This window comes from Prionailurus viverrinus, chromosome B4, assembly GCF_022837055.1.
Source record: "Prionailurus viverrinus isolate Anna chromosome B4, UM_Priviv_1.0, whole genome shotgun sequence".
Classification (NCBI taxonomy): Eukaryota; Metazoa; Chordata; class Mammalia; order Carnivora; family Felidae; genus Prionailurus; species Prionailurus viverrinus.
The window spans coordinates 35,278,487-35,422,220 of NC_062567.1; the positions used below are offsets into that span (position 1 = coordinate 35,278,487).

The 143,734-nt window shown below is 47.9% G+C and overlaps 1 protein-coding gene across 2 annotated transcripts; it reads right to left on the reverse strand.

The window, feature by feature from the left end:
* Positions 1 to 1,293: 1,293 nt before the first annotated feature.
* Positions 1,294 to 74,032, reverse strand: TSPAN11 (tetraspanin 11). 2 transcript variants are annotated; one of them, XM_047868324.1, is made up of 8 exons: positions 73,870 to 74,032; positions 46,194 to 46,288; positions 32,936 to 33,127; positions 17,208 to 17,282; positions 16,211 to 16,315; positions 13,221 to 13,379; positions 12,778 to 12,911; positions 1,294 to 6,105 (listed from the first exon to the last, which is right to left on the reverse strand). In XM_047868324.1, the coding sequence occupies exons 2-8, from the start codon at positions 46,275 to 46,277 to the stop codon at positions 5,733 to 5,735; spliced, it is 1,122 nt and encodes a 373-aa protein (XP_047724280.1). In that variant the 5' UTR covers positions 46,278 to 46,288; positions 73,870 to 74,032; the 3' UTR covers positions 1,294 to 5,732. The 2 variants fall into 2 exon arrangements, with proteins under 2 accessions (XP_047724280.1, XP_047724281.1); XM_047868325.1 differs by having other exon boundaries at positions 5,908 to 6,105; positions 12,778 to 12,864.
* Between the last annotated feature and the right edge of the window lie 69,702 nt (positions 74,033 to 143,734).

Sequence of the window (143,734 nt, forward strand, 5' to 3'; positions counted from 1 at the left end):
TTGTTTATTCATTGTGGGAGAGCAAGCGAGCAGGGGAGGGGCAGAGAGAGAGAGAGGGAAAGAGAGAGAATCCCAAGGAGGATCCATGCTGTCAATGTAGAGCCTGATGAAGGGCTTGACCCACCAACCATGAGATCGTGACCTGAGCCGAAACCCAGAGTTGGACGTTTGAGCCACCCAGGCGCTCCTACAGCCATTTCAGACAGCAGTTACACTCACCCATGGCGCTCCTGTGTGCAGCAGGGAGGGGCGCAGAGGGGCGCCCGTCTGTCCCAGGCACATTTGTGTGCTTCTGTACATGTGTACACACATTCATACTCATAGTGATGGTGGAGGTGAGATGTCTGGGTCCAACAAGATAGGAGACCTTGGATAGGCCCAAATGGTGCATTTCTCAACATCCAGGCCATCAGAGGGCTGCTGCTGTGATTGGTGAATGCTCTCGACGAAAGGGGAGGGAGAGACACACGGGAGCTGGCCTGGGCTGCAGACTCCAACTGCTTAGATAGCAAGTGACAGGCCCCTTCCAGGTTCTCCCCAGACGAGAGGCTCACTTCTAGTCTGCCTCCCCACCGCACCCCACTCCTGCCATCTTGGGGTCCTCAGCGTCTGGCTTTCCCAGGTACTGTTCAGGCTTACTCACTGACCTGCCTCAAGTTCTCTAGACAGAATAGTGAATGAAATCAAGTCAATGCATCAAAGCATTTACTTCCTTTTAGCTCCACACTGGGCAACCTGATGCCCTCAGCTCCTCTGACTTGTTAAGATTGAAGTCTTTCCGCATTTGGATGAAAAAGCATCCCACTATGGACTTGGAGATGGACAAATTAGTGAGATGGTCTAGGGGCCCAGGTAGCAGTAGGCATGCATGTCTTAGCTTCCAACACTCAGCTGGGGCCCAAGGGCCAGCCAGAGAGGGCCCCTTGCCCCTGACTTTTCACCATACCCGGCATCTGCTGCAGCCAGCACGGGGCGATACCGCAGGAGGATGTGCAGGCCGGAGGCTCACTGACAGAGGCTGCCGTCCATCATGGTGAGTGGTGCGGGGATGCCGGCTGACCAAAGGCGGACAGCTTTAAGAGGAACGCGATTCAAGCTCGCTCATTTGAGCTTGGCTCTTGCCAAGGAGCCAGTGGAGCCAGGAGCCAATGGCACACACATGCAAGTGAGGTCAGTTCAAACAGAGGAAAGGTGGGAGCTGATAAAAGAAGGGTAAGCGGGACCCCAATCACTGGGTTTCCTAATAGGGCTCCTCCTTCCTCCCCTTCTCCCCATGACTGTCTGCTTCCGCTTGTACGGTAGATTGAAACACATCTGATGAGCTACCTGGGATTTCCCTGCAGAGGAGGAAAAAAGCAACAGAAGGTAGTCCTAGATACAATTCCTTTATTATGCCACCCAGCATGTGAGGCCAGGCTGACGCTGAGGCCGGCTAAGGAGAGGGCATATTTACAATAAGGGCAACTTCTCTATAGGCGGGAGGTTAAGGCAACTTCTCTGTTTCTAGAATACTGTGATGATCCCATATCCATGGGCCAGCTGGTTCCAGAAGCCCATTTGGCCTAATCCTGGGCTGCCTGGAATTCCTAGGGGCACTTGCACAGGGTGACTCGGGGGCATAAGCAGGAGAGGAAGGGGGTGCATGTGCTAAACTAGAAAGTGGGGGTGCTGAGAATGGAGCCAGACTCTCCCAAGGCACACAGAAGGCGGTGGGAAAAGGGGGCTGGGAACCTGATCTGTTTCCTTCTGGGAAGAGGACCCAGGCACCTGGTCTCCCGGCCGAGATAACAGACCCACCCAGAGGGCACTGCTGGAGAGGCACGTTTCTGGCCAGCTGGACAGCCTGAGGGGCTTCGGAACTCTGGGGGGTTGTGGCACACACAGGAAGGTGGCAGAGTGTCCTTTGTGGCGTGGTCTAAAGCAGTGGTTCTCAAAGGGTGGTTCCAGGGCCGGCAGCACCAACAGCACCTGGGAACTCATTAGATGGCAAGTCCTTGGCCTCACCCCTGCAGATGTGGAGCTCAGGGGTGAAACTTGGCAGTCTGTTGGAAAGCCCTCCAGGTGGCTGGATGCTTCCTCAAGTTTGAGAACTGCTGGTTCAGACACATCACCGGCATCCTCGGGGATATGAGCACCACACAGCAGTGACATGGAAGATGGGTTCTGTCCTTTGCTAATCAACTGCCTTCCCCTCCCCCTCCCCTTCTCTCCCCAGGCCCGAAGTGGCCAGAAAGTAGCAAACATTTTCAAGGCAGAAAGTGGGATGGGTGGTGATGAAAGTGTTTCAATTCACTTTCCCCACCTCCAACCCCAGGCATGGACCAGAGTGACAGATCCTAAGACTGAAACTGGCTGCAGAGCTCAAGAGTCCCAGGGGGCTCACTACCCTCACCCCCCCTCAGTGCTGTATTGGCCCCTCCAGGTCTAAGCACACAGGGTGAGCAGCCTGGTGAGATTTCAGGCCACCCCCTCCCTACGACAGCGACCACACTGTGCCAGCCCAGAGTCCCGCATCGACAACACAGGGGAGGCAAAAGTAGCACAAGGTGGTTAACATCACCACCCGGGGTGCCTCCCCCCTGCCCAGGGCGGCTCTGATGCATGAAACCTGAGGTTTCTCCCCTGGCCCCCAGTACGGAGCAGGGAGAGGGGTGTACCATGCCCTCATCAGCCCTCCACGGCCCCACATGTGATCTCTGCATGGGCACCAGATTCCACACCCTGTTTGCGGTTTCTGATTGCTCAGGTCTGGTCTGCCCTCACTTGGTGTCAGCGTTGGCACCCGAGGTGATAGGCTGGCTGTTCCCCTGAGTGACGGTTCCCCAGGGCCGCCTGCTGCCTGAGCCACTCCACCCGGAGGGCCTGGCTGTCAGTCTGAAGGGAACCACACTGCTCTGCTGATTGCAAATGTCCAGGGTGTGCTGGGCCGGGGCCGGATGGATGGTTTCATCCAGTCTGGGAGGGGGTTCCAGGCTGCGGCTGTTAGTGCCCCTGAGGGACGCACTGTTCCTGCACGGCAGCCTGACAGCTTACTGCAGAGATGGGGAGCTGCAGGATGCTGAGGAGACGGGGCTGTCAGCCTGGCTCCCCTTGCTTCTACCCGGCTGGGGGTGGCATGTCGACAACCACTGCTACTGACTGGCCAACCTCTTAATTTCTCCGAGCCTTAATTTCATCATCTGCAGAGTGGGGGGAATAGTACCTTCCCATTGTGATCACCGGGAGAGAAAGCACTTACACGACTAACATACTCTAAGCACACAGTAGGCCTTCAGTAACCACAAGGCCCTGGACGCTCCCCCATGGCGAGGCCGGAGGGGCCCCTGGGGTTGGGGCAAGGCTGGCGGGAGAGGTAGGGAGAAGAAAAAAGGGTGGTCACAAACATTTTAAACAAGACTTCATCTCCTCACCAAACACTGAGTTTCATTCTTGCCTCCCCCAACACAGGTCATCTGGAGAGTGGGGGACATGCCGTGCCCTGGGGTTGTCCACCCCTGCGCGCTGCGGGAGGGAAGGCCGAGGTTGTGGGGACTCAGGTTGTGTGCATCCCAGCATCCGCCATGTTCTGACCTTTACAAAATGCTGGCTTCTTTTCTGGGTCCCAGTGTGTAGGGGCCTTTTGCTCACACAGGACTGAGGACAGCTTTCAACAGTCATGGCTCACTCTCTCTCTCTCTCTCTCTGTCTCCAAGCAGGGACCTAGGGGCAGTCATCCTGGGTGGCGCAGATCTGCGTCCTCTCAGGTGGGGTGGGCACACCTCACTGGGGACGGCATTCTTGGCTCCAGACCCCAGCCCTTTGTATGCCCTGAGCGGGGAGCCTGTCACGTCCTGGGCCTCAGTTCCCTCTAACCCTCACCCCTCCCAAGCTGTGAGCATGAGCTAGCTGGTCACCATTCCCAAAAGCTCTGGGTCATTCTCTCTCTGTAGCTTGGTCCATCCATCCTCCAGCTGCCCTCTGGGTGGGCAGGTGCCCAGGGTGGAATCACCTGCCCTTAGCCTAGGACAGCCTAACCCACCTCGGTGGGGGGGGGGGGGGGGCAGGGACAGACAACAAGGTGTGCAAGCGATCCCGCCCATCCCCCTGTCCCCGTCTCCACAAGCCCAGCTGACCTCAGTAAAGAGTTCAGGGACTCCGCCAGGGGCTGACATGTCCCACAGGACACAGCGCCTCCCCAGGCATCGCTGCCTGCCCAGGAGGAACTCTCTCTCTCAGCCCTCACTTGGTAACACCTGGCAGCCTGCGCCCAGCTGCACACAGCTTGGGAGTCAGTCATTTCTCAACTGTCCGCACAAGTCCCAGGAAGCTGGAGGGCAGCAAAGCTAGTCACAGCGCAATTTCTTCCAGCCTTGGTGCAGTCTGGGATTGCTGGAAAGTTGGTATCCTGTTAATGAACTTGTATCAGCAGCCCCAGGGCCGTGAGGGTGGAGGAGAGAAGCCGCAAGAAGATTCCCCAGGATAGGGGAGGCCATCTGCCCCCGGAACCTGGTCTTCCCTCTGTGCATGTGGGGAATCCCTGTTCTGAGCAAGTACGGTTTCTGTGCAGTTGAGGGCTGTGTTTAGGGACAGCAGTGAGCTGTGTATGGGAGGGAGAACACCCTTCACCCAGGACTCCCCAGGTCACCAAGAACTGAGCTCATCAGACTGGGGCCTAGAATGAGTTAGGAGGTAAGGTGTGACCTTTCTTGCCCTTGATCTTGGCAACAAGGGGCCACTCTCTCATGGTGGGATGTAAGAGGGTCCCCAGCACGGGAAGCACGGCACCTGGAAGGTGGGAAGCCAGGTGTGGGGTTCTCTCGCTACAAGTTACCCACTTGTAATAGGTATTTGGAGGGGGAGGGTCTCGTCTCCATGACTGTCTTACAAGTTGACACCTGTTCTTTGGAAAACTGCCAGCATCTATATTCTGCATTTTCTAGGATTTTCTTTCTGTTCTGTTCTCCCTTAGTATTTGAGAAAATTCTTCCTGAAAATTCCCTGCCTGATTCAGAGACGCAAGAGAGAACCAAAAGAAGCCACTATATTCACTCTGGGAAGCAGAGCGAGGGCTCCTGGAGGCAGAATGGTGGTGGCCATATGTGGTTGGGGATTGTGGGCCCAGGAAAAATGGGGTTCCAGGCACAGCACCCTTCTACTCAGAGCTGTACCTTCTCAGTGGCTCCAACTTTGCAGGGTCTGTGATTTGGCCTAATCAGGAAGGATTTTTACTCCCACCGACACGAAGGGCTGGAGATCATTTAAAACACCTGGCATTCCAGAGAATCAGGCCCTAGAGGGGAGACCCCTGGGGGTCATTTACTGTAGACTGGAGCTCAAGGCCATGGTCTTCTGCGGTACCTCTCCCAGGGAAGGTTTCTAGGCTGGATGCAAGGTCTTGGTGCAGCATGTGCTAGTGTGGCCACTTTACCTGCCTTCCTCCCTGCCCTGGTGGCCCCACCAGCCTGCTGCTGCCCAACCCCAGTTCCGGGGCCTCACCTCAGGCCTCTCTGCTGCCAGACCCTGCGGGAAGGAACCAGACCCCAGACCGCCGGGGTACTCCCAGGTGAGGAGGTGTGGGGGCGGGCAGATCAAAGGGCTGGATCTTCTGGGGCAGAGCCAACCCTGCTTCCATCACCCCGCCGGTAAGCACTTCCCCGTGGGTAGAGAAAAACACACCAAGCAGAGACAAGAAGAGGGGTGCTCAGCACCAGTGGGGAGATCATGTGCCCCATGCAGGCATCCCAGGGGGGCTTTCAGACCTTCATTCTAGGTTCTGGAGCTGGGAGGGAGTGGAGGGTCTGATTATCACCCTCCTGTCGTCCACAGGATCCCCAGGCCTGGTAAGGGGTGCTGGTTGTTGTTTCCACACAGGATGGGTCCCCCCTGCCTGGGTGGGAATCACAGGAGCCATAGTCTTGGGCACTTGGTGGATCCAAAGGGGCTGGGAAGAGTAGGGGGAGTTTCTGGGAGTTCCTAGGTGAGCTGATGCTGACTCTGCAGGCCTGGAAGATGGGATTTGGGCACCTGTCCTTGTGAGGGGCAGTCAGAGGGGAACGCGGTCGGCCGTTAGTAAAAATGCAGCTGGAGCCTCCGGTGTAAGCAACAGGTGAGAACCATCCCGCAGATCTGCCAGGTGGAGAGAGCAGAGGAGCAAAGAGAAATCAGAACCCCATGAAGCTGCTCTCCCGCAGTGCCCTGCAGCAGGCTTCTCCCTCTTGGGCACACACATGGGGACCTGGATAAAGGGCAGATTCCAACTCAGGAGGTCTGGGGTGGGGCCCGAGATTCTGCTTTCTAACAAGCAGTGCACTGCTGGTCTGTGGTCCTCGATCTCCAGAGATGGCCCGATTTCATCAGATCCTGAGCCGCAGTAGTTCCACTCCCTTGTTGCTGTCTGTGTCTCGCTGCTCTCAGACTCCAGAGTAAAACCAAGGTTCATAGTTGATTCACAGAAGCCACTGGGGAAATTGAGGCTCTGAAAGGAGCACCTGGAGCTGTCCCCAACTTGTCCTGTAAGTTAGCTGGGAATGAGGCACCAGACCCAGGCCCTAGGAGCCTGCCTAATAGCCTCTCTGTCACACCCACTAGCTGAACGAGAAGAGCATCCTGCCCATAGCAGGGCAGTACTGGGCAATCGCTGTCCCCCTGGGGGGCCTCACTTTTCCAATCTCTAAAATGCAGGACAAGATGTGGATGTGTCAGACCCCGGAGACCCATGCCTGTGATCTTTCCATGGTAATGATGCCGTTGGATCCAGACTCCCCACCCACAGGAAAGAGGGCGCTGCTAGGGCAGCCCCATGAATGTCCTGTGGCACATGGGCAAAGATGGATCTCCCCGAAGATAGGGAACAATGCCCCATCATTGCCAAATTTCTCCAATAGCTGCTGCTGGCCTGATCTTGCTAGAGCCCCTCTGGATGCACCCGGAGCTCTGACCAGTGGGAGGAGGGCAGGCTGATGAAGACGCTCATGGGCTAGTAGGCATTTGGTTTCTCTTTGCAAGGCTAGCTTGCCTGAGGTGGCAGAGGATGAGCCCTTCTTCTTCCCCCCTCCTCTCTCCTCTCCACCCCTACATGGGAGGAGGGCAGAACCCCGTGAGTGCAGCTTTCAGACTTGGTACCGAGAGCAGTGCCGATCTCCTTCCCGACTCAGTGCCACAAACTGAAGGCAGCTTGAGAGGTTATCTTGTCTCCCACTGGCTTTAAGCAGGTGCCATCGCAGCCTTTCCATCAGGTGTCGTGCAGCACCCTCTCTTCCCCATCCCCATGTCGTGGTTTGATGGCTAACGTGTGGGGTCATCTGGATCTTTCTGATTCTTTCTGCGGGGGCGGGGGGGGGGGGAGGCCAGATGGGAAGAGCTGGGCCAGCATGGACTTGAGGCCACATCTACAGTGGACAGTTTGTGCTGGGGGACCGGGAGGGCGGAGCTTGCCCATAACTGCTACTTCTGTAGAAGATGTGTGTTCCCACCAGGGAGCCTCCCAGGGAAGGCAGGGTGCATGTCCGCACACACGCCCCCACCTTGACACATGCAGAGGGGCTAAGGATGCACTCACAACATGTCTACACAGGTCTGCACACACGTGCACGTACACGTGCACACACACAAGCACCTTGATTCATGCAGAGGAGCAGTGGAAGCTATCGGATCCCTGGTACCGCCGTCTCCTTCCTGATGGAGGACGTGGACGAATCAGCACCCACAGCTTTGCGTGGCCAGCACGGGGTGAGCAGAGGAAACACGTGGTAATGAGTGCAGGAGCAGGAATGGAGGAGGATGCGTGGAGATGGTTGCGGGGGCGCCCAGCTTGCGCGGGGGGGGGGGGGGGGGGGGGGCCTGGCAGTGTGGTGCATGGCGCCCTCTTCTGGCAGCCTGCCTAGGTACAGCATTTGCCACATGGGGCTGTTTACAACAGGGAGGTGGCACGGTTTCAGCTGCTTTTGAGGTTTTTGGGCCAGGACTTGATTGTCACCAAGAGAACCAAGGAAGGGCCAGGGAGGCCCCAGGAAGCCAATCCAATGTCATCTTTCAGTTTCCCTTTTACTGACCTGCAGATCCCAATCTCTGCTGTCGTGTGAGTTTTCTGGGTTCTGCAACATGTTTCCATCTACAGGACGGGAATGTTGGGATAGAAGTAGGAATGGGGTAGTTTCTGTTTAGGGCTGTGTGATCCTGGGCACAGATATAACCCTCTCTGAGTCTCAAATCTCAATAGGGAAACGTCTAATCTGTTCACTGCTTGGTAGCCTTCCCTGGAAAGAGTCTTTAAAAACCAGGACGACAGGACCAACATCAGGGTTCCCAGCCCCTCCTGCATCCTGAGGCTTTGACAGGCCAGGTCGTAGCTCCCCAGAGCCCTCAGGATAAAGCCCTCCCTCCACTGCAGCAGGCCAGGGCTCTGCCAATTCAATTCTCTCGCCCTGTCACTCTTTCCCCTCTTGCTTTTTCCCATCAAACTCCTTCAAGATTTAATTATATATCACTTCCTCCAGGAAGCCTTCTGTGACTGCCCTGACAGGTTAGGGCCTCTTACATGCTCCCCCAAGCCCCAAGTCTCACACTTGCACAGTGCCTCTGATGGCATGTGACAACCCATGTTCTACGTGCCTCCTGCCTCAAGTGAAAGCTTCCTGGGAGAAGGGACCACATCCTGCCCACTGGTGTGGCCCCAGCACTGGCCATGGCACCTGGCACCTAGAGGTTCTCATTACAAAACTAACAACGAATGCTCACTCTGCATAGCTTCTGGGTGGGAGACTCCCAGAGTCTGTGTGTGAGCAGGGCAGTAGGAAAAGGGGGCGGAGCCACTATGTCCTTCCTGGGTAGAAGTTTCTCTGCCAGAGTTACCCCAAGGTGGAGTGCCTCCAGAGTCCACCCAAAAGGGAAGCTGGTATACAACAGAGAGACCTGGAGTTGGGGTCCTGGCTGGCTCTGCCACGGTGGCCATGTGACTGTTAGCAAGTGACCATGTCGCTGGGCTTGGTGTCTTCAGGTATATGTGAAAGGGGTGGGCCCAGTGTTCTCTATCCTAGGTGCACATATGAATCACCTGGGGAGCTTGAAAAAACACCCAGGCACAGGACTCGTCCCATCTATCTGAGCCTGAATCCTTGGCATGGGGCCCGAGCAAGGGTACTTTTCAAATCTGATTGTCATGTGCAGCCGGGGCTGATGGCACTGGCCTAGATAACCGGTAAGGTCCTTCCAGAAAGAAGAGTCTGATTTGGAGGTAACTCCAGACCCCAATTATTCCTGTCAGGTCTGAAAACCAGAGCAGTGATGGCCACATGCCCATGTGGACAGAGGGGCCCTACAGGGTCTTGCTGAAAGGAACAGGTGCACGCAGCAGCGGGGCAGGGACCTGTAGCCCATCACATGCGGGTCTCCCCACTTCAGGGTCCCTGCCAGCCCCCAACTTCTGCCGCGACCTGCAGCCACAGACAGCTTCGTGCTTCACAGGGACCACTGCTGGAAGATTCCAATTGTTAGCAAGTTCTCCAGCCTGTCTCCTTGTAAATTCTACCTGTTATTCCTGTCTGTCCTCTGGTACCTCCCAGGAATGTGCCCTCCCCCACCTGCCTGCCTTTGGGTGGTTAAGGACTGTGATGGTGCCATCTTCTCCCTGGCCCTTGACCTCTCCCACATCTGACTTCCAGGTGCCCTATGGCTCTTGTCGTTCATGTGGGCCAGTGTTCTCAGCCAGGCTGCACACTGGACCCACCAGAGAGCTTCACAAGTATGCTGGTGCCTGGGTGCCAACCCCAGACAAAGTGATTTAATTGTGCTGGGTGCAGCCGGGGCCTTGGGCAGTTTTAAAACTCCCCAGGTGGTTCCCATGTGCAGCCCAGGTTGAGGCCTGTGGCCGTGGAGGCTCTGTGGAGATCCTGTCTCCCCCCAGCCTGCTACGATCTAAGCATGTCAGCCCTGGTCCACACATCCACAGGGCAACAAGTGACAGGTTGCCAAATGGCTGGAATCGGGGTTTGTTACGTTTGTCACATCCTCTGCTTGGTGTTCACAGTATGCACAAGACATGCCTCAACATTCTAGAATATGGTGGCACAGGAGTCACACTGAGGCAGGGTTCTTACCAAAATTCATGGAATCTTACAGCCCCAACTCCTGCTTCAACCGCAGCAGCACCACCTCATGCTTGTTTAATACTGTGGGCTCCTACGTGAGATTCCCACGGGTTATAGAATTCTGCCACTTAAAGGAAGGCTCAACAATGTCCATCTCCTCCGTTCTATAGGGAAGGAAGCCAAGGCTCAGGGAGGGAACATGACTTCCTCAGGATCACATAAGAAGAGGAGAGGTCCTCTGACTTCATAGCAAGGTCTCCTCTAGTCCTGGGGACTAGGGAAACATGAGCCACCACCTTGGCCGTTTATCTCCTGAGCCTTGGGAGTCTCTGAAGTGCCAGGCTGGGCGTGTGTGGGGATACCTATACTGGTGGAGGGTGACTGTGAGCTTAGGGACACGACTGGTGTGAGCCCTTCAAGGCTGGTGGCCAACCAGGACTTGGGCAGCTTAGTTCCAGCATTGGCCAGCAGAGGGGGCTGTAACCGAGGCTTGGCTGCTGCAGGACAGGCTTCAGCCAGAGTCGGTGGAGAATCTGGGCTATGGATGGGGGTCCACAGTGGTGGCTGGGTGAAGCTCTCTCTGAGGGACACTTGGCGCCATTCCACAGAGAGCCCTGGAGGACTGAGACTTCACGGTCGGGGATGTTTACAAGGAGGAAGCCCCTCTGCAGCGGGCAGGCACCCTCCTGACAACATGGCCTCCCAGCAGTACTTTCACAGGGTACTTGTTTCACCTTGACCTTGGGCTTGGGGCATTGGCAGACCCACTCCCTGCTCTAGGCCTCACTGCCCCTGTCTTCAGCTTCTCTGGGCTCCCACAACCAGAGAGACCAGGAGGAAATGGATGGGGAGTGTGGTCCTGGCCTGGTCAGTGTCCATGCACAGCAGGCCCCCTCAGCACCTGAAGGAGACAGCAGGTTTCTGGAAACTTCAGTTGGCGCTGGAGCACAGAGCAGCCCCTTCCTCAGCTCCCACTGGGGTATGTGGGACAGAAGGCCTGCCTTAGGGTCCTGCAAAAGAGGGGCTCTGCTTAATGCCCCCTGGGGCTCCCGGCCTGCATGCTAACTATGGAGATGAAGGGGGAGCTGCTCTGGCCAGGAAACAATGAGGGCTTTTTTGAGAGACAATGTGCCCAGGTGGAGATGATAAAAATAATGATGGTACCATTTATTGAACACCTGCTATCTGCTCGTCAGTGACAAGTGATTTACATATATATTGCTAATCCTCTCACCAAACTAGATATAATTAGCCCCATTTTACAAACAAGGAACTGAGGCTCAGAGATGAAATAGCCAGCCTGAGGTTGCCTGGTCCCCCCCCTCCTCCAGAGTGTCGAGCCCAGTGGAGGAGGCGGCAGCTAGGTCCTCTGAACGCACAGACTGATGTGGGCAGGGAGAGTGGTGATCTGGAAGGAACCCCACACTGGCAGCCTCCCTGAGCCAGCTGCTGATACCAGCCCCTGCTTTGCTTTCCAAAGAAATCTGTGTTGGCGGTTGGGGAGGTGCGGGGTGGGGGGAGGGGGCTGGCAAAAGCAAATGACCAAGAGCCAGGAGACCTGGGTGCCACTTCAGTATGTGACACCCTGGGTAAGTCTTTTCTCTGGGTCTCAACTTTCTGATCTGTAAAATGGGAGCACACTTACTACCTCGCCTGGCCCAGGTCTCAGGTCGTGGTGGGGATCTAATGATAGAAAGCACCTGAAACCACTCTGAAGTCTACAGATGGCTGGATAACAACCACTTCCACTGACTGGAGGCCTTCACCTGTGCCCGGCACAGTGAGTGTGTCACACTCATCACCTCGCTCTTCTCTAGACCTTATGTGGTTCGGGAAATGAGCCACATTTTGTGGTCGGAGAAGCTGCGGGCAGGGCTGTAACTGCTCTAAGTCATACAGGAGCCGAGGAAGGGTTCGATCCAGGTTCTCTGAGGTCCCAGCCTCTCACCCCTTTCCTCATCAGTGCAGGTGGTCCCGGGGGTGGGAAGGGTGGGGCAGTGCTGAGCTCCCTCTAGAACCTGCTGGGCCGAAGCAGAGTGCCAGGCAAAGTGGGTGTGCAGGGCCATTGCCCCTGTATCTGCCCCAGCCTGAGGGTGCCCTCCTGACTCCTCTGTATGGACCTTTGACTAAAGCAGATCTGAGAGTGACACTGACTTCCTGGGTGGCAGCAGAGGGAGGGGTGGAACAGTGAAACTGAGCAAAAGACATCGCTCAAAGAGCTGGGAGTACACGGGGAGTGCACATCCACGGGCATGTGTGTGCGCGCGCACACACACACACACAGGAATTGGTACTTGTACATGCACACACATATACACACATGCACAAGCACACCTAAACGCATGTACATGCATACAACCCCATGTACACATAGATGCATGCGGGTAATCCATGTGCACACACACACACCCACGTGCACACACAGAGGGTGCATGCACATACCTGAGCCCACACTCACACTCCTCCCAGGTCTCTTACAAGTTCAAGTTGTCCCCCAGGCCCCCAGGCATTTTCCTTCATCTTTTCTGGGGAAGAGAGTGACCATGTGATTCATTCCTGTCTGCCAAGGGCAAGTGGCGAGAAGAGGAGGGGAGGAGAGGGCAGGACAGGGCATGGGTGTGCAGAGGGTCAGTGATTTGTGATCTCTGCCGATGGGAGAGGGGTTCAGAACTCTTCCAAACAACCCCCTCTCCTAATCCGCGCTCCAACTCACCTGCAGACAGGCCACCCCGATGCCCACTGCCCCCATGAGCAGCAGGTGGTCAGCCAGGAACTGCTCCAGCTTGCTGACGCAGCCTCCCTGTAAGGTAACGGTAGGTCACGCACGCCGGCGTGAAGTAGGCGAGGCTGCGGAGGGAAGGGCTGGCTGGTGCTGCATCCACCCCGCTGAGGGCAGGCCAGAGGTTTAATGGGCCTGCTCCAGCCTTTCAACTGCCCACCGGCTTCTCGGGTGATTCAGGGGCATGCCATGATGTCTCAGAACCTCCCTGCTTGTCCCCAAGCTGCTTCGTGGAGACCAGTGACAGCCCTGTGTGGTCTCACGGCCAATGAGAAAGCGTGTTCTGCTTCTCCCCGCCCCTCTGCCCGAGCCCCCCATTTGGGGTGGGGTGGGGTGGGGTGTGCTCTGCATGCCTCAGCTGGAGCTTGGGCGCTCACCTCCACCTTGTAGATGTTGGAGGGATGGGCCCGCTGCCCACAGCGGGCCACCACCGTCTTGCAGCAGCTGTCCGGCACCCGGCGGCCCTCAGCCTCCTGAGACAGGATGTATGCGCTGTGCTGCCAGTCGGCGGAGCTGTTACTTCCACAGCACTTGAACTAGAGAGACAGAAGGAGGCTGGAGGTGAAGACCTGGCAGGAGGCTCCTCTGGTCCCTCCGTGTCAGGGCTGCAGGACTCGTTATTCAAATACTAACTCAAGCACAAATAGGGATTTGTTCTCCCTTCGAATTTTCCCCTTTGCCTGTTTTGAGCAGGGAGCTGGGCTTTTGGGGGCCCTTCTCTCCAGGAAGGTGCAGAAGCTGGCTGCAAGACACCTTATGGCTACCTTCTATCCATGTAAGTCCTTTAAGGAGATTACGCTGGGCATCCTGACAGCAGGGAGAGTCTCTGAGAAGATGGGTGGGGAGATAGATGGAGGTGGGTCCCCGAGAGAGTGGGGCTGTATACCCCAGGAGAGCTCACACCACACGGGGGTGTTTTCCTGGTCACCCAGAGAGGCAGGACCTCAGGAACAGGGACCTAGCCTTGCCAGAGGTTCCTGGACCCTCATTCAGACCCTGAAGCCTGGAGTCCACAGACCTGTAGGGAGGGACACAGAGAGTGTCCCAGAGCCACAGTGTGGGCAGATCAGTGTTGACCAGGGGGTGGAGTTGGCGCTGGGTAAGACCTGGGTCATCTGTGCCACTCCAGAGCAGGAAAGCACCAACCCAGGTCTCCAGTGATGCAGACACAACAGGACACTGGTTCTCTCTTACCCTTGAGTTGAGGGACTGAGAATCCAAGTCCCCGTGTGAGCCACACAGGCAGCTGTTTTGAGACTGTCTCTGGTGTGTGGAGGTGCAGGCCGGGTGGGAGGTACGTTCAGTACAGTTAACAGGTGTTTGATAGGCACCTACTATGTGCCAGGAGTGAAGCTAGCACTGGGCTCACACATGAGTAATATGGTTCCTGGTTTTCTGAAGCTTCTCAGTGACTACAGCTTAGGGGAGACATCGGGAGCTGTGGAGGAAGGGGCTAGTGGAAAGGTCCCACAAGGAAGAGGAGGAGGCAGGAGGCAGGCAGAACAGAACAGCACATGGAGCCAGGAACAGCACAGTGTGTGCTAGGTGTCATGTGGGATTATACTGCGGTGTGTCCCCGGGCAGGTTACCTAGCCTCTCTGGGCTTCAGTTTCATCACGTGTAAATGGGGCTCAGGAAGCCCCTCCACACCGCTCTGTGTGAAGACGGCAAGAGGCAATTCTGTGAAGCCCTGAGAAGCGAGCCCTGCAGGGGGGAGCAGTTAGTGACACCCTCTATGCTAAGATCGTTTTGTGAATGCAGGCATGTGGGTGTCATTTACATACTGGGGTGCAGCCCGCAGTCCAGATGCTGGCCTTGGCCTGAAGCCACTGCCTTCTCAGGGCTGCTTCCTCACGCCTAGGATGCGGGCCTGGGCCCAGGCTCCCTCGTGGCCCTCTGGTTCTAACTGTTGCTGGCATGTGTGAGGTCGTGCCCACATGCTCAGGTGCCCATGGAGGAGGCCTGGGGCAGTGACAGATAGTGGCTCCCAGCTGTGCCCTTTCTCATGCTGTTCCCTACTCTCTGACTGCCCCCCCCCCATCCTTTCTAACTAGGCAAACCCAGGCCCTCCTTCCTGCTTCCCCCCTTGGCCTTCCCAGCTCTGTTCTCCACTCAGAGGGTCCTCCCAGCCTAGCACTGACTGCATGTGTTGGGCTCCCCAACTAAGGCCCCGAGGGCAGGGATTCAGGCTCAGTGCTTCATGTGGGAGGCCCTAAAAATGCAGACTGAGCTTTGGGCTGACCAGCAGGGTATGTGTGGGCTAAGTGTGTGGGTGTGGATGTGTGTACCTATGTGTACATGAGTGCCCTCAGCCACTATCGCAGAGCACAAGAGACCCCTCTGCACAGAGCCTACTGGGATCCAAGCCAGTCTTGGGGAGACGGAGAAGGTGCCTCCCCAGCTGAGCTAAGATGCTAACCTCTACTCCACTCACTGGCCTGGTATTCCTGGCAGAAAGACCAAGGCCTCAGGCCGAGGGTGGGGTCTGTAGATACAGGATAGAGCAGAGACCGCAGGCTAAGGTGGCAGGGAGAAGGGGGACCAGAGTGGGCCGGTAGAGTTTCCTCAAATTTTCAGACGTGAAACCATCAGGATCCTGGAGTCACACTGTTCGACAGAACTTTCTGCAATGATGGAAATGCTTTATATCTGTCCTGTGCAATTCGGTGGCATCTATGGCTATTGGGCACTGGAATGTGGCTAGTGACTGAGGAACTGAATTTTGTAATGTAAATTTAACTAGCTGCACATGGCTAGTGGCTACCATACTGCACAAGGCAGGTCTGGGGGCCATTTGTCCCTTCCCTACTTCTGGCAGGACCACGGGCCTCACTGAAGGGGTCTGCTGAGCCTCTTCTTGGAGGGACCACCTTTCTGTCCCCCAGCGTTCCGCCCCACGGCTCACAACTGGGAAGTTCTTGCAGCAGTCTGGCTGAAATAGCTCTGCCTGTTACAGTTCACTCATACGGGACCTCAGCTGTCAGCCCCCAGAGGAGGAAGAAGACAGCCCTGCTGATGGAAGGAGCCCAGATCCCGGCCAGGAGAGAAGTTCTTCTGAGGCAGCCAGCTTCCTGCCCGCAAGGGCCCTAGGGGTGGGACCTGGAGGAGGCAGTCAAGGGGGCCGTGGTGGGGGCAGGGCACAGGAGGAAGAAGGAAAGGGCCAGGATTCAACTTGCCCTTTTCATGGTGGTGGGGACTTCCGCATACGCAATGGTACTGAATGATCAACACGCGCAGTGAGGCTTCGTTTTGGAGGCAAATGAAGCTCAGAGAAGGTAAGTAACCTGTCCTGGGTTACACAGACAGGAAGGGACAGAGTCGGAATTTGAATCTGCTTGGCCTTCAAGCCCAGGGGGCGGGTGCTTACATCCTGCTGGAGACGGTCTACTGAGGTTGTGATGTCCGCGGCTCCCGGCTGCCTGTAGTTCTCAGCCAGCGTCCGGGTCAAGTGCTGTTTCAGTTCATCACTGAGCTGGAGAGAGTGGAGAGGGAAGGTGGCATCAGCAGAACCACTCACCCTGGCCTCGTACTCCAGGCCCGCTCCAAAGCCAGGCCAGCTAGCCTCGAGCACCATGGACTTGGAATGGTGTGAGGGCAGAGGTTCCCCAGCGTAATGGGAGCGTCGTAGGAGACTGCTCAGAACACAGAGTTTGTGGAGAGGTGTTGTAAAAGCTGGGGCCAGGCAGGTGATGGACAGAACTGAGAGGCAGGCCGGGGAGGGGATGGCTCAAAGCTGGTGGGAGGGCAATGAGGCTGGGCACAGGGGGTGCTTTTAAATAAATATCTTTTTCTCATTTTGATTATGAGGTGACATTCACAATATTTACAGTTGTTATCCTATGGGCACCCATCAGTTGTACGGTGCTGCCTTAAAACAACCAGTGCAGGCATCTGTCTCACCCTGGTCATGACCTCAAACCCCTGGTTCACAGCAGCCAGTGGGAGGAGACCCTACCGGCTACTTCATCCTTGTCTGCTGCAGGCAGGCAAGGCCCTGTGCTGTCTTCATAGTCTGGCAGGTAGCCCCGGCCCCAGCCTTTCTCCTTGGATGCCCACCTGCTAGGTTCATCCTCTATCTCTGCTTAGGAGGGGAGAGAGACCACCCCACCTCCCACGGGGCATTCCCACTCCCCAGCCCCCATGCCAAATAAGTTAGCATCAACAGATAGGGCAGAGAATTGCTGGAAGCCAGACAAGAAGTAGGACCCAGGTATACTGAGGATTGTTGGGGCCAGGGACATGAGACCACCCTCTATGTCACTGCCGAGCTTTAGCTCCCCCATGCCTCTGCACCCCGCCCCACACTGTTGCCTCCAGGGCAACAGGGGGCACCGATGGGGAACGCAGGAAGAGGGTCTACTCACCCTCTGGTAGTACATGTGGGCCAGGACCCCTGCCACCAGCTCCACGAGGAAGATCACCAGCAACAGGCAGAAGTACTAGGAGCAAGGAGGAAGGTGGTCACCAGGGGATCAGGCCTGGGTAGGCACACAGTGCTCCGGGACAAGTCTTCCCAAAGCAGTAGGGGAGGCAGGGCGACCTGCCAGGACCCCATCACCCACCCATACCATCTTCCCCCTCTTCCCGGCAGCTCTGGGCATGCTCACCTCTCCCAGCTGCTGGCACGGAGTTCCCCACTCACCCCCTCACCCATTGGGCTTCTGTCAGTCCGATACTTATTAAATACCTGCTACATGCCAGGTATCGTAAGTCAGACGGTTACCGCCCTCAGAGTTATTGGTGGTGGGGGGATAGGTAAGTGATTACAATGCTGTGTTACAAATGTTACTATGGGGCAAGACCTAGGTGGGGGGGAGGGCAGTCAGAGAAGGCTTCCTGGAGGAGGGGACACCTGAGTCTTTGAAGGATGAGCTACCAGGTGGAGAAGGCAGGAAGCATGTGCCAGGCAGAGGGGAGAGCCCAGTGTGAAGCCTGGAGAGTGCAGAGGGCGTGGGGTGTCCGAGTTCTGGGAGTGGAGAGAGCTGAAGAGCCTGGGAGTGTAGGGGTGGCTGGGCAGTGACCAAGGCTCAGGAAATAGCAAAGGCAGTGCCCTGTGAAAGGCATCGGTGTGTTTTCCAGGCCTTCACGGCCCTGCAGGGGTTTCTAAATTCCTGACACAACTACGGCCTGGCCTCCTCCAGACTTGGGGCCGCTCTGCACGCTTCACAGCCTGCCGGCTGCGTTCCTGGCTGTGCTCTCTCTGCCGTGACCTCCCTCCTAGTTTTAGTCAGGAGGCTCCAGGACACTGCTCCATCCTGGTGTGTTCTTGTGGGGGCCCACAGGTCAAAAATGCATGTCAGACCCACGTGGCTAGGAGGGGATGGCAGGGGTGGGGGTGGTGGTGGAGAGGAAGCAGGCTCTAGGCAGGGAAGAGGGAAGGAGGGAGTGGGGAGAGGAGGCAAAGCAGTGGGGTGCTGCTGCCTGAAATTAGCCCCCTCTGGAGAAGCCTAGCCCCCCTCCCCATGAGCAGTGGTTGGTGTTGTCTCCCCCCTCCCCCCCCCCCCCAGGTACCGCCCATCTGCCTGGCTATAGTCATTCAAATCACTGGATTCCAGGGAATATTCAGCCTGTGCCTGAGTTCTGAAATTCCAGGGCTCTTCAGCAGGGGTAGGGATGCAGCTGGAGGGCATGGGAATGGGAAAAAGGCGCAGGGCAGGGGCCATAGGGCCAGTTCAGAGGCGACGTGAGTCCCTGAGGCCTTGCCTGACTACCTCCCAGAGCCCAGCATGGGGCCTGGCATGGGCAGGACTTAAACACAGGGGGAGGAGAAGGTATTCCTTTTCATGAAGATCATGAAGAACATTCCATCCGGGGACAGGGCTTCCTTTTGAGTTACATGAACTGTGCACCTACCCCACGGCCATCTTATTGAGCCCACGGTCTGCCAGGCTCAGAGCTGCCCACCATCAGGAATGAGGGAAGCTTTCCTGTCTCTGAATCATGGTGGCTGCCCTTATCATCTGTGGGGCCCAAGGCAAGAGTACAAATGGAGGTTCCTGGTTTGCCCTTCCCCACGTACCCCGGGCTCAATGCCATACAAGGAAAGGCCTCTGGCCTGCATGTCCAAGCTCAGTCCATGCACGGCCAGGATCAGGCATCCCCTGGCCATCCCTGGATGAGGATGCACAGAAGGCTGGGTGTGGTGGCGTGTGGGGGACACAGTAGCCTCGTCACCCTGCGCAGGCTCTGAATGGAGACTCAGGCTGTCTGTGAGCTCCTGGGCACCCAGATCAGGTCTAGAAGTGGGGAAGGGAGTTCCAGATCCCACGATGGCACACTCCCTGGGCCTCACTGACTTTTTATGCCACGGGGAGGGGTCTGGAGTGTTCCGTGTGCCTGGGACTAGGGAGGGTGTGGGATGGTATCCAGGTGAGGCAGGAGGCTGGCAAGGGGTCTGTGGATGGGCCCTCTGCTTGCTGAGCCTCTGAGATATAGGGCCTGGAAACCTGAAGAACGGTGGCGGAAGTCAGCTGACTCAGGTTTGGGTTGGGCTCTGCCACTTCCAGGCTCTGGATGGGTAGCCTGGTGTGAGTTACAAAAATGTGCTCCCATGAGAACATGTGGCTGAATTCTGACCTTCCTCAGGCCCCATACAGGATGCAGCATCCGGGGCCATATGCAGTGGCTGTGCCTGTGGGACTGAGCCTATGGATGGGCCTAATGGCATCACAGCAGTCCTGCCTATCCCGAGGGGCTGAAAGGACCCAAAGGGAGGGGATTCCACTTCACGGTCGTCTGAGCTGCTTCCTGCTCCCGGAGCCGGTGTGTGACAGCATGAGGTGAGCCAGGCTTGTCAGCCAGCTGCAGGCGCAGTGGCCTGGGCCAGTCCCTCTGACAGCCCCCAGCAGCTTTGCGGATATCCTGACTCGGCCGCCCACCCTGCTCGCCTCAAACTGCCCTCTGCTCCCCCTGACCCTGGTACCCTGAGGCCGACTCTCCTCCTGCCACACAGGACCCTGCATGCAGTGACTGCCGGCTGGATGCTCCCAGGCTCCCTAGGTGCGCCCCATGTGCCTTCTGTGGTGTGGCCGGAAGACGTGAGGGAGCCCGTGACTGAACGGGAGGATGCGGGCCCCTGGCGGCTAGGAGGGCAGCATCTCGGTGTCTTGGCACCTTCCCTCTGGGGGGGCGGGAGAGGCTCTTCTCCCGATTGCTGATCACCCATCACCGATCACCAGGGGCTGTCAGCCGAGAGTCACGCGGGCTGCTAGTCATGAAGACTTGGCAGTGTCATGCTGCTCCCCCGGGACGTCACTGCCGCCGTTGCTATTGACACTGGGCTGGGAGGAGGGTTGATGGGAAGGGAGAGAAACTGAACCACATCCCTGATGTAATGGCAGCCTAAATTAGTACATGCCAGCCCCTCAAAACGGTTTGGAGGCATCAGACAGGCTCCCCAACCTGATGGAGTTGTCAGGAGCGGGGAGAGTGCTGCCTCCAGCTGTTCAGAGGCCCTTGGGAGGGAAGTGAGGGCCAGGCAGGGGTTTTGGGGGACCGACGTGGAGTGCCAGGGAGTGGACCGGCTGGGTGCTCAGTGGGCATGGGTGCAGCTTCGGTGGCAGGAGGGCTGTAGGTATGTGACTCACCTGGGCGGGGGTGGCCCTGAATCACAGCTCCAGTGCGACATTCCCCGGGGAAGCAGGCAAAAGGTTGTGCTCGCTGGGATCCCCCTGCACCAAGGGGCCTGGCAGCCCTGCCTCTGGGCAGTGGGGCCAGGCTGGTGGGGGGCTGCCACGTGACACAAGTGCCTTGCCTCTGCTGCTCCACCTTTTTCTTTACCAAGCCTTCCTGATGTCCAGCCAAATCATCCCAGTACTCCTACGGCACAGGCTAGCTGGCCGCCAATCTGCAAAGCATCCTTCTGTTCCTGCACACGGTTCCCTAAACACCGCCCAAGCCTTCCAGCCTCCATGTATCTGCCCTCAGTGTTCCCCTGCCTGTCCCTCTATCACCGGGCTCGGTCATGGCCTCCACGAAACCCTCCCCGGGTCCGCAGTGGGTGCCAAGCGCCCCCGTCCACGTGCCTACAGTGCTGCACCTGCCTCCACCTTCTGACACAACTTTCAGCGCAGCTCCTTCTCCTCGACTAGACTCAGAGCTGCCCCTGTGCCCTCCCCTCTGTCTGCCACACTCTTCCTCACGGGCTGGCTGAGTGACGTATCCGTACCTACTGCTCTGTAGAGGTTATCATTGCCTCAGATGTTGTGACCCCGTCTCCCCAGAATGTGAGTTTCTGAGGAACAGGGACCACATCTCAGGTTCTTCTGGCCTCAGTGCCTGGTACGGTGTTGGGTCTAGAGGCATGCTCAGTAAACATCCCAGATGAAGACCTGTGAGTGCACATCTTAATACGCATGCCGTGAGTTGAAGGGAACTGGCTGAAGCTGGCAGCCCCAGGCTTGGGGGCAGGAGTTTAATCTTGTTCTGATGTGTGGGTGGTATGGAATTATTACTGTGGTTTAATTTATACCACTGGTTCCCAATCTAGCATGGTTTTTCCCCCAGGGGACATTTGGCAGTGTCTGGAGACTGTTTTTTATTGTCACCACTGGGGTAAGAATGCTACTGGCAGCTAGTGGGTAGAGGCCAAAGATGCTGCTTAACGTCCTACAGTGCCCAAGTCAGGCCACCTGGCAAAGGATGATCCGGGCTAAAATGTCACTAGTGCCAAGGTTGAGGAACTGATTTGCACATTTAACTTCAGATTCTGAGGCCGCTGCTGGGACTTGACTTGCATAGGATTTCCCCTATTCACTATGGGAGATGTGAAAAAGAAGATCTGAGGAAGGTGGTCTAGTTCCTGAGAAGCCTGAAATTGAACCCAGACAGAAACATGTGAGGCGGTTACTGTGTACCTGCCTCTGAGGGCACTTTGTGGCAGGAAGCTGCTCACCCCGACTCTAGGGAGGATCAGTGAAGCCAATAGTGCTTGGGACCAGCAGCTATTACAGGGATGTGATGGGCCCAGGTGCACCCTGGGGTAGTCAGTGAATTTCTTGGTTCTTGATAGCACTGTTTCCTGAAGCTGCTAGGTACCTACTGGCTTGCCCAGGCTCCCCTGGGCTAAGGAGGGATGTGTTGCCCTTGCCTGTAGGAAACATGAAAACTGTCCTATTTGAATGAAAGCCAAGATTTCCTGGGCCCTGTGCTGTGTAGGGCCCATTCTCTACCAACAGAGCCCACTACTCTCATGAATGGGCTGCCAGAATTCCTGGACTACAGCTGAAGAGGTATGCCTAGCTTGCTTCTCAACAGCGGTAAAAATGTAGTTTTCCTATAGTGAGAATAGTGGTAAAATAGCCCTTCCACAAAAAAGGGGGTGGGGGGGAGAAATTAACCCCTCCTTGGCAGAATCAGTGCCTCACTCACAGCCCACAGTGCAAACAGTGGGCGCTCCATGACAGTAATGGCCAAGGTTTGCCAGCTCTCCCCAGGTGCCGGCCCCTCTGGTGAGCACGTCTCATGACAGCTCCCAACCACCCTCGGAGATGAGCATAGCATTACTCATCATGTTGCCGTGTGAGCACCGACGTTAGCCTCGTCGTAACCATGAGGCACATGCATGGAGAGGTGAAGCCGTTTGCGGTCACATGGCAAGAGCATGGCTGAGTCCAGCTGAGTCCAGAAACCAAACTCAGGGATTCCAGCGGCATAACTTTGTGCACTTACTTGCTGGGTGCTGTCGTGCCCACTACAGAGCAGATGGCTGGGTGGGTGGGCTCCCTGAGAGCACTTGGGGTGGCTGTGGTTAGGGGGATCCTAGCCTCATCAGATCCTAGAGTCTGCACAGCTGTGCAGCACTCCCCGTGTGTGTGTGTGTGTGTGTGTGTGTGTGTGTGTGTGCAGGGCCCTACACACAAGCGAAGCCTCAAGCCTCCCCACCTTTGCCCTCTGTGCCCCTGCCTGGGACTCGCTGTCCGGACTGTGTCTGTGTTGCACAGCTGTTAGCCATCAAATCGCAGCTTAGGGGAGGTCTCCCCAAAGCCCTCTGTGTGCCAGAAGTTCCTGACCATGACCTCATTGCCAACATCCTTCTTTCTGAACCTCTGTCAGACTCCAGGGTCACATGATCGTCCTGCTCCCCAGGACTGTGTGTCCTTTGATCCTTGTTAGCCCTCCTGCTCTGACCTGTATCTTGTTCTGTCTTCACAGTCCCTGGGAACCTTGGTGTGAATTGGACCCACCCTGCCCTAACTCCTCCCTGACCTCCAGCCCCACTTTGGTTTTTGTGACTGGCTGGCCCCTGTACTCAGGGCTGCCCCCAGTCCTTCCAGAAGCAACTACTTAGTCTTGGTCTGATAGAAACCAGGAATGAGACTTCTAAAAAAAAGTTCTTATAGCCTCTATCCCCAGAGCTCCCCAGAAGAACTATGCCACTTTGAAATATGCCAAAGTGAACCCTAAATGTACAAGAAACCAGTTTGGTAACAAAGAACGGGACCCAAACATTCATCTTCCCTCTGTACCATCTACCAAAGTTTTTTTTTTCTTTAATTCTTTAATGGTACAGTTTGAACTAGAACTGAAGTTGGACATTTTCTAGAACTATAGATCCAAAGCAAAGCTGGAACAGCACAGTACTCTCTGAACCAAACCAATACTTTCTTTAATGAGAGGTTCTGCAGGAGCTTTGCGGAAATATATCTCATTGTGACATGAAGGGGATTAATTAGAAATTGCATCTTCAGATGGGCTAATACTGCATGGGGGCAAGCTGAGCTCCAAATAAAGTTTCTGAGGCAGATTCACTGGTACATGATGAGCCCAGGTAACTCAGCTCCGGCTGGTGCCTTCCTTGCAGTACGTTTTAAGAACTTTCTATGATTGGACTTCCGGAATTCCTCACTGGGCTGATTCTGCCACAAAGGAGGGAACCTCGCTGAAGCTCTCCTCCACTACCCCCTCTGCTATTCTGCATAATCAGAGATGGAGACTAAGCCAGAGATGGAAAACTGAGAAGGCTTGGTGCCTAGGAAGGTGAGAATGGGCTGGGGTGAGGGGTGGGAGTCGAGGCACCAGCCCCTTCTCAGAGCAGTGTGGCAGAAGAGGAGAGGAGACTCAAGATGCTACCAACATTAAGTTGCAGGGAGAGGAGCACCTGGGTGGCTCAGTCGCTTGAGTGTCTGAGCTTGATTTCAGCTCGGGTCATGATCCCAGGGTCATGGGAGTGAGCCGTGTTGGGCTCTGTGCTGAGTGTGGAGCCTGCTTGGGATTCTCTCTCTCCCTAAAACTAAAAAAAAAAAAAAAATTGCAGGGAGAAGAGTGCAGCCTGAGGTCCTAGCTTGGCCGTGTATGAGAGGGTTACAGCAGCATGCTGTGGGAGGGTCAGGGAGCTGCCAACAGCTGAGGCTGTTTAAGCGGCAATGACCTCAGGGTGCATTATTTTCTGGCAATTAACCAGTGGCTGGAGGCGGTCAGGACTCAGAGGTGCAGCTGCCGGACTGTTATTGCAGAGAAGAGAGGATGTGGGCTTGAGAGCCTCAAGTTATTCCTGTAACAAGATGTCACTGTTGGAAGGATGAAGGTGACCTCTACCCCGGGGAGCCCCAGCCCAGGCCTCACAGCCCCGGCCAGCTGGCACTCTGCCTAGGCGTGCTCTACAGGCCATGCAGAGGATGCTAGTATGTGTTCTGACTGAAGTCGGAAGTTAATGTTCAGTTCTGGCCCAGGGGACTGGGAGCGGAGGAGTGGACCAGGGCTGGGGTAGTGAAAGCTGGTCGAATCAGTGATGGGAGAGTTGAGGACAGTGGGGCCTGGGGAGGCAGGAGGCATTCAAGGGACACATCAAGAGAATGCAGCTGAGGCTGTCCAAAGTCCAAGCCAAAGTGCTGGGGTCCAAAGATCACATTGTGGGTGGGGGTGGGGTCAGGAGGGGAATAGAACCGATAGCTATGAGCCAAAGACAGGAGTCCACTGGATTTCAAGCTAGGGCTGCTAGGAATTCAGGCCGATGGGCTAAGACAGCAGGATCCAGAGGGGCAGGGGCCTGGCCTGCTGGCTGCCAGAAGGAGGGCCAGACTCCTCTCAGGGGCCACAGCCTAGGGATGCCTGAGGGATTTGGGCATGGGGGAAATGGCCGACTGCTGCTGTCCCTCGGAAGGACCTAGATATCCCTGTTGGTGTCTTCTCCCAGGCTGTGGGAGAAATGTGGTGCAGCCCGCAGGCAAATAAGATAGTGCATGGGGCCAGGGTAGAACCAAGGAGGCAACTGGGGACGGGGTTCCCAGCGGTGGTAATTCGAGGACAGGGCTGGCAATGGGGAAGAAGGGAAGGCTGAGCAGGAGAAATCCCTACCAAGCCTGGATGTTAGGAAAAGTCCTGGGGCTCAGAGAGGTCAGAGGCTCTGACCAGATGGAAACAGGAATTGAAACCACCCACAGGGTTCTCGGTCTTTTGATACAGGTGTCTTGTGTTCCTCACTAGACTCCAAGCCAAGGACTGGGCTGCAGGCCCAATCATGTCTTCCCTTCTTATGCTGCCTTGTGCCCAGCAAAAATTCTGGGAATGTGCTAGAAATGCTTGTTGAGGTTGATGGCAGCCCCATCGATGGCACATGGAGAATGAGTTGCAGGAAACTGCAGGGAGGAGGTGGAGGGAATTAAGTGGCTGTAAAACCTGTTCCATCTAGAAAGTTGCTGCTACAGGTAGGCGGTGATCATTTAAATCCACTGCAGCCTGAGAAAGGTGCATCTTGAGCCCAGAATGGTGCTGGTCAGAGAAAAGGGGTGTTACACAAGGTGCCCTGGCCTGGGAGTCTGGGTCCAGTGTGCCTCTGTGACAAGATGCTGTGTAACCCTGGGCGAATCACTCACCCTTTCTGGTCCTTCTGCATAAAGTGTAGGGCTTGGATGGGAAAAATGTCTTGGTGCCCAGTTTCATCAGTCTGTGCAGTGTTGGGACCTTGCCTCCTCTGTCCTGGCCTCCTGCTTCCTTGCAGGGACAGCTAGAGGGACACCCTGGCTCCTCTCCTTACTCACTGCCTGTCCTATCTGCTGAGGGGGCCTTCCTCCTTCACCTCGGGGCCAGCCTGTCCTCAGGATGCCACATTCTCTGCTCTCCACCATGCGGCAAGTACAGTGAGGCAGTTCTTAGAAAGGCGTGTACCCCTCTCAACCACAGCTAAAGGGCTGCTACGGCTTCCAGCTGCAGCTATAAAGCCACATGCTCCAATCACCTTCGTTAGCCGTGGAGAGGACCTTTCACTGCCATCTCTCTGCCTCCTGGGCCTTATTTTTCAATGGATTGTAAACTCCCCCAAAACCTCAGTGTGATGTGTGGGGAGATGGAAAAGGGCACTGACTGTCACCGTGGAGGGGGGGACTTCCCAGGAGGAGCATGTCCAGGCAGCCATCCAGCCACCACTCCCGTCCCCATCCCAGGGACACAGGTGGCTGTGACTCCGAGGCATGCCACTACTCCAAGATGGGAACGGGGTGTGGCTCAGAAAGCTCACCTCATCGGTGGGAAGCGGGTGGCTCCTGGCGGGGGGGGGGTTGGGGAACGAACCTCATCAGAACAGGACAGTACCGACGGCCCACAACAGCCTCAGCAGCTCCCTGGGTGGGGCCTCGGGAGGAGGAGACCATCCACTTGGGATCAGTTTTCCTCAGCTGCCAGCCCACTTCTAGGCCCCTTACTGGGTGTGTGCTTGTGGAATAAGATTCAATTTAACACCAGTGGGAGGGAAAGGTCACTGGGAAGGTAGAAACAGCTGCATGGAGGCACAGCCTTCCAAATAAGTTGGGAAGGGCTATCTGGGGTTCAGATCACCCGTGCCCACAGTCATCAGGGCACACACGGACCATGCCTCCTTAGGTGAGAGGGACTATCTAGCATGTCTCCTTCTGTTATGTGGCTAAACTCAGAATCTGCTAAGGAAAGGAAGCAGGAACCGAATGACAAAGAGGCAGTGATCCTGAGCTAAGCTCTTGGATTTGGGATGCAAACAGATGCTGTTTAGCAACCATCTCCTGTCCTCCTGCAACAGAAACACACAGACATGTAAGCATGCACGCACACGTGCACGGTATACACACTCTCTCTCTCTGAGCTCTGAGCCTTGCTCGGGCCACAGCTGGGGGTGGGGACACAGAGAGCCCCCACTACGGGGTGACAATCTACCCGCACATAACTGAGTTGAACTTTCTCCAAATAGGCCAAAAAATTTTCTTTCGTGCACTAACAGAGCTGCTTTCTACCATACTGCCTGCACCTTGAAGCTTGACCTTCACTTCTGAGTGGATCAAGTGACAGCAGCCGGGTAACTGACCCCAGATCTCAAAATGCTTCCCTTTTCACCTGGAATGCAAACCATAGGTCCTGGAGCACAAGAAAGGCAAGTGCCCATTTCCTGTGTTGGAAGCATCCAAAAGGGGGGGGGTGCTGTGCAAGGCTGGCCTGGGACAGTAAACAGGGCCCTGGATCAAGACTTGGGTGTTGACTGGGCTTTGCCAGTTCCTGGCTACGTGACCTTAGGCAAGTCTATCTCTCTCTTTGGCTAAGGAGATGGGTGGAGGGTTCATGTCTAAGGCACCTGGCAGTCCCTCCTGCATAGCCCCTGAACTAAGTAAGGCCATTGAGAAGGAAGCTGATGGGAAAGACTTGCTGAGGTCTTGAGGGGAAGAGGGGCCACGCTCCACCAGGCAGCTGTGGCTGTCCAGCATACAACAGGCCTTTCCCGAATGAACCCAGCAGGACCCAGCTGGGAGAGGCAGGGTCCAGGCTGACTGTATGGGTCTCCTGAGCAGCCCTCTTGCCTCAAAGCAGACTCCTGACTTCCTGAAGAGCCTTGGCAAGAGTCCTCTTGTCCATTTCCTGCCTCCACTGCACCAGACCATACAGGACCAGGAAAGGCTCTCTTGTTCTGATCGAGAGGAGCTGGGGTTCTCAAAGCCCTGGCTGCAAGATCCATTCTTTTGAAGCATTTGGGCAGCTGACCCAAAGGTCAAAGTGTTACCAAACGGATGAGGCTATGACCATTCTGGCTGGGCGGCTGATGAACACGAAGGTAATGGGAGGCTGAGAAATGGGCAATGGGAACACACAGTCAACATCCCAACCCCCACCCGGGCTCTGCCCACCACCCCCGCCAGGGAACTGGGGTCCTTCCTCCATTCCCAGCTTCTATCGAGGAAGAAGTTGTAGGGACCCTGGGAGTCATGGCCCTAAGAATAACTCCATTTATTTAGATTCCTTCTCAAAGGAGCTTGGTCATGGTGATGGTGATGTAAACGATAATTATAGCCACATTTTATGATCTTTACATAATGTGGTGACTTATTTCCTAAGCCTCAGAATGCTCTCTCATTCTCTACATACCTTACCCCCAGATAAAGACAGGGATAGGAGTGGCCAGGGGTGGCCGAGTGACTTCCCCGAGTCCCAAAGTAAGTTGGGCAGGCAGCGCTACAACTTGCTTTTGAACCAGTCCTTAATTCTAGACCTTACTGCCCTGGACAACCAGCTCCAAACTGCAATCTGGGGTCTCCTCGTTTTCAAGAATTGGTTCTAGCACTTCTTACTCTTTAATCCATCCCCTAAATGTAAAAGAGCCCCTCACAAAGACCCGTTTAGCCTGAGCTAAATCATAATCTTCATGTGGCTTAAGACACAAAAGTTTTCAGAGCCCATATTCAAAACTCTAAAAATACCCCTTTCTTTTGATCAAGGTAGCATCTGTCCCGGCCATCGGCCTTCAGCTGAGCTGGCCTGAATTATCTGGCTCCCTCATGCAGCCTTCACTGAAACAGAAGATCTGGTGTGAATAATTTAAACCTCATTCTCTTTCCCCTCTACCGATTTCCCACACCACGCCGGTCGGCATTTCAGCGCCCGCAAAGATGTGCTATTCCTGTCCCTGATAAGTGCTGCCTTCTTGGGAAAGTGACTTTGGGGGCTGTAGAGGTGCCAGGAGGAAGGGCCTGGACCAGGAAGGACGTGGCACTGTGTGAGCTGGACCACCCACCCCGCAAAGTTCTCAGGGAGCGTTTGATGTCTGGCCTCGCCCTCCTCCTGGTCCAGGCTGGACGCACATCATTCGGATGCCTGGTCTTTCGTCTTTCCCTTTTCTCTTTGGGGACCACTTTGTGTAGAGCTAGGCTTGCTGCATTTCTCCTTTGGAGTCTCCTTCAGCCATTAGCTGATGAAAGATTTCAAAAGGAAGTTAGATAAGGAAACGAAAAAATGAAATGAGAGCAGCAAGGAGCCTCCGGGAACCACATAACACTTTGAAACTGCCTTAACCACGTCGCTTGCCTCCAAAGGGGGGCCTGGGTTGAGAAATTCCTGCATGTCTCAGCCACCTTCTTGGTTAAACAGTCAGGTGCTCAATAACTCCGGGGCTGACAGGCCAGAATGTGGGTTACTCAGAAGCACTGCTTCACCTGTGTTCTGTCCTTGGGATGGTTCCGTCTTTGGTTCTTTCAGTGGGGGTGGGGGATCAGGGAAAAGCAAAGAGAGAAGACTCCAGGCTTCGAGGTTTGCTGTTTGCTACAGTGCTGTGCTCACACCCCTAGACTTCTGGGCTGGTGATGTGTCCAGTTAGGATGGTGGACCACAGAGGTCAGATGTGTTGTGTCAGTTCTGTTGGGATGAAAGTGAGAGCAGGCAAGGGGTGGGGGGTGGGGCGGAAGGTGGGGCTGAGAAGAAGGAGGGCATCTAGCACCAGCCGGTCCAGCAGTCCCTGTGTTCCCAGCCCTGCCTTGAGGCCCAGGGGGATGAGAAAACCTCTAACTTGTTGACCCTGTGGAGCTCAGAAGGGCAAGCCAAGAGGTAGATGTGCACCGTCCTACAGGCAAGCCTGGCCTTCCAGAAGTCCCCACGTCTTCCCCGCCCAGCCCTGGCTGTGGAGCTTGGTCCTCTCCAGGCGGGCTGTGACTGGAGGCTAGAAGACATCAATTTTCTTAAGGGCTCAGCCTGGAGGGTGGGACAGGCCTGGCTAATGGATGGTATTAAGACAGGAGTGAAGAAGAGGGGCCTGTGGTGTGTGGCTCACAGATCAGAATGCTGTCAGTTACTGACCCTTAGGCTTTCCTTTTGGTCTTTGAGAATGCCAAAAGCTCTTATGATTGGGCCGCTCTCCAGAGAAGTCAATACAGCTGAGTATCCCCCATCAATGCCCATACTCCCCAGTCTAGTGTCTTTAGACCAGAACCTCTGGAAGGGACCCGATGTCCCTCAAGTTCCCTTCCACATGAGGCATCCTCTGACACACACTATTTCCATACTATAATGAGAGCAGGGGCCACTCCTGCCGCCCCCTGGTCTCTTGCCCTAGTATTCTGTCTGGGCCCCACGGGGTGCTCCCTCCTGTGCCCACTCAGATCTCTGAGCTCACAGGACAGATGCTCTGTGCTGACGTCCATGGGTAGGGAGAATGGCGTGTCCCTCTGCCCACATTGCTTCCCGTGCCTCTGCCTCCCACCCTGCTTGGCCTCCCTGTGATGGGGATTCTTGGCAGCAATTCTAACAGACTGGCCTTCCCAGTTCAGCTCCAGCCCTTACTCATTCCACATCTCCAGGGCCAGCTTGCTCATCTGCATGGTGGGGTGAACAATGCCTTCTGAATGGGAGCACTGGCCCGGGAGCCAGACCTAGCTTCTCACTAACACGATGGTCTCCAGCAAATTGTTTAACCCCTCTGTGGCCCAGCTTCCTCACCTGTAAAATGCACACCATAAGAGTAAACACCTCATAGGGCTGCGTGAGGATTAAGCAAGCTAAATTCAGCAGTGTTTAGAACAGCACTCGGTGCACAGAAAGTTCATGAGCATTTTGACTTTGCAGGGCGGCTGTTGTAAGGACAGAGGGAGGTGGCTCTCAAAGAGCCATGCCCATCTGTGTTATAACTGCATGCTGGGGTGGAATGCAGGGGGCTGTCTCCCTGGGCTGTCGGGGACCACTGGTCTTAGGAGCTCCTATGGTACCAAGACAGATGGCTGCAACTGAGAAGGAAGGTTCCCAAGTGAGGGCTTCTGCCTTCCTTCCTGGGCTGGAGAGGTGAGTCCTGTTTCTTCCACAAGATTAGCTGGTGTTAGGAAGGGGCAGCTGGTGATGACCCAGCTCAGCAGCCTGCCTCTGCGGGCCAGAGGGCCCAGCCTGAAGCCCGGGGCTCAGCTGAAGGCCCCACTTCCTAAAGGGCTGAGCAGAGCAAAGGTGGACTCCCTGAGAATGGAGGGATCAGGATTCCTCTGGGCCCAGCTGCACTGGTCCCCATAAGGGCTGGCACCTCCTCCCGGGCCGCATCACATGCCCAGTCACTCGGTCATGTCCCGTGTCTTCATTCGGCTAAAGCTGATCAGATCAGGGATGTCCAGCAGGCTTATGAGGACTCATGCGAGGCCACGTGAGGGATGGCTGGCAGGTGTGGGGCTGGCTCATGGAGCACCTGTCCCACTGCTGGAAGGACGGCTCACGTCACAGCCCACGCTCTGGTGGCTGGTCCCCTGTGGGACTTCACCCCACTGGTGTGCCACCATCCATGTGACCTGCACCTTGGCTCCAGGCTGTCCCTCAGAGCAGAGTTAAAGACTTTTTCTAGGCAGGGGAGAGCCATCCTGTGAAGCCTGTGCACAGGCGCTTTTGTATCCAAAGCTGAAAAAGTAGGTCACCGCTGGTGAGAGTGACTTCAGGGGACGGCCCCTCCACTGCCTCCTGCTCCCTTGGTTGGATGCACAAGGGTATGGGGAAGCAGGGTGGGGAGAGCACAGCCCTTCGAGGCTTCGTCCTGCGACCTGATTCCATTCAGGCTCAACCTGATTTCTCACTAAGCCTCAGATTGGTTCTGGCTCTGGCCCTTTCCTGCTAAGTCCACGTGTTCTGTAGCCTCCCCTGCTCCCACTGAGCTTGGTCCTCAGGAGATTAAAAGTGGGGAGATGTCACCCAGGTGCCAGGGAGCCTACCCTGGCAAACTGTCCTTGGGAGCAAGGGGGTGGGTCTGGCTTCTGCCCCTGCCAGTCCTGCCTGGTTTTTTTTCCTGACACGATGAACCGGCTATGGATGGACAGTCTTCCCGGCTTCAAGGAGCTTGTGCTGCCCACAACACCACCCATGAAATCCTCTTGCCCAAACAATCAAACCTACATCTGATCATGCTTCTAGATTCAACTGCCCGGAGGACACGTCACAAGGATATCATCAGAAATTCCAGACTGGGAGAAAGCATAGGAAAGATGATCTTGTTCCTTCAACAAATAATTTCTAAGCAAAGACAGAAAGAGAGAGAGAGAAAGAGAGAGAGAGGTAGGTGGTATTGCTGAGAGACTGAAAGAGACCCAAGAGACAAACTGCCCGACCTTAATTTTTTAAAAAATTGTTTTGTGAGAGAGAAAGTGTGAGCAGAGCAGGGGCAGAGAAAGAGGGGGACACAGGATCCGAAGCAGGCTCTGTGCTGACAACAGAGAGCCTGACGAGGGGCTCAAACCTGAGAATCGTGAGATCATGATCTGAGCCGAAGTCAGGTGCTTAACCGATGGAGCCAATCAGGAGCCCCAGCCCAATCTTAATCTTAATACATGGACCTAATTTAGGTTTTCGTTCAAACAAACTGAAAAAACAAAAACAGTTTCTGAGTCAACTGGGGAAATTTGAAACTGTCTGGTTATTTCATGATATTAAGGAATGACTAATAATTGTTTTTAGGTGTGAAAAAGGTATTGTCATGTTTTCTGAAGAAGGATCCTTCAGTTCTAGGGGGATGCAGTGAAATATTACAGATGACACGGTGTCTGGGTGCCGAGGGGGGTGGGGAGGCAGGAAGTAGGGAGGAAACCAATGAAAGAGGAGAACGTAGTTGTGGAGTCTGGGTGATGGGACAGGGGCTGCCCTATCACACCCTTTTCATTTCTGTGTATCTTTGAGAAGCACCCTATGATGAACTCTGGAAGGAGGAGGAGGAGGGAGGAAAGGCAGGGAGGGGAGAAGCAGCAGCAGCAGCCACCGAGACTGGCGTAGGTGCTAAGAGCCTGGAGACTTCGGCCAACACCAGACCCGAGGGCAGCCGTCTTTCTCTGATTCCAGGGACCTCTACCGCGTGGGCAGGGGGTTCTCAGCACAGGAGCCTGATGGGGGGACGGGGTGGGGGCTGGGCACTCACTGCGGAGAGGCAGCTCCTGTCTTCCCGGACGATGGCGCAGAAGCCCAGGAAGCCCGTCACCATGACAAGGGCCCCTGCGAAGATGAGGATGTAGGCGGAAGCAGCGAAGGTGCTGGATGCCAGGACGCTGAGATAGCCACTCTTCTCCACCAGGGTCCAGACGCCCACGGCCATGACGGCGGCCCCACCCACCTGCAGGAAAGCCCAGGTCAGGGCAGGCGGCCCCCGAGAGCTCCACAGCTGCCATCGATAGAGAGCCTACCACGTTTGAGGTGCTTTTTAGTCACCATCTCATTGAGTCCTTCGAAGAGCCTGAGACAATAGTTTGGTTACCCATTTCACAGATGAGGAAATTGTGGCACGGAGAGGTTCAGAGACTTGTCCATGGTCACACATCTAAGGCAGGTGCAGGAACAGATTTTGAATCTGAGTCTGACTCCCAATTTTGTACTTCTTACCACATTGTGGTCAGAGGTCCCAGGGGCCCTGCCCCCACCAACACCCCAATACCGCCCCGTCCGGCACCCTGGGGACACACATGCACACACAAGCTTCTGCTGAGCATACAGATCACAGAAAGGGTTGTTCAGCCTCTGTGCAGAAAGAACCCAGTGGGAGAGCCACCTCAGTTGTATTTCCCAGGTACCCTTCCTAGGCCCTTCCTAGGGCCTATTGTGTCCCCAGTGAATGTGGGGGAGATGGCTGCAATTATGGGACAAGCAATGTATCTGGGTCCCTTCACTTCCCTGATTCCCAGCTGCCCTGTGTCCTTTCTCCCCCAGTGCTCCTTGGGTTGGTGCACATTTCCCAGGGGGGCACTTTCCTATGTGCCCCATTTCAGGCTTACACGTGCCCATGGGGGGAGCACTCTGGGACTTCTCATCTCATTTCTTCTCATCTACAGGTGACAAAACTGGGGCCCACAGAGGAAAGGTCAATTGCCGGAGGCTCTGCCGCTGGTTAGGGGCAGTTAGGGGCAGGGCCAGGACGAGAGCTCAGAGCCTTGGACTGGAGGCTGAGCATGGTGTCTCCACCACTGAATGGATGCATTCTCCACAAATGGGGTTGGTCTGGACCAGCAGGAGGACTGGGAGACATTTCTTCTTTGCTAACTGTCCCATTCCCTTCTGGCCCGGAGAAGGGTACAGGGACAGGACACTGTTGACTGGCAGGTCAGGCAGATGTCTCCCTAGGAAGGGGTACCTGGGAAACTGAGGTGGCTCTCCCACTGGGTTCTTTCTGCACAGAGGCTGAACAACCCTTTCTGTGACCTGTATGCTCAGCGGAAGCCTGTGTGTGCATGTGTGTCCCCAGGGTGCCAGATGGGGCGGTATTAGGGTGTTGGTGGGGGGCAGGGCCCCTGGGACCTCTGACCATCTCTGCTTTCTGTTCCTGGGAAGGTGGACTTCTGTCTGGCCCTCAGTCTCCCTTCCTCATTTAACAATGCATTCTCTTCCTCAGATGGGTGGGGTGTCAAAAGCTAGACAAGGCCCACTGGCTCGGTCCATGGAAGCTCGTGCTTAAGGTGCTGGCATCTGCCCCAGAGCGACTCTGCAGGACCCACCCTGACACTTCACAGTGTCCATTCTCGGGAGCCACAGACATCAGCGGGGCAAACAAAAGGTGGTTCTCGGCAATCACCATGCTGGAGGCAGGTACACCATTCAGCTGACCATCTTCCCCTCTAAGTTTTGCAATAGTTTGGTGAGGATAGGGTGGGGGTGGGGCACATATGATCTCTGTTTTGCAGATGAAGAAATTGAGGAGAGAATAAAAATGTACTCAAGATAACACCACTGGAAGGTTTCAGAACTGAGATTCAAACCCAGGTTTTCTGAAGGTTAGTCTGGGATTCTGTCCTCAGATTCCACAGACTGGGCCGGGCCCTGCTGTATTACTCACTTCGCTTTTAAAATATATCTGTTTCCTTCCAAGTGCCATTTTCTCCTCCTTGGCACCTCCAGGAGGTAAGAGAAACAGGTAGAAGAACATTACACAGCGGGGCCACTCCGAAAGGCATGGGAGAGGCTAACGTGCCCCATTTCTTCAATTCCACAATGCACAGTCCTACCCGCCCCCATTTTAACAACCCGACAATTGAGATGCATCTTATGATTAATGGCGTCTTATGATTATACTTGGCAGCACTTTGTCTTACTGGTACAGAAAACAATGGTGTACCTCACAATTGATGGTATCTTAGATTCAATGAAATCCTGGACTACAATAGGTTTTTAAATTCCCTGTGCATGTAGGCTATCTTTGGCCCATACAACATCCATGACCAATGAGGAATTTCCTGAGTCTGGGTCAATGGAGTTGTGTCAAGTGAGGGTTTCCAGCGAAATATCCTGCACATATTCTTTCTGCCCCCTACAGCATGACTGAAAGGCTTGGGTGAGGGTCCCAGCTTTGCATAACTAGCTGTGTGACCTAAAGATAGTCCCTTAACCTCTCTGAGCCTGAGTTTCTTCATATCTCAAATAAGGGGGTTATAAAAGACTAGTGGTTCCCAGTCTATAATCATCAAAGACTCCTTTGATTACTTTTTCCTGTGGATCTCACATTTTGAAGGCTTTTGCCCACCATATACAGTGCATTAATTAAGTAATAATTCATTTCTTATTTTTTATTAATCAAAGGCACATGACAGTGCCAGGAAGAGATTCTGAACAGCCTGAGATAGTCAATGTGACCACTTTGCATTGATCTTTTAATGGGTGTAGTCTCTTTATAGAAAAATACACACTATCCATTATCCATTAGGTTTGTCAACCCCACAGGCTGAGAATCAGACTTAGGACCACACATCTGGGCACATTTGGGCTTGACTAGGGACACTTTATCTGTTGGGGGACACGGAACCCACTGAAAATCTGATAAAAAGCTTTGGACACTTTGGCCAGAGAAATGGTAATCCATGTAAAATAATGTAGTCAGGTTTGGGGGCTGATGTCTAATCCTGTAGCAGGCAATGAGACCCAGTGAGAACGGTCTCTGAGGCCTCCTCCACCTCCACACCCAGATAAGGTGGCATTTCTCAGCCTGGCTGCACAATCACCTGGGAGTTCCACAAAACCCAAGTCACACCCCAGGCCAAATGGAATCTCTGGGAGTGGGATCTAGGCATGAATATTTAATTAAGTTCCCAGGTGGGTGGGAGAAAAAACCACCTTGTAGGTTTCCTATTTAATGGAGGGTCAGAGTGTCCTGTCCCTCTCCTCCAGTAGGTGGCGCTGTGCTGAATCCCACTGAATATGCTACTTCCTGGAAGCTTTGGGCCCCACCCCTGGGCGTAGCTGCCTGGAGAGCTCTTGACATTTGTTCCCGACTTGAACCCTATCCTCTCCCCTGTCTATGTGAGGGTGTTTGCTTCCGTAGAAGCTTTGAGGTTGAAGGTGGGGTGGTGAGGAGCAGTTTTCAATCCGAAGGGATTTAAAGTCCTATTATGAAAAAACGAAACGAAACGAAACAAAAAACCATGGGGCTGCCAGGAGAAGGAGTGGGGGGCTCTAAGAAATGCAGCCATGGGAGACAAGCAGTATTGATCCCACTAATGGAGGGTTGCTCTCTACTAGAGCTCTTCTTGCCAGTCACAGAAAGGGCTGGAATCTTGCAAAGCAGGGAGAGCCCACAAGTGAGCCAGGGTGGCAGCAGGGTCTCCAGCCACAAGGGAGGGCCTGGAAGCCATCTGAAGGGACCCACTGCCCCTGATTAAGGTCTGGAAAACAAATTCATACTCGTTCTGACGTCCAGAAGAAATAAGAATGTGATTCTGAGTCAATGGGGACACTAACCCCCGTCCCACACCCTGGGGTGTCACATCTGGTAGAGCAGTTAGTGTCTGCAAGGGACACGGAGAGGGATTTGCCATCAGGAACAAGAGGGTTTCAAGTCCTCCAGGGCGTCTCCTGCATGGGGCTTGGTCAGCTCTTGAGAAAACAATCTTGCATCTGGACAGAAGAGTAAAAGCTGCTAAATGTTGGAGGAGGTCACCGGAGGGGTATTGGGAGGTCAGCAGACCGAGGTTCCAGCCCTGGCTTTGCCCCTGACTAACCATGTGACTGTGTACCAGACACTTCACTTGGCTAAGCCTCAGTTTCTTCATCTGTAAAATGGCACTGCTGGATGAGAATATCTCTGAGGTCTCTTCCACGTGGGTAAAATGTCCCCGTTAGTACCAGAGGACAATCTTCTGCCAATACTCCTCCAGCAAGATGCTTCTGGACCAGTGGCTCATGGCTTTCACTCAAGCCCTGGGGAGACTGCCTAGATCAGCAGGAAGAGCAGTGGAAGGGGAACGGAGAGGACTGTTCAGGGGGCAGGGAGAGGTCTGATCCCAATGAGCTATTTCAACAGCTATTTGCATAGAGTTGATTCAACAGTATTTGGCTCTTTACAGAAACTGCGGAATATTAACTACATTTTTCAAAACCAAAGCCTGTAGCCGATTAGCTGGAAAACCCTGCAGAGGGTGAAGTCTTCTTGCCAATGAGGACACCGGCAGTCCAGGAGGGGCATGGCAGGTCACCGATGCCTTGTAATTTTAGGAACTTCCCATTTATAGAAAAGAAACATTGCCAAAAAGTTGCTCAGGTCATCACATGCTCAGAAGGATTAGCCTGAGCAACCGCACATGGCTGGGCCCTGACAGACATCAGGCAGAGAGTGTAAAAGTAATTGCAGGATTATCTTTGCCAGGCTACTGAAGCGTTTCTGTCCTGGGATTTGGGGGAAGGGCTGGTGGGGCGGAGCAGGGGCCAGGACTGCGGGGCTCCCAATAGAGAAGGGTCCCCCAGGCAGTAGAGTTTTCTGCCTTCAGTGGGAGGGAAGCCTATGGCACGGGGAGGCAGGAAACACACAGGGTGGCCCTGCAGTTCATTTCTGTGTTTGCTGGGTGCCTCCTGGGTGCCCAGCTCCACACTGGACTGGACAGGATTTTGAGCTGAATGTGCATTCACCCGTGTAGAGCCCACACCTGCCTTCTCCACTCTTTCTGCCCTCGGCAGTCTTATCAATGCACCACCACCCACCCAGACCAGAATCCACCCCCCCTCCCCCAAGGTCATTATGGACTCCTCTCTCTCCTCCCAGGGAAGCTGTATGCCAGTCCCCATCTGTTCTCCCACCCAGCTCCATGCACCGCCCTGGCTTTGGCTCCCCACCTCCCCACCCGTGTATCATCAGCCTCCTGGCCCCTGCTCAACCCAGAAGCAAGTGTGTCATGATTCCAGGGCTGATCCCCCAGGTGACCCTGCCGAAAAACTGCCCCCGGCTCCCTAGCACCCAGCGCACCAAGCCCAGACTCCAGCATGGGCTCAAGGCCCTTCAGTATCTGGCCTTAGCTTGATTAATGACCTGACCAACACCCCCCAGTGCCAGGCAGGCATTTCTCCCAGGTCACCCCACATTCCCGTGGCCTCAGTGCCAGTTCTGTTTGAGTTGAATCTTCAAGGGTAGGCTTGTCCTGCTAAAGGCCACTTTCTACTTTGATCCACTCTTTTCTTGGCTCTGTGGTTTTAAAGATCCCTTGGTAAAGTAAATCAGAGCACTACTTTCCCTCTTTCCCCAAGCCAGTCTACCTTTATGACAAGAGCAGAGATCGTGGGATGTATTGGGGGCTGGAGCTGGGAGAGAACATAAGACTACCTGTTCCTTCTTCAAACCCAGCTCAGAATCTGCCCCCCTGTCTCACAAGTCATTCTGTGCTCCCTGCTGCTTCCACGCCTTGTACGGGCTTCTAGAGTGACACGTGTCACAGTGTATTTGTTGTGCTCATCACTTGGTCTCCCTTGTAGCCTCTTGGTTAAATCTTCCTCATCTTAGTATCCCCAGCAGAGCACTACACGTGGTAGTGCCTGCTAACTCCTTAGGGAAGGAGGGGGAGGGAGGGTGGGACAGGCAGAAGAGTCAAGTTTAGCCCCTTTTATATTCTATATATAAAGTCCTGGAGAGGTGACTTCCCAAGGTCCTGTAAGTAGCCAGGGGCCAAGTGGGGACTAGAACTCAAGAACCTTATTGGCCAGTTTAGTGCCCATTTTACCAGCTGGGCTGTCGATCCACACAAAGCTGCTTTGCCCACGAAGCAAGCCACGTTACTCAGGGCTGTCACTACAGGCTTCCTCTGTGACTGGTCTCACGCACAATGGCCCCGTGCAGACCAAATGTGCATCCCTGTCAAACGTATGAGCAGACTCTGACCACACAGAGAGGCAGGGATGCCCTCAACCCCATGGGGGGGGCATCCTGTGACTTTAGCACCTTAAGAAGGGGAGCAGGAGAAAACCCAGCCATGGGACCCCTCACCTGTTCTGTCACAGATGACATGTCCTGAGAGGCAGGCAAAGGCCTGTACAGTGGGACGATGATGTGGAAGTAAAGGGCTCTCTACTCTCAGCAGGAGAGTGAGCTGGGGCTCTTCTTTTCTAGGCCTTCCATGGGAGTCCTAGACAGATGTCCTGAAGTCACCTCACTTCCCTCCCCTGGCAGGGGCACGAGTCTTCCACCATCTCTGCCTCCCGTGTTGGCCCATGTCCCCCCTAAGGGATCCCAAGGGTCCCCTGGAGGCCAAGCCTCACTGGTCCCCAAGGGAAGTACCAATGCCTCACACAACACCCCGGGGCAGCACAGAGCTCCGGGAGCAGCCGGCTCTTCTCCCGTTCTCCTGTAGCCTGGCATAGCTCCGGGGAGGCTGGGAAGGTTTTGATTATTAACACAGCCAAGCAGCTAATTAAAATAATAAATTAGGGAACAACATTGCAGGGATGACGGGAGCTATAGGGAGCCGTGCAGGAAATGGGAGGGAAGAAAAGCATTTCCTAGGCACCATGTAGGAAGCCAGGATCACATTATCTTTTTAGGATCAGGGAGGAGGCATAAAAGTGTTGGCATTTTTGGCTCCTGACCCAAAGCTACATCCAAGAGGTCTCCTCTGCCCCATGAGATGGCCCTGATCAAATGCCAGAGGGGGAGGGGTTGGAATCAGGGATGGGGAGACGCTGAAGGATGGGGGGATCAGGTGTGGGTTGAGTGTTGCAGGCCTGGGGGCCAGAGGCACGGTGAAGCTTAGGCACAGGATGTGGGTGTCTAGTGGGGCACTTCTGAAGTCTTGCTTATATCCTTCACAATCTGCATGCCTGCCCACACCATTGTAACATCCCAATTCAGGTGCAACCTTAAACCTTGGGGACATCTTGGGTTCCAAGGAAGCATCAGAGCAGCAGGTCTAAGGCTGTGATTATTGGTCAGTGGTCTCTGTAGATGGGAAGAACACTGGACTTTGAGTCAGAAAACCTAGAATTCACATAAGATTCTGCCAACCACATGAGCCTCATTTCACCTCTACAAAACAGGGATGGAGACATTAAAGAGTGGTTGTGAGAATCAATGCAGAGTGTAAACTGATTCACGGGCTTCAAATTTTGCAACCATGGCACAGTTGATTGGGAGGCGGGGAGACTGGGTTTAAAGTCTCATCGAGACCCCCAGGCCTGGCTCATGGCCACCGGCACCTGCGTCCTGCCCACGCCAGGGTGGAAGCGGGGACCGCTCTCACCATCCTGCTGCTCTGGGTTCTGAAACTTTGGACTGTAACCCATTATGGCTGTGAAATAAATTTGGTGGATTGTAACCTGCACTACAAAGCAAAACAAAACAAAATGACACAAGGCAGAAGAGAAAATATCAGAGTGCACTGCACACAGTAAAGGTAAGCTTGGCTTTACGAACAATTCTTCACATAGTCATTGCTTATGCTTATGTCTGTTTCTTACATGGATCATGATCCCCAAAGTCTTAAAGCCAGTGCTATGAACAGAGAAAGCTCTAACTGATGAGGCATGTCCCTTAGTCTCCTCAAATAGCTACATATTCTAGCTGAGCACCAAGTATGTCAGAAACTATGCTATTTTTCCAAATATTCATCTTTAATTCTTACAGGGCTTGACACTCCCACTGAGTGTCTGAAAAAAGATGAGACTTGGTGAGATTCAGTGATTTGCCTAACCTTTTAGTCTGCTTAGGCTACGAGGATAAAATACATAGCTGGGTGGCTTAAACCACAGAAATGCATTTCTATCTCTCACGGTTCTGGAGACTGAAGTCCCAAGCTAAGGTGCTGGCTGATTCAGTGTTGGTAAGGATGCCCTGCTCTGCCCTCCTCATATGGCCTTTCCTCTGTGCATGCTTATAAAGAGAGATCTCTCTAGGGGCGCCTGGGTGGTGCAGTCGGTTAAGCGTCCGACTTCAGCCAGGTCGCGATCTCGCGGTCCGTGAGTTCGAGCCCTGCGTCAGGCTCTGGGCTGATGGCTCAGAGCCTGGAGCCTGTTTCCGATTCTGTGTCTCCCTCTCTCTTTGCCCCTCCCCCGTTCATGCTCTGTCTCTCTCTGTCCCAAAAATAAATAAAAACGTTGAAAAGAAAATTTTAAAAAATAAAGAGAGATCTCTCTCTTCCTCTACTGGTAAGGCCGCCCATCCTATCGGATTAGGATCCCACCCTTCTGATCCCATTTAACCTTAATTACCTCCTAAAGGCCCTATTTCCAAATACAGGGACATTGTGGTTTGGGACTTCAACATATGAATTCTCAGGGGTCACAATTCAGTCCACAGCAACTAATGTCCCATGGCAAATAAATAAGATCTGAATCTGAACCCAAACTTGACCCTGAGTCTTCCCAGCACGCTCTATTGTCGCACTAATCCACAGATGCCCCAAAGACATTGTAGGAGAGTGCAGGACTCGGAGCTGGTGGCCGTGCGCATAGGTTTAGAGGTGAAAGAGAGCTGGGCTCCAGCTCTGGGTCTTTGGGCAAACTGCTCCCCCCTCTGCAAAGTGGGGCTTCTACTAGAGCTGTTCAGGGGTGCAGGGGTACTGGCAAGATTACACAGAATGATGCTTCCACAGAGGAAGGCTCCATAGTAAGTACAATGCATACTAGGGACTCCGTCACTGATTTGTTCCAAGTGCCTTGCCCAGTACTTGTTAAACACTGCGGATGGAGTTTTTGACTGTTGTTATTGTTGGCCAGAATGCCCGGGTGTCACCATTAGAGGACTTTGTGCAAGATTCTAAACTGGGTGAGCTTGCTCCCTGCCCAAGGATAATGGTGATACCGACCATCATGGTTGGTTGGGGGATCGCAAGAGATAACCTGAGGAAGGGCTTTATCCAGCAGTGCCTCACAAGGGCTAGGCATCATAAACCACCACGAGGAAGGCTTCCTGATCCTCTCTGTGCTGAATTTGGACAGAGTGTGGCAAGGTGATGTATGGGGAGGGAACACTGTTCTGGGGGAGAAAGGAAGTTTGAGTGTTCACCCCAATCATACTCGCAAGAACAACCTGTTGCTGCTGTCTGGGCTCGCTCTCTGTGTCTGCATGGTGGTGCTGGTGGTAGCAAGGGGCTTAGAGGACAGCAGACTGGCTGCTCTCTGAAGACCCTCCCTGGCTCTCGGCATTAGAGTCTTAAGAGGAAGGCAGAAGAGGTGGGAGTGGTGGCCGGTGTAGACAACGGCATTTTTATGTGTCTTAGGAGAGGGGCTCAGGTGTGGGGCCAGCTGCTGGACTCTGGGCTGTGTGTAGTGGGGGGATCCTTCTCTCGAGGGAAGGGGCCCTCCCTGACACGGCCCCTCCCTAGGGAATTCTGGTAAATTCCCAGGGACTTTGTGCACTGCAAAATGCATGATGTTGTGCTCTGCTGTGGGAGGAGACGGGCCAGCAGTCTGTCCCATATCTACTTCTGAGGACATGGCAGTGGGTCCAGGGGACGATGCCAGGATGCTCCTGGGCTGGAGACTGAGGCCTGGATATCCCTTAACTGACCATCTGTCATAAGGCGGATGAGGCCTGGCTGAATGGGTCCCCGGGAAGCTGGTCCACATCCCGCCAGGCCCCCAGGCAGGGGTATTTTTAACCCAAAGCAGGGAGATCTATATGGGGGAAGCTCCCCCTCACTGGTAGCTGCTCTGGTAACACGCTCGCTGCCCATCTGCCTGTGCTGCCACCCCCACGTCCCTCTCCCTACCACTCCCAAAGGAATGCCAGCACCAAACAGACAGACTCTGAGTCCACTCAGGATGGAGGGGACCCTGAGGGTGGTCACAGGCAGGATGTGCAATGTCAGGGCCCTTCCAAAGATACTCTGCACTGAGCACCTCACAACAGCCTCCAGGCCCTGCCAGCTACTGCCCTCTCTCTTCTCCTGGTGCCCAGCAGGTGGTGTCTACACAGAGTGCCCACTTCCTCACTGCCCCTCACCTCCTGCCACCACTCTCCTCAGAGTACTCTCACCACAGCCACCAGTAAACTCTGTGGTCAAACCTGATGGCCACTTTCTGGGCCTTAAAATACTTGATGTGTCTTCTCCCTTTAACACAGCCCAGTCCTCCCAATCTCCAGCTTCTGTCTCTCCCAGTTTTCCTCCCATGGCTCTGACAGCCTCTCCTCCGCCTTCCCTGGGGAACCACGGGTATCTCCTTGCCTGGGGCTCTCCATGAGTCCCACATCTCAGAAGCTCCTTCAGTCAGGGCAAACAGGGGCCATTGTTGAACCCAGACCCACTCCTGACCATTGGGACATTTTACATCTCATTCTTGCCTCTCTTCTCAGTCTCTTCTCAGTCTCAGCTATCTTTGGGGGTTCTCACCTGTTTCTGTGGCTGTAGCCACCAGCTGGGTGGGAATGATCCAGACCCATAAGCCAACTTCCCATGGAGCATCTCTCCTCAGATGTTTCCTGGCAACTCAGACTCACCGTGCCTACAACTGACCTTGCCATCTGATGCCCAGTAGCTTGTCTTTCTAGTCTACTGCTGCAGTGAAGAGCTTTACCATCTACCCAAGGGTTACACATTTTAATCCCCCTCAGCCAGCTAATGACCTAACTTTGCCTCCCAAGTCCCTTGACTCTCTCCAAATATTTGATCCCCACTGTCACCCCCATACTGTAGGTCACCACCATCTCCTGTCCTGATCAGGGCCAAGTCTAGGGGGAGTGTCAACAGTGGTCATCCCTGGATGAGAAGTATTATGGGTTGAATTGTGTCCCCCCCCCCAAAAGGTTTGTTGAAGTCCTAACCCCAGCATCTATGAATGGGAAGAACAGTATGGGATGGCAGAGGCAGAGACCGGAATCAGGACGTTGCAAGCCTAAGAATGCCAAAAATTGCAGGTTGCCACCTGAATTTTGGAAGAGTCAAGGCAAGATTCTACCCAGCCTCTAAGAACAAGCGTGGCCCTGATGACACCTTGATTTTGGACTTCCAGCCTCCAGAGCTGTGAGAGAATAAAGTTCTGTTGTTTGAAACTACTCAGTTCATGATGCCTTGTTACAGCATCTCTAGGGACCTAATGGTGTGAGCTATGGGCAATCTTTATTTTCTTATTTATACTTTTCAGTATTTTAGGGATTATCGGTTGTGGAGACATAGACCTTTATGCTCAGGAAAAACATTCTTAAAAGGAAAAAAAAACCCTCACTCAGCAAGAATCCCAAGCACTCTATCGGATTTATCTCTGAGAATCAAAACTATCTACACCCACACAGCTTACTGATCACATCAGCGTGGCTTTATTATTCCACTATCTTCCTCAATACAGCTTCACTATTCCAGGAAACTTGCTCAGGAAGATAAAAGTTGCAAGTAAAAAAAGTTTATTGTTCATTTAAGGAACTTTGCAGAAAACATTTAAACAAACACCAAATTGTTCGACTTTTTAACAGATAGCATCAAATGACTGTCTACTCTCCAAGGCTCTCCAAACCCTTGTCTTGCTATGCCCAACAATCCTAAATTACTGTGTGTCACGATCCTTCAGTGTCTTAACGCACTGCCCCACTTTAGGCAGTTTCATTAGTCTTAATGGAAGACCCTGAAAACGTAGTTATAACCTATCTTTGCCTTTGCCTTTCTGAGATGTTTCTAAGACTCTGTCAAGGGAGAGCATCGCTTCCCAGGGTAATAAGGAAACTCAGCTCTGTTTTATCAGCAGGTTGATCTGGTGGTATTTTCAGGCTTTCTGCATCTAACATACCCAAAATATTGCATATCGAATGCCCTCTATGTGCAGAGACTGAGCTAAGCACTTAACATATAGTTTTAGAGTATCTGCTAAGCGAACAGTTAAAAGATAAACTGAGGCATATTAAACATTTTAAAAGTTTCTTTGAGCAGAAGTTGCTTCCAACCGGGCAGCATCCAATCTAACAGACAGGAAGGAGCTCCGAGGACCTGCACCAAAGAAAAGACTTTTATACCCAGAAGGGAGCAGGAACAAGGATGTTATATTAGGCAAAAAAGCAGGCTGGCTATTGCAAGGTTACTTTCCTTCAGGGGAGGGCGGGGATCTATCAGGCAGACTACGTAACTAGTGCTCATCAGGCGATTCCCGATTGACTAGTTTAGGATGCCATTTCTGGGAGAGCCGAGACCGTAATTGACCATAATTAAGTCTCGGTTTGGTGACATGATGGCTTGGTGTAAGTACCTCCATTTGGGGCCTGTTGTCTTGTTTTTAACAAATCCCAAGCGGCTGGAAACGATTCCCCGTTTTGTAGCTGGGGAAAGAGCCTTGCTGATGTTAAGTGGCTTGCCGGAGGCCGCACCATCAGTAAGCAGCAGAGCTGAGCAAAGCCTACTTAGCCTCTTAAGCACCCTTCTGCCTCTCCAGATTTCGTGAGATTGTGATACAAAGTACACACATTCCGGTGTCTGGCTACTTGGGGGAACTGATGGTCTTCTGCTCCCAATTACTCCAGTAATTGCCTCAAGTGGACAGAACCCGCTCCTCCTGAAAGACCTCCACGGGCAGGCTTCCTGACACGAGTCACTAAAGAGGCCATTGCCGTCACACCGGCCTCGGGCCTGGAGAAAGTTAACCAGGAGAGGCAAATGGGCTTCGGTGGAAAATAAGCAATTGTTTCAGGCATGCACATTTCCCACAAGGCCCTGGTGCCACAAGTTAGCTGTGGAGGAAGAGCCGGACCCTTTGTGCAGCGGGCTGGAGCACAACACTCCATGTTATTCTCATGCATCCTCCATTCAGATGCCACATGGTAGGATTCCACGCCAACCTGCAGACCAGATTCTTTTCTCCCCCCTCAGCAGCGAATGTACATGTTTGCTTTCAAGTAGGCAGAATTTGCCCATGGGTGGTCTTTGATTTGGAAGAAATCAACCAGAGTGGTGACTCACAAAAAAAACAAAGGTGGCTTGACTCACTCCGCTGGGGAAGGGGATGTGTGTGCAAAATTCACTTACCCAGAAGAAGAAGTTAAAGACAAAGAGTAAATACTTCAGGTAGACGAGCAGCCAGTCATCCTGCTCGGCCTTGTAATGGGCCATGGTTGCTGGGCCTGCAAAGAAGACACATGTGTTGGGGGGTGGCAGACCATGGGGAGCCACTGTCCTCCTTCCAGAGCCAGGACTCCTTACTAGCCCATCTGGCCAGGTGGGTCTGAGGCTATGGCTATGTAACCTGGAGCAAAGATCAGGGAAATCCAAAGGCTGTTGGATGCACAATACAGGTGCACTGAGAAGAATTTTCTAGACCCTTTGGATCTTGGTTTTGCCCTTTTGACCTAAGTCTAACCTACAGGTCTTCCTACAGACTTTGCACTGACCTTGCAGTGTGTTCTGATTCTCTTCTCCTGTCTCATCAGGGTTGCAGGACACAAATTTACCTGTCCTACACACACATACTCACGCACACTTGGCGTGTGTGCTTGGCCCTGGAGTCTGGCACTCTGCATTACTTGAGCGGGATCTTTTTGTGTGTAGGTGAGGCATGAGCCCCAAATCAGACAGTCCAGGCTGGAGAGAACATCAGCCTCACCCAGTCCACCCTACCTGTCCCCTGCACCTTGACTTTCCCCATGAGGAAGCAGATCAGCAGGCCTTGTTGTTTGGCAGGCAGACAAGAGCTCTGGAGTCTGACTCCCCGGGTTCAAACCCAGGTCTGTCACAAGATATGTGAGACTTTGGGTGAGTCATTCAACTGCTCATTCCTCAGCGTCCTCATCTGTACCAGAGATAATAACGATACCTACGCTGCAGGCTTGTTTGGAAGATAAAATGTGATCATCTATGTGAGGTGTTTAGCATAGTCCTCGGCACACAGTAAGAGCTCTATAAATGCTAGCTATTATTATTATATGCAGCACGGATTAGAACCCAGGACTCCAGCCCCCAAATTCCTAGCTGTTGCCCTGGAACCACGCTCCCTCTGCTTGTCCTATTGCCCACTGAGGGACTCTCTGGGAAGTGGGGTGACACACGTACAGGAGCTTCACTGTGCCTGGTAACCCCATTTGTTTCCCAGTAAGTCTGAACAACAGCCTCTGTAGCTTCCTCTTCCCCTCAGCTCCATTTCCCCCCGGGCACCCGTCCATGCTCTACCACGCACAGAGCAGTTGTTCTTTAAGAAACCGGGCCCTTGAGGGGACCTTTCTTATTCTAGAGCCATAAGCAATGGGGCACTGGTTTTGCTCATTTCCATTCTCTTTCTCCCTCATTCTCCATCTCCAGTCAGGCCCTCCCTGCTACCACCCTGCTTGCTCCTCTTCCTGGCCGGTGCTGGGCTGAGCCCACACTGTTCTTCCTAAGCTACCACTCTGCCTTTTATTTCAAGCCCATGGGCTCCTAGACAGAGAGAGGAAGAAAGAAAAGAAAAGGTGGCTGTCTTATTTGGGATTTCTATTTGCAGAACTTGAAGAAGGTAATTTAAGACTTTTAGTCTTCTGGTTAAAAAAGGACAAAACCCATTTTTCTCCAATTTTGTCTCAGAGGCAGTGTGGTGGACAAAAATATAGAAGGAGAAAAAAAGGAAGCCTACAAAAAAAAAAGGGTGAAAAATGGTGATAGATGGGGTCAGCTGGGCGACTGGAACAGGAGCTATTACACGGCCATTGTGCAGGTGGCCCTGACAAAGGAGCCTCTGGGCCACTGTGGGCCATTAGTAAATGGACAGCTTGTTTGGGCCCTGGGCTCTCCTGTCTGCATCTCTCCTCCCAACCAGGGCCTGCAGAGCCAGGCTATAGACCCTTCTCTAGACCTGTATACCAAGTGTCAGGACCCGCAAACGAAGGGGCTAGCACCCTCTAAAGGAAAACTGTATTTTTAAAAAAGGAGTTGAGGCAGAAGACAGGATTTAACAAAAAGAAACACATTTCTAACGGTAAAATTTCAGCCATTAGTGGTAGAGAAGACAGAACTGAATATATCAGGGTCAGGGGAAAAAAAAAACCTCTGGGCTCATTAATTCAACCTTCTGCAGAGGGAATGAGGAAATTAACATTCGCTAAAGTGACAAGGCTAATTGGTGGTAGCAGTTTCCTATCCCTTCCTGTTCAGGCTTCTTCCTCCACCACAGGTTCCTTTCCCCTCCTGTTCAGCTTTCTTCCTCCACCACATCCCCACTGTATGTAGGGCCCTGTTCTGGGGGTGGCAGAGGCCCCAAAGAACCAGCTTCCCAGCTTAGAGCCAGATGCTTGGATTTGAAAGCTAAACTAGTCATTTATTGGCTGTTTGACCTTGGGTAAGTTACTTACCGTCTCTGAGCTGCTAACATTTATTGAGCATTTATTATGTGCCAGGCACAGAACTAAGTGCTTTATACGTGTTATCTTGTTCCATCTTTTCAACAGCCCTAGGAAGAAGGGTAATTCCTGTTTTCAAAAGGTAAAGAAACGGAGGCTCACATAGGTTAAATAACCTATCCAAAGTCACATAGCAAGTAAGTGGCAAAGCCAGGAGAGGGTGAGGGGCATCTGACTCAGCCCAAGCTCTTACCCACTGTGCAGTGCTCTTGGGACTCAGGCTGTCAGGGGACGGGACAAAGGGACAGAGATGGCTGGTTTCCTTAATACTTGTTCTCCCCTTCTGCCTTCGGACCAGCATCCCTCAGTTTCAGTGAGCACTGGCCACCTGGAGGAGACATTTCCCAGGATTCCTTCCTGCTAGGTGCAGCCAGGATTGACTGCTGGCAAAAGGCATGGAAGCAGAAGTAGTGTACTAGATTTCTTAGATGTATCATTTTCCGGGTGTATGCTTCATGTGCATTTGAAAAAAAAAGTAGGGTGCAGAACTCTGTGTGTGTTAGGCCAAATCTGCTAACAGCACTTTTCACATCTATATCTTTACTGTATTTGTGTCTGTTGGTTCTCTGATCTGTTGAAAAGGTATACTACAGATCCCTGCTATGACCATGAATTTGTCTATCCTTCGGTTCTGTCCATTTTTGCTGCATCTATTTTGCAATTGTTTTATGGAGCGCATACAGACTTGGAGTTGTGATATCATCCTGGTAGATCGATCCCTTTGTCATTAATGAATGTCAGTCTTTATCTCTAATGATCAGAAATATCCTTAAAGTGAGGAGGGGGCATGTCTCCCTTCAGTCTTTCCTTCTTCCTGTTGGTTGGAATCCTGATGGGCTGACTACAGCTCTCGTAGCCATTTCGGGCTATGAGTTGAAAAGAGCGATCAATTTTAAAAAGCCTGGGTCTCAGACACTTTTACAGCTGTATTACCTTTCTCAGGGAAACAAGCACACACACACGTTTCCCTCCTTATCGATGCAAAAATGCTCCTTTATCCTAGGCATTCTTCTAACCCCTTCCCTAGAAGCTGCTTCCCTTCTCATTTGATAATATCTACCTGAGTCTCCATTTCCTCCCCTCCCCTGGATCCCTAAGCCACCCTCATCCTGCACTGATGCCGCTCTGGCAGAGGTGAATCCTCTCCCAGCACATGGCACTGTGGCCCAGCCCCTCCCCCTGGCTTCTGGGACCCTCACTCCTCTGTTTGCCAATCCTTCCCCTTGGGTGTCAGAAGAAGCATGGCTTCTTCCTCCTCCTCCTCCTCCCTGGGCTCATTCCCCTGCTGCCTCTTAATTGTACTCACTACCTGCCCGTAGGTATCTGTCCCCTGCCCACCATCCCTGCTGCCACTGGTCTGGTTGAGACCTCACCATCTCCTTCTTAGACTTCAGCACTAACTTCTTAACTGTCTCTGGGCGTCTCATCAGCCCCAGCCCCTCGGCCCCTGCCAAGGGACTCTTTCTGAAATGCAAGCCTCGTGAAGGATGGCCTCACTGAACACTCTCCTGTGGTTCTGCATCAGCTTCAGGACATTGATTGCCCTGAACTCGACTGCCTAGTGGCCCGGGACAGGTGGATAGGGAGGGTGAGGCAACTACCCTCCTAGGAGCGTGGACACTCCCAGCCCACCTGCCAGGTGGTTCTGGATGGGATTCCTGGCAGACAGACAGCTGCCCTGATGGACACCCCTCTCCAGGACCTTGTTTTCCTTAGTCTCCCCTGTGGTTAGCAAGTAACACGTGGGGACAGTGGCTGGGGGGTGGGGGTAGGAAAGGCCTCTCCTCCAGAGAGGAGAAAAGCAAACACGTGCCATTTGACCTGCCAGGATGGAGGAAGCAGGGTTTCAGAGCCTCCAAGACCATGTTCACAGAACTCCGAGGGGCGTCTGAGGATTTGTGGGAAATAGCTTACCTTCCTAAGTGGGTTTTATTTCTGTCTAGAGGATGGGGAATTGGACTTTGTGAGCCAATGGCAGGAGGTTTCCCTCAGGGGCCAGAGGCAGACAGTGGGGGCAGGCAAGGCAGAGATACCTTGCCGCCCGGAGGTGGTAGTCACTGTTGGTCATGGGGTCCTGGACTAGCCTGAGTACAAAGAAGAGGTGACCGTACCTCCTGGAGCCCTGCTCCAGCCAAGCTGATCTCTTCTTTGGCCTCTTACAAGACCTGCTGCCCCTCCCTCCAGCCTTGGCCCCACTGTGCCCTGCATCTGGAGTCCTGGCTCCTTGCTGCCCTCCCACATGCTCCAGGCTCAGCGGGGTCCCCCCTCCCTGAAGATGGACATCTCTACCTTCCCTCCTGAGACCAGTGCCCAGTGATGGCAGCAACTAGTTTGAGTCTTTTTCAGTGCCTTTTTTTTAATGTTTTCCTACTTATTTTTAAGAGACAGAGCACAAGCAGGGGAGGGGCAGAGAGAGAGGGAGACCCAGAAACTGAAGCACGCTGCAGGCTCCAAGCTGTCAGCACAGAGCCCAACATAGGGCTCGAACTCACGAACCTTGAGATCATGACCTGAGCTAAAGTCAGATGCTCGACAGACTAAGCCACCCAGATGCCCCTTTACAGTGCCTTCTTAATCTTTTAACAAGCTGACTGGCTGGGCCCTGGTGTATCGGCTGAACCTGCTGAGACTGGGCAGCTGAGCCACCCACAGAGGCAGGACACTTCTCCTGCCTCTGCCCCTTCCTTGCTGCCTGCACTTTGGTGGGTTGCATCCCCTCTTGGCTGTATGTTTTCCTACCCATAAAGCAGGCAAGTGTCAGGAAGCCACAAGGCAGGCAAGTAGGTAGCTAATGATCTAATGTGCCCATGACTGAGGGAGGGATTTTTCAGAATATTGGACTTTCAGTGCTAAACCTGGACCACCCCCAGCAAGTCAGGATGTCAGGTCACCCTACTCCCAGATGCTGTTGCTGGTCTGAGGGCCACTTTGGATCAGTGTTCTTTAAAGCCCCTACGAGTTCTGGAAGTCCATACCCCTGCACTAAGACCATCCTTTGCATCTGAATAGACATAGCTGAGTGGGTACGGGTGGAGCGCGGGGTGGGCACACCCTCTCACACAAAATCCACATTTAGGATGTGTTCCCGTTGAGATGTCAGAGACTTCCCAGACAGCCTGCTAATGCAGCTTCAGGGTGCCTGTCCCTCCAGGCCCAGGCTCTGAGTACAGAACAAAGCTGGCATTCAAGGGCAGCCAGAGGCCTGGGGGCTGCTAATAGCATAGTCAGGACCCACACCACAGGATTCTCAGAAAAGCAACCGCAAATGCCTTGATGGTGAAGTGACAGATTTGGGGGACTTTCATCAGGCCGGATGTGTAACGTCCCAGGCCACGAGAACTGGGGATTATTATCTCTTCTACTGCCAGCCCCCCAAGTGAATGAGTCTCAAAGTGTAGAGAGGATGAGAGATATGTACAAAGAGCCCAGTGGGCTGGCCAAATGTGTGGGAACTCACGCTGTGCAGGGCAAGGCTCAGCCAGGGCGAGCACCAGAGTGGGGGGCAGAATGGATCCCCTGGGTGGTGGGTGAGGGAAGAGCTGAGTCCTTTAATGGTGAGGGGCAGCAGGAGGTGTGGAGTGCTTGGGGGCAGACTGTACAAATCCCAGGTAAGTGCGAAGGCACTGTTGGTCCCTGGGCCAGCTGCATCCTTCAATCATTCAACAAACGTGCACTGAGTCTCCACTATGTGCCAAGAGCTGTACTCAGAATCACTGGAGTTAGTCCGGGGGTGGGGCACAGGCATGTAGATCACCTCTACACCCTGAGGGTGGCACAGAGGAAGTGGCAGTAATTCTGCCACAATGGGATGGGCAGGTGAGAGGGGCATTTAATCTGGTCTTTGAGAACCAGTAGAGTCCCTGCAGGCAGAACAGGAAGGAAGGCTGCTCAGGCAGAGAGGATGCTGTGAGCAGAGGCCTGGAGGTATGGCTGGGCACTGTGGCTGCAGAAAGGCCAGCAAATCAGGTTAGGGGCCTGGGGACAATCTTGCTGGCCACACTTAGTTGTGACTTTTCCCATTTCCCTATACTCTCTACTCCTGGGATGTCAGGGGCCTCTTCTCTGCTCCCATTCACAAAAGCTCATGTTTGGGGGTGCCTTGACTCTTCATTCCTAAGGGGTGAGCACCTCATATCTGAGGTCAGGGAGGGGGCTCCCGGGGAGCTTAGTGATTCTAAAATAAAAACAAAACCAGTGTGTGTTTGCTATGGAAAAACCAGACCCCACCCCACCCCTACCCCTTCCTCTAAGTAAGTGCCAGTTTCCACTTCTGGGTTCTTGGCCAACGAGTGACCATGCCTGCATGATGGGCAAAAACAATTGGAAAGGAAAAAAAACAATCTAAGTGGTTGCATTTATAACTTAATGTGGGCTCCTAATAAAGCTGGTTGCAGCCCTGCATAGCGTGATTCCTTCCCCTGCATAGACAGCTTTGTCCTTCTTTGTCTTTTCCTTCTCTCTTGTAATTTCCACTTGCCTGACCCATTCCTGGTGGGTGGAAAGTCCCTCTGAAGCAGCCAGGAAAGTGGGATTTTCTCCGACCTTCCAAATGGGTCAGCTGAAAAGTGCCAAAAGGATCCCTGGGGCGGGGATGGGGAAGGAACTAGTGGTGGGGGTGATCACACTGTGGCCAAAGTCACAGTGCAGATGAGTGGCAGGGCAGGGACCTGGTCTCCTATCTCCACGGCCACCAACAAATTTTGATTGACTGATATAATAATAATAATAATAATTATTATTATTATTATTATAATTATAAATTTCCTAAATGCTAACCACATGCTAGACAACTGAGCTAAGTGCTATATGTGCAGTAATTTACTACTTAAAACTATCCCATAATGGTGTGACTATCCCTCTTCCAGAAGAGGAAGGCACAGAACTGGGAAGTGGAGAGACATAGGCAGAGTGGGTGCAGATGTTTTACTTTTATCTGGGCGGTTCCAGTTCTGGCTTCTGGTAACTTCTCTCAGCTTGGTGGCCTCTGGTAGGAGCTAAAAATGAGGGAAGCTTCCAGGGGCCAAGACCCCAGGCAGGGGCCGCAGGAGGAGGTGGTGGGGCCAGTGTTCCTGGGTCGGGAGAAGCAGCTGTCACTATCAAGATACCAAACTGCTTAGGGGAACCCTCTGGGGGGGCCCACCTTCTTCTCCCTGGTCCTCCGTCTCCTCAACTTTGAGGCTGGGGATCTAGCAGCTGCTAGTGCTACCATGAGGCATGGGCTGGCCTGGGGCCTCTAGAGGGGCTACTGCCGGTGTTTCATTTATATCACCGTATTTGTTGTGTGCAGGTAAATGAATGTGGGCAACTTTTCTGGACCAAACTTAAGGTTTGATTGCTAACTATAGTGCCATGTGGATGGTGCTGTAGGTGGAACCTGAATTAAAATCCTAGCACCAAGAAGTCTTAGTCTTTATGCTCTGAGAGATATGTTTTCCTAAGTACATGGGTTATTTTTTACTTCATTTGAAAGTGCCAACATGCATTACATGGATCAGACAGGGCTCCACTCATAACCTGAGGCAAACGGTTTGGCTTTTTCCTTGTTCTCCACGTTTATACATAAACAGAGTTTTTGGACTCTGTGTGTAGATAGGTGTCATCCTTTGCTATGTGTTTCCTGCGTCTATTTGTAAACTGCAGCCTGACCCATGAAATGAGGACCTCCTTAGTGCTTCTGAGAAGAGTCAATGAGCAAATAAAAATAGTACTAGTCAGCAGTTTAGATGACTGGGTGTGAATACCAGCTGTTACCTACAGCAGTGTGACTCTGGGCCCCAGCTTCCTCCTCTGTAAAATGGACCTGATGCTAGTCCAGCTTTGTCTCCCTTGCAGGGTGGCTGTGAGGATCCAACAGGATGGTGAATTCAAAAGAACTGTGTGCACTGTAATTTTACAGCCTCAGTGCCACCCAAGAGCAAAGGAATTATTACAACCAACTCCCTGAGAGCTTCTCAATGAAGGACAATGTATGGGTAACCCTATAGAATATATCAGCCAGAGACCAGGTCTCTGATAGCCGGAGACAGAGTTTCACAGTTTCTGTACCTAAACCCATCCACCTGCTAGTAGACTCTACGTAGACGACTGTGACAGGAGACCCTGTTCCCAGGTGACATGAGGAACCCACTACAGAAAAGTCAGGACCTAACTTTAACAGAGTAGATTGATTCTGACAGGAAAGTCACTTTAAAAGAAGGGGGATACAAATATTAATACGATTTAACTAAGGTTAATGTTAAGATAAGCCTCAAAATCATGAGAACCTACCAAATAACCAGTGATGGAAGGAGACAGGGTAAGAATGATAGAGAATTACGTTCTCTGTAGAAGTATAGAGGAATCAATTTGGGATTATAAATTGGAAGGCTACGGATAGTTGTAGGGGACCTTTCCCAAAGGTGATCCTGGAAACAGCCCATTGACACCAGACCAGTTCCCTGGGTTTCCACTTGCCAAGGTTAAGTCTGAACTTATGAAAATATATTGAGATATTATTTTTCCTCGTCTTCTTTTATCATTCACCAACATCTTACTTTCTAAGCTCTGTTTTACCCAACGTGTCCCGAAAATGCAATTTTTATATAAGCTCCTGATGGATGGGTTTGCTGAAGGTCAATGCTCCTACATTGACCACCTGAAATTTTCAGTTTGAAAGTATGACAAAAATCACTTTAGTTAGAGAAGTCTTTCTTAGAAGGCAGATATAGTTAAATGTTATTCCTTATTTGTATTTTAGTGAATTTGTTGTATCGATGATTTCCTATTTTTCTAAACTTAAAATGGAAGTTTAACAAATATAAAGTGCAGAGATCTTAGTTGTACAGCCTTTTGATCTTTTTCAAGGTGCATACATACATTGAAGGCTATGTATTTCCCACTGAGTACTGCTTTGGCTGCTTTCTGCACATTTACACGTGTGGTAATTTCAGTATTTTAAAAAAAATATTTATTTATTTATTTTGAGAGAGAGAGCACGAGACAGGGAGAGGCAGAAAGAGAGGGAGAGAGAGAATTCCAAGCAGTCTCTGTGCCATCAGTGCAGAGCCCGATGTGGGGCTCAAACTCACCAACTGAGATCATGACCTGAGCTCATCACTGGTGTTGCTGGTCTGGGCTTTCATCAGGCTTTGAGGAAAGAAAAAAAAAAATCGCCTCCACCCAGAGTCAATTTCTCTGTCCAAGCTTTGGTACGTGGAGCACTGAGACACCTCCTGAGAAGCCTCTCATAGCAAGGATGGATGGTCAGAGGTGGCCCACTCAGGGTAACCTCAGGATCTACAGGGTAAAGAGCAAGGGCAGGAGGAAGGCCCCAGAGCCCAGGGTGTTGGGGTTCAGGGGGGTGACAACAACAGGGCAGCCACATCACTCAACTCCAGGGGGAGATGTACACATCAGAGGCCCCGTGAGCGGCTGCCCCTGGAGTTGTGCACTGCACGGCACGGTCTAGGCAGGTGCACGCAGCTGCCTTGTCAAGCTCATTTCTTCCTTCTCTGTCTCATTCCTTGCCAAGACTTGGTGCCTCGGGTGAAATCTTGACTTTTACTGGAAGTTTACAAATAGGGACTGGGTAGCACAATATATAGTGGGTGAGCAAATAAGATAGGTGTGTGTCTAAGGGGTGGGGCTGCCCAAACCCACTGGGGGTGGGCAGACATTTGGGGGCTGGTACAACTGACAACCCCCCACCCCCATATACCTTTTTAAACATATAAGCCTTAACTTTGATCTGCAGGTAGATATCCCCCTCTCTTCTGGAGGATAGTGGATTAAAACTGATTGCAGATAAGCCCAGGCTGCTAGTGGTTTATCAAAAGTTGTTCTCTCCTCCTCCCATCATAATGGAGTTGCAGGTGGGTACAGGGACACCTAACTAGCAACCACATTTCCCAGACCTCTCAGCAGCTAGATCTGGCTGAGTACTAGTCCTTGACAACGGAATGTGAGCGGAAGTGCCACTTCCAGGCTTGCTCCTACACATCTCTACAATCTGTCCCCTGAGAGCAGGACCACAGATGTGCCCGAAATCTAGCTTCCACCACACAAGGACAGCACCCCAGAGCACTGCTTCTCTAACTTTCAGGCACATTAGAATCACCTGGAGGGCGTTCACAGTCACAGGTAGTTCGGCTCCAGCCCCAGAGATTCTGACCCAGTAGATCTGGGGTAGTGCCGGAGAATTTGCTTTTCCAACAAATTTCTGGGGGATACTGATGCTGCTGGTGTGGGGACTGCCCTGGAGACCACACACTGCCCTTAGGGATGGTAGAGAAATAAGAGAGCAGGAACCTGGATCCACGTATGACTATGTGGAGCACAACAGCTTGTCTGCCCTGGACTGTTACAAGAAAGAAAAAGAAACTTTTTTGTCCTGTTGGGTCTCGAACTGAATCATATCTCCAGGAGTCAGAGTCTTCTCTGCACAATGTCCCACTCAAACAGAAGGCAAAAATAGGTCCTCTGTAGCTCCATCTGTAAGGGCAACAGGTTGGTCCTGACCTAGACCGGTGCACAGAGCCAGGATACAACCGAGGGTGGGAGGCTCCGAAGCCCAATCTGGTTGCCACACATGCTACCTCCCAAGTCCTACGATAACGTGCATCCTGTCTCCTCAAGTTATTGCCAGACCCTTCTTCTCCTGGCCACCAAGGCCTGAAGCTTCATTTCCCCGTCTGGTCGTTCTGCAGCCTACCACAGTCTGGCTGCCCCTACCACTCTACTCAACCCAAAGTCACTTCTTTTTTTTTTTTTTTTTTTTTTAAAGTTTTATTTATTTATTTTGAGAGAGGGAGGGAGGGAGAGAAAGAGAATCCCAAGCAGGCTCCACACTGTCAGCACAGAGCCTAACATGGGGCTCGGACTCGCAAACTGTGAGGTCATGACCTGAGCTGAAATCAAGAGTCAGACACTCAACTGACTGAGCCACCCAGGTGCCCAGTGTCTCTTCTTTTCAACCCCACTCACGCCCAGCTCCACCTACGTCTCACAAGCTGATGACTCTCAGGAGCCTACTGAGGCTTAGGCTCACTCATGTGGCCACGAGTCCCTGACTGCTAGCCTGTCTAAAACTAGGCCAGGATGTCCCCCACAAACCCAGCCATCCTGCGTCCCTAAGCGTAGTGACGTTCCCACCCTCCCGCCACCCAGTGCACTATCTTCAGGATTATGTCCCACTTCTCCCTCTTTTTCAGTGTCACCACCTCCCACCCCAACACATACTACTTCACCAAGCTGTCCCCCTTCTGCAGGCTCCTCCATCAACTCTTAGGAATCGATTCATTCTGATCTTCTCACTGTTACCGCCCCACTGCAGGCCTACCCTTTGTCTACTGTTGCAGTGGTCAGGGTGGTGGTTCACGTATCTGTGTTCCCTTCTGAGATTAATTAATCGGTCTATTCATTCACTGAACATTTGAGGCCTTGCTATGTGATGCAATGGGCCAGAGATCAAAGAGCTCACAGCTGGGGAGACAGCCACATCCACATCATCCAACACTATGCACGGAGTTCAGAGAGAGAAAAGTCTGTCCAGGTGTGCAGAGGAGGAACTACTGGCGAGAGTTCAAGGACAAGTGGAAATTCAGCAAAGATGGTGACAAAGCAGCCATTTGCCAGGCTCAAGATTCTGGACTTCATTATGAAAGCAATGGGCACCACTGGACCCTCTGGTCCAGGGAATGACAGAATTAGAGTCACTACTTATGAGGTTAGAGTAAATAAACCCAAATGGTTTCACAGGTTATAAACCAGATCCTGGGGTTGGGAAACAAGCATTCCTTTAAATGAATTTTAAAATCCCCCACGGAGCCCAGGCATCTGAAGGGAGAACCAAGCCTGTGTCTGGTTGATTTGCGGTGGCTCTGTAAGGCCGCGGTGGAAAGGATGTCGTCTAAGACAGTCAAGGGTAGGCCAGGCCGGCTCCTTGTCAGTCCAAGGCAGTTGGGCCAGGCTGCCTCACTGCACCCACCAGTGAACCAGGCTAGGGGAGCAGAGGAGCCGATGGTGAAGCAAAACCCTAAACCCAATAAGGAAAATCACTGCCTCTCTCCACAAACACCACAGGGTTTTAATTTTGACACATTAGGTCTCAGAAACACCTTCAAAAATTAAAAATGCATTGCCTAATATGCATTGCACTGCTCCCTCTAAAAACCAGCTTCATTATAGTGAAGAATACAGCCTATAATTTTTCCCATACTCTGAGATGGATCTGTATTATAATTTCCCCAGTCTTTGTGAACGAATGGATGTAGGACTTCCACCCGGAAAGAGCTGCTCTTTTCATCACCCACGTGGAGACATGTTCTTGAGGCTCTGTCCTGGCAGGGGCTGCTTGGTCATCACCCTCTATGGGAAGGCTGACACTTGGCATGAGGGGGATTTGGCTGGGGAGAGTGTGTGTTCCTGGAGCCTAGGGGGGGACAGGCATGAAGGGCAGTCCTCTTTTCCCATGACTCCCAAACAAAGGGGGAACTGCCAAAGGGATGCTAGGAATGTCTGCTGATGGTATTTACGAGGTGGGGGGATGGCAGACAGGCAGAAGCCCAGGTGTGTGGGGAGGGGGAGTTTAATTCAGGATTTCCCGCACTACTTGCCAGCACCTTGGACAGCACCTGCCTGTCTCTGTGCCTCAGTTTCTTTATGATGAACTTGGTGTTCTAGCAGTACATGCTTTCAAACAAGTTTGTATGTAGAACCTAACATATAAAACAGATAAGGTGTGTAGCTTTTCTGGCTGAAGGGGTGTGCTAAGTCCCCTTCTCCGCCTGCCCCCGCTTCAAGCCCATTTGAACAGTGTCTCCCCCTCCCTTACTCCCCCTGAAGCTGGAACCATGCAAGAAACCCAGCTCTAGCACTCTAGGAGACCAAGATGCAGGCATTAGGTTTTTTATTCTTTAATTTCATATTGTTCTCCACACTTGTCCCCAGTCAAAATAAGCAAGGGGAGAGCTGTTGGGGCCTACCTCATAGAAATCTACTTCCTATATCATAGACTTACAAGCTATTTTAAGAACTGAAAGTGACCTCTGAGATTATCTGAGAAACTCTTCATTTCATCAGTGGTTCATCTTCTCCTGACCCGCACCTGGCCCCAATTCTATCCCATTTTTTCCCTTTTTTTATTGTGGTAAAACAGACGTAACATAAAATTTACCATTATAGCCATTTTAAAGTGTACAATTCCGTGTCACTAAGGGAATCCACCACTATCTAGTTCAGGACTTTTCATCACTCCAAATGGAAAACTTGTACCCATTAAGCAGCCACTCCCTACTTCCCTTCCCCCCAACTTCTGGAAACCTCTAATGAGCTTCTCTAAGGATTTGCCTACTCTGATTACTCCATATCAACATAATTATGCAATATGTGATTTTCTGTGTCTGGCTTCTCTCACTTTGCATAATGTCTTCAAGGTTCATCCATGCTGTAGCACGTATTAGTACTTTATTCTTTGTTACAGCTGAGTAACGTTCACTTGTATGTATAGAGCACCTTTTGCTTATCCATTCATCTGTCCATAGGCATTTGGGTTGTTTCCACATTTTGGCTATAGTGAATAGAGCTGGTGTGAACATTCATGCACACGTTTTTGTCTGGACACCTGTTTTCAATTCCTCTGGGTAATGCCTAGGCATGCGATTGCTGGGTCATGTGTGTAACTTACTGAGGCATTGCTGAATTTTCTTCCATAGCCCCGCCTCATTTTTCCAATATGGCATCTGTCCTGGGCAAATGGGCCCAAGCCTCCTGGAGAACGGCAGCAGCCCTGTATGTGGGCATGTGGTTGGTTATTTCTGTCCTCTCCAGGCTTTAGCTCACTGTTTGCTTGCACAGATGATGGCAATGATAATGATAATAATGATGACATAATTGTTATACTACTTCTCACAGTAACTAAGAAGTGGGCAATCTTAAGATCCCCATTTCACAGATGGAAATTCAAAAACACACAGCCTTGTCTGAAATACAGGTCTACCTCTCATCCACAACCTGTGCTGCCCTAGAGGAGCCTTTCCTTCCCCCTCCCCTACCAGTCTCCAGACAGTCTGGAGATACCTCTTGCCAGGCTCCTGGTGCCTGCCTCCCAGGAGCATGCCCTAGTCTGGCTCCCGCCAGGCCGTTTCATGAGCTGGGCTGCTTTCCAGTTTCTGCCACTGCATCAGGCTTCTCTGATTAGTGCCCAGCCCCTAGCTGCTGATGAGAACACCTGTGGCCAAGAGGCTTCTGGCACAGCTGAGAAGCCTCTCAGCTAGGGCCCCAGGGACACTGGGGCATGATGACTGATCCTGGCTTCCTCTCCCCTCTCTGCAAGGCAGCTCCCTGTATGTGTGGGGTCATACTGCCCATGACAGCTTTCCAGACCCTGTATATAGCCCAGGAAACTGAACCTGGGCTGGTCTTTGGAGGCTGCGGGCCTTGGGGTCTGAGGCCATGTGACTACAGGAAGGCCAAAAGGCTGTCAACTATAGACAGACCCTGGGCAGGAGGCCAGCCAGTGCTGCCCTCTCTGCTCAGTTCTGCTCTGCCGTCTCAGGCACAGAGTTGGGATGGAAGCAGCAGGTCTCCCCTGTCACCCCAACATCTGCCCACAGGTGGCCCAGTCAACAGCCAGGTGCAGGGGCCTGACAGAAATTGGAGAACGCCAGAGGGTTGGGTGGTCATGACTCTGAGGGCAGAGGGAGAAACTTCCAAACATCTACAGTCCCCAGTGAGCCAGACAGAAGTGGGAGACGCTCTGGAGGCCCTGCAGGCCTCCCAAGCTTGGATTTAGGGCTCAGACTGGAGCTGGAGCCCCAGGGGTTATCTGTTCTTAGGCACCAGGATGTGCTTTCTCTGTTGTGTGTGTATGAGGCTGAGAGGGGTATAAGACTCGAAGCAGTCTAGAGGATGTGGGAGGCACTCCGGGCCCCAAATCAATGATGACCCTGGCTCTCAGACTCAACAAGGACTCCCACAAGGCTTGACTCATGGGACCAGGGTCCTCATGTGCTGGCCCCCTCTGCTGCCCCCTCCCCCAGGGTGGGATCCCCAGCTGAGTGCAAATTGCCCAGAACAACCTCCTCCCTATTCCCCAGCTGCAGCAGCTACTCACTTAACCGGAGTCTCTGAGAGATGGTTGGGAAATGACACTGGTCTTAGCCCACTGAGCACACCTGTGGGCTTCAGGGTGGGGGTGGTAGTGGTCCTTGTGGGGCAGCTTATGCATGATCCTGAGTGCAAGCAGGAAGGGGGCTTTTATCCCCTCCACCATCCCTGGTGGTAGGAGGAGGGGGCTGGGGAGTGAAGGTGGATGTGAGCCTGGCTCCCTGATGCTTTCTTTGCCTGTCACATGTATGGAGGGAAAAGTACTGTCACTCTTACCAGCTGTGTGAACTTGGGCAGGGCCCCCTATGTACCTGAGCCAGTTTCTTCCCCTGTCCTGTGGAGATGAGAAGGCAAGGACCCAGAAAAAGTGACCTTGAAGGCCAGTCAGCACTGGTTGAGTGTGCAGCCTGCTTCCTCCTGACCTCCCCAGCAGTAGAGGCCTCCACCAAGGGGAAGAGGGTAGTCTGAATGCTCTGTTCTCTGGCAGGGATCAGCCAGGCTAGAGGAGAGATGCTCTGGGCTGGAAGGAGGAGGACCCCTGAAGAAGCCTTCATTATGGTGCACATTACTTTGGCTTAAGTACATTCACAACCTGCTCGTTGGGAACCAGAAAGGCACAGATACTCCCTTCCAGGCAGCAGGAAATGGGGGGGGGGGGGGCCTGAATGACATAAAAACTTGTTCCATTTCCCAGAGAGTAGGATTTGTACAATTTCTCATTTGCTTTCAAAATAGGGCCTGTCTTGTTTTTGGAGCAGGACACCATGGCTTAGCTGTGTGAGTCTAAAAGACCATTCCTTCCAAGGGGTTCTAAGTTGGAGGCCCCTGAAATTATATGAAAAAATTTTTTTTTCTTTTTTACCATTTATATGCTGGAGTTCCATAGGTTTTAGCAGATCCCCAAAGAGGTTTAGGACTTTCCTTAACAGAAAGGTTAAGGTTCCTATTTGGGGTAGTTATAGACAAGGCCTGGATTATCAACTCCCAAGAGAAAGGCCTTGAGTTCCGCACAGGATCGGAGTCCAGGGGCCCCAGAGAAGCCGAAGAGGCAGAGCTGGGGCTGGAATCCAGGTTTCCAGACCCTGGTTGAGCTTGCTTTCTACCACACCACACAGACCGATAGAACTGTGTGCTTATGTACATAAGGGTGAGGGAGAGAACATTTACGCATCCGAATTTAAATTCCAATTTTCACTTTGGGACTTGGATGTGAATCTGTTAGGTCTTAAGTCCAGAAAGTGATGTAATTTATTGAAGAGAATGTGGAAGCCGCTAAGCTCCCTGATAAATAAACCATATTTTCTTTATCTCAGGTCTGTAGAAACATATTTTCTAGGGACTTAGAAACCCCCTTGGAAAGCATTCGAATCTTCTCCCTGGAGGAGAGCCAAACACACAGATTTGTGTCTTTTTAAAGATATTTGACCTTTCTGGGCAAGGAAATAATGCACTCGCATGGCAACTAACCAACAACCCCCACACAGTTACCCTAATTCTTTCCAAAAAAGAAGGAAGAACTTTAGTTCCATGAGTTCTAGAGGGAGGATGTTATAGAAACGGACTTGGCATCAGAACACCCTAGATATTGCCCACAGCGGCTCCCTAACCATGGACTAATTACATCATCACCATGAGCATCACTACCCGAGGTTTGGAAAGCCGCCTGCAGGTCCCAGGACTAGAAGATGGAGTCAGTCTGCTCCCATCTGTAGGCCAGAGAGACGCAGAGGGTAGATGTCTATCTCTGCTCTCCCTGAATAGGTCTGAGAAGAGGCCCCCAGGCACCTATCTCTGGTTTTCAGCTCAGTGCCTGGGCTTTGGGAGGACTGCAGGCTGCCAATGGCCATCGTCTCTGAGCTCCCACTGCCTCTAGTTGTTACTGAGCCTATTAATACTAGACACTGGGAACTAACGAGCCTACAGTGCTTTGGAACTGTGAAGAGCTCTAAAAGGATGCCTCATTATTATTGATGGTGATGATAATGTGTGGTATGTAATATTTATACACCACTTTGGCTGCTAACTTCCAGAGTGAGGAGGGAAGAATTTAAAGCCCACCCAGCTCTGTGGGTAGCAACTGCATTCTTGACACCTCAAACAGAGTCTCTACCTCTGGTCCCCTGTGCACCACTGGTCCTTGAATTCTTTCTAAGATGGCACATCAGCAATCCAACCTTTGGAAGGTGTGGGCTCACCTCCTGCCAAGGATGCACGGGACACTGGGCAAGAATGAGGAGAGCAAGGAATAATTGCTTTCTGTGCCCACCAGCTCATCCAGCTTAGATTTACCAAAATGCTTCATCAGGCCGGATCACGTGCCAGCTCCCCTGCCTCCCCACCCTCACCAATTTTGAGACCAGACCTCCCTGGGGTTGCATCTCAGCTCTGCCATCTGTTAGCTGTGGGATTTGGGGAAAGTCTTTAATTTATGTGTGCCTCAACATTCATGACTGTAAAATGGGGATAATACCACTGACTTTATAAGTCTGTGATGATTCCAGGAAATAATGTATGTTAAAACATCACACCATGCCTGCCTGGCACATAGTAGGCCATCAATAAGTCATAGATCCTATTACACTCATAAGTGTCCCCCATGCTACATTGTTGGAGGGCTAGCACCTGGGCAGAGTACCCTATGAGAATCCCTAGAGGGGGCAGTTGGGATAAGAGAATTCATCCATCAGTTATGGGGTGAAGGTCAGCAACATAGCTTTCCTACTTCCTATGCACGTATATGTTTATTTAAATTATTTCAAGACAGTTCAGAAGTGTGCTTAAACCCCTGAGTTTACCAAGTGGGAACCTTATGTAAGTTAAGATACTAAAAGACAAACATATGTAGTAATGAAAAGTAGAGCACAAACCTATGGTTAATGATAACTTTCATAAGGGAGGAATTCATGACTGTTGTTGTTAGTAGTGTTATTCTGGTCCCAAGTTCTGGTTCCTGCAGCTCACTTCACCTTCCAGGGCCTCAGTTGTGAATAAAAGAACAATTCCAGTCATTTAGAGCCTTAGATTTCAAAGCAAAGACTTGGAGGCCTTGCTGCCCCCTTGCCAGCCTCCCCCCCTTCCTCCTGTGCTCTCTACCCGATGTCCTTGTGACATGACGTTTGCCTGACTGAGCAGGTTCAGGTTTGAAAGGCCAAGCCTTAGAGTTCTCAAACTTGCAACAGAATGGCCGGGAAGCTTCGTTAAAACACAGATCTCTGGGTCTACCTCCGGGGAGTTTCTGAGTTAGCAGGTCGGAGTCCACCCTGGATTTTGAGGTTTTAATAAGCCACTAATAATTCAATCAGATGTTGATTCTGCAGAACTTCACTTTGAGAACGACTGTCTCAGGACCATGCTTTTCACACTTGCTGCACTAAGACCACCTGAGGAGTTTGTAAAAATCTGGCCTCCCAGGCTGCAGCCCAGATGAATGAAAGCGGTGTCTCAGAGACCAGGGTTCAGAGGCTAGGCCTTCCTCTAGCCCCTGTGCCCACGTTCAGTGCTCTGGGGTCCCCAAACTGTCAATAATCTCAGGTGGGTGGACTGGGGCTCTGCAAACCGTTTGTTAGAAGACTAGTTAGTAAATGTCCCAGGCTCTGCGGCCCACATGGTCTCTGTTGCATATTCCTCTTTGTTTTGTTCATTTGCTTCAGCCTTTTAAATATATAATTGTAGCCTGTAGGCCATACAGAACCATTTTGTGGACCCCTGGAGAACAGTGAGTCATGCAACTACCAAATTTGATGATGGAAATTGCTACTTACAATTAGCATTATTTGGACAATACAGGAACACCAAGGTAGAAGGTAGACCAACTTAAAGGCATTCAAGGTACAATGTAAATGTGGCTTCTGTGCTATCTCTAACTACTTCTTCCAACAGGTCTTTATATATTAAAAAAAAAAAAAAGGTGGAAAAAACTCCCTTTTCAGTTCCTGGTAGTAGTACTTGCTTCCTAGTACTTGCTTGGAACTTGAGGTTTCCAGAGCAGTGAAAAGCCCGGAGCTATCTGCTCTGTCATCAAGAAGTGTGAATTGCTTTCTGAGTATTTCATTTTGTTCTAGCACTTCTAGTCTTAAATTCCTGTCTCCCTGCCTCACCTCTCTCCCCACAGAGAGTGGGATTTATTTCTCCCAGAAGGCCTGGCTTCCCTAAAGCCTCTCTGTGTGCAAAAAGCACCCCAAAATGTGCAGTCACCCAAAGATCAACTCGTCCTTTGGTAACAAAGCCATACCTTTCCCCATGGCAAACCATCCGCTTGGCTTCAGTATGAAAATGGTCATGTCTGGAACAGCTAATCAGTATCTCTGAACAGACTTAGAAATCCTACAAGCTTTTCGCTTTCGAGCATATTCCAACCCTCAGGCAAAATGGACTATTCTCACCTCTCCTCCTGTCCTCTGTTCTTTTCTTTTGAGCCTCTCAACCACACTAGAACCTGTGAGTGAAAGATCCAAACTGACTGTTTTAAAAACGTAAATGCTTTAAAGGAGAAGGATGGAGACCTGGACAAGGAAATGGAAGCCTCTGCTGTTTTCCAAAGACAGAAATGACTAACTAGAATCTCAGGGCACCTGAATGGCCTGCTCATTTAAAGGATCTGTTCTGCTCCAAGTGGACCACCATCTAAAAAATGTAACCAAAGTGGAAGGTCAAGGGTTGAAGCCTGGGCTGACTCCACAAGCAGGCAACTGTGCAGACTCACAGTGCCCTGTGCTGACAAGGGACTGGAGCTCTGTTTAATGCTCTGCTGTTGGCATCTTGGAATTTTTAATGATTTAATCTTTGAGCTTGTGTTTTGTAAGTGAAGCCCTATGGGACAGTGGGCATCAATGTGAACAGAGAGAAATGCTCAGTGCGTGTGTCCACTGTTCCTTGCTGATCTCATTTGATCCATGATGCCCCATGTGAGAAGGGAGATGATTCATTTTCAGAAATACCAAAAAGCTGTACCGTCTAGTTAACAATAGGTTTACAACCTTTGGAAATATGTTCAAACCTGCTCCCCCCCTCCTCCCACTCCCCAATGGAGCCCCAAACCCTAAGACACTTCACTTCCTGGTTATTTTTCCCCTCTCCATTTCCTGGGCTTTTTGTGGGCTTTACAATGAGCATGGGCTAAAGACCCGAAGTCGCTGCCGCATTACCTCAGGGAATGTACATTTGTTCCAATCAGACTCCTTTTTGCCTTACATGGGCAGAGGCGACATCCGGGTAAGGCTGTATCCTCTGCAGGACTCAGCCAATGAGGAACCAGGGGAGGGACCTGAATGCTAAGAGATAAATTGTCTGCTGTAACTGTCCCCTGTGTGCCTGTCCATCAGAAACCTGCTGTTGCAAGAACGTTGGTTAAAGCCTCACTTCACTGTGCTCTGAGTCTTGGCGTCCCTCCTTTAATTGGGTCAGTGGGCTTATTTCTCACATCCATGAGCACAGAAATCCAGGGGACCCTTCAGATGTGGAGTTCAAGGAGCTGCAAAGTGAGTGAGTACAAGATAAGGTGTTTGGTTTTTGACAGAGTAAGCAGGAGCAGATGACCCAGGGAGGTCAAGTTCTCTGCTGGGTTCAAATGCAGAAGGTGAGCGATGCCTTGTAAGAAACACCAACAGCTAAGGAACCCTATGATACCCTGTCCTTTCCTACTTGGGGTCCTTCCAGCATCAGTCACCTACTTGCACTGAAAAGGATGAACTAAAGGGAAGAAAGGTCCATGCACTATTGCCTTTCCTTTCAATCCTTCCTTTCCCCTTAGGCTGGAAGTGGAGTGTGACAGTGTGTTGACAGAGTATGCATGTATTGGGGAGCTTGGGGGGGCTCAGTCGGTTAAGCATCCGACTCCGGCTCAGGTCATGATCTCACTGATCATGGGTTTGAGCCCTGCGTCGGGTTCTATGCTGACAGCTCAGAGCCTGAAGCCTGCTTCAGACTCTATGTCTCCCTTTCTCTCTGCCCTGCCCCCACTCATGCTCTGTCTCTCTCTCTCTCTGTAAAATAAACATTAAAAAAAATAAATAAATAAAAAGAATGTGCGTGTATCAAGAAGTGAAATAAAAACAGCTGAGGTCGTTTTGTGCATCATTTCCAGTGTTCTGAGAAGAACAAAACATGAGCTATGATATTTGAATTGTGTGATTTTGGTGATTCTACATAGGAGTTAAATGCTCGCATACGTGTGTTTAAAACTGGCATTGCACAATATAAAGATGAATACCAAAATGCATGCTAAGCATTTAAAATTTTAATTTTTCTTTACTTGGAATGCCATTAAGTAGCAACCAAAACCACCATGACAAGTCAAGAAAGAGACCATGGAAGACAGGAAAAAGCTTTACATTTACTACTTTCAATGGCACTTTTTCGTGCTTTTTGAATCAGGGGGCCATATTTTCATTTTGCACTGGGTCCCACAAATTATGTAGCCAGCCCTGGTTGTGGGATTTCTCCCTAAGCACACAGTCTTAGTGATGACTGATAATCTCCCTCTGGAAATATCTATTTTGTGGACATTTACTGAACTCATACTGTTTGTTCAGCATGGTGCTAGTTGCCAGGGATAAAAAGTCAATAAACATAATTTCTATCCTCGAGCAGTGGTAAGGAATATAATTCTGAAATATAAGACATTGTTGTCCAAGTGTCAGAATCCTAGTACTTGTCTGTAGAAGGGGGTTCTGAGAGAGAAATGTCTTTACAATATTCTAAGAGCACTTATGGAAACATGGACCTTTACCTGTTGAAAAAGCTTCAGAGGTTAGCTTAACACATCTGTGTGATCAAACGGGATAATGGAAAACTTCTCATAATTTTACAATCTGTTCCAAACCTCAGACAAACTGGACAACACCAGCCCAATCTTGTTCTTTGTTCTTTTCTGAGCCTTTAAACATACTGGAATCTGTTGGTTAAATGGTCTAGGCTGATCTTTTAAAAATGTAAATGACATAAGCAGAAAAGGTTTATTAAAAGATTAATTGTTTCCAATGGAGAAACACATTTTCATTTATATTGAAGTTTGGCTCACATGAATCTTTCAAAACTTGAGCTCCCTGTTCAAAAAAGAAGAACCTGTAAGTCAGGACACAGGTGAGAAAAACTTCAGGTTCTCATCCACTGCCATCAAAGAGGGTCACGGAACTCTATTTCAAAACTTACTACTTCAAACCAGATCAGGGAATGTCAGAGCAATTTCCTTTAACATTTCCTGAGCCTCTGTAATATCCTCAATTCTTGAATTCTTGGCATTTTGCAGTAAAACTCCTTAAGCCTTTAAGAAGGGCCTGATGCGTACACAGGGCAGTGAGGTGGGAGGGAGCCGCTGAAATCCAGATGCATCCTGCCCGCAGTCATGTGTGGGGAGTGGAATGGCCCAGTGGGGAGGGAAGGGGCCCAGAGGAGAAACTGGGGGCTTGGCTGGCCCGGGCGACCCCCTCCCTCACCCCATCCCCAGATGACTGGCACGTAAGATCAGGGTTTGAAAGCACAGGGCAGCAGTCACCACCTGGTGGACCCCCTTGTCAGAGAGACCCTTCTCCAGAGTGCTCACCTTGGGCAGCCCACACACTCTGTGCCCCTCTACAAATTTGAGCTCTCCAGGCCTAACTCAGCCATCCGTACCCAGGCCAGCCAGGAGTTAGAGATCCTTTCTTTGGTGGGCAGATGAGAAAACTGAACCTCAGTGAGGTCACGTAACACATGAAAGGTCACCCAGGGGCGCCTGGGTGGCGCAGTCGGTTAAGCGTCCGACTTCAGCCAGGTCACGATCTCGCGGTCCGTGAGTTCGAGCCCCGGGTCGGGCTCTGCACTGATGGCTCAGAGCCTGGAGCCTGTTTCCGATTCTGTGTCTCCCTCTCTCTCTGCCCCTCCCCCGTTCATGCTCTGTCTCTCTCTGTCCCAAAAATAAATAAACGTTGAAAAAAAAAAAATTAAAAAAAAAAAAAAAAAAGAAAGGTCACCCAGGAGGAAGGGGCAGGGCCCGGATCCCAGGCTGGAGTGTCTGACCCAGAGCTGGGCTCTCTGCCCTCCACCGCCCCCTGCCTCACACCGCTTTCCTTCCCCTCCCTGAGCTCCAGCTGTGGCTTGGGTGAGCACCACACCACACAGCTTCCACTCAGCTGTTTTCTCCTTTCTTCCCTGGGGGTTTCTCAACAACTCGATGCTTGGAGGTTAAGTATTGGCAGGCCTGGAGGCTCATAATAGGTGCCAGGTGAATATGTAGGCACCAGGTAAATATGTGCATATTGATAAGCCCTCCCCTCAACCAGGCAACAGACAGCACACCCCCTTGTAAGTACAAACCTCATGAACCTAGGAGCCCACAAGAGTCCGCCAGAGCAGGGACGTCTACAAGAAGCAAGGTCAATGGTCTGAAGGAATTAACAAAGGGTTCTCTTCTGGGTTCTATCTCCTCCCTCCACTTCTCTCTGTAGTCTCCCTCCTCAACTACGCTCCCAAAACAACCCAACAAAACAGCTGAACCTCCTTCTCCATCAATGGGAGTGCTGTTAATACATATTATTATTACTATATGTTATATACTGTTATATAACTGTTATATACTGTTATATATACTATAACTATGTGCTATATACGTACTGTTAGTACGTACTATTGTATACTATATATACTGTTACTATTACATACTATTTATAGTACTATATATATTATACACTATATATTACTATAGATACTATATACTACATATATAGTATATAATAGTAATAGTACTATAGTGTATAATAATATATGATACTAATAGTATATAATATGTAATATAATTACATAACATATATACACATTAATAATGTACCATATGTATTAATATGTATAGCATATATTGTATTATATATTACATATTATATCCTAAGCAACATTAATATATCTTACATAATTATATATATATATATATAAAACATTGTGTTATATAATATTATAGTATACTATACAGTATACTAGTTTGTGGTATACTAACTCCCATGGGAATTAATAAAGGTTGTGGTAAACAGGTGTTCTACGCCCAAAACCCAGGCACAGTGCTGGACATGGGAGTCACAATGCCAGCTGCAAACATATCTACAGGAAGAGACAGCGGGAGCGGCTGTTTTACGTGGGGCTGACAGGGCTGCTGTAAATACATGTCGGGGCACACCATCACGTCGCTGTCTAGGTTCAGGAATCACTCAAGAGAGAGGGCTCCTGTCCACTGCCAACTACTCAACAAAAACCATGCTGAGTGGACATCTGCTGGGGAGGAGGCACATCTGGGCGGTCTGCCTGGGAGGACAATGCCAGACACGGTCACCCTGAACAGGCAGCTCTCAAATATCAGAGCGTGGCTTATCCACTCTGCAGTACTCGGTGTCGCCTCCCGCTTATCTCACACACGGTTCACAGTTCCCATGTGCCCCTTGTTGCCGTACTGTGTGCAAAACCATTTTCATATTAACCTTGTCCAAAATGTCAGGAAATTAAGCCGGCTGCAGAACAAACAGCCCTGTGACGCCTTCCACGGCCAGGCAGGAATGACGTGTGGGACCTGAGTGTCCGAACCCAGTGGGCACTACTACCAGTTCGGTACTATTATTTCAAGCTGGAGTTGCACAGGCGCCCAGGAGTCTTCTGCCACAATGGTTTTCCAGTTTTATTTTAGTGGGAGGGCCCTTTCTTCAAAGGAAATCCTACCTGGAAGGCAGCCAGTAACCCAGATTAACCCCCAGCTGTTGCAGTGAGGGACCCAGGGCCCTGCTCATGGGGCTTGCTCCTCCCTCAAAAGCTCCAGGGAGTACAATATGAAAAGCAGGCTGCCACTCCTCGCTTACTAAGTTATTTGCTCACTGACACAACGTTTCTCAAGTACCTACTGTGTTCCAGGTGCTGGTGAGCCAGCAGGAAAGAGGACAGGGGAAGCCCCTGCTTTCCTGAATCTCCCAATGTGGCTGGATGTAGCAGAGCTAAGTTCAGATGATGGAAAGTGCTATAAAGGACTAGGGCAATGTGACTGCGGGCCAGGAGAAAGCTACTTAATTTTTTAATTTTTTTAATGTTTATTTATTTTTGAGAGTGAGAGAGACAGAGCATGAATGGGGGAGGGGCAGAAAGAGAGGGAGACACAGAATCCGAAGCAGGCTCCAGGCTCTGAGCTGTCAGCACAGAGCCCGATGCGGGGCTCGAACTCATGAACCGCGAGATCATGACCTGAGCCAAAGTTGGCCACTTAATCGACTGAAACACCCAGGCGCCCCAGGAGAAAGCTACTTTAGTTGGGGGTATCGGGAAAGGTCTGTCTGAGGAAGCAAAATGTTAACTGATGGCACAACAAGAATCTGGAAAGATGCCCTGATTTTGACCAATGAGGAAGCAGACCCAAAAGAGGTGAAGTGACTTTCTCCAGGTCACCCATCAAGTCAGAAGCCCGAGCCAGTCCTTGACCCTGGGTTTTCAGGGCTCTCTCCTTTCACAGTGTTTACTAAATAGCCACTGCATGCAAACAAGGCAGGGGACATCCAACTGCCCACAAGCCACCAACCATGCCCTGGGGTTCGGGGCTGTCTGTCATGACTCCTGGCACCCTCTCAGCCCTGCTCGGCCAGTTAGAGTCTGGGAGCACTGTACCCCAGCAGACAGCACCATGCAGTTGACATCCCAGACCCATGACCTTAGTTGGGAAAGATTCCTCCTCTCCTATCTCCCTGGCGGCAAACTGTGGAAAGTGCTCCTTACTGCTTCTATTGTTGGCAAGATGGTGGCTCACCTGGAGGAAGGCTACCTGGAAAGTCAAGCTGCTGTGGGGTTAAATGACTTAAAGACCAGCCAAGTCAGTTTTCTTCTTATAGAAGCATTCACAAAACCTCCGGCACCACACATGGGTCTGTAGGTATGTCACACACCAAGAGCCCAAAGCCAGGCTCCAGGCATGTGCTCCTATGATGCTGAACATCAAGGGAAGCACTATGCAAACGGCTTCTTCTCCTACCCCCAGGCAAACAGCCCCAGGCTCTCAGAGTGTTCCCCAAGTCTCGGAGTGTTTGCCTTTCACCCTCGGAACCGAACACTGTCCCAGCACTGCACAGGCATTAGCAAATTTGAGCTTCCAGTCACCTCACGAGGTAGGCAAGACGACAATTATTAGTTCCATTTTGCACACAAAGCAACTGAGCCCCAAAGCAACCTGTGCAGGGAACATTGCTAGTGACGTAGTAACAACCACTGAATTCTGATGCAAATCCAGGGGTCCAGACCCCAAAGGTAGCTATCATCAAAACGCTCACAAATTAAACAGAGTATCCACCCTCGTTCTCTCTCTCCCACCCTTCCATCTACATCTTATGCCTTGGAGGGTACTTAGGGGTATTTCTAGAAGCTGTCTCTTCTCTCTGAGCCACTGCTGTCTCATCATGCGTGCCCACCTGCTGGTGAGATCTAAAGCAATTCAGACCCAAGCTGAGATGCTCTCCTGCCCCTGCAGACTGACCCCTCCTTTCATATTTTCCAGCCAGTTCATACTTGTCGACACTGCACACATCACTGGTGAAAACAATGCACCCTAGAACCATCCACATCTTCCTTCTTCCCGTATCAGACCAGCCAACTGCACCTGCAGGAATGGACAGGCAAACACAGGTGACAAGGCCCGCACAGCCATGTCCCCGCAAATACGCAGATGTGCCCCCATAGGACTCCTGGACAATTTGCTGCACGGACCTGCGCATGCAGAAGACACACCAGCTGCCAGCATTTAGCAAACTCTGTTTTGCACGAGGTACGGGGCCAAGCTCCACACAATTCTACCTAGGATTATTCTGGACCGGTCACCCCGGGTTTATGCATAAAAGCCAGCTACCAGAATTCAGGTGACATTTTGAGGAGAGGCAGACTGACACTGAGCACGCTGGGCGGCACGAGCCACTCAGAAGCCCAGAGCTCCCTCCCAGGGCCCTAAGTGCAGAACGGCACACTGGACAGTATGATTAGGGGCACAAACGCTGCGGCCCCGGCCGACCCCAGTGCGTGCACGCGCCCATCCTGAGGGACCGGAGGCCCCCTGCCCCCACCCGCACCCAGAGTCCGCTCGACCCCGCCAGCCCAGGCCCCGCCACAGTCCGGCTCAGAAAGGCGGCGGGGGCGCGGGTAGGGAGGTGGGGGCGCTCCTCCGCGCGGGGCTGGGGCGCGACTGGCGGGCAGGGCCCCCTGGTCCCCGCGCGTCCTCCCTCTCCCCCTCCCCCCGCGCTCTTCTCCACCGCCCCCCACCCCACCCCGGCGCTTACCGGGCCTCCCGCAGCGGGGCTCCTCACGCAGCGACGGGACCCGCAGCCTCCCGAGGCGCCGCGGCGCTCGCCTGGGCACCCCCGCCGCGCTCCGGGCCCTCCCACCTTCAGAGGGTCAGGGTGCGGGCGGCCCGGCTCCAGCCCAGCACCCCGGGCACTTCCTGCCGGCCCGCCCCGCCCCGCTTCCCGAGCGCCCACCCTCCCGGCTCGCCCCGCTCCGATTCCCGGGCTCCGTTCCTCCCAGCCGGGCTGGCCTCGCCCAGAAGCCCTGAGCTGGGCCGCCTCTTTGTTTGGGAGTTGGCCTCTCTTCAGTTCGGAGCTCACAGAGCCAATTAAGTCGGAGTTAGGGGCAGCTGGGTGGTTGCCCGGGGATCCTTGCCGGGAGGGGAGGGGCGGCTCACAATCTCGCGTCTGCCCGCCGCTCCCGGGCCTCCCGCCCTGGGGCCTCTCTCAGGTCTTGCTTTTCCCTAGTTTCCTCCAAGGCTCAGGTCCTGGGAGACATTGGCCTGTGGGGGCTCCCAGGGACTCTAGGCACAAGCCCCTCTGATCCCAAAGAGCCGCCCCTCTCCCTCGGCAGATCCCCTGTGCGTAGGGAAGTCTCCCATCACCGCCCTGTCCCAGTGAGAGTGTTGTGGACCATGGGCTTTATGTTTCCTGGGCCCAGGGAGAATCAAGACCTCTTCCTAGACTGGAGGCAAGAGGAAGGATGGACAGATCCCTGGCTGGGCCCTGGCGGAGAACAGGTGCAAAGCTGCCACTAACTGGCTGTGTTCTAGCTGTGGAGCAGATTATTTCTCAAAGCTACAAAGGCCCCTGCTTATCCAGCCATGGTGCTTCTGGAACTTGACTGCTGCGAGCAAGGTTACCCATTTACCAGGGTGCTAGGTCAGGGAAGACATTGGAGGCTGGGATTGCTGACGGAGGCATGGCAGTAGAGAAAAGTCAGCAGAGCCGACAATGGTCCCTGTGAGAGGAAGACCTGAAATGGGAGTGAATGCAGAAGATGCGGTGGGTGTGGGTTCTACAGAGCTTGCTGTGTGTGGTGTACATGGAGGGGTAGAGAGGGGGTCTGAAGAAGGACCATGGTGGTGCTGTGAGTGTGGAAGTCTGAGAGCAGACTCTGGGTGATGTGAAGCTGAGTTTGGACAACGTGGAGAGGGCTGGGCTGAGGACAGAGCCCAGGTAGATGTTTGAAAAGGAGCCAGAGAAAGAAACTGATGCCATCCAGGAGGGTCAGCACTGTGCAGGACACCCAGATCCAGGAGAAGAGTGTATGTTCCATAGGAGCCCGTGCTACAGGGACACCAAAGGGGAGGGTGCCCAAGAAAACAGGGTTAGACTTAGAAATGAGATCTTTGGGAGACTTTTGAGAGGGTCATTTCAGTAGTGGGGACTGTAAGCCAGATAGCCCCTCCTTGGGGCATCTGGTCCAATCGGTTGATGCAGGACTACAAAGACACATCTGCTTCCTTTCATACCAGAGGACCCTAAAGGGCTATCCCAGCTCCTAGGTTCCCTAAGGGATCAGCTGAGGCCTCTGTGGAAACTGCATCTCAGTTCAAGTTCACTCTCTGTCTGGTCTTACTTCCTCACTTTCTTATAGGAGTTGTTCCCAAGACTATCTCCCGATAGACCTCCTACCCACCAATCTCCATCTCTATGCAGAGCCTGTTTTCCAGAAATCCAACCTGAGGTGTAGAGTCAGAGAGAAAGGGAGAGTGAAGCAAAGGGGGTAAAGACAGAGGGCATGAACATCTGTCACCAGCATTTGAGAGGGAAGGTGGGAGACATGTGGCAGCAGAGAGACCTGGCAAGAACAGACAATGATGGCCTCTCCTCCTGACCTTCCTCTAAGACCTCTAAGAGGTCTAATGAAGCAGACCTCTCATGAAGACCTTCACCTCTACTGAAGCTGTTTCAAGAGACAGAAATTGTCAGAAAAAGTCAGGGAAGGTGGGGTTAAAGGAAAAGACTGAAATGGGGAGGGACAGGAGAGCTCTTTGTAGTAGAAATGGGTTTTCCAAAGCAGGGCAGAGGAGGCAAGTGGGGAGCAGGATTAGGGAGAGAGAATACTGTCAGCGGGGTAAGGGTAAAGGGAAGTGCGTGTTCCCAGTGTCAGTAACATTAAACCAGAAATTCAGAAAGAGAGGGCTGGAAAGTGTTCCGGAGGGACCTTGTAGCAATATGAGAGGGCGAGTGATAAATGAGGCTCTGGACCAGGATATCCCGTCTCCAGCACTATCCCCGGGAACATTAAACATCTAGAGCAAAGAACCCATAGAGATATGATACACAATTTAAAATTTCCCAGTAGCCACATTAAAAAATATAAAAAGAAGAATCAGGTGAAATTAATTTTAATGATACAACTTTATTGAACACAATATATCTAAAGTATGTTCATTTCAACATGCATCAGTATAAAAATTATTAATGAGATATTTTGCGTTTTCTTCCTACAAAGACTTCCAGCTCTGGTGTGTGTTTTACACTCAGTGCATCTGAGTTTAGATGCTACATTTTCATTGGAAATCCTTGATCTGCATTTAGAGTTCATAATGTGTATGGTTGAAGAAGTAGTTACAAATCTCACTTGCTTCGTACATACTTTTGCTGTCCAATAACCGAATTGAATGGTCAATTTTAAAACTTAAGTTTAATTAAAATTAATTGAAACAAAACATTTCGTCTTTCTGCTGCACTTAGCACATCTCAAGTGCTCAACAGCTACACATGTGCAGTGGCTTCTGCACCAGACCCCACAGGTCTAGAATCTGAACTCCTGCACTTGTAGCTTTTGTTTTGTTTGGTCCTCCCTTTCTATGAAGGGATGGCCGCTGCCCCACCACTGCTCCACTCACAAGATCTCCCTCTGTGCCATTTTATTTCACAGAACACACTTGAAGACGCTGAGGAAGAAGGTTGAGAATCGAACATCTGTGGGAAGGGAACTGGAGGTTTGGCTTGGGCTAGATGAGGAGGGAAGAGAGAGGGACACAAGTTGGAAGTCTTGCGTTCTGTTCTTCTGTGTTCATAAGAAGAATGTTGTGATTTCTTTGCCCAGAGATTGCAGAGAATGGAGGAGACAGCTCTTGTTGTCATGGTCTCCCCTTTCAGTGGTTTCCTTGAGTCTGAGCACTGGCCGAGTCACAAGCGCTTGGTGTGGCTGTTAGGTCTGGCCCTTGAGTTTTGCATCTGCAAAATGGGGAGAGTGGTCTCTTATTTTGGAAAAAAAATGGGAAGGAGTATGGAAACCTAAGTATGAAGCTACTGTGAGGGAGGAGTCTTCGTCCCAGATTTGGAGACCCGTGCTTCTCCTCCAGGTCTGTAGCTCTGCCCCCGGCTGGGTGCCAGGAGCTTCTGCCTTGACCCTGCCTTACAGCTGATAGAGCAATCCAACATGGGAAGCTGGAGTAGAGAGCTTGTAGACTTTCTGGGATGTGTAAAAATAATGGTAGTAACACTTAGACTTCCTTTGCTCTAAAATGGCCTATACCGGGGTGCGTGGGGGGGGGTTCAGTGAGTTGACTTCAGTTCAGGTCATGATCTCACGGTTCGTGAGTTCGAGCCTGTGTCGGCTCTGCGCTGATAGTGTGGAGGCTTCTTGGGTTTCTCTCTCCCTGTCTCTCTGCCCCTCCCCCACTCTCCTACTCGCTCACTCTCAAAATAAATAAATAAACTTAAAAAAATTAAAAAATAAAATGGCCTATACCTATTACTTGGAGTTACAGGGTAGGTCTTGTGCGATCCCCTCCAGGCCAGCACAGGCCCTGATATCCTGGCTCCCCCATCACAGTATCTATATCCATTCCTAGAAATAGAATTTCTATATTTATTCCTCGAAATAGAAGAGAGTCACATAAAATACCTTTGTGTGTGTGTGTGTGTGGATATACACATATACAACACACACACAGGCACCCACCACACCAAAGGGTATTGGTGGCATCCTCAGGATGAATGGCACATTCGCTTAGCGAAGCTTCCAGGTTGTACCATCACAGGTCGGGAAACCTAAAACTTGGATTTCTCCATCCCCTGAGCACAAGCCTGTCTTTCCAAACAACTTCCAGTCACCACCTAGGAAGATTGCACAAAAACGAACAAACCCTTGACAACCTCTACTCCGGCCTGCCTGACACTCCTGCTTGTTTGAGCAATGCTGCCGTGCTGATGTGGCCCTGATGAGAACTCTTCATACAGACTCTGAGTCACTCCCAGGAAAAACGTCTATGTTCTTGGTAGAAAAGCCTCAGGTAGAAGTCAAGCCAATCCGTATACACATCCCATAGTGTGTCTGACTCAGCCTGTTTCCCCTTTAAGTCTTTAAAACGGGGGAGAAACTCTTCCTGAGAGTCTTTCTACCCTCTTAGAGAGTGGAGACTGGCCTTAGTTTCATCATCCCTGTGAGAAATAGAGGTTCATAGCATCTGGTCAGCACCTTTCTTTTTCCAGAAGGAATAGCAAATGATCAGATATCACATATTGATCAGTTTAGATTAGCTTGAATTCAGCCTGCATTTGACTATGAACTTGATGACTTAACCTACTCATTTTTGCAGTGATATCTGGCGTTTAATAGGAAGTGGTAGAGAAATGATTGTGGAATTGAACTGTACAAGCTCAGGTATGAGTCCCATGAGAGCGATGTTATACTAGATGTAGGAGTTTTTAAACTGTTGTGAGGTATACTAATGGCATCAAGAACATTATCTGCGCTAATTAGTGCTTGAAATAATTATCGATCTTCATTAACAGTGTTGAAATAATTGCTTAGATGTCAAACTGCTTGAAATGCTCTCCTGACATCCTACAGGAAGGACTTTACAGCCTGGTTCTCTCTCAGGAAAACATTATTTCAGGCAAAACATAGAAAAACACATCTAGGATACAGAAAACATAAGTATAGACAGCTGAACAAATATATAAATAACATGCAAAATGACACTTAAATATTCACAGCTTGAATTTTTTAGTCTGTGTAGCACATGGGACTAGTCCTCCTTCATCTTCCTGAAGTTTTCTAGAGACTCTGCTTCTGTAGCTGGGGCATAGGCTTTCCAGGTATCCAAGGTCACATACTAGGGAGGAAGAGAAGCCTTTGGATAAACGTGAATTTTCCTGGAGAATCTATGTTAAAATTTATTTTGGGGGAATAACGGATGAGGTTTTTAATATTTTCAAAAGTGTAACATCTGTATATGCTTATTATAGAAAAATTTGATTGATATAAAATATTAAGACCATAAAATCATCTGAAATTGTAGCCATCTGAGATAATCATCATATTATTTTGGTAAACACCATTTCAGTTGTGTGTGTGTGTGTGTGTGTGTGTGTGTGTTTGTAACCAGGTTTGCTTTGTTTTAGAATATATTCTAGTCATCTTTTTATGTCAATGGATCTAATAATATATTGCATCATTTTTTATATATAAAGTATGGATGTACTACAATCTGTTCAATCAATCCCCTACCCCCTATTGATGGATGTTTTCTTTTCTTTTTTTTTTTTTTTAAACGTTTATTTATTATTGAGAGACAGAGAGACACAGAGCATGAGCAGGAGAGGGGCAGAGACAGGGGGAGACACAGAATCCGAAACAGGCTCCAGGCTCTGAGCTGTCAGCACAGAGCCCGACACGCGGCTCGAACTCAGAAACTACAAGATCATGACCTGAGCCGAAGTCGGTCTCTTAACCAACTGAGCCACCCAGGCGCCCCAGGGATGTTTTCAATAAACAAAAGTATTTCTAACATGGTTATGAAAACTTTTATCACATATATCTTTGCCTACCTATTCAACTATTTCTTTATGGTAAATATCTAGGAATGGAATAACAGAAAATGCCATTTTTTTTATTTTGCAAATAGACGTATACACATACAGAAGTATATACACAAATATATATATAACGAAATGCATGGGAAAAGTTGGTAGAATATGTTTCAGCTGTACAGTCATTACCTTTTGGCAGAGGCCTAGGGTTGGAGGTGTAGTTAAAGAGGAATTTGATCAAACCTATCGTGTTAGTTTTTTGCAAGGAGAAAATATCATGTAGCTTAAACTTAGTTAAAACTAAAAGTGACAATAATAACGACAACACAAGGGCAAGATAAAGTAGTTATCAGTTGACAATCACATATCATTGGAAATAAAACTGTCTTCTTTCCTCTGCTGAAGAAAAATTCAAGGGAAACAACAGAAGAATAGAAATAAGATATATAAATTGCAAACTGCTGAAAGAAAAAAAAAAGGAAACACAACACCTAACATTTGGATTAATCCAACAAAAGTAAGGAATCAGAGGAGGAATAGAAACAACAAGAAATTATAGTGGGGTGCCTGTGGCTCAGTCGGCTGAGTGCCCAACTCTTGATTTCGGCTCAGGTCATGATCCCAGGGTCGTGGGGTCAAGCTTGGTGGGGTGAAGTCCACATTCAGCGCTAAGCCTCCTTGAGATTCTCTCTCTCTCTCTTCTCCTGCCCCTCTCCTCTGCTTATGTTCTCTCTTTCTAAAATTAAAAAAAAAAGTATAGTAAATAAAAGTTTCAAGTATATGGACATAATAAGTTCAAACACTCCAATCCTCACAATTTCATGTGATTTGGTTGAAGTCCGAAGTCTCCATTAAAAGGTAGCAACTCTCACACTGGGTAACAAAATAAAATTCAGTTAAATGTTGTTTAGAGGGTCCAAATGTACAAATTTCCAGTTGTAAATAAAAAAGCCATGGGGATGTAATGTATAGCATAATTAATACTTGGTTGCATATTTGAAAGTTGTTAAGAAAGTAGATCTTAAAATTTCTCATCACAAGAAAAAGTTTTTTTCTAACTATGTTAGGTGACAGGTATTAACTAGACTTCTTGTGATGATTGTTTAGCAATATGTACAAATAACGGATCATTATGTTATATATCTGAAACAAATAGAATGTTATAATGTCATTTGTACCTCAATTAAAAATGTGATATATGCAGGCATTTTTTAATGACATGGGGACTCTCAAACCAGTTGTAAAAAGGAGACTTCTGTACCCCACCTTTTTCTTGTTATTAGGGATACTTTGAGGACAAAATGTTGAAAATTCAACTAAAAAAAGATTTTTGATGCCTTGAATTGGCCTCTTATTCTCCCCCATCCCCCATCCTTTGCTCTTAACCTAAGAAATAAATCCAATTTCAATAAAGATAGAATGCTCTAATGAGGCCTTCTGGTTTCCCTCAGCCATAAGGCTGGTCCTCTGGGTGGGTGACCTGTACGAGGTCCCATGCTTCAAAGGGACCTGTACTTCATTTAATACTTGGTGGTTGCTGTCTTGAAATTCTTAATACTTTTCAAACAAGAGGCCCCACATTTTCATGGGTCACATAAACTAGGTAACTGATCCTGAAGATAGGCTTCTATCTAGCAGAGCCGGGTCCTTGATATTTCTACCAACTACTTAGCAGTTAAGGCTAAGTAGATTAAGGATTGTGACATTTTGTTGACCCCACAGAAATTTCCATCATGTGTATCTTCAGAATAATCTTACTTTTTCTGCAGGGATGGGGTTGGTGTTTGAATTTGGGGGAAGCATGTGGGCCACGTTCTTAATATTCTTTTGTGAGCTGGCCTCACCTTAACCTCTTGACACTCTCAGACTCATTCTACCCTCTCCAGCCGTATCACTTCATGCAGTTCAGCACACAAAACTTGTTCTTCCTTCCACACATTTGCCCAAGTGGCTCCCATTACTTGGAAGCCTTTCTTGCCCTGTATACTTGGTGAACTTCTACTCAACCTTCAAAGCTTGTTTTAGTATCACCCCTCTAGGAAGCCCTCCTTGGCCTCTCTAGGTAGAACTAAGTGCCTTGCCTTTATTGCTCTCATGTCTCCAGTAAGAACTTAATCATGGAGCTGGAATTATTTTCTTATACATTTCTTTTCCACTGGGGATTGGTGATTTCCAAACTTTTTTTTTATACAGTTTTATTAATTTTACTGTGTGTGGCACACTTGAAGGCATTAAAATACTAAAAACACATTAAACAAATTGAGCAGTTACTGCTGCAGTATAACTGGGTCTTGCAGCGACTATGAAAGCATCCAGGGTTATCACACTCTCATTTGGTCTCCCTCTAATACTAGTGGGCTGTTATGAATACCTGTGGTTCTTGTATATCTCACATGGTACATTTTCTTATGTTCCAATAACCACCAAGTTGGTTAGATTTTACATTTTGCACCTTCTGTCATAGCCAGCTTACTCCACTCTCCACTGTCATGTGACATTTTAGGGCTGTGTTCCATTTGACGGACATTGCTAACATGCATTTTGCATTAGAGCAAAAGTATGCGTTAGACAGTGATTGAAATTTGACGTCTTATCGTGACCGTCAGGATCCATTGTACGGATTGTTCACTGTACCAGAGTGCTTGATTGAAAAGGCAAAGGGAGACCAACAGCCAGCTATAATCTGCTCGCTGATGAGGTTGTTGGGGTGACAGTGTGGTTTGAGGGGTACGGAGCCGACGAACAAGAAAGAATTCTTGAAGACATCTTTGGTGCAAAACGGTGGTTTTATTAAAGCACGGGGACAGGACTTGTGGGCAGGAAGAGCTGCCCAGGATCATGAAGAGAGACTGGTTATATACTATGGAGTTGGGAGAGGTAAAGTCCAGGGGAAGTTTCCAGGGGGATTTTCATATGCTAAAGAAGACTCCCAGGATAGTGGAGGCCTAACTATTGTCAAGCTAAGGTTGTTTTTCCCTCTAGCAAAGCATTAGTATTCAGACCAGAGGGAGTTCCTGGAGAAACTTTTTATTCTGCCAGCCTCAAGTATTTGTCAATGGACTGCAGGTTATAAGAACATTTAGTTCTGCCATTTCCTTCTGCCTTCTTTTCCCACATCACTATGGAGGGGTGATGGTGGGGCTCCTGGAAAAGGAGTCTATAGGTTTCTAGAGATTAAGCTATTTAAAAAAATTTTTTATAGTGATTAAGAAAAATTTTAATGCTTATTTTTGAAGGAGAGAGACAGAGAGACAGAGAGTGAGCGGGGAGGGGCAGAGAGAGAAGGACACACAGAATCTGAAGCAGGCTCCAGTCTCTGAGCTGTCAGCACAGAACCCAATGTGGGGCTCAAACTCAAACTCACGAGCTGTGAGATCATGACCTGAGCTGAAGTCAGATGCTTAACCAACTGAGCCACCTAGGCGCCACTGGAGATTAGCCTATTGATAAGATTGCCTTTTTTCTTGTGACTTACTAATACATTTGTAGGTAGATGGAGACTCAGGTCCAGCAGGACTATGATCTCTACCAGTTAACCATTTGTTTTTCCCCTTTCCTTTGTTCTTGGTCAGCCAGGAGTGCCCCAGGAATATTACCTTGGGGTGGGGGTGGGTGTTTGTGGCTGTCAGCTTGCCTTAGGCTCCCTCATCACTCACCAGACTGTGTGCCCGCCAGACTGCACCTGCCCAGAAGGGGTCCTGCAAAAGGTGCCATTTGGACTTAATGGGTGCTCTGGTTAAGGACACCCCATGGTGGTCCAGCAGGTCAGTGGGGACTGCTGGAAAGCAAGGACTTCATTCTATTCATCTTTACTTCTCCAGCACGTAGCACAGTGATGGACAATAACAGACTGTTATAAATGTGGAATAAATTATAAAGCAATCAAGAGACTCTGCTGATAGCATGCAGTATGATTTGGGTTTAGTCTAAAACACTGTTAACATGAATTTCCCAAATCTGGTCAGCTGGGGCAGTGGCTCTAAAATGCACGGGATACGCTGGGGTGATGTGAAATTACAGCTGCCCTGCCCCAGCCCCCAAGCATCGTGCACAGCCCTGGATCCTCCCCTCCTTGCTGAAATCCACCAAAATCCCTGGGGGTATGTCAAGCATTTAGTGATCATTCATCAGGTGCTCTGCCTCTGAAAGAGGCTGGGAACCACTGCACCCGTGCATACACTTCTTACCAAACAGGGATCCCTGCAGTCTGTCTCCTGCCCCATTTCCTACCGGGCACACAGGCACACGTGTGATGAGCACCACTTTAGAAATTAGCACTTCCTGGGGTGCCTGGGTGGCTCAGTCAGTTGAGTGTCCAACTTTGGCTCAGGTCTTGATCTCCCGGTTCGTGAGTTTGAGCCTTACGTCAGGCTCTGTGCTGACAGCTTAGAGCCTGGAGCCTGCTTTGGATTCTGTGTCTCCCTCTCTCCCTCTGCCCCTCCCCACACATCCTCTGTCCCTCTCTCAAAAATAACAATAAAAGTTAAAAAAAAAAAAACTAGCAGTTGCTGAGAATTTTAAAAATTTAGAGCTGGAAGATGGCTTAAAGGTTGTCTAGTGTGGTATCATTTTCCATCAGGAGAGGGATGTGATACCACCCAGTTGGTGTTGGTAGAACAGCAGCTAGAGCCCAGTTAGGACTACCTCCCTCCTGCAAGTCATGTGTATGCCCCTCTTCCTTCCTTTCATCCAGGTCCATAGCAGCTCCCCTCCGCCACCTCCCCTCCGCTTCCAGGAGCTGCTCTCCTTAGCCGTTCCCCAATCCTACTATCAGATATGAGAGAGCCCACCCAGGAGAGGTGAGAATAGGCAATGGCAAAAAAAGGTTTATCTTGTCTTCTTACCTAGAGCTGGCCTGGGCCTCTCTCTGCAGATGTCACATTGTCACTGCTGGGTTTTGTGCTAATGAAGAGTGCTTTTGGCAGTACTCACAGGTGAGAGGCTGGGGGCAGGTGGAAGGTTGGCTGAGTGAGGAGACTAGAGGTATAGTCCTGTGAGCAACTTGGATCTGACTTTATGTCAAGTGCAGCATCCAGAAACAAAATCCACATGATTTCTTCAATGACATTATTCCTACCACATTCCTCATCTTATCTCAAGGGTTTGTTTATGAGACCTGGAGGGGAGAAATATCAGGGGCTAGCAGGCAGGATTTGTAAAGAAGTCTTTTGGGAGCCCTGCATGCGGTCTGGCCCTGCCCCAGGGTCCGCGTCCATAGGGGATCAGGCAGGGGTTAGGGCTTTTCCTTCATTATCTCAGCCACTCTGTTCCCAGTCTGGCCTGGAGGTCTGCCAGTCTGCTCTGGGACCCTCCAAGGATGTCTGGGCAGCAGAGCCCATCTCTGGGGCTCATCTGGGGATTCCATGGCCAGTGTGCTTCCACCCACGTGACAGATGGGGGACACGGAGACTTCCGGAGAGAGGAAACAATTCCCAAAGGTTATAAAAGGAGTGAGATCTTGTGTGACAACCAGACCAGGAAATTCCATGCTCCTTCCTGTCTGGTGCCCTGGCTCCTGAGTCCTACTTGATTTGAGGTGATGCTCTGAGGGTTATCTGCTTGCACTTGGGGGTCACAGAGCTTGGAGGCACAGAGTTGGGAGGGAAGGATAAAGGGTAAGAGGGTGAGTCCCTGAGCACATACTTGTTTGAAGAGAGGTAAGAGAGATGAATGAGGTCAGGGGACAGTGGAAGTGTGTCACCCTCCATGGAGGCCCTTGGCCATCTTAAAGCTTCAATAGAGAGGCTTTCTCTGACCCTCATGATCTAAATGAAAATCCCTCCCTTATTTTCTCTGCTCTTTTCTGTTATAGTTCTTATTACAAATTGTAGCTGTCTATTTCGTTGTGTGTTTTTGTTGTTCAACATCTGTCCAGCCATTAGACTATAAAGTCCATAAAGGCAGGGAACATATTGGCTGTTTGTTTGCTCCAGGGCCCAGCAATAGCTGGTGTATAGCGGGGATACAATAAATATTTGATGAGAGAATGAATATTGTTTTTTTAAGCATTTATGATTCAGCTTGGACAATGATATCAACCAAAATAGCACTGACCATTGTATAGCTCCAACATGCCTCCGAGTACTCCTCATTAAGTACCTGTTTACATAAATATAAATCTTATAAATGAGGTTTTGAATCATCCATGATTTTTTTCCCTAAGCACTGGGGCAGATAAGCAAGGGATTCATGTATTTTTCAACAGACCTGAGTTAATTAAAGGTACAGGTTATTTTAGGTTTTATTATTCCACATATTTACTTTACTGCTTAGTTAATGATCCGGTCTTAGACGTAGTGATTTGTAGTTTGTCTGTCTTACTTTTGTGTAGAAAATGGTGCTGAAGGGGTTTTTACTTTGATCCTTTGATAGGAGTACGTAAGGGTTGTGTCTTTGAGAATCACGAGGGACTAAAAAGCCAGGCCCACTAGGCACAACTTCAGAGGATGCTGTTTGTGTTGTAGTTTAGGCGAAAGGCACCCTTGACGTTGGGTGCAGCCCACACAGCTGCAGGGAGAGCCCCCAGCTTTAGGGTTTGATGGGCATGTGCCCCAGAGTGTGGGCATCACTTGACTGTTCACCCCCCTCTTCTTATTCTTACGCCCTTTCTGTTCTTTCCACAGTATCCAGAATGATCTATTCAAAGCTTAAGTGAGACCATGGCATTGTATAGTTAAAACCATCCGGTGACATCTTATATTAAGAACAAAACCAAAATCTCTCTCCTTGGCTTAGCTACGGGGCCCTATAGGATCTGTCCTTGGCCTGCATCTCCTACCTTGTCACCTTCTTCTCTCCCTTGCTCCCTGAGCTCAGGCCCCAGGGGCCTCCTTTCTCTTCCTCATTAAAAATTTTTTTTAAAAAAATGTTTATTTAGTTTTGAGAGAGAGAGACAGAGAGAGAGACACAACAGAGAGAGAGGGAAACACAGAATCCAAGCAGGCTCCAGGTTCTGAGCTGTCAGCACAGAGCCTGATGCAGGTTTCAAACCCACAAACTGTGAGATCATGACCTGGGCTGAAGTCGGTCGCTTAACTGCCTGAGCCACCCAGGCATCTCTTTCTCTTCCTCATTTAGCCAAGCTTGCACCCATCTGCCCCCCCGGCCCCCCCCCCAACTCAGCGGCTTTACATCTGTTGTGTCCTCTATGAAGACGGCTCTCTCCCCAGATCTTCACTTACTACTTTCTTCCTGTCATTGTGGTCTCAGCTTAAATGTCAGCCCCTGGAGAGCTCGTTCTTGACCCAAGTTCTGAAGCACACCCCGGTCACTCTCCGTATCATCTCTCTGTCATTTTCTGCAGAACTCAGCACTATCTGATAGCTGATATTTTCTTGTTTCTCTCCATTTATTTCCTTCTGCTCTGTCTGCCCCACTAGAACACCAATGCACCATGAGCACTGGGTCATTATCTTTGTTGTTCTTGCAGTATAACTAGTCTTTAGCCTGGGGTAAGTGCTTTAGAAATGTTAAGTGAATTCATGAATATCTACAAGTAGGCTCCTTGGGGTGGCTTCCTGGCCTGGCCTGCTGATTGACTGGGAGAGGCTGCCTGAGAGCCTGAAAATCAACCTGAGCCTGCTGTGCTGGAAAAAGCAAATGGCCTAGAAGTTTAGAGGCCTGAGTTTTAGTCTCTCTTATTATTGTTGCCATTTGCCTCTCTCTCTCCACACCCCCCCCCCCCCCCCCCCCCCCCGTCTCGGTTTCCTCAACTGTCCCCTGAGGGCATTGTACTGGGTGGCCTCTGAAGTCACCTTCTGGTAAGTCTTTGTGACTCCAGCTCACTGCTCTGCAAGCACACAGTCAGAAGCCAGCTTCCCTGAGGACCAGAGGTCTTGGGGCAGCTGCGGCCACAACACACACCACTTCCACGCTTCACTGGAACTGTGACAACCTTCCCACTGGCTCCTGATGTTGGAGGAGATGCCTGACTTTTTCTGTGCCTAAAACTGAGAATAAAATAGAAAGTAATACTTCTGCAGTCATGGGTGGCTCTGGGAAAAGGGTACAGGCACCGGATGGGGCTGCATTTGTGTCTCGGCTCCTTAATGACCTTGAACACTTTCCCCCTTTCCCTGAGCTGTAGAGCAAATAGAAATGCTTATTCCCTGCTTGCAGATTTGCAGCGAGGATTACATGAGGTAACATATGTGAAACTGAAGAGAGGCCAGCTCTCTTCCCATTATCTTTGAAAGCTCGAGCCACAGGAACGTCCTGGTGCCTGGGGTATGGATGTCCTTCTCGTGGAGGCCAGTAGGAGCTGCAGGCTGCAGCAAACGTGTGAGATGGCTTAGCTTGGTAAAGGAAAACCAAAAAAAAAAAAAAAAAAAAAAAGCAAATCCCCACCTCATTTGTGAGAAAATCAAAACAGTTTGTTTGTTTACGTTGCACCAGAGCTTCTGGTGGTGCAAGAGCCTACAGACAGGGCTCTGCAGAGCTGGAAAGGAGAGAAGTGTTTATCGCTCCTTTCTGGGCAAGCCACATTTGCATTCCTAGAGAGTGTTGATTATAGTGTTCCAAGAAAATGAATTTGCTTGGTGGGCTGGCCTACCTCAGCCCAGACACAAACCACTTGCAGTTTTGTTTGCGTGTGGAGGTAGAGAGCTGCTGTTTGGTGAGCTTCTACTCCGTGCCAGAGACTGGGCTGCTTATCTTACAGGCCCAACCACCTTCTCTCTCCCCTGCTTCCCTCTTCGGCTGGGACCCTGAACCTCACCTTCCCAGTACCCCACAGAAGGCCATTTCACACAGTTCCAGCCAGTAATGTGTAAGTGCAAATTTGTTGGCGAGGACATCTCTTGAAGAGAAAACCCTCCGTCTCCTTCCCACCCCTCTCTTCCTCTTGCTTGTACTGTGGATGAGGGGCCTGAAGCAACCATGAGGCAAAGCGTGAGGATGAAAGCCACCAGGCTGAGGCTAGCCCTTCATGATTACATTTTGTCTCTCATTGGAAACACTGTCAATATGGTAGGACACACCGTTTTTTTAAGTCCCATTAAGAAAGAGAAAATGCTGTTAATGAAACTACAGCTCGCTTGTACAGCACATCCAGATTCCCAAGATGTTAATATGTGAAGGACAATCATTAAAACTGATGAGATATGAACAGGTGTCTGAGCCCTGGCTGGTCTGCCTCTAGAGTTAGGTGAGAACAACAGACTCTTCATTATTTTAGGCATGGTTGTCAGACTTTCTGTCCCTTCTGACAAAATGTACTCTTGTTGACGCCTCGCAATCACCTCCTGAGATGAGTATTAATACCTCTACTTTACTGAGGAACCTGAGACATAGAAGGGCGCGGACCGTAGAGCCCATAATCGCACACATTGGAAGCAAGAGCTGAGCCCACTCAGAGGCCTCCGCGTGTACTGTTGTACTTGGCTGTGCACCTGACCTGCTCCATTGCTTTTCCTGCCATCTAAGAGGCCTTTATGGTGCAGCTAAGAGGGATGATGGGCATCTCTGCAGCTATGCCCTTGCCTGCTTGCCCTGCTCTGGAGGACACTGCCCTGTCACTCACAGGCACACAGAATGTGTCCCTGGGAGCTCAGCCGCCTCTGCCACAGGTGTCTCTATCACTGGGGCAATTTGTCTTCTTGTCCTGTTTCTCACTTTTCTTCTTTCTGTGCCCTTCCCCATCCCCTACGGAACAAGAGCACAGGACTGGAGAAAGCCCCATGTCCCTGTGGAAGAACTGCATATTCATGCTCTCCGGGGCTGGCTGCTGGTTTCCTGGACGCCCACAGGCTTCCAGGGTGCTGGCAGAGAAGCTGCACGTTGTGGAGCAAGAAGTTTGCAGAAGGGGACTCTCTGGTCAAGAGCCTCTTGCCAATTAGCCAGTCTGCTTTCCTTTGCCTTGCAACCTGGCCTTCAAGGACGGCCTCCTGGAGACCAAGGGATGGGGGAATGGGGAGGGTTCAGGGCTCTCGTCCAGACATCCAGATGTCACAGACAGGCAGTGTTTGTGCCTGTAACTTAAGGAAGCGTTCCCTCCTAACTCTGGTTTTTGCTTCCTGAAGCAAAAAGGAGGGAAGCAGTGGCTGAAAGGATGTTAGTGTTAAGTAAGAAAGAACTGGCTTCTCCAGATCTCTGTCGTCTGGTCGGGAAAAGCTGTTGAGAACAGTACAGGCAGATGAATTGGGGTATTGGTCAAACGACTGCATTAGAACGGTAATTTTTAGTGTGTGGTTTAAGGAATCACTTGAAGTGCCCGAGAAGCACGGTAGGAAGCGAACTGCTCCCTTGGGAGTGCCTCATGTAAAAGGGGCCCCATGCAGAAGCCAGGTAGCCGGCACAGCAGCTATCCAGGGGTGGGGAGGAGAGCCATCAGCTCTGCCTAGTGGGTGGCCATTTCTGCTAGCCTTTCTCTTCTTTTCTCATTTCTCTCTAGGGGCTGGAGGAGAGGGGGGAGTAGAGGGTGGGGTGGGGCTTGACACCAGCTCCTCTGCCTCCCAGCGGAGGCAGGAGAGAAGTGGAAAAGTTCTACACAGCTTTTCTTCTCCAACTTGAGTGAAACACATGCAGTGATCTTCTGAGAAAAGCCATTGAGAGCAGTGCCCCACTCCCCTCTCCCCCACCCGGAAGGCCTGCTGGCTGGAGAGGTGGCCTTGAAAACCCTTGTTTCTGTACAACCAAAACCTCAGTCCAGCTCCACCCTGACCTGGCACCACAAACCACCAAGTTCCCATAAGAAATATTATTAAGGGCCTGTGTGCCTCACAGGAAGTCTTAGATTGCAAACATCTGTCCAAACTGCTGACTTCGCCGAAACGGATCACATCCCCAAGTCTGTGCTGGAGGGTGGGGTTTTGTATGGGGCGTGGGGAATGTGTGCCAGGCTGCGGGGAGTCTCTGGCCTCCGATGGATTAGGGCTGAAAGAGGTTTCTTCTGTAAATTGGCTTTATGGTAATTCTTTCCCTTTCTTCTTTCTGCAAGTGAGATACCCGTGCACATTCTTCGGGACCCCATGTGGAACTATTGGCTCTTTCTCTCTTACTCATCTGTGGGGCCTCTTCTTGCTCAGTTTCCATATCCACCGCCCTGCCAGGGGCTTCCCTCGCTGTGTTGAGTCCCCGCTGACGCAGTCTTAGAAAACTAGACTGTTTATTTTGAACTAAATGCAGCTTCCCAAGCAGTTGTAAGAATTCATACACAGCGATTCCATACAATAATGCCACCAGAATGTCGACATTGGTACATTAAGATATTGAACATTTCTATTACAAGATCCCCGATGTTGCCATTTTATAGCCACACCCACATCTGTCTCTCAAGTCGCCCCCTCTCTTCCCCTTGGCAGCCACTAACCTGTTCTTTATTTCTATAATTTGGTCATTTCAAGAAAGCTATACAAATGGAATCATACAGTGTATAAGTCTCTGGGGTTGGATTTTATTTTTTCCTTTGGTCTCACCTTGCATAGTTCTCTGGAGTTATGTTGTTGCATGCATCCAAGTTCTACCTATCAAGGGTTCTTTCTTGTGTTGATGAGTAGTATACCATGGTGTGGATATACCACTATCACTCATTGGATGACACCTGGGCTGCTTCTGCATTTTGGCTATTGCGAATAAAGCTGCTATGAACAGTTGTGCACAGGTTTTTGTGTGAACATAAATTTTCATTTCTCTAGGATAAATGCCCAGGACTGCAAATGCTGGGTCATATGGTAGTTGCATATTTAATTTCTTAAAAAAACAACAACAACCTGCCAAACTATTTTCCAGAGTGGTTGCACCATTTTTTAAAATTTTTAAAAATTTAAAGCCAAGTTAGTTAACATATGGTATAATAATGATTTCAGGAATAGAATTTAGTGATTCATCCTTTATTTATAACACCCAGTGCTCATCCCAACAAGTGTCCTCCTTAATGCCCATCGCTCATTTAACCCATCCCCCCACCCAACATCCCTTCAGGAACCCTCAGTTTGCTCTCTGTATTTAAGAGTCTCTTATGTTTTGTCCCCCTCCTTGTTTTTATATTATTTTTGCTTCTCTTCCTTATGTTCATCTATTTTGTATCTTAAATTCCATATATGAGTGAAATAATATATCTGTCTTTTTCTGACTTATTTATTTCACTTAGCATAATACACTCTAGTTCCAACCACATTGTTGCAAATGGCAAGATTTCATTCTTTTTCATTGCCAAGTAATACTCCATTGTACATACATACACCACATCTTCTTTATCCACTCATCCGTCGATGGGCGTTTGGGCTCTTTCCATACTGTGGCTATGGTCAATAGTGCTGCTGTAAACATTGGAGTGCATGTGCCCCTTCAAATCAGTATTTTTGTATTCTTTGGATAAATACCTAGTAGTGCAATTGCTGGGTCGTAGGGTAATTCTAATTTTAATTTTTTCAGGAACCTCCAAACTGTTTTCTGGAATGGCTGCCCCAGTCTGCATTCCCACAAGCAGTGCGAAAATGTTCCTCTTTCTCCTGTGGTTGCACCATTTTACCTGCACACCAGCAATGCATGAATGGCCATTTCTCGAATCCTTACCTGCACTAGATGTGGCCACTACTTTCCATTGTAGTCTGGTAAGTGTGTATGATATCTTAATGTGTCTCCCTAATCGCTAGTGATGTTGCATGTTTTTCCATGTGCTTACTTACCGCCCATACATCCTCTTTGCTGAAATGTTTGTTTGCATCTTTTGCCTCTTTTCCAACAAGGCTGTTTGTTTTTTACTGTTGAGTTTTGGAAGTTCTTATATATGGTAAATACTAGCTCCTTGTCAGGTATGTGGTTTGCAAATATTTTCTCCTACTGGGGAGTTGTGCTTTTCATCCTCTCGACAGGGTCTTTTTTTTTTTTTTAATTTTTTTTTCAACGTTTATTTATTTTTGGGACAGAGAGAGACAGAGCATGAACGGGGGAGGGGCAGAGAGAGAGAGGGAGACACAGAATCAGAAACAGGCTCCAGGCTCTGAGCCATCAGCCCAGAGCCTGACGTGGGGCTCGAACTCACGGACCGCGAGATCGTGACCTGGCTGAAGTCGTACGCTTAACCGACGGCGCCACCCAGGCGCCCCTCGACAGGGTCTTTTGCAGAACAAAAATTTTAAATCTTGACGAAGTCCAATTTATCAATTTTCCTTTTGAGGTCAAGCTTAAGCACTTTTTTCCCTAACTCAAGATCCCAAAGATTTCTCCTGTGCTTTTTTTTTTCCTAAAAGGTTTATAGTTTTACATTTAAGTCTGTAATACATTTCGAGTTAATTTTTACATGGTATGTAGGGCCTAGAGCAAGGTATTTTTTTTTCCTATAAATGTTCAGTTGCTCTGGCATCATTTGTTAAGAAGGCGATCTTTCCTCCATTGAATTGTTTTTGTGCATTTGTCAAAAATCACTGGGGTGTACTTGTGCCGGACTATTTCTGTGTTCTCCTTTCTGTTCAAGTGATCTATGTGTCTCTCCCTTCCCCAGTACCATACAGTCTTGATTACTCTGGCTACATATTGTGATATAACGTCTTAAAACTGAGTAGACTGATCCCTCCCCCTTTATTCTTCCATTTTAAACATTGTGTTAGCTATTCTAGATTCTTCACCTTTCCATATAAATTTTAAAATGATATTTTCTCCATCTATAGATATCTTGCTGGAGTTTTGATTGTAATTGTTTTAAACCTGTATATAAATTTGAGTGATAATTAACGTCTTTACTGTGTTGAGTCTTCCAAACCACGCAAACAGTGAGTCTCTTCATTTATTGAGATCTTGGTTTTATTTCAACAGTGTTTTATTGCTTCCAGCATGCAAGTCCTGTACACACACTTTTTTTATATTTAAACCCAAATATTTACCGTTTTTTGAGTAATTATAGACGGTAATATATTTTTAATTTTGGTGTCTAGGTGTCCATTGCTAGTGTATAGAAATTTAATAGATTTTTGTGTTTATTGTGTATCTTCTAAAATTGCTGAACACATTTATTAGTTCTAGTAGTTTTTTGTAGATTTTTCGGAATTTTCTATATAGAAAATCCTGTAGTATGTAATAGGGAGAGTTTTATTTTCTCCTTTCCAGTCTGTATGCCTTTTTCCTCCCTTTTAAAACTTTGTGTTAAAATACACAAAATATACAACTTACTGTCTTAATAATTTTTTAAAAATTTTTTAAATATTTATTTATTTTTGAGACAGAGAGAGACAGAACAGGGGATGAACATGAACAGAGCATGTTCAGACCATGAACAGGGGAGGGGCAGAGAGAGAGGGAGACACAGAATCTGAAACAGGCTCCAGGCTCTGAGCTGTCAGCACAGAGCCCGACGCGGGGCTCAAACTCACGGACCGTGAGATCATGACCTGAGCCACTTAACTGACTGAGCCACCCAGGCGCCCCTGTGTTAATCGTTTTTAAGTGTACAGTTCAGTGATATTACATACATTCATAGTATTGCACAGCCACCATGACCGTCCATTCCCAGAACTCTCTCCTTTCTGTAAAACTGAAACTCTGTGCCTATTAAATCATAACTCCCCGTTGTCCTGGCAACCACCATTCTACTTTCTGTCTTTAAGATTTTGATTACTCGAAGTACCGCATTTAAGTGGAATCATACAGTATTTGTTTTTTTGGTGATTGTTTTATTTCACTTAGTATAATATCTTCATTCATGTTGTGGTATCTGCAGATTTTCCTTCCTTTTTAATACTCATATATTTTAATGTTAATAATATTCCATTGTATGTTTATACCACATTTTGCTTATCTATTCATCTGTTGATGGCTACTCGGGTTGTTTCTGCAATGAAGCTATGAACATGGGTGTACACATATCTCTTTGAGACACTGCTTTAATTCTTTTGGATTATAACTAGAGGTGGAATTGCTGTGTCATATAGTAGTTTTGTTTTTAATTTTTTGAGGAACTTCCATACAGGAGGAACCTCCATACAGGAACCCCCTTTCCACAGGGGCTGCGCCATTTTATGTTCCCAACAAGAGTGCACAAGGGTTCCAATTTGTCCACATGCTCATCAACACTTGTTTTTTCTGTTTTCTTGGTGGCATCCATCTTAATGGGTACAAGCTGGTATCTCATTGTAGTTTTGACTTACATTTCCCTAATGACTGGTGATGTTAGCATTTTTTCATGTGCTTATTGGCCATCTGTGTGTCTTCTTTGGAGAAATGTCTACCCAAGTCTTCGCCTATTTCTGTCTTCAGTTTCTTTTTGCTGTTAAGTTTTAGGAGTTCTGTAATATATCTTGGATATTCACCCCTTATCAGATGTATGATTTACAAATATTTTCTTCCATTCTGTGGTTTATAGTTTTACCATGTGGATAGTATCTTTTGATGCACAAATTTAAAAAATTTTCATGAGGTCCAATTTGTCTATTTTTGTTCTTTTGTTACCTGTGCCTTTGATGTCATATCTGATAAATCATTGCTAAGTCCATTGTTGTGAAGCTTTGGTCTGATGTTTTCTTCTAAGAGTTTCATTGTTTTACGTTTTACATTTAGATCCTTGACTTATTTTGAGTTATTTATTTATTTATTTATTTATGTGGTGTGAGGTAAGGGTGCAACTTCATTCTTTCATTTCTTGTTCTTGAATAGAACTTCCAGTATTATGGTGAATGGAGGGGGTGAGAGACACACCCTTACTTATTCCTGATTTCAGGGAGAAGCATGCAGTGTTTCGTAACTAAGTATATTTTTGTAGATAATTTTAACAGCTTTATGAAGTTCCCCCCTCAATTACTAAGCACCATTGGAGCCCTCTAGGCACTGTGATAACTTCTTTCAAACCTCCTTTGGGGGCAGTACCACCTTCCATTGAGAAACATCAGTTTAGATCAATCATGATTCACTTTCAGCAGCTAGGTCCATTCTTACTTTGTCATATCTCAAGGAAGGAGGGGGGCATGGCTGTTGAGTAGATAGCCAATAGTGTCAGACATTGGAGGGGAAGAAGCATCTTCAAGTGGAACCAGAAGCATTATAATTGTATTCAAAGGGGCCCCGACACCTCTCCCAACTTAGTTTTTCTGCCATCAGGTTGCCTCCAAGGTAGCAATGGGGAGCCAGACTTATTACCAACTCTGGCCATATGCTGAGAGCCTGCAATGGAGAGCTCTTGTTCTTAAACGTGCTTACTTCTTTTTCTCTTTAGGCTCTTGTTCTAATAGTAAAGCATCTTAGACCGGAAGGGACTTTAGAGATCATGAAAATTATTTTATAGACGAAGACATTGAAGCCCAGAATGGGGAAGTAATTTGCTCAAGGTGAGCCAATAAGTGACCAAGCCAGGACCAGGTCAGCTGAGCACTGCATATGGAGCTCCCAATTACCAGGTTTTCTTTTATTTTTCATCTCTCAGTGATATCTAATATCACTCATAGTAAGTGATATAGCTTACTATGAGACACAAAGTACTAACTGACATATCATTTTTTATTTTAATTGCTGTGACAGCTTTATGAAATAGATACTTTTATTGCCCCCATTTTGAAAGATCAGGAAATTGAGGCTTAGAAAGATTGAGGAAGATGCCCAGGGCCTGATTCTAGATTCAGCATGATTGCTACTACACCATGCCACTTCCCCAGTGAGACAAGCCTTTGTTGTCTTTTGCTGTCATTTATCCTGGATGAATCAGGAAGACATTCTTCAAAGGCCAGGCAATTCCTCTTAGGTGGTGCCCACAATGTTGGTGTCTTCCTACCAGTTGGAGGAAATGTAGAGGGAAGATGAATAAATTTATTCTAATTTTCTGTGACTGAGAAGGGGTAAGAGATGAAGAGCATGATTTAGCCATATTATTTTGCTTTTTCTAAAAAGAAAACTCCTTATTAAAACAACAGTGTAACTATTAGGCTATGTCTTAATTATTACCTAGGGGTTACAATTCTTTTGAAAAGATATGATTAGGACAAAATTAAAATATGGCAGTGAGTATAAGTTATCCCACTCAAGTACTGTTTTCAATTACTCCTTATTCAAGCGTTGGCTTTCTTTACTCTTTTTATAGTTTCACAGTGATTCCAGGATTTCCTCTGTAAAGCGATTTTGCCCGTGCAAGGCTTCCAGGAACCCAGACCAGCCATTGGCAGCTTGGGTGTAGATACATCCCAAAGGAGGCAATCGCTGGGCAATTCTATTCTGCCTGTGTTGAGAGTTAGTCATGAGTAACATCTCCATTCTCTTGTCTGCTTGTTCATCCATCCATCCATTTATCCATCCATGCAACTATTCATCCATTTCAGAATTATTTATTAGACGCCTACTTACAATGACCCTACCATGCCTACGTGCCACACGGTGTTCAACAAAAAGTTCACGTGGCTTGTCTAGTTTCTTGATTATGTGTTTTTCCCTCCGATAGAGTATAAGCCCCTAGAGCAGGGACAAGAAAGGGTCTTATTGCTCTTTCTGTGCCAAGGGCCTAACACAGAAGAAGGTATTCAGTCAATGCTTGTAGAATCATATTGTCTATCCAATATTGTCTGCCTTCTCTTCTAGCCCTCCTAAACAGATACTTCTTTTCTGCTTTTACATTTCATAGGTCATTTAAAAAAGCAGAGAAACAATAATTTCACCAGAGTCTGAAAGAATGCTAAGAGGGAAAAATAAGCCAGGAAAGTGTCCATAGGAATAATCAGAGAGTGTCACCATCAGGACTGTGGTAATGTGGACTGATTCATCCCAGCCCCTGAGCCAAGTCTGATTGCTTCATTATATGTGTAATCTTTATCACCCTCTGGCTGTCTCTTTTCTCTTTGGTATTCCACATATGGATCTGATGTCCCTCCTGCATTATAGATGGGGAAACTGAACCCCAGAATGGCCTAGGGGCTTGAGCCATCTCCTGTGGGATGTCAGGAACTGGGATGTAGGGATAAAACTGTCATTTTTAGATTTTAATAGTTTCAGTCAAATCCACACATCCTCACTATCATTTCTTATTTACTATTTATGAGCTCTTATTAAGTGCCAAGAACTTTATATGCATTATCCTTTCCCCCAAATCTTTCTTTTGATAAAATTTCAAACCCACAAAAAGTATAACAATGTACAATGAAACATCAAGTTTCAGTAATTGCTTTAATTCTTACACCTACTTTCTTATACCTAGTTTCACATTTTTGCCTTATCTCTTCCCTCCCTCCTTCCCTCCCTCTCTATTTTTGAATCATTTGAGTTACATGCAGACATTGTGACACTTCACTCCTAAATACTCCAGCATACATCTCCTCAGAACAAGAGCCTTTTTCTACATTACTAAAATAAAATTATCGCGCTGAGGAAATTTAATGTTAAAACAATTCCATTATCTATTATATAGTCATTATTCAAATTTTTCTGATTTTCCTAATAGTAATGCTCCCTTCCTCCTTCCCTTCTCTCCTTCCCTCCCTCTGTCCTTCCTTCCTTCCAAAACTTAAAAAAGGATTACATATTGCACTTATATTTCATACTTTGTTTTTCTCCTTTAATCTAGAATACTTTCTCAGCCTTCCCCCCTCCCCCCCCCCCCACCTTTCATGCCACTGACAGTTTTGAAAAATCCAAGCTAGTTGTTTTGCAAAATTTCCCTCAGTTTTGGGTTTGTTTGATGTTTCCTCATGGAAAGATTTGGGGTAAATATTGTTGGCAAAAGTGGTTACATAAGTGATGCTGTGTGCTTCTCAGCAAGCCACATCAGGAGGCACAAAATGTCACTTTGTCTTGTCATTGGAGATGTTGTGATCACTTGGTTAAGATAGTGTTTACACGCTTGCTATACAGTGGAAATACCATTTTCCTTTGTAATTCATAAGTGATCTGTAGGGTAATACTTCAAGGTTGTGTGAATATTCCCCATCCATCTTTCATCCAGTGGTTTAGTATTCATCAATGATAATTGTACATATCTTTTCAAACTCACATAATAACCCTGTGATAACTCTGTGAGGGAGATACTATTACCCATATTTTTACATTGAGGAAACTGAGTCTCAAAGATAAAGAAACATGGGGCGCCTGGGTGGCTCAGTAGGTTAAGCGACCAACTTCAGCTCAGGTCACGATCTCACGGTTTGTGGGTTCGAGCCCCGCATCGGGCCCTGTGCTGACAGCTCAGAGCCTGGAGCCTGTTTCGGATTCTGTGTGTCCCTCTTTCTGCCCCTCTGCTAGTTAGGCACACAGCTGGGCTTTCAACTTGGGTCTGTCTTGGCCTCTACTTTTACTACTTGCTACACCATACTGCCTGGAGGGAGAGATATCATCTTTTTTGCTCCAGGCAAGACAAGAAAAAGTGACATTTAAGATCACATAAAACACAATTTGTTTCAACTTGAGTCTCTTCCTTCTTATTCCCTAAGCACTTTTTTTTTCTTGCCAAAGTCTGATGCCTCTGAAATCACCTTTTGCTATTACCTGAAATGTGGTGAATAAATTATGTTTTTGTCCAACGGTCCCTGGACTATGGAGTTCTGCTTTGGTTGATTGCAACGTGTCTAGGACCTTGAATGCTGGCCAGCACCTCACTGTGATGGATTCAATTACATATGGCAGTGGTCCATTCAGTTGTGAGAAAGACCCCCACAGAAATCTATAGAGATGATTACAGTGAACTTCTCTCTGGGATGTTTCATAAAGGGGGTTTTGTGGGGTCCTGGAAATAGAAGTGAGGAATAAAATTTTCTATCAGCTCCAAGTTTGCCAGTTAAGAATTGGAGTCAAAAATTGTAACACATTCAAACTAGAAGAGATCACCTAGCCCAATTCCCTTCTTCCTTTATAGGTGAAGAAACAGAGCCCTGGAATGAAGAGTAGGCTGCCCAGGGTCATAGCTAGCAACCCACAGATCAGGGCTGGAGTGAGGGACTCCATGCATAGTAAGTTACAACGTGCTAAAGTTATGCTCTTGCCTCACCCTTGGCCTGGGGCCACCGAACCAACCAGCTTGCCCAGCCCTTGGTCTTTTTCTGCTGCCCTTTGCCATCAGTTCCCTTCTTGGATTTGTTCTTTGGAAGACATTTGCTCATTCTTTCCTTCCTTCCTTGGCTTGTCTATTCCTAACTAAGGTTTATTATCCACTTGCTGTGTGCCAGATCCCTGGGCACAGGAGTACAAAGCAAAAAGAAACAGTGTCAGCCTCAAAGGAGGTCACAGTTTAGGTAGGGGGGAAATACAACCCAACATGCTATTATGCACCGGGTACTAGAGTAACACTGCTCATCTGCTGCTCTTGGGACCCAGAAAAAGGAAGGATGCCTTGAAGTGGTGTGGGCACGGGGGCGGGGGGGTGGGGTGGTGGTGGCTGGGGGGTGGCTGGGGGGGTGGGGGGCGGGGGGGTGGGTTGCTGGGGAAGGTAAGGACCTCCAGGGGAAAGGGAAGAAAGTGTCGGAAGGAATGGAAGGGCAGGGCAGAGCTTGGTAGTTGTGTGATTCTGGAAGGCACCCAGAAACACACCCTATCACAGACTCCGTTGTAACTGGGTGGCTGGGGTGGTGGCAACTGCCGCTGGCCAGCAGTCAGAAACCTGCTGCTGGTCATTGACTTGGCTCCGCTTAAGGGTCTAGACAAGAGCTCAGGTCAGAGTCCTCCGTGGCTGCATAGTGTCCTCAGGCCATTTGTGTTGTAGGCACAGGGGAGGGAGCTGGAGGAGGGAGGGGTGAGGCCGCAGAGCAGCAGGGACACAATGGCCCCCCGAGGGCGCTAATTGCAGCCCCAGCTGCGACAGGCCCTGTGATCTTCTGCTTGCTGCTCAGTACACTGCATAATGGACGCGTAGTTATGGAATCTCAACCAAGCCCAAGTCTCATTCTGCACAAGGGAACAATCACATCACAAGCTGGAAGGAAGGAATTTGCTGTGCTGATTAGACCAAGGCCTACATAGGCAGGGAAAAGTTCTGCCTGCTTTTTTCCTGCTCCAGCCACTGACCACATGCATAATTCGGGCCAATTAGGAAACAGCTGCATACCTATCAGTGAGTTGATGTAATGACTTTATACAGCATGGCCTTGGGCGGTGCTGGACCTCTCGGAGCCCTTCTTCCCCTAACAATAGTCAGCAGAAACAGTGACAATCACATGGCATTTTACTTTGTCAGGATGCTTTAAATTCTTTACGTGGGCTACCTATTTAATCCACGCAGTAACCCAAACAATTGCGTTGCTAAGGTTCCCATTTTGCACAGGGAGAAACCAAAGCTCAGAGAGGGTAGGTAACTGGCCCAAGGCCACACAGCTAATAGTGCAACTAGGACTGAATCAGGCAGCGTGATTCCAAAGCCCACACCCATGCCCACTCAGCCACATTATTTCTTAATTCCAGGAAGATGTGCTTCAGGCAGGAGTTCCGGTGCTTGTTATACTGTGCGATTATGTTGTTCATTCACTTTATTTGTTGTTCGTTAGCCGATAAGGTCCATGAAAGCAGGGAATGGCTGTTTTGTTCACCGCTGGGCCCTCAGAGCCTATACTGTCCTTGGCCCACTGGAGAGGTCTAATATGTATTTGGGGCTGACTGACTAGCTATGGATCAGGTTACGGAGCCTATTTTATATTTTGCCGATTATACTAGCAAGAAAAGTCAGTGAAGACAGGCTTTTCTTTGGATCTGGGTTTCTCAAGGTATGAGCTCTCTGGGCTCTGTGGAGAGGCCTCTGGCGAGATTTAGCAGAGCTGTTCCTTTCTTTGCTCTTGCTCTCATTTCCTGTAGCACCCACTCATGCTTTGATTTATATATTCAATAGGTATTTAATACACATCTTTATGACATGCCAGATACTGTCCCAGGCAGAGCAGTGAATAAGACAGATAAAACCTCCACCCCATGTGGAGCTTGCAATCCAATGGAGCAGACAAACGATAAGCAAGCAATAAAGAAGTCACATAACAGCATATGCACAATGGAATAGATGCTCAGGAAGGAGAATACAATGTGTCAGGAAGAGAGGGAGAATTTTAGATAGGTGGCCAGTAAAAGCCTCACTGAGAAGGTGATATTTGACAAAATACCAGAAGGAAGGAAGGAGGGAAGGAAGGTAGGAAGGGAGGGAGGAAGGAAGGAAGGAGGCAAGGCCTACAAATACTGAAGGAAGGAGGTTTCCAGGCAGCAAGAGCAAATGTCCTGGGGAAAAATCTTGCTGGATGTTAGAGGAATGATGGAGAGGTCAGAGGTTAAAGGGATATGAGTGAGAGGAAAGTGATGGGAGATGGTTCAAGAAACAACCACAGGCAGGCTGTGTAAGGTTGTCTAGGTCTAAGTGATGACCCTGGCCTTTATTCTGAGTGATGTGGGAGACCACTGGAGGATTTTGGCAGACAAAGGACATATCTGACTTGCCTGTTGTTCCTTAATGTTACCCATATGTATATCTATCTCCCCCTCTCTATCCCAAGGTTGGGACCGTGTATATATTCCCAACGCGGAGCACAGTCCCTGGTATATGGCAGATGTTTCAATGCCTTGCTATCAAATAAATAAGCACACAAAAACATAAAACAGAATGAAACAACCTAAATCAGGGTGCAAATAGAGGCCCAGGAGAAGGACCGATACATTTAAACTTGAGGAAAGAGGGATGCTTTATGTGGAAGGTAGCTTTTCATCTAGGCCTGGAAGAATGGGAGGCTTTTCCTAGGTTGAGAGAAAGGAAAAAGTATATTAGACTGAGCAAGGGACAGGAGCAAAGGTTTGGAGGCATAAGCATGCTGGGCAAATTGAGGAAGTAGATAAATGTTTCTGGAGCACAGGGTGAGAGGAGGCTCACAGCAGGATGGGAGGCCAGAATTATAGACTTGGGCCAGATCCTGAAATGATTGCATGTCCAGCTAACAAGCTTGGATTTTGGGCTGCAGGCAATGGGGAGCCATGGCAAGATTTTACAAGTGTGTGTGTCCATCTTGGAGGGTGGGATTCAGCCCATTAGGTTTTGGCTGTTAGCTCAGCCAAAGCAGGCAGCAGGCCATGCCAAGAATGGTGTTGGGGCAGACAGTGCCATGATGTTGTGCTATAGATTGTGCAGGCTATATGTGTAGAAATACTGTCATGTGCAGAAGGAAGGAGTCCATCTGCGTGTCCCCCTGTCATTGAGCAATGAAAAATGTAGCGGTTTACTCAGGAACGTTCCATAGGTGCCTGTGTCCAGTTCAGTACCAGCTATGATTTCATTATGCTGCTCATCCACGCTACCTGCCCTTATGTAAGATCGATCAGCTACGAGGCTCCTGGGATTATTTAATTTCTTCCCCTGTGCGGGAGGACGCTGTTGGAGTCTACCTGACCTGCTCTGCCCAGTGCATGGTGCGTTGCTCCAAAGCTATCTAGTTCCAAAGCAGGGGGTCAGTCATGACGATTTAGGCATTTCTTCTAGAAGGAGGAGCTGAGGCTTCTACTTCTCACCCAGGAGGGGCATGCAAAGGCACCATCTGATAGGTCAGGCATTGAATTATTCCAGCCTCTAACTATTGTGGCAGAGGTGTTGCTGCTGATGGGGAAATGGCCTTCTGGGAAGCCCTTTTATTTTTATTTTTTAATTAAGAAAAACTTTTTAATGTTTATTTTTGGGAAAGAGCATGAGTGTTGGAGGGGCAGAGAGAGGGAGACACAGGATCTGAAGCAAGCTCCAGGCTCTCAGCTGTCAACACAGAGCCGAATATGGGGCTCAAACTCACAAACTGTGAGATCATGACCCGAGCAGAAGTCCAATGCTTAACCAACTGAGCCACCCAGGCACCCCTGGGAAGCTCTTTTAAAATGGAGACAGAAGTCCAGTGGAGTTGAGAGTTGTCAGCCATTCCTTTGAGGGAATGGGTTTGTTCACTCCAACTAACCTTTTTGCCCCAACTAAGTTTCTCCAGGTTAACTGCAAAGGTTCCTTGCTCCCCACATAGGGTTCCCATCAGTAACCATCCCTGCACAGCATACTTAGGTTTCTGGAACCCACAAAACACAGGAGCAGAAGAGCACATAGTTTTCAAAGTTGGGAATGGTAGAGCTGGGGCAGGGGCAGGAATGGTGTGGCTCAGAGAAATCCAGTATCAAACTTTCAGGGAATTTGGGGGTGGGGGTGGAGGGAGAAACTTCTACCAGTAATTCTCAGTTTCCTTTCCACTGCATTGAGTGAAAGAAAAGCAGTCGTCTGCTGAGAAATAGCTGGTTTGCCACAGTGGAAGGGAGCTGGGCCCCAGGGACTTCATGAACTTGCCATGTGCAGAAAACCATATGACAAGCAGAATTCTATGTGGAATGACACACTGGGATGAGTCCAATCAGAGTCCAGGTCGTCAACTGTAGCCTCCTTCACAGTGCCGTTAGGAATAACCACTCTCTCACTCTCTCAGGGTCCCCTGGTAGTCCAGCCTCATTATGTACAGCTGGCCTTTCCTTATTAGCTCCTTCCAGGCAACCAGTAGAACTATCATCATGGATTCAGACTATGAAAATTAGTTTCGAAGAGGCACATGCACCCCAGTGTTTATAGCAGCATTATCAACAATAGCCAAAGTATGGAAAGAGCCCAAATATCCATCAATGGATGAATGGATAAAGAAGATGTGGTAAATATATATAATGGAGTATTCCTTGGCAATCATAACAAATGAAATCTTGCCATTTGCAACTACGTGGATGGAACTGGAGGGTATTATGCTAAGTGAAATTAGTCAGAGAAAGACAAAAATTGTATGACTTCACTCATATGAGGACTTTAAGATACAAAACAGATGAACATAAGGGTAGGGAAGCAAAAATAATATAAAAAACAGGGAGGAGGACAAAAACATATTTAAATGTGGAGAACAAACAGAGCATTACTGGAGGGGTTGTGGGAGGGGGGATGGGCTAAATGGGTAAAGAGCATTAAGGAATCTACTCCTGAAATCATTGTTGCACTATATGCTAACTAACTTGGATGTAAGTTTAAAAAAGAAATTAAATAATAAAAAAAAAGAAACTTAGCTAAAAGTGTTTGGTAATGGATACAGCCAAATGTGGGCATGTGAGTTGGATTGAGAATGGGTCTCTGACTATTCTCCACTCTCAGAAAGAAAGCATTGTTTTGATTTCTATTCTTCTGTAAGGGTTAATGGATGACTGTCAAGATCCATGATAGGTTTTTAAAATGCTTGTAACCTTTGACCTAAGAATCTGACGTCTAGGAATGTCTCCAAAGAAATTAGAGATACCGCAAATATTTAAAATAAGAATATTTATTATCACAGTACTATTTATAGTAGTAAAAAAACATTAAAAATTGCTATTTCAGGGGCATCTGGGTGGCTCAGTCAGTTAAGTGTCTAATTCTTGATTTCTGCTCAAGTCATGATCTCACAGTTTGGTTCGTGGCATCAAGCCCCACGTTGGGCTCTGTGCTGACAGCGTGGGGCCTTGCTTGGAATTCTCTCTCTCCTTCTCTCTGTGCCCCTCCCCTTCTCGTGCTTTCTCTCTCTCTGAAAATGAATGAACGTTAAAAAATAAAACTAATAAAAATTGCTATTTCAGAATATTTGCTGGCATAACATATTTCCAATTTTTAAAACTTTCAGAAATTATGAAATATTTGTACAGAAAATTAGAGCAAATAAAGCAAATATCTATATACACTCCAGCCATTTAACAAATGTTGACATTTTGCCATATTTACTTAAGAACGTTTTAAGAAATAAAAGGTTACAGGTATAGCTGAAGCCTCTTAGACTCCTCCCTTCATTACTTCCCCAGAGGTGACTCTTTTTCTGAAATTGGTACATACCTTCTCATCCAGAAATTATTATTTTACTATATATATCTCCATAAAAATATAAAGCCTATGTTTTATAATTTATAAAAATTGCAATATCCTGTAATGTGCAATTTCACGCACCACAATTGTTAAGATTTACCCATTTTGATGAAATAGATGAGATGGTTTTTTATTGCTCTAGGTAGTGTTCCAACTACACAAATATATTTACTCAACTGTTTTCATTGAGTTATACCAGTTCTAAGAGTTATCTCTAAGCGAACATACCCATCTAATTAACCCCCAGGTCAAGAAATAGCATTGCCTGTACCCCAGAAACTCTCCATGCCCACTTCCAACAACTATGAGCTTTTTTCCCCTCTTCCAAAGTAGCCACTCTCATATTTCTAATAATATCACCTGGCCTGTTTTTGAACATTATATAAAAGGAAGCATGGTGTTCTACATTTGCCAATCAGTTCATTTATTAATCATGTGGTTTGGATCTTCTCTTTTCTTACTGATGTTTTGGGTCTGTTATTAGCTATTGAGAGAGATGTATCAAACTCACTCTGAGTGTGGATTTTTTGTATCTCCTTTTAATTCTGTCAAATTTTGCCTTAAATATTTTAAAGCTATGTTATTGCATGCATATGGCTTTAGAATTGTGGTAAATGTCTGGTGAATTGACTCCTTTCTAATTAAATAAATCTTTACCTGGTAATGTTTTTGCTGTAAAGTCTACTTTCTCTGCTATTAGAATAGCTATCCTACCTTTCATCTGCTTAATGTTTGCATATCTTTTCCACTCTTTTATTTACTTCCTTTCTGTGTACTCATATTTAAAGAGTACTTCTCATAAGCAGTAGATAGGTGGCTTTTAAAAATCCATTTTTACATCTTTAGTACCTTTGTATTTGCATTAACCTATTTATATTTAGTAATCTGCCCATTTACATGTAAGGCAATTACTGAGATACTTGGGTTCTTATCTACCATTTGCTATATTTGCTGTCTATTTGACCTGTTTTATATTCCTTTTTCTCTCCTTGTATACTACCTTTTTGAGTAAGTAAATATTAAAAAAAAATTTTTTTAATGTTTATTTATTTCTGAGACAGAGAGAGACAGAGCATGAGTGGGGGAGGGGCAGAGAGAGAGGGACACAGAATCCGAAGCAGGCTCCAGGCTCTGAGCTGCCAGCACAGAGCGGGACGCAGGGCTCGAACTCACAGACTGCAAGATCATGACCTGAGCCAAAGTCGGAAGCTCAACCAACTGAGCCACCCAGGCGCCCCTTGAGTAAGTAAATATTGAGTATTTCATTCCCCCCCCCCCATTAACTTGGTGGTTATACATTCTTTTACTGTTCTTGTAGTAATTAGGCTAGAAATGTATATCCTTGACTTACAGTCTAACAGAAACTATTATTTTCACCGCATCCCTAATAATGCTAGACCTTAGAGTATTTTATCTTTATTCACTTTCCTCCTTTTATGTCATTGTCTTCATGCATTTCAATTCTACATCTATGTTAAACTCCATAATATGTTAATATTATTTTGTTTCATAAAGTCAACACTCATTTATGTTTTCCTACATATTTACCTTTTCTGTTATTCTTCTTTCCTTCATACATTTCTGTATTTTCATCTGGGATCATCTTTCTTTTGCTTGAATAAATTCCTTTTAGATTTCTTTTAAGGAAGGCCCAATGGTAATGAATTCTCCATTTTTATTTGTTGAAAAATGTCTTTATGTTGCTGTCATTTTTGATAACTAGTTTTGGTGTGTGTAGATCTCTGGGTTGGCAGTTAATTTCATTTAGCACTTGGAGGATAGCGTTCCATTGTCTTGTGGCTTCCATCATCTCTGTGGGAAGTCAGATATAGATCTTATTGTTGCTCCTTTGAAGGTAATGTGTCTGATGCTTTTAAGATTTTTCCCTCTTTTGTTTTCAGCAGTTTTCCTGCAGTGCACCTAGGAATGATTTTACTTATGGGATTCAAATATGTTCTTGAACCTGTGAGTTGATATCCTTTATCAGTTCTTGGCCATTATCTTTTCAAAAACAATTTCTTCTTCTTTTTTTTCTTCACGGGACTATGTTTTCATGTATGTTAACTCTTCTGACCATAGCTCCGAGTAGTTTATCCTCTTTTGTACATTTTCCATTTAAAAATTTATCTTTTTTGGATTTTTTCTATTGATGTGTCTTTATGTTCATAATCTCAACCTCCTCTAAATTGCTGTTAAAAAGTCCATTGAGTTCTTCATGTCAGATACTGAGTTCATAATTTCAAATATTGTATTTTTTAGTTCTAGAATTTCTATTTGATTCTATTAAAACAATAGATCCTAGTTCTTAGGTGAAATTCTTTATCCTTTCATTTATTTTCCCCATCCTCCCTTCAGTTTCCTTAAAGGCACTCATCATATTTATTTTATGGTTTTTGTTGGTTAACTCCAGTATCTGGGTAACTGTAGGTCTGTTTTTCTCATTTGTTTTATTCATGATTTTTGGTGCTATGGTCCTACTTCTTGGCATGCTTTATAATTTTTTATTGAAGTCTGGACTGTTACATGTAACACTATTTAGAGACCCCAGAAGCTGTTACCAACATTAGGAAGAGTTTGCCCTTTCCTCTCTTAGGAAAGGGCAGAGTGGGAGCTGGTCCACCCAGGGACTAGACTGAGTCACCAGTCAAGGCTGTTGCTGTGGTTTGGTAAGGCTCTGTCTGCCCCTGGTTTGCTCTTGGCCCTGGGGCTTAGACCTCCAAGGTTTCCAATTGAGTCTCCAGAATGTTCACTGGGGCCCTTTTTCCCAAACTCTAATCTTTGTCTCTAGCTCCATAAAACTCCCTGAAATTCTCTGCCAGGAATTTTAACCTTTTGCCTTGTGCAGTTATAGAATTTGGCAAATGTATTGTGGCAAAAAATAAGACATATTTTTAGGATCCTCAGATCTCCAGTTTTTGTCACTTAAACTCCATGAGACTTCTGAATCAGTGACCTGCAACCTGGGAAAAATATTCTCAGCTTTTTCCTGTCCACAGAATTGACAAAGACCCCGGGAGAAGCAGCACCTGCAGGTCAGCCACTTCCCTCCCTGGAGTCATATCCTGTGTAGGTCTTACTGGCCCACAGGCTCTGTGATGCCTTTAAACAAGATGTTTGCATTTTATCTGCTTTTCTAATTGCACTCTGTGGGGCATCGGTCTGCCACAGCTTTCCATCCTACCTGGTAGTGAAAGTCCTCCAGGCCCCATTACCATATACATGTTTCTGAATGCTACACATTTTGTTTTGAAAAACTATAGAGATAATTTGAGGTTCTGGGTGTTGTTTTCTTCCTCCAGAGGGGATATGGGCTTGCTGCTGGCTGTTAGTTCATCCGGGAGTAGGTCACTTTGATTCCCTCAAGAACTGATATGATTCAAAGCTGGGCTTCCGTCTTCATCATCAGAGCGTAGCCCTTTGGGGTCCTCTCTGAATTCCTGGGGTGTTTACCAAGCTCTTTCCTTCCTAGTGGACTTGGACTCCATTCTGGTTATACTGATCCCACAAGACTGCCGAAAGCTCATTCGTTTAACTGCCTCTCTGTCACTGCTTTTGCTTACAGACTAGCTATTGTATTGAGGGGGTAAAGAGGCCCCAAATTCTGGGCTCCTTTCTCTTGATTTCTTTTCTCTTTCAGATGACTGCAGACAAAATTCCTCTGCCTTGATCATCATTCACAAGCTTTCAGAGTTTGTTATATGCTTCCAGCTTTTCTAGTTCCCAGTGGGAGAGTTGGTCCAAGCCCAACCCTATCAATCAGTAATGGAAATGGAACTCTCAACGAGATATATGTATTTTAAGTGGAAAAGAAAAGCAATTTTCAAAACAGTATGTGCTGTATGGTGCTACCTTCGTTAAAAATAAAAGTATGTGATTAGGTATATATGTACAAAGACAGAGGGATATAGGTCAAGTCATTAATGATAGTTCTCTCCAGATGACTGGTTTATAGATGATTTCGTATTGTCTCTATGCTTTTCTGTATGTTCCAAATTTTCTATGATAAATGAACTCTTTCATATTTAAAAAAAATTGCTATTTTAGAGAAAAGCAATGGCCAGAAAGCAGTAGGCAGAGGAAGGAGAACATTAGAGGAAAAAATGACACCCCAGAATCATGGAGGAAGGAATGTGGGGCCCCAGAGAGATTGCAAGATAGCATTTCAAAGCTGAGAAGAACTTAGCTCATCTTATTTAAACCCCTCTTGTACAGGTGAGGAAACTGAGGCCCATGAGACAGCATGGCCTGCCATCTAGTTGGAGACAGCAATGGTCAGGCAGCTGGGTCTGCCTGAGAGGCACAAGCTCTTTCCAGAGGACCTTGTCAAATAAACGTGGGCTGCTGAAGTGATAGATGGCTCTCCCTGCTGGCCAGGACCACAGACTGAAAGGAAGTCAGCCTGGCTCAGCTGGACCTCCTCAGGCAGAGGAATCACCAGGGCTGTTGGTGGGAGTCTCTGTTACCTTTCCCCTGGCTTTGGTTTTGTTGGGGAGTGGTTAGCTTCACAGTGGATGGCCCTGTCTACAAGACACATTTCTGAGCTTTGTATTCAGAAGCTTCCTGGGTCTATCCAGATCTCCCTGCCCCACATACTTTTCTGACCTCTTGTACACCTTCTCTAGACTCCCTTGGCCCTATTCTGGCCATCCCATGCTGCATAGTGGACTTACTGTCCTCAAATATGTTTGTGTCCTTGCTCACATGGCCCCCTACTAAGAGCCTCTTTCCCATTTCCCCTCTCTTACCCTCATTCCACTGGCCCTTCCAGGTTTAGCTCCCATCATGAACTTTTGCAGCTAGTGGAGCCTGTTCCTCTCATTTGGAAAGGATTCTGTAGTATTTCTTTTGATAATTGTCAGGTCTCCTTATTGAGACTGTTTCTGGAAGTTTCTGGAAGGTGGGGACCTATTCTCCAAATCCTGGCATCCTCCCTGGCTCAAAAGGCAGGGTCTTGTATGAGGTGGGCACTCCGTAAATACTCGTGGAACAAGGGGTGAATAGTTTGGAAGAAATGTGTTTGTGAGAGGCTGGGGAAAATCTAGAAGGAACTGACAAAGAATTTTGATGAGCAGCCAGGAAAGGGGCAGGCAGTACAGAGCTCATTATTGGAGCCTGGCAAAGGCTTTCTGCTGGCTTTTCTTTCTTCCCTTGATTCTGGTGTCGGCTTCAGAAAGACATGAGCGGACCCAGAGTCGGGAGGGAACAAATATTGAAAGGAGAAAAACGAGTTGTACTGTTTGAGGTAAAGATGATATAAAGAGGAAGCAATGTAACAGGGATGCAGGTCTGGAGAGGTGGGGAGACCACCTGTAAAGGCAGGTGCTCCTGCAGTTTGAACACATTTTCTCAGGGGTGGGGTGGGCTGGCCTCATGAACAAAGAACTGGAATATGAGTTTGGGCAGAGAACAAACAGAATGTGAGTTTTGGTGTCAAATAATAATGATAAGCCAATGTGTTTGGGAGTTTGGGAGAGGGATACTTCCAGTTCTTTTGCAGAAGGAACCTTACCGAGGGAACTATTATATTGATCTGAAGCCAGAGTATCTCAGGTTTTTGATGGCTTACATTAGGTACTTGAGCAGAGGCGTGTAATTGAATGGGGAGTCTAGGAGATTTACAAACCAAAGACGTCTGAACGAGAGACTTGAAGTTCATAAATTTTGGGGTCTCTTCTTTGGAGCACAGAGTTTTTTGGGGGGAGAGGGTTTGTAGTCTATCTATCATATTAGAACTAGCTGATGTAACAATCAAATGTCAGACTGTAGCACAGGAAAGAAGTGAGAGGGGGAATCTTGTTTTCACCTTGCCTGGGGGATTTGGACAGATGCTCAGAGGCTACGCTCAAAGGAGTTAACTTTCAGAAAACTAGTCTTGCAACATAAACTAATTCGATAAATTGTTGGGGATGTAGAAGAGCATTCAGTTTTCATGGTGTTTGCAAACAAATGAGGTCCCTGTGGGTTTTGGAAGTGGCTTTTCAAGGGTACCCAAAAGGTTCCATTTTGGTGATATGTTTGGGGAGGGTGAGGGAAGAGGCACTAGGGCAAGATGAACTTTACTTATGATAGAAGTAGCATAATTTAAAGGGGGCTGATAATTTGATCCCAATTCAGATAATCCCAGCCACAGGGCTTGAATTTCACCATAAGGCATGCACTCCATTCCGTCGCCCCCACTTTACTTGAGTGAGGCTTACAGAATCCCTTTCCCATCACTTTACCTGGAAAGAGGAAAGGTAGGAACAGAAGATAAAAATTCCACCCACATGACTTCTTTTGCCTCAAGAGCAATCTTGGGTGTGGTTTGTTTTTGGAGAGGCCTCCTTTGTAGCTGCCTGCCTGGTCTCAAATCCCAACTCTGCATCTTACAGCTTACTAGCTGGGGGACTTGGGGCCAGTTAGTTGTCTTCTCTGTGCTCCGATTTCCCCACCTGTAAAATGAAAATAAGAATAGTATCTACTTCACAGGGTTGTTGTGAGGCTTAGAGGAGCTGAAGCATGTAAGACACTTACAGCAGTTCCTGGAGCCCAGTGAGTGCTTGGCAAATGTTTCTATCATTATTCTCATCAGCTCTCAGAATGGTGGCACCTGCTGGTCTAAGGGACTTGCCCATCTTGCTCCCAGCCAGGTGTGAAGGTGCCCATGGCTGAGGCTGTGAGAGGAGGCCAACGGTCCTCAGTTCTCCAATTCTCAACTGCAAAATGTCTTTGAAACATCCCTTGGCCCTTATAATGGAAAATTACTATGGGAACATGGGGTAAGGAGGCAGAACAGGGAAGGAAAATCAAGCAAGCCAATAGGTTATAGGATAAGGGAAACTGGACTAGGTAATTTTAAAAGAAGTTTCCTTGGAACAAAAGCTTGCACATCAAATTTGGTCATCAGTTAATCAGGGGGTTGTTGAACTTCTACCTCTCTTCATGGCTCGTCCTATAACCCTGTGGTTAAGATCTTGGCAGTGCTGGATGTTATAGAGGCAGTGTTGCTTTAAAAAGGTGGCACAAACTGAGTATGGCTAAGGCAAATGCTTCCGACAGTGCAAACCTTGGTTCTGTTGTTCCTTGATGAGCAGCTGGTCCAAGTGAACAAATAGGATGGGCTGCAACTCCAGGCTGGTCCATTGTCACTGATGATGATACCAGCACTCTAGCCAGTGACCAGCACAGCTTGGAATGTCTGCTGAAATTGGCATCCTGTGGAGACCTTCCCCAGATCCTGTGGCTTCAAGCTTACAGCATGCATGTATGTGTGTAGTAGGTGTGGGGGAAGGTACTGTAATTGTCAAGTTTGAATATAACTCCCTTGCCTCTCCCTTCACTGGGTCCTAACTTCCCCTTCCCTCTCCTGCCCATGCTCCTTTTTGTTTAGATGCCCTGCTGGTTTCTCTTTTTGAAGGTGGCTGGTGCAGACCCAGTGAAGCAGTGTCTCAGGTGGCTTTTGTCTTCTCCAGGGGAAGGGTGGGTGGGGCTGGGCTCTTTGCTTGAAGAGGAAAAAGATGAGGGTGTGCTGGGGAAACAGGTGATACAGAAATGGTGAAGTGGTATGGAAGATGGAGGAGTTAAATGTTAAGGGGTGGGTAGAAAATGTACCAAGATATTTTGAGGGCTAAATTTGTTCTGGAAGTTAAATGCATAGAATGTGATGAATCAGAACAAGAGCCACTTAAGACTTGTAAAGCCGTTGGGTTGCCCAGGCAATACGCAGACGTTTTGTGGATGATTTGTTATTAGCAGTAAACATTTACATAGCACTTCACCTCCTCAAATATTCATCCATAAACCCTGGAGTGTTAGTGATGGCCAGGAAACCAAGACCCAGGGAGGACAAGTGATTTGTTCAAGGTCACAAAACTAGTTTGCTGCAGAGCTGACAGAAGATCCCAGGTCTCCATGCATCACGCTGCTACTTGCAAGGGACTTTCACTTTGCTTGGTTTATTTGCCTTTGAACACCTGGTGAGGGGTATCAAAGCTGATTGGCCACAGCCTTCAGGTACAGAACTAGAGAGGTGGGAAGGGGCGTGATCCACACTGACCAACCAAGCGGCTATACTTGGCCTTTCAGCTTCAAAACCTCCTGCCTGGGTCCTCAATGCCTGGAGCCTCGTGTCATGAATTTGCCTGCTCATCCACCAGTGTCCTCTCTCTTGGAGAATGGCCCCACTGACCACCCAGTTGCCTGAGCAATTTGGGTTTTCTGTTTTGCTCGCTGTCACCCACACTGTGTTTAATCAATCACCAAGACCTTTTGATTCCATGTGCTTAATATTTTTTGAATCTCCCCATTTCTTTCCATCCCCATTCTGGCCACCTGTCTACCATATTGGCCTAGTAATTAGCTCCCTGCACACCCACTTTTTTTATTCTTTCATATCCATTCCCCTACTTCCCAAAACTTTTTCAGGTCTCTCTCCTGCTGAAAACCCTGCCAAGGCTCCCAACAGCCTCAGGATAAAGCCCAGAAACCTTAATACAAAACCCCTGCTATCTCTCAATCTCTCTAGACTCATCCACTGCTCTGCCTTACATTCTACCCCAAGTTCCAGAATGAACTTGTGTTCCCTGAGCTCATCCTGCTGTGGATATTTTGGCAAGAGGGCCAGAAGGAGACAAAGATCACAGAAATGAGTAGGGGGAGAGAGAGGAAGCCTTAGAACCTGGGTCTGGGCTGTACTGAACCATTTGCCCTCATTGAAGCACTGCCTTTGTATGGGATATTCTCAACCTACAGAGCATTGCTGTCAGACTCAAAGGTGGGTAGGATCTATCAAAGCAAGACTGCAAACTCAAAGCCGTCTCTCTCCAGACAGTATATCTTCATTGGTGAGCAAGGCACAATCACCCTAAGAGGCTTGACGTTTCTTACTAAGTGACAATGAACTAGCCACTTAAAGTCATGAGGCTGTGAGTCTTGGTTTCCTCATTTGTGAAGTGGGGATGACAGCTGTCCTACAGTGTAGATGTCTTTTTTCTTTGGCTATACAGCATGCGCACTACCTTCTTGTTTTGGGAAATCCTCTACCGTGTGAGCCTCTGTGCAAGAGAAGGTATGCCCTTACTGGGAAACTAAAAAAGCCATGTGCTGTGACCAGCCCCTGACTACGAGGGAGAGATGCTCCTGTCCAGGTATTTGTACCTTGAGAATAATGTGAATACTCTGGCACAGCTGAGAATCATTCCAGTAGAGGCGGTGGAGTAACAATGACACTAACCATGGAGGTGGCCTTGGAGGGTCCAGACGGGACTCTCCTTGCAACTCACCTTTATCCTCTGTCTTTTAGTCAATGCTGGCAGCTTTCTGATCTCCTCTCAGTGAATTCCATTCATGTTCACTAGGCCAATTAATTTCTGGTGATGGAACCATGGCTTCACTCAAAACCTCACCTACTTCACAGCATGGCCAGGATAAAGCAGGACTGTGGTTGGGACTTCAGAGCAGGTAGAGTTTGTCTTTGTTGTGGGGGGAGGTGGTGGAGGGTCTAGGTCTGGGATAATAGGGCTTACTGCACCCATGCTTTAAAAAAAAGGTTGACAATTTGACAATAAATTTCATATTTAAAAAAAAAGGTTGAAGTTACAATGGTCAAAACCATATTAAATACCAGGCATATCATTGTGGGGATGAGATATTGTGAATAAGCTTTGTAAAGGACAAGGAACATCTAAGACATTCTCCTCATCTTACCAGTAGAGAGCCCTCCCACTCCTCCTCCACGATGTCTTAAATTTAACTTAAAAACATAATTGTTCAAGAAAGATGGAGAAAGGCATAGGTCCATTTCGATAGACTGTTAGCACGGAGGAGCAGACATTTATTTTCTGCAACCAGTCTCGCAGGATGTAGAGTCCAGTTTTGGCAGCCTGTGGTGTCATTTTCTCTGGTTGGAAAGACACCCTTGCAAACTGTGGCTCTAGGCTTCTTTTGGCCATGGAAACCTTAGAAGCTGCCTGCTAACGTCTGGGCTTCACTTGAGGGGACACCCCTCCTCCTCAATTACTTGATCTCCAACCCTCCCCACCCTGCCCAGAGAGGATCCCTGAGCTCACATCTGTTTGGTCCGCTCCTCGGTTCTCAGAAAGCAGGAGCCAGGGCAGCGGGAGGCCAGGCTCTAGGCAATCTTTCATGTTAACTGGTCTGAGCTGGATGTGAAAGGTGTGGCAGTTTCATACCCCCATTGCCCAAAAGCTGCTGTTTCCTCCACTTTGGAAAACATTCCAAAGCACAAGAGCCTGAAACAGGCACCTGGGGACAGAAAGGATGTGCTATTGGGTCTTCACCCATGGGACCCATCCCCCCTTTAACTGCTATCTCTGCAAAGGAGGCACTTAGAAGGCACCGTACTTAATTATAGCGTTTAATTTTTTCCCCCCCGAGGTTGAAAGAGCAAGTTGTCAGGCAGGCTTATGTGAAAGCAGAGCCATTACCGTCACAAAGAACTAAGTGCAATAACCAAGCGGACCCAGACCAAAGCTGCTGCAGAGAGGAGTTTGCACACTCTCTCTGTGCCTCTGCAGGCAAATACCACCAATTGCTAGCCTGCTGTTGGGGTGGTTGCTTGCTCAGGGCAATGTGCTGTCCCTCCTTTGTGCTTTCTCTACCAGTTCCAAGAGTCTTCAGGGGCTTTAGGGGCCAAGGGCTAGGTGAGGCTATGAGGAGCTGCGGTCTGAGCTGTGGCTCTGGAGTTATGGAGCAGCACACAGCCAGCACTCCCTTTAGCTCCTGGGGTCATGGTTTCCTCACCTGTAAAATGAGGGAGAGAGGCTCAATGATTGCCAAGCTCATTTCTAACTAGCTTTTCTTTGGTGGCTCTGTATTTCCCCCAAGCCTCTGAGGTGTCAGAAGCTGGGCTGAGAGGTTCAGGGGTTAGGGCCACAATCATTCTCTTGCTGATCATCCATTACAATGGGCAAAAGCTGCTGTCCCCTATGGATCAGTGGACAAATGTCCCACTGCCTCAAGGGGAATGCCTCCCTGGAATTGCATGGGTTTGTCTTGGTAGGAAACAAGGAAAGCTGGAGGAACAGGTCCCTGGTTGTCCTACCTGGAAATTAACTGGCCACCTACTATTATCTCAAACCAGAGTGATGGGAGGATCGGGGCAAAGTCACACTGACCATGGATCCCAGACACCAGACCATCAAAATGCAAAGCAGCAAAGGAAGGCAACTTGATGGCTTAAAAAAAGAAATACAGCAGAAATAAAAACTCTAGAAGCTGTTCCAAAAATATGTCATTTTAACCAAATAAGTTTGTTTGATTGAATTTAAAGGAAGTTAATATGAAAGTTCATATGTTTCCTTCCAAGCAAAAAGCAAGATGATATAAAGCATGTTGTTGGTGCCAGACAGTAGATGTGAAGGGGAAGGGAAGTCATGGCCATATTTGCCTGAGATCTGGTAGCTCACCTTTCAAATTCATCCATCCTCTCAAACTGCGTTAATCACCTCCACCCCCCACCCCCACCATCCTTGTTACCTTCATGTAGGTTGAGAAAAAGCTAAAGAAAAAGCATTGCTTTTGTTGACCATTCAACACCTGTTGGAGTGAATCAGACCATGGACTTGCAGGGAAATGTGTGCCTGTTGAGATTTTCCAGTTCAGTCACCTCTTGTGGATGCTTGTACTTCACTGTCCACCATCCTTGCCAAAGGGCAATGAGCTGAGGTCTGTTGCCCTCCACTTCTGCAAGCAGCACCTTTCACCTTGGCCAGAAAATCCTTCTTTGCTGAGAACAGGAATTTGCTACCCGGTCACATTTCTCTAAAGTCATGGAAAACAAATATTTCTCTGCAATGACACCTTCATCCATCCACTTGCTCCAGAAGTCACGCTGATTCTTCTTGTCTCATCTGGACATCAGGTTGTGTAATGCTCCTTGTAGGAGCCTCTAAAATCCATGTCTACCTCACCATCTCCACGTTGGTGCAGATTTTTCCCATCTCTCATCAGGACCATGACAGTAGCCTTCCTCTCCCTGGGTTCTGGCCTTCACTGGTACCAGTGGTCCTTGGGCAAAATTGTGGTGGAGAGAGCATGGGTTTTGGAATCAGACAGAGACCTGTGTTTAAATCTGGGTGTTGCCACTTAGCTGGGTAGCCTCAGCCAAGTTAGTTTTTCTGTGCCGTATTTATGGATCTCTAAAATGAAAATAATATTGATTTCAGATTATTCTTACGGAGTTTGAATGGGATAACATTTTTTAAAATGCCCACTAGGAAGTCATAAGTAATTACCCAATAAACATTCGGTCCCTTTCCCTTACCCCCCTCCCCACCCTTTTGAAATTTGTCAAGTGACATGGTTTTAAGTCATTTCATTGCACTGGTTGACATTATCTAAACTTTTCCAGTTTTGCACAAAGAACTAACCATGGTATAATATACACGAGGCAGGATAGAACATTCATTCATCCTTCCACCCATCCACCTAATATTTCCAGAGCAATTACTAGGACTCAGGCACTGTAATACACATGGAAAAACACGGAAACAAAAGACAAGGAGTTTATAGCCTCATGGGGCAGACAATCTAACATAACATCAGAAGTACTGGAAAGTGTTAAGTCCAGATGGTATCCCGGAGCATGAGGGAAGAGCTCCTAGCCAGGAACAAGGGTGGTGCAGGGAAAGTGTCCTGGAAGTGGGGCTGTCTGGCTTTTGAGGGATGAAATGAGTCAGAGAGACTTGAGGCCTTTAAGAATACCCAGTCCTGCAAGGCCTTGTGTGCCAAGGAATTTAGATTTGATTTTAAAACCAGTGGGTGGCCTTAAACAGAGGACTGACATAGATTTTTGTTCTAGAAATATCTCTTTGCCTGCATGTCAGAGAATGGGTTGGGAGAATGTAAGACTGGACACAGAGGGACAAGTTGGGAAGTCACAGCAATTGTTCAGCTTGACAAGGATGGGGTTCTGATCAAAGCAGTGACAGAGGGCAGGGAGAGAGGGGCCGATGTCAGAGAGGGCATGAAGGTGGAATTGCTAGCTCTTGGTGACCATTTAAATGTGGGGCTTATGGAAAAGCAAAGACTCAGAAAGTCTCCAGAAGGCAGAGGCTTCTGAATCTGGGTGGCAAATGATGTCATGGTGAGCCACTTTAGAGGTCAGGATCAAAGAATCAGAGAGGGGTAAGGCTGAGTTTGGGATTTGGGGAACACTTCTATTTAATGGTTGGCAGGGGAGAGCAGACTGGAGAGGATTAAAAACTACCAATGAGTGGTGTCCCAGAGATCAAGGAAAGGTCGAACTTTAAGAAGTAGAGGTACATAGTATCAAAGGCTGCAGCAAGATTAGGGCTGAAACATGTTAAATGATCATAGTCAAGGTCACCAATGATATTGGCAAGAACCATTTCCCTGGGCAGTCTGAGCCAACAGTCGTGTAGTAAATAGGGGTGAGCGAGTGGGGAAATTTGCAGCCTACTTTATCAAGAAGCTTGTTTCTTGGGAGAAAGTGAGGCATGAGGCCGCACACAGGGGAGCTCACTGCGGTGGGGGCAGAGGCAGGAGGCTTGAGTATATCGATGTTCTTGGGGAGGAACCAGAAGAAAATTAGAGTGAGCAGTAGGTTGCTGGCTGGCAGCAATGAGGAGGGGTAGAGAATGCTCGTGGCAGGTTGTGTGAGCATTAAAGGAGAAGGAATTTTTACATAAGGTCAGAGGAGTCTGGAATGGGCTGTAGAGTTTAAAGAATGCAGAAGCTTCCTTCACAGGCTGTGGGGTAGCTGTCCCTAGCATGGGTCCCAAGGGATATGCCATCCTCTAGGTTACAGAGAAGTCTCCCAATTGAAGCGGAAGGCCCAAGTTGAAGGGGCCTTTGGACAAAGGCCTAATATAGCTGAGATGATGGTGGTAGCAGAGGTGGCAGGGATGTTTGTGGTAGACCCCATTACCAGATTAGGTTCCTGTTTTTCCTTTGGTTTCACTTTTCATCTTGAAGTAAGCAAAAGACAACCCATCATCACTCCAGTTTGTTGAGATGCTTTTGGACTGTGATTCTGTCATCCAACATATTGGCTGACCTCAGAGTAAGACCTGCTCTCATGGACCTTACCATCTTGGTGCAGAATCTTATTGGTGCAGAATGGAAAGACTTTGAAGTAACCATTCAAACCAATGTACGGTGCAGCCCAGGGGAAAGATGGAAATAAGGTCAGAATGCAGAGGAAGTGACATACATCTGTACCTAATCCTAAGAAAATGGGGAACACTTGAGATTCTTGAAAGACCTGGTGGAGGGAGGAAGAAAGGGTTGGAGAGAGGGAAACTGCTCAGGGGGTTGAGGGGCTGGGAGTGCGGTGAGAAAGGCTCTTCTGACAAAGGGTCTGCAGGGCTCAGGGCCTACTGGGCCTTCCATTCTAGGCTCTAGATTGCTCATATGATTCTAGTTGATTTCTAATTCCAGGAAAGAATTCTTGGTTTTCATTTTGTTTTGTTTAAAGTGATGCAGCCATGAAGTAAGGTGGTGAAAGCATGGAAATGGATCAGAAATAGAGCAGGGACACTGAATAAGCAGATGGAAAGAAACCATTCCACTCCCAGAAGAAATGGTCAAGCAGGACAGATGCTGGCTTCCTGTCCAAAGCCAACCTGGAGATGCTGGAGAAGCCAGGGGGAGGTGAGTGGCTCCAAGAAATTCTGGGGAGACATTAGAAACTTAGATGTCAGTTGGGGGAGAAGTTGGAAAGGATGGTTAGAAAGGAGGTAGGTCAGACGCCACTGATAGGAGGGAAGGAGACTTTTCAGATGAGTCACATTATCTCCTGATTGTAGTCCTAGTTGGATCATTGCCTTCTGCTTTGCCATGAAGTGTGAAAATGGCACACTCCGCCCTGTGCCAGCCAGAAGAGGGAGGCTACCATTAGGACAGAGATACACCAGATTTAGACTGGTGTGAAGGTAAAAGATAAAGGTGGTTGTTAAATCCCTCCTGAGAGTAGCCTTCTCCCCTCCTCAGCCATAGAGGGGAGTGGGCTAGGCATTCAGCCAAGGGAAGAATCAACTCTTGGAAAGTGCTCAGCTGGGAGATTCCTTTAGGAGAAGGGTCTCCTGGCTGGGTTGGGAAGGAGCAATCTGAGTCCAGACTGTCCTGCTGGAAGCTCTGAGCCTTGAGGCAAGGCTTTCCTCCCTCCAGTGTACTAGGAGAAACACAAACTAGAACCCATGATCCCACTTCTTCCCTGAGTTTATATCACTTGCCTAAATAGTAAGTTGATAGTCTTAAGGAAATATTAACTTCCAGGGAAAATTATCAGTTGTCCAAAGAGAGTAATCACTAGAGCAAAATGTTTAACACACTGAATACACTATGCTGGAGTGAGCGAAATTAGTACAGCAAGTGAACACAAATTTAAAATAAACATTATATATTCAAGGAAATATAAGAGGATGTTGTAAGCCTGAAGTAGAAACAAGAAGTTAGGAAGAACTGGACAATTTATTTCAAATGCTGGACAATATAGGCACAAATATAAAAATTAATAAATCACCATAAGACATATCAATGGTGAAAATTAAGAATATCAAAACTTTCAGAGAGGAAAAAAACCTATAAAAAATGAGAATCAAATTGACATCCATCCTCTCAATAGGAGCACTAGTTTCAAGAAGAAGACAGAATAATATTTTCAAAGTATTGAAAGGAACTTAGAATATAGAGGTCAAGCCATAGCAATTAATACTGTAACAATAGAAGATGCCAACATGGTTGGGTAGATGCAGAGAGACTGTTCTCTGACCATAGTGCCATGAAATTGAAAAATTACTAGTAAAGATGTAGCTTAAAAAAACTCCCATCTATCTGGAAATAATTCCTATTTAAAGATGAATCCATATAAAAAATACAAAGTAGTGATGAACAATAATGAAAACACTGTGACTTGAAATTTGAGAGACATAACTAAAGCAATACTTAGAGGAAAATGTGTAGCTTTAAAAAAAATACATTTATTACCCAACCATAAAGACTGAAAACATATGAGTCAAGCATTCAATTCAGGTATTTAGAAAAGAAGCAACAGATTTGTACAAGATACAAATAATATAAAAAATAATAATGTTGAAATAGAGAACAGTAACAATAAAAATGATTAACAAATCTAAAGCTCATTCTCTGTAAAGCAAATCTCTGGCAAAAATAACTAAAAATAAATGACATGTAAACAAAATGAAGGCTTAGAAAGGGAAAATAACTGCCTAAGCAATGGATTAAAATATCAAAAAGAATATTGTGAATTAGAAGGCCAAAATTTAGAAAACCTAAATGAATTGGGGCACCTGGTTGGCTCAGTTGGTTAAGCATCTGACTGGCTCACGTCATGATCTCACTCTCTTGAGTTCGAGCCCTGCATCTGGCTCTGTGCTGCCAGCTCAGAGACTACAGCCTGCTTCAGATTCTGTGTCTCCCTCTCTCTCTGTGCTTCCCCTGTTCATACTCTCTCTCTCTCTCTTAAAAATAAATAAACATTAAAAAATAAACAAATAAAAAAACCTAAATGACTTGGATGTTTTGTGAATTATACACACACACACACAACATATATATATATATATACACACACACATATATATACATATATATATACACATATATATATGCATACACACATACATACATATATGCTTACATTTACATAAGAAATGCCAAATTTGAAATACAGTCACTGAAGAATTGCAAAGTTAATTGAAACCATCCCTATCACCCATAAGAAAAGAATACACAGTTTTATAGACAAAGAACCAAGAATCTCTCTTATACAAGTTGTTTCAGAAAATTGAACAAGGGAGAACTCCATCCGATTTACTTTTATGATGCTAGTATATACCCTTGGCTTTGAGGTCAGGTAAGTACAATAAAATTAAAGAAAGTTATGGTACTATGTCATTTGGATTCCCTAATTAAACATTAACTCACTCAATCCAACAGTGTATTAAAAATGATAATGGACAAGTACATTTATTCCAAAAATGCAAAGATGACTAAAACTCATAAAGGCCCTCAAAGTAAATGGCCATAAAACTAGAAGTAGAAATTGTTTGATAAAGGCTATCTACCAAGAATTTATGGCAGACATATATATTAACAGAGAAACTTAATTATTTGGAAATATGGGACAAGACAAGATGCTTACAAAAACATTGTTACCATTCAGTTTACTACTGGAGATCCTGGCCAATGTGACAACACATGAAAAATGAATAAAAAGAATAAAGATAGAGAGGGACAAAAAGTCATTTGCAGATGTTCTGATAAATTACCTGGGAAACTCAAAAGAATCAAGAGACAAACCATTATAACTAATAATAGATGTCAGCAGAGTTGTTGGATATGAGGCCAACTTCTAAAAATCAATAGTGTCTTTTTATAACCAACTGGAATACTGGATAGGAAAAGATATTTTCAGAGGCAACAAAAATTGTGAAGTACCTAGGAAAGTGTCTAACAAAGAATGTATAAGACCTTTGAGGACAAAAATTTTAAATTTTGTTAAAGATCATTATAAGACTTAGGTAACTCGAGAGGTATACCGTGTTCGCGACTTAATATGAAAATGTAAACTCTTTGCAAACGAATACATAAATCCAATGAAATTACAGCAAGAATGAAGAGAGAATTTTGGGACTAGCTTAACAAACAATTTTAAAATGTGCATGAAATTATTATATATGTTATTAAGAAGAATAGTTCAGATTTCTTACTTCTACCACATACAAAAATAAACTCTAAATGAATTGTAGACTCAGTGGATCCATGGGAGGCCAAGGATTGGAGACCTGAATGTGGAGGTAAAATTACGGTATTAAGATGATGAAAAAATTTTGTGTGTCTTTGTATGTGTGTGACTTAGGGTAGAAAAAGAGTTTTAAGTGATACTTAACTAGCACAGATCATAAGGGAAAAACTTGATGGATGTGACCACATTAAGAGTTTCTGTTCAGTAAATGATACCATAGATGAAGTTGACAGATTGGTGATAGACCTGAAGATGTTTGCAAGTTTTAAAATGAAAAGGAATTAATTTCTAGAATGTGCCAGGAACTAGCACAAATCAAGAAGGAAAAGATAGAAAACTTTTTTTAAAGAAAATTAAGTGAATTCACAGGAGGCTAACAAATATATGAAGAGATGCCCAATCTCACTAGTGATTAAGACAAGCAAAACAAAACAAGATACCACTTTGCATTCATTGGATTAGCAACCATTGGGAAATGAGGTGCTACCAAGTATTGGAGAGAATGTGGGAAATGAGGACTCTCAAGACTGCTGGTAGGAGTGTAAAGCTGGACATCCAGGAGAGCTGTCCATTGTCCATGTCCTGGCATTGCTTTGTGAAATTATTCCATAATTTGGGAATCCTCCTTTTGAGTAATGCCCCAGAGAAATTAATGAATAATTCTAGGAGAAAACATGAGGCATTGTTTATGTATCAGAGAGCTGTCTAATCAACACACCCTACATCAGAGGCATGGGGAACTAGTTAATAATAGTAATATTATTAATTAGCTTTTTTTTTTAGCAGTTATGATATGCCAAGTGTGTTTCAAAGCTCTTCAGATAAACCAAAAATTCATTTAATCTTCATAACCTGAAGATGTATTTACTCTTAGTATCTCATTTTATGTGTTAGGAACCTGAGGCACAGAGCAGTTAGGTGATTTGCCCAAGATCACACAGCTAGCAAGTGGAAGAGCCAGGATATGGTAGGTGAATATAGTGGAACACCCTGTGGTAGTCAGAAACCAGGAACTAGATTTAGGACAAGATTGTAAAAAACACAGCTGAGTGAAAAAGTGGGATGCATATCATGATACCACTTTTGTAAAATAGACACATACATTCACCCAAAATATCAGCTACCCTTCAGTGAAGGGTTATTTCAGTGGGTTCCTATAGGTGGGAGCGAGGACAGGGAAGGATGAAAGGAAAAATGAGGGGCCTTGCACACAACAATGATGGCCATCTGTCTTGACATGGAGGGCATGATGAACTCCGTACTTTAGATCCAGACATTAAAAACCCATTTGGGATGGTTGAAGAACCAAGGACAATGTAACTTAGAAAGAAGGCCGACAGGGAGGTATCCCAGAGAGGCCCCTCCCTACACCAGTCCTACTCACTAAGGGCTACCAGGCACAAACAAGAAAAGATAGTAGGGAAATGAAGATTTTGTCAATTACCATTCACTTTGTAGTTTATCCACATGTGCAAAATTAAAAGCAGGCCAACGTTCTCCCTGCTATCTTAAAAGGTTTCTGGGCCACCTTTCCTCACTGCTATTTCCTGGATATACTAATTTTAACATAACCCTGAGCAACATGAAATTAGGGAGTAAAAGCTATTTAAAATCTCTCTCAACACACACACACACACACACACACACACACACACCTGGCACTACTTCCAGATTCCTACAGTTTCATGGGCATTTTTTCCCTCTCACAGTGGGGCATGGCTGATGTATCAGGTTATGAAAGGAGCTTTCCAGAAAATTTTGCAAATGGCACGAGTTGTGTCCAGACACTGATGTGTAGCATCAGGTGTTCAGGTATGATGGGGTGGTGTGTGTGGGGGTAGGCTGGGGGTATATGTTGGGGGAATGGTGAACATGGGTGAATTTCCACCCTTTTTTTTTTTTTTATAACTCACATTCCAGCTGAGATTTCCACAGGGGCTGAAGGTTTATGTGAAGCCAGGATGAAAATTCAGGATTGACCCTTAGGGAAAACGCCCGAATTCAGTGCTGGATTGTTGTGGCTGGAGGAATTACTCACTCTTGAGCAGGGCAAAGGTGTCCCAGGTAGAGTGTCTATTCATTTTTTTTTTTTTTTGAGAGAGAGAGAGAGAGAGAGAGAGAGAGAGAGAATGAGCAGGGTAGGGGCAGAAAGAGAGGGAGAGAGGGAGACTCCCAAGCAGGCTCCCAGCTGACAGCACAGAGCCCGATGTGGGGCTTGAACTCACGAACCATGAGATCATGGCCTAAGCTAAAGCCAGACGCTTAACTGAGCCACCCAGGTGCCTTGGTAAAGCATCTACCTACCTCTAAAAAAAGTCATGATTTGATGAGGATGGGTAGGATCCATCACCCACGATGAGGATGGGTAGGATCCAATTATGCACTGAGTTCATCTCAAAGTCCTGAAGAAATATACTTGGCTTTTCCTATCACATATCTCTAGCACATTTGTCTTTGACACTCGCTTTTAAAACATCTTAATACGCTTACCATAGGAACACTGGGTAACTTTCAAGTTCATGCCTTTGAAAGGCAAAAGCTCTCCACGTTTTCAATGTCAGCAGCCCCAGGTAAGACAGGGGCTGGGCTACTGTGGCAAGATTCTGGTTTCAGCCATAAGAACCCAGGTAGCCGCTTTCTCTTTTTGAGCTGCTGTTATCAGAGTGCAGGAGATCTCTATTAATAGACTAAAGATTACATGCTGCTGGTGATGTTTCTAAAAGAAGGCAGTAGTGCAGCCAACGAGGCTTAGCTGCCCCACTTTGCACTGGGAAGTTTCCGCTGGGTGTGTAGCCATAATTGGGTTATGGGGTTGTTGATATGATTGTGCTGCTAGGAAATGCAAAATCCACGAGTCAAGCATCAAGGTGGAGTTCTTTCCAGCTGATCAATTGCAGTATCTCCCCAACAGCGTTGAGGTCTGGGTGATGGGAGAGATGGATTTAGCAGGGAAGGCTGCTCCTTCTCTCCACCAGTGCCCGAGCTGAGACTTCACGTTTCTGCTCTGGGCAGCCTGCCTTGCTGTTGGGGGTCCAGTGGATGGGGAAGGTTCAACTGTCTCAGTTTGATTCAATTCAGCAAACATTTACTCAACTCTTACTGTTTGCTCAAAGTACACAAGAGCAAGGGTCTTCCTTCTTTTAAATTATCATTAAATATTCTTGTTCTAACAATTCAAATGATAAGCTAGAAGGTCACTCTCATCCCGTTTAACCCCACCTTCCAGGAGTATCCAATGTTGAGTTTGTGCTATAGGCGTCTATAGGTTTTCTATGCTTATATAGACATGTTCACAGGTGCAGAAATGTCATCAAAAATGGCACAACACTTTTTCTACAACTTTTTTTTTGCTTAACCATATATCATAGAAAGTTTCTAGATCAATACACATACAAATCTAGCTCATTTCTTATCAACAGTTGCATACAATTACGGACTATGGGGATTGCATAATTTCTTTAATTGTTGCTCTTCTGATGTGTATTCAGGATATTTCTAGCTTTTTGCCCAGGTACTCTTTCTGGGAATATAGTGTGCCAAAAACAGAGGTTTTGGGAGTAGACAGACTCAGGTTTGAATCTCAGCATTGCCATTTACTATGTAACCTTATGGACATTTTACAAGCTCCTCTATGCTCAAAGTCTTGCACTGACAAGTGGGAACAGCAAACAGCTTCAATGAGATGATCCATGTGTTGTCAGAAGGGCTCGACACACGTGAGCGTCCAATAAATGTAAGTGGTAACTCTGCGTTCAGAAGTCTTCCTTTGTTTTGGCATATTTCTCACTGCTGTAATTAGAGGATAGAGCTCTACATGGTCTGGGATTCTAAGGAGGAAGATTGGAGAAATGCAGATCCAGGTTATGCCAACTGTACAGTATCTGCAGATAAAGATGCCATCTCCTGTGAGAGGTGGAGCCTGGGGAAGTCCCAGGGAGGCCCTGGAAAGGAGGTGGGTCTCCTGCCTCTGCTCTGTGAGCTGCACACCTTTGAGGGTTATGTTACCGCAGGTGGGCACATTGTGCTCAGAGAAGTGAAGGGGTTTTATGCAAGGTCCTCATGCAAAGACCTTCTACGATTTAGTCATGATGCCAGACACCTGGTGTTTTGCCATGCCACAGCCACCACTTGTGTAAATGATTGGAGCCACTGGCAATTCTCCTTAAGGGCTATCATTCTTCATCTAGATGGCCTCAACTCTTAGTGATTATAACTCGCTAGTACCGTTAAGCTAGTCTTGTACCATCAGCTCGCCTTGTTGAAGAACTTAGAAAACATGGGACCTGGGTGTCAGCTCCCTGCATCCTACAAATCAGGCCTCAAGGTGGAATATTCTCCTAGTACACCCACATTCATAGATTGGCCCCCCCAGACTCCAAGATGTTGACATGGTTTTATCTTGAGTCTCTTCATTCTAGGGGCCAGGGACCAGTCAGATAGTCCCAAAGTCTTTTCACTATTTCTCTCTGGAGGCTCCAGGGCCATCAGACAAATGCATCCCTGATGGCTTCCTTTAATATCCCAGCAATCCCTGGGTGTTTATGCAGATTAGGCACCTCCAACAATTTGCACAAGCTTATCTATGTCCTCAGAATTTTCTAGATCAGTGACTCAAATAGTGCTGTGTTTACTGGTTTCAGGAGTTGGTTCACAGTGAAATGAGAGAAATAACAGAGTGGTGAGTTTTCATAAAGCTATGCATATTTAAAGGACTGCTCTTTACCCTTTGAGATTGGGGGATTACCTACTTGTCATTAAAATGTCCTTTTCAAAACAGTGGTCCTTTTTTGGACAAATGGAAACATTTAATTTGCAATGATATTTTCTGTTCATGGACTTTGCCCGTATTTCCACTGGGTGTTAATGGTTTTTATATTGCTTTGTAATGTATTTTACATTTTAAAAACATTAACCCCTGAGGAAAATATTCACAAAAACATCATAATTTGTCACATGTCAATTTTATGTATCATGCTCTCCATGTGCAGTTTACATTTTTATGCACTCCTATGCAATTCTTTTTGCAATTTGGATAATAAGAGCAGTGGAAAAACAAATCCATGCTTTATTTCAAATTTGTACAATCTTTTCTTCAGTTCAACATCATTAAAGTCTTAAATTTATTGGTTTCTCCCCTAATTGTTTTTATGTCCTTATTTCAAGGATTTAAAAAAATAGTCCCACACGGAGTCCCAAACTTTTAGAGTTTTCATTATCTGTAAAATCTGACAGTGGCGAACACTGTTGTAGGTGGTTTTTCCCCCTTCCCACCTCTCGTGGGTAGCACCAGCCTCAATGGAATATGCTCATCCATGTAAGCTTGAGAGATGTCACCAACACAGCTGGCATCACGGTCTATCATTCTGTGCTCAATTTAAAAAAATGTACTTTCTCATAACTTCCTTATTTCTCCAACACCTTAGATTTACTCTTCTGCTTACAGCTCAGTGTCTTTCCTGGTTAATTTGTTAGCATAAAAGTCCATTGTTAGCTCATGGTTACCATGTTCATTCTCCATTATCAGTTACAACTTACATTTTTCAGTAGGCTCTAACTCAGTATTTTGTAACTCCCCTTTACTACGACTCCTGTTACCATCGGATTCGAGAGTGATTCACATGAGAAACAAAGACAGGGGTGACTCTCTGGGACCTGACGTTAATCTGATAGTGATAAAAATGGTGCCTTCCATATCACCCTTTTTGCTAGATAAAATTGTTCTCATCTACCCATTTACTGTCATGCGTGAAGTTGTTGCTTTAATTTTGAAGCATTCATTGTTTTCAGTGGGAATTAGTGGTCTCAAACAGGGCCAGGGACCGAGGGGCTGGCTGTGCCAGAAGTATAACTGAGGCATCATGGTAGTGTGGGGAGAGTACCAGGTGTCTGGTCTAGCAGGCCCTTATCCTGTGATGTTTGTGTGACCTGGAGCAAGTCATAAATCCTTGCCCCACCTTTCTTCATCTGGAAAACAAATAGGTTGGCCTCTATGTGGAGTGCCCACACAAACCACTGAGGTACAAAATGCAGATATTAGACCTTGTACTGATACTTGGTCTTTCAAATTACCTGGATAGTGACGGGTGCTCTACGTCAGGTGCTCACACCTCCAGTATGGTGGACAGAGATTGTCATGGGGACAGGCGCCCATGTCCCCACCACTGTACCGAGAGAAGGGGCAGGTTCATTATGCAGGGTTGTTGACAGTGGGCTCCTCACTGGTGGGTGGGTTCTCAGCATACTGTAATGTTTTGCAATCTGCCCAGGCCTCATTACCATGTATTAGATAGTGTGAACCAAATTAACCCTCATAAAATGGATGAGTGACTTAAAAGATTCCTGCAAAGAAATGCATTGATTAAAGATAACGGTAATTTTGCAAGCACAATAGCAAGAAAAGCAAGAGAGGCCACCCTTCTGCACCTGGAACAGTACATCAGTATCATTAGGGGCTAAAAACAATGAAAGATCTAACCAGATCAGGTAAGAAGTTGATTTAAAACCCCCAAATTTTCTAGACTTTCAATACATGGACTTTTTCTCGTCAATGATACACTCTGTGTGGTGTATCCATTGTGCCCTTGTGAGTTACCTTTATAAGCTCTGAAGATCATTAAAAGGATGAATTGATGTATCAAGTTTGATATTTTAAATATTTAACTTGATGTATGTTAAAGTATAATATTAAAGTTTTTTAAAAAATGATGCAAATTCTACCAAATTGCTCTCACTAAAAATATAATGGACAGTACTTTAATGAGAATAAAAATCTCCAATTAACTAGATGTAAGTATATTGGGAACATTTGTAAAGTTTTATGGCATTTTTTCCTAAAAGTCTGTTTTTTGGTTGTTTTGTAATGAATATATTAGTACAGAAGTATATCCATGTAATTTATATATAATGAAATGCATATTTTGGGGTGTGCTGTAGTGTTTTACTGATATCCAATAAAAGAAGAGTCAAGATGTGGATTGGGTAATTGCGGAGAAATCTTCTGGCCATGTTGTTTTCCATAGGATTTCCTCCAGAGGCCAGGTCATAATTACAGGAAGAAATGTTTGGGAGACATGTCAAGATCTAACATCCAGTATTAATTTTTAAAAGATCACTCATAATTCATGGAGACCAACAAATAACTTCCACATTTTTATCACGATAGACCACAGAAACGTTAACAGAGGGATACCGTCTTTGCTATTTCAAATGCCCCTCATTGCTGAACTGCAATATACAAATGCTACATACTTTTTAGGCGGTAGGAGAATGAATCATTAAACGAGAATTTACTGCTTATGTTTTCTAAAAATTTAATATAATGAAAGCAACTTAAATGATACCTATTTTCTAAAACTGTCCTGAATTTATAATGCAATCAAGTTGTAAATTGAACAAAAGTACAATTGCTGTTTTAAAAGTTTTCTCAACTAGGGGTGCCTGGGTAGCTCAGTCAGCACAGAGCCTACTTCGGATCCTCTGTCCCCCTCTCTCTCTGCCCCTCTCTGCTTGCACTCCCTCTCTCAAAATTAAAAACATTAAAAAAAAGTTTTCTCAACTAAAAATAAATGTAAATGATTCAACAATATTTTGAGAAACAAAGTGTCCTATGGCCCCCTCCGTGTTTTGCAATTTTGACTAGTGAACTCCCTGTTTGTCTCCACTGGAAATATGGGATTTGAGCATGAATGGAGGGGAGAAGCTGGAGGAAGAAACTGTGGTGGCCAAGAGGGGTTCTGCAGAGGAGAGGAGAGTCTCAGAGGAAGCCCCACCCCACGCTCAGGGAACAGGGAGCAATGTTCTCTGTCGGATGCTCCGCCTGGACTATGAAATCCACTTCTAGAAGCTTCACTTTAGCCACTGCTTCAGTGACTCTTTTTCTCAGGTCTGCAGCCTCCTGTTTGGAGGCGATGAGGTTTCTGTCAGCCCCCCCAACTTTCAACCCATGAGCAAGAGCTTGTCAGCTCAAGGGGCAGAATCTGGCTTTGAGAAGAGAAATGCTTCTTTGCAGTTTTTCTCCCAGGTCTTTGAATCACTTTCTGCAGGTCTCCTGCTCTTCATCTGCATGGCTTATCCTGTCACTTGCTCTGAATACTCTTCCCCTCTCTCCAAAGTCATGGTCTGCCTTCACAGATGGCATTCTAAGAAGCTCCATTTCTTCTTGACAAAGTTAAGTCACTCCATTTACTGTCTCCCAAACATTCTGCACTTGTAATCAAGGCTTGAAGTTCCCTGTCCTCTTCTTCAGCAAAGTTGGTACAGAATGGATTTTTCTCCCTGCCCTTGGTGTTTGGTGTGTACTTGGCTCTGCCACCTCAGTCAGTCTCCACCTGGCTCCAAGAGGAGGGGAGTACCAGTCATCTCTTCTCTTCACTTCCTGATCCCAAGTCCTCACTTGCGTCTCCTCTCCAAGGGAAGCTGCTGGTGCTTTTATCATTAGAGAATGTTCCTGCAGGGACTCACTCTGTCTGCCTTTCCACGCAGGTCCTATAGATCAATAAGGAGAGCCTGAGTATTCTTCAGTTGCCTGTAACAATTTTAAGCATGTTTTAGCTTCTTATTCTGGTGGATTTAGCTTCTTTCAGAACTTAGAACTTTTTTGAAGAGTCAGACATTTGCCCTTCTTGATCTGAACATCGAGGCTCCTCTTTTGCTAGCTGGTGTGCTATGAAGTGTGTGACAGGCCAAATCACAGGATTGGGCGTGTCCAGGGCTCTGGTGTTTTCTCATCACAGGGTGAAACTCGAGACCTTTGCGTTTTACTAGAATAACTGCCCAACTACTAATGATGTGTTCCTTGTCTCTCTGTACGGAAGATCTTTCTGCCTATAACCAAGAAACACAGGAACTACCATGGCACACTCCACCACTGTCACTGATACCCAGAGAGCAAGACATCCTTGTCAGGTACTTCTTCCACGAAGCTTCGCGTGTGGTGTCTCCTGAGTTCATCCACAGCACGAAGTTCTGCCACGGGGCTCCAGGTACCACGGAGGGAGTGCCTTGTGGCCACCACGGCCAGCTGCACTGCCACATCTGTCCAGGCGACACCTGCACCAGGCAAGGAGGGTTGAACATGCCAGGACAGAGTGGGGAAGGGAATGGAGAGGACAGAAACAATGAAAGACTCACATATCCTCAACCTTGCCAGGGGCTTCTCTTTCTTCTACTTGAACTTCTTTAGTGGCCTTCGAGGAACCAATCACTCCATCTGCTGTATTTGCTGCCCCCTCCACCTGGAAAGACTTTGCTCTCACTGCCCATGTGGCAAGTGCATGCCCATCCATACCACTGGGCTGCATCACTCATGTGTTCCCGGAGGAAGGGCCTGGCACAGAGTAAGTGTTTGGTGCCCCACATGTTTGTGAGATGAATACGTGAAGGAGGGAAAAAGTCATCTTTGACCATCCCTCAAGACTCACACACAAAGGTCTGCTGGTTCAGCATATGGTTCCACTTGAGGGGTTTAAAATTCCTATGGGTGTAAAATATCTGCATAATGTCATTAAAAATATTTAACACATGTTCAACATTGGGTGAACATGAACCATTCCTCCAAATTCACCCTTTGAACTACAAAGAAGACCTCATGATTGTTTGAAAAACTTATCTGATAGAGATTATTTTCTGTATCTACATTTCAGGAAATTTGGAAACAAGTCACAAAAATCAAAGTGGAAACAACTGTGGATATTTTAAAACTCCCCTGAACAAATTTTGAGTGAGAAAATCACCGTAAAACCCAAACTGCACAATTATTTAGAAAATACTAACAATGAAGACACTTTATATCAAAATCTGTGCAATAGAGTCAGTATTATGTAAAGAGGAAAATTCGTAGCATTTAATGCTTAAACCAAAAGTGTGGACGTGAATTGGACAATTAAGCATCTAGCTAAAAAAGTTAGAAATGGAAGAAAGAAACACAAGGAGAGCAGAATAATGGAAATAATATTGAAACAAATGTTTTGGAACTTAGAAAAATCTGAAAACTTGATAAAATCATCAAAAAGCTAATTAGAGGACAGCTATTATTATTTTTTAAACAGAGAAAGCAGAAATACAAAAGTGAAAATGAAAAAAAGTCCCCAAAGACATAGGGGAAAGTGACTTCTTAGACCCTATCTTCTAGAACACTGTACAGGGAGGTGGAGAGACAGGGAGCTGATGGTAGCTCCAGCCTAGGCTCCTGAGCAATCTTTAGCTCCAGACCTGTTGACCCCTCCAAATGAGCAGCCCAGTCCCTTCAGCTGTGCCTAGCTGGTTTCCTCAGGAGGGGAAATAGGAAACTCCCATCCAGACCACAAGGTGGCTGGCATTCTGGAGCCGGGCCTGGGGCAGAGTCTAAGCAAACCAGGCTGGGGTCATTCCTGAGAGGCATTCTCTACTAGAGGACTGGAGGCTGTGCTTCGGCCTCATTTGTAATTTTCTGTGCCTGTATCTAAACAGTATAATGACAGCTTTTGGATTTAAAGGCCTCTATAGGTTGAATTATTATGCAGATTGAAGGGAAGTGCAGACCTTCCTTCTGGGACTCCACAGGTGTGTGTGTGTGTGTGTGTGTGTGTGTGTGAGACGAATGAATGGATGAATGAATGGACCAAGGACAAAGCTATTGTTTGATGACCTTGAAGAGGACAAATAACCCTGTGGACTCTGCAGGTGATCCTCTTGGTAGAGCTTAAAAGCCTGGGGAAAAAGCCACAGCTTCAGGAGGCATTCTGGGTCCAGGATAGCATTCTATTTTATAACCCATTAAGTCTCAAATTCAGCATGTCTAAAACCAGACTTCTTAACGACTCCCAGACCTGCTTCACCACACCACCTCTTCCGTCCCACTAAACAGCCCCACCATGTGCCTAGAGTTGTTCAAGCTGGAATCCTAGGGATTATCCTTGATTCCCTTTCTCCCCTCCTGACACATATTCAGTCTACATGAAGTCTGGTCAAGACTATTTCCAAAGCGCTTCCTAGATTGACGCGGTGCTCTCTCTGCCTCCACTACTTGCACCCAGGTCAAAGCCACCATAATTTCTTGCCCACGAGAAAATGCTGTAGTAGTCTCTTACATGGGATTCATGTTTCTGCTTGTTCTCCCTTTGGGTGTTCTCCATGGACCATCTGGTGTTATCTTTCTAAGTGGAGACTGACCCCATCACCCTCCTGGTTAAAGCTTTCCAAGAGCTGTCCATCAGATCTGTGATAAAACTCAGATACCTTTCCCTGGCCTACAGGCTCCAAAGAACCAGGCCCCTGCCCTCCTCTTCAATGCTGGCCTTTGCCATTCTCCTTCCTCACAGTACACTTCAGCCACAATAGCCTTTCTCTCCGATCTCCAAGTTTATTCCTACCTCACAGACCTGAATTAGCATCTTTTCCTGTGATGCACGCTCCCCAAATCTTCCTATAACTGAATCTTTTCTAAAGGTGTAATTTCAGCTTAAACATATTTTTGAACTCAAATTCAAGGTACACCCCCCCCCTCACTCTATCACATCTCCCTGTTATAGTTTCAATATATAGTGTAAAGGGTGGTCTAAAAGTCTTCATGCACTCCCATACATCTATGGACATAGCCAGTAATGAGCGGTTCATTGTCCTATTCCTTCTTAGCCTAGAACCCAGACAAGGATTTGGGTTAATTTCCTTTCTTATCAGAGGTGCTATGGCGCTCTTTTTGCAGCCATTCTGAATCAAGGAAAGTACTGTTCCCAGATGTTGGCAAATACCCCTACTCCTCCTGCAGTACCTTCCTGGACTTCATGTCTCTATACCCGGCCATCGTCCTCCCAGACTTCTTCTGCATTCTGGCTCTGTCATGTTGCTGTTTGTACTGTTTTGGCCTGTGGACCTCTAAGGGGATGGGGACAAGGGGAAGAATACCTAGTTCAGATAAATATCTTGGGACCATGGTCTCTGGCAGCCCCAGAGCTAGCCTTACTAGGGCAAAATCCTAGGGAGGCAAGCAGCTTTTCTCGAACATCAGCCACTTTTAAGTCTTTTTGCAAAATCTGATTTTCCAGTCATGCTCTCAGTTCTCTCTAGACATGTCTTGTGATCAGTAAATGCTGAGTGAAAGTCTTGGTCAGAGGGGAAATTTAGAGGTCAACTTTCTATGAGTGGGAAGGGAAAGGCATGACAGTTACTACAGCTAGCACAATTCTGATTGAAGCATGGAAACTGTGCAGGCTGCGGGAACTCATGGAACGAGAGAGCAAGACAAGGAGAAAACTTAGGCAGTTGAGTGGCGGGTTTGCCTTCTTCCAATGGCAACAGTGAAGAGGACCAATGTGGTGGGCAGAAGGAATGTTGAAGCTGCCTTGTGCAGTTTCCCTGCTGGTGGTCCCAGCAACGGACTCTGCCCCATAGTGTGGCTTTGGAAGGGAAGACCATGGGTGAAGGAAACACATGGTCTTTAAAAGCATGGCCACCGGTGGTTCCCGCTAGTTCTCTTTGGGGGAAAGACCAGGGAGATAGTGGAGGGAAGGCTTTGTACCATTGAAAGGAGTGGTTGTTTTGAAGAGGCATTTTTAGTGAAGTGGAACCCTAACAGGGTTATTTGGTGCTTCAGGGTGGAGAAAGCCCCCATGTGGGTGCTGATCTCCCACTCCTGCTTTGAATCAGATTGGGAGTATAAATCATGAAGCCAGACATGCGTCCACATTGTCCTCTGTCTTCTCATTGTCATTACTGCTGACACAAAACAAGCATTGAAAGAGGGAAATGCTCACCCCACCTGGTGCTGTGGGGGCAGCCCAGCAGCCTCCTTCCCAGTCAAGGTGGGGCCGGGACAGAGTATAGAGTGCTACTGAGTTGGTGCCATTACCCTGTGCTTTAGTTTTAGTCACCAAACTCAGGTAAAGTCACTTTTGGTTTCAGTTGCTAATAAAAAGCTATACCAACTACTGTTCATTAAATGACTTCATGTTTGTGAAGAGCTTAGTCCAGTACCTGGCACTCAGCTATTATTTAAAAAATAATTGTTACTATTGCAGCTACGGTGTTTCAATGACTGAATGCTGGTGGTCTGTATCAACAAACTCTTCTCAGGGTTCCTGGGGCTGGGGGCTGGGGGGATCAGGGCTGTGCTGATTGGTTCTGTTTGCTTGCCAGATGGGTTTAACAGACACAGAGGAGAGGGGGTGGAAGGTGGAGGTAACAGCTGGTGCATACAGATCTTTGTTCTGACCTACCATCTGACACTGATGCCTTCTGCAAATTAAGTGCTCTCCAGCTTAGTATCTGTTTTTAGCAATGATTTCAATACCCATGCATGTGCTATAGGATGCATGCAAGCTGCACTTCTTGTCATTGAAGCAGGAACCTACTGTTTTGCAGTGGTGGAGCGCATACCAGGGTGGTGATTACTGGGGTTGGTGCCCAGCTGGGAGAGCCATCTATCTCTTGGCCCCACCAATGGGGTCCCATATAATTCCACTTGGATTTTAACTCGATTGATAAGGCTTCACTCCAGGCCTGCATCTTGGACCTGGATGGGGGGGAGGCCAAGGCCCTCCTGGGGACACATATGACACCCTTCTCACAATGCTCACGTCCTCGGGCACACTCACTGCCCTCCTGAGCGTTGGTCTGTAGACGTTCATAGAGTCCAAGAGTGATTCTCAATCACTGGCTTACTGGCAAGAGGGGTGCAAGCCAAAGTCCCTATGGATGAGCTTCTTTTAGTTAGGTTGCCTGCCCCTGAACCAGGTAGCCTGTAAGGATCCACTCACTCACTCACTGCTGGTATCCTCACCCCTTTGCTGTTTGCCCCAGTCTGCTCTAAGAGTCCCATCTCAACATTCCCCTGGGCCTCCTACTTCTCTCGATAGCTTCCTTCTCCTGTTTATACAACCACTTCCACCTGCAGATGGATGCAAGCCAGCCCTCCTTCCTACTGCCTTAATCCCCCATCCTGACCACTGTGCATAGTCTCCCTCCTGAGGCACTGCCTCAGCTGCATGCTGTTCTGGGAAAACGCCCATCCTGATTTAACCCTCACTGTCTGCCCCAACACCAGCCTGCACAGGCCTCCTGAAGGGGTTCCTGGGAGCCGAGGCCCCGGGCTGGGGACTTAAGTAGCCCTCCTTAATGCAAGGAATGTCAATCAATCAGACTCCTATTGAAAGCAAGAGTCCCAGATGCGTGTCATGCAGTCTTCTTCTGTAGCCTACCAATGGAAAGGGCAGGCTCTCCCCTGGGGTCCTGGGAAAATGCCAGGGTGTCCTCGGATTAGTTCAACCTTTGACCAAGTCTCTTGGTAGGAATAGATGGACAGTGATTACTGTTACAAATGTTCCTTTTCTTTTCCCTCTCCTCTTTTATTTTGTGTAAGGAGGGAGGAACTCCTCCCACCCCAGTGGGCTTTTAGTACAGCAAATTGGCTCCAGTTTTCCAGAATGGTGTTGACATACTGCCTCTGAAATAAACATTCAGCCACTTTGACCAGCTTCCTTGGTAGGAAAAACAGTATCACGTGTGTTTATGTAAACTAGCCACAGGAAACCTTTCTGGAAAATGTAGAGCCAATTCCAGGGGGTTCATGCTAATGAGCTAGAAAGGCTCCTTGTCCATTCCCAGCATAATGTGTTGACCCACAATAAGCCTCCTGGGAAGCCCTTGTGAGCCAGAGATAGAAATGGTGTAAAGACAGAAAAAAAGAGTGCACGGGAGGGAAGTGTGTGCAGAGCATTTGATGTTGCAGCAAGATAAAAGAGCAAGGTCTCATTTTTGTTTTCCAAAACAGGTACTTTGTAGCAGTATACCTAAGTTATGAACCAGCCTATCCTCTTCCAGAACTAGAGATACTTGGTGTTATCAGAGTTGTTATTTTTTGACTTTAAAATACCTTAATTTTATTGGGGGCATAGATTTATTTTGTTAGGGGGCATATCTAGTATGTGTTTTTTTCATTTTCTCTACAACCTTTTCATATCTTCTCCAAATCTGCCATGCTCTTTTATATCTCTGTGTCTTTGCTAATGCTGTTTCTACTGCCTGGAACACCACCTTCTCCTCAGTGCCCCTCCTGCTCTCAGTAACCAAATTCCTACTAATTCTTCAAGATTCAACTCAGACATGACTTTCCCTGGGGAGACTTCCCTGTCTCCCCAACCTTGCCCTACTCCTAACCCTAAGGCTCCTCCCCACTGATCTCACATACTCCCTGCGTATATTTCCCTCTTCTTACCCATATTTTAGTTAAAATTTATGTTAATGTGTCTCTCTTCCCTTCTAGACAGTAAGCTTTTTGGGAACAATGGATGCATTTCTGTTATGGTTGCATGACTACCAGTGATCACAAGGCCTGACACATACTGGATACTTAAATTGCTATTGTTTACCCCTGCACTGACCTCTTTACTTTGCCTCAGTCTAGATACCTCCCTTTTTTGAGAAGAAACTACGCGTCTGTGGGCACACCTGCCATAAAATGTTCTTATTTTTTAGAGTGGTTAATGCATAGGGGTGCTCAACACATTCAGTCTGTATCAAAAGTTCTTAAAAACTTTTGGTCTCAGAAACCCTTTATTAACTTAAAAATTGTTGAAGACACCAGAGCTTTTGTTTATGTGGGTTATATCTATTGATAGTTACCATATTATAAATTAAAATTGTAAAATTAAGAGACCCTAATAACTCATTTAAAAATATCAAGGTGGGGCGCCTTGGTGGCTCAAGTCAGTTGAGCGTCCGACTTTGGCTCGGGTCATGATCTCGCGGTCTGTGAGTTCGAGCCCCGTGTCGGGCTCTGTGCTGACAGCTCACAGTCTCGAACCTGCTTCGGATTCTGTGTCTCCCCTCTCTCTCTGCCCCTCCCCTGCTCATGCTCTGTCTCTCTTGGTCTCAAAAATAAATAAAAACAGGGGCGCCTGGGTGGCGCAGTCAGTTAAGCGTCCGACTTCAGCCAGGTCACGATCTCACTGTCCGTGAGTTCGAGCCCCGCGTCAGGCTCTGGGCTGATGGCTCGGAGCCTGGAGCCTGTTTCCGATTCTGTGTCTCCCTCTCTCTCTGCCCCTCCCCCGTTCATGCTCTGTCTCTCTCTGTCCCCAAAATAAATAAAAACGTTGAAAAAAATTAAAAAAAAATAAATAAAAACATTAAAAAAATTTTAAAAGATAAAAATGACAAGAATAAGCCCATTGTATGCTAACAAATGTTTTTGAAGTAAAAAACTTAAATCTCCCTCTCTCTCTGCCCCTCCCCCGTTCATGCTCTGTCTCTCTCTGTCCCCAAAATAAATAAAAACGTTGAAAAAAATTAAAAAAAAATAAATAAAAACATTAAAAAAATTTTAAAAGATAAAAATGACAAGAATAAGCCCATTGTATGCTAACAAATGTTTTTGAAGTAAAAAACTTAAAACAGTGGCATTATTTCGTATCAGTTTCTCAACCTTGGCACTATTGAACTCTTGGACGAGATCATTCTACATGGTAGGAGGCTGTCCTGTGCATTGTCAATGTTTAGCAGTATCACTAGCCTCTATCCACTTGAATGTTAGCTTTTACCCCCCTCCTCCTACTTATGACAACCAAAAAAATGTCCTAATTTCCCTTTGGGGTTGGGGGAGGACAACATCCCCCTGGTTGAGAACCACTGTTTTATATTTCTGCAAATCTTTGTAATGTCTTAATTTATAGAAGACAGCTGGATCCTTATATCTGTTTCTGCATCCAGTCCATTGCAATATGCTGTTTTGGTTGAAGTATATGGTGAAATTTCAGCCTTGCCTAGATATGTAGCTGGAAAAGGGGTAAACATTTTAATAGCTTTTAAATTAAGTGTGCATAGTCTTCTTTGATTCTACACCAAAACGCAGCAAGTGGTGATTTCCTAAAGGTTACTTGTAATGTGGAAATCTCAATCCATATTAATGAAATTTTCCTACTCTGTTACGTTAAAATATACTAGTTTACCTTAAACTTTAATAACTTTCTATTTTTTTAGTGTTTGTTTATTTTTGAGAGAGAGAGAGAAGACAGAGGATGAACATGGGAAGGGCAGAGAAAGAGGGGGACACAGAACCCAAACCAGGCTCCAGGCTCTGAGCTGTCAGCACTGAGCCCAATGCGGTTCTTGAATCCATGAACCGTGAGATCATGACCTGAGCTGAAGTCAGATGCTTAACCGACTGAGCCACCCAGGTGCCCCAGTTTACCTTAAACTTTAAATGGATCTCTTATCCATGTGAGATTTTGTAACATCATACATTAGTTATTCGGAAAATGTTTATGCAGGTCTTTTAAATGTTGACATGTCTCATTGCACAATATAAAAGAAATTACATTTGTTAATATTAATTTTATTAGCAAAGTTTTAAGTACTGGGATACTATCAAGGTCACCATAACAGATACAAGTTTTCCAAAAGTCTGATTTCCTTTTGAAAGCTCAAATTTTGTCACTGGCAAGAAATACTATTAACTGTCTTCCTTGAAGTGACTGCTTACTTATTTTTGGAAAAAAAAATGGCCACCAAATACCAAAGCCTACACATTCAGACTATAAATTGTCTTTTCCAAAACTAATGTTTCATGTAAGAAATGACTAGTTCAGCCTGCAGCTCAATCACGCATGTGCTTTTCCTCAAGACAAGCATCTTACTCTGATACACAGCCATATTGCTTTAGGTATACTTCCCTCATCGTCACAAGGAGTATTTTAAAAAGTGTATTCAGGAGTTGAGTTTTCACTAACTTGTTTACTGCTTCATCCAGGACATTCCTAAGTGAAACTGTTTTGTTTTTTTGTTTCCTTCTGCAGGCCCCCAGCTGGGAAGGACACAGCGGCCAGGTCTGCCTTGATTGTGTGAAGGCACAGTTTACCCACCAGCACAAGTGTCAACACAGTGACAAAGGCAAATAACATCTTAGTTTTATTATGAAAATAATTTTGAGCTCATTGACTCTGAAAGGGTTTGGGACCCAGGGTGAACAATGGGGTGAACAGACCCCATTGTTGGGCTACGCCAGTGTTGTTTTACTTCTATCAGGAAATGAAACTACTTCAAGAGCCAGTCTTGAGAGAAGAGCTCTATTTATATGATTAACTCATGAGTTGCCAAGGAAATAGCCATGGGTTCAAAGTTTCAGGCTGGAAGGGCTCTAGGAGGTGGTCTAATGTAGCCCCTTTATTTTCCAGACCAGCATGCTTAGGCCCAGAGAGGGGAAGTAACTCACCCAAAGTCCCACAGCTAGTTGTGACAGAGTCAAACCTAGAATCCAGGTCTTCTGATTTCAGTCTGGTGCTCCTTCAACCACACCCCACTGTCGATAAGCACTCGGAGTGGTGTCTAACACAAACCCACCTGCAAAAAGATCCGTCTTCTAGTTGGGGTGAGCAATGTTCTATTACTGTTGTCCTATTGACCATTGGTTTATGAGTTTGTTTTTGCCCAGCCAAAATCTAGGAGGCTGCCTGTTTTCTCCAGTTGCTTGGCCTACAATTATTGTAATTAGCCACCAGGTGTATGCAGGTGCTTAGTTATGCCTTTGTACTCTAGCAGTCAGAACCCTATGGAGTTGGTTAACCAAGAGGCCATGTGGATTTTTCCACCCAATTAGCTCACCTCACAATATGATCACCTAAGGACTCCACGTTTCCACCTGCACCATGGCTCACTTAAGGGAAGGCTCTGGAACATTTTCCATGGGAACTGCCTTAACTGGGTTGCCGTGATGTTGCTAATTTCCTTGATCCCAGTCATCACTTTGATCTATTGTGCCTCATGGCATTTCACGAGAAAACTGTGGCCGTTTTTCTCTGGCAGCTGAGGAGCAGAGAAGGTAAGATGTGTCTTCTCCACATAAATAAGCTGCAGAACACCAAGTCAAAATTATTAATGACAGTGAGGATGAAAACCTCTTCCCAGTGACCTGCAATTTTCTTTAAGAAAGTGCCAGGTCCGCTTGGCTTCCAGACAGCTGAGCTGAGGAAATGGTGACCCTTTCCTCTTGGTTTCATTCAAACACCATGAAGGGAAGAGAACCTATTGGCAAATTTTAAGAGTCTGAAATAGAACTTGAAAATTATTTCTAGCCATTCTGTCCTTCATTTTCCCCAACAGATAGATGCAAGAGTTAATGTCCCAAGTGATCTCTCAGAAGCTTTCCTGGGCTGGGGTTCCCCTGGGCAAGGTGGCCTTGGGTCACATTCAGCATTCTGGTCCTTCTACTGGTAATTAAGGGCCCATATCTGAGGACTGTAATGTGAAGGGTGACGGTGTGGCCTGGAAGCTTCTTGTTTCACAAACAATTCCCTCCCATGGTTTCCCAGATCCCTCAGGCTTAGGAACGGGGCTGGCTATCTTCCAGGTCTCTTCCCAGGACCTCAGCTTCCCTAGACTGGGCTTTCTGAGCCAGGCCTCTTAGGATGGTGAAGCCCTGGATTGCAAAACTGGCTGGTCTTGGGGACCACAAAGGGCAGAGGAGAGTCAGCACCATAGCCTAGGTCACTTCAGGCAGATGCTGGCTCCCCTGAAGGATGCTGTAGAAATACCTAAAGACCTGAAGAGCAAGCATCTTTGGTGGGAGAGGGAGGCCAGAAACGTCAATCACAGGATTGTTCAATAAGCCCCATATATTCATAGGTGGAATATCAGTTTAGCAGTCATTTCAAAGGAAAAACAAAACAAAACAACAAGGAACCAATAAAAAATCCATACCTGCCTGTTCAGAGCATATGACCTGATAGGGGAGAGAAGTAAAAATATACTCCTGGATGGTATCATATATTAGTACAAAGATCATCTCCAGGACTCCGAAAGGCCTCATCCCTCAGTGGTTGTTTATGAAGCTCCCACTGAGTGGAGGGCCTGGTCCCAGGTCCTAAAGGTGGTGGTTTATACAAGCTGGTGGGGTATCAGATGGAGGAGTTAAGGGAGTGTGCTGGAAATATATAGACTTCTAGTAAGTCCTTGCAAAGCCCGAGACGTTAGGAGGTTACTGCTGCTGGTGTTGTCAAGAGGGGTAGGACATGGAAAGACCTTGCTTTCCATGGGGAGATTCCAGAGGCTACACTCCACATGCCAAAGTGACCTCAAAGTAGGGTTGGGGATGATGTGTTTGGGTGAAAACCTGGGGAGCACTGAGTAAACAGACATCTTTTAGAAGATGAACTCCACCCTTCCACAGTCAGGGAGGACTGGGCTGAATCCGGCTCACTCAGAGGCTGTGCCTTGTTCTCACTGGTCTAGGAGTCAAGCTGGGTGTTGGGGCTTGGCCACACTGGCTTGTTTCCCTGTATGTCCCAACCACACATCTTATCTCAGGCCCCCTGTGATTTGAGTCCTGATGTGGCCCAACGGTTGGTACCCTTGTACTCTCCTGGCCATGTATTCCATTTTTCAGGACCAATGCCTAAGTCTGGGCTTTCAGCACCTGCCCCATGCCCCCAATGGAGTCTAAGTCTAGCCTCTAGTGGAGCATTGTCTGAGTGCTCAACATATGTTGTCTCATGTGTTTGTCACAGGAAATTTAGAACAGGCTCTTTCAGGTATCAAGTAGCAGTGATATACTCAGGCCACCTCAGGTAATGGAGGCTTACTGTAAGGATACCTAAGGAAATAAGCCAACTTGGGCAACAGTCTAGCTCTTAGCCTCATAGAGAACTTGACCA

What these genes read in the sequence shown, in the direction of transcription:
- TSPAN11 (XM_047868324.1), bottom strand. Translation starts at nt 46,277, where the DNA reads ATGGCCCATTACAAGGCCGAGCAGGATGACTGGCTGCTCGTCTACCTG. An exon ending in CCCACATGTACTACCAGAGG is followed by an intron (nt 16,316 to 17,207) that starts GTGAGTAGACCC and finishes CACTCTCTCCAG; the next exon opens with CTCAGTGATGAACTGAAACA. An exon ending in TAGACCGTCTCCAGCAGGAT is followed by an intron (nt 13,380 to 16,210) that starts GTAAGCACCCGC and finishes CTGTCTCTCTAG; the next exon opens with TTCAAGTGCTGTGGAAGTAA.